This window comes from Somniosus microcephalus, chromosome 10, assembly GCF_052327205.1.
Source record: "Somniosus microcephalus isolate GS21.2 chromosome 10, FLI_Smic_1.0, whole genome shotgun sequence".
In the NCBI taxonomy this organism is placed as follows: Eukaryota; Metazoa; Chordata; class Chondrichthyes; order Squaliformes; family Somniosidae; genus Somniosus; species Somniosus microcephalus.
The window spans coordinates 215462429-215606607 of record NC_140996.1 but is presented as its reverse complement, the minus strand read 5'-3'; the positions used below and the strand labels follow the sequence as shown (position 1 = coordinate 215606607).

The 144179-nt window shown below is 46.6% G+C and overlaps 1 protein-coding gene across 2 annotated transcripts; it reads left to right on the top strand.

Annotated features, from left to right (window-relative positions):
- The first annotated feature begins 44165 nt into the window (after positions 1-44165).
- On the top strand, positions 44166-113545 carry LOC147112086 (interleukin-5 receptor subunit alpha-like). Of its 2 annotated transcripts, XM_085999600.1 has the most exons (11): positions 44191-44341; positions 81184-81335; positions 84770-84927; positions 87881-88028; positions 89059-89179; positions 89271-89449; positions 89572-89711; positions 92122-92263; positions 101532-101625; positions 103719-103809; positions 109662-113545. In XM_085999600.1, exons 2-11 carry the CDS (start codon positions 81251-81253, stop codon positions 109746-109748), a joined length of 1245 nt encoding a protein of 414 aa, XP_085855726.1. In that variant the 5' UTR covers positions 44191-44341; positions 81184-81250; the 3' UTR covers positions 109749-113545. The 2 variants fall into 2 exon arrangements, with proteins under 2 accessions (XP_085855727.1, XP_085855726.1); XM_085999601.1 differs by lacking the exons at positions 101532-101625; positions 103719-103809 and having other exon boundaries at positions 44166-44341.
- The last annotated feature ends 30634 nt before the right edge of the window (positions 113546-144179 follow it).

The window sequence follows — 144179 nt, the reverse complement described above, 5'->3', positions numbered from 1 at the left end:
TTATTAAATTATGATTATCCAAATGTCCTGTTACTGTCTCCTTAATAATGAACTCCAAAATTTTACCTACCACAGATGTTAGGCTAACCGGTCTATAGTTTCCAGCCTTCTGTCTACTGCCCTTTTTAAATAAGGGTGTTACATTAGCAGTTTTCCAGTCTGCCGGGACCTTTGCTGAGTCCAGGGAGTTTTGGAAGATTATTACCAATGCATCCACAATCCCTACCGCCACTTCCCTCAAGACCCTAGGATGTAAGCCATCAGGTCCAGGCGATTTATCCGCCTTGAGTCCCATTATTTTACCGAGTACCACTTCCTTAGTGATTTTGATCGTGTTTATCTCCTCCCCCCCCTATAGCCCCCTGCTTGTCCAGTGTTGGGATATTCTTGGTGTCCTCTACTGTAAAGACTGATACAAAATATTCATTCAGTGTTGTTGCCATCTCCATATTTCCCACCATTAATTTCCCGGTCTCATCCTCTAAGGGACCAACATTTACTTTAGCCACCCTTTTTCTTTTTCAATTCGCCCAGCCATCGAGGCAGAGCTGGAGAATCTGGAGAATGCAGGCGTGTTGTCTAAGGTAGACTGGAGCGAGTGGGCGACACCCATCGTTCCTGTCATGAAGAAAACGTTAAACAATAAGTTTGAGGAGCCAAGGAAGGTTCGCATCTGTGGGGACTTCAAGGTGACGGTGAACCCAGTCCTTCACACAGTACAATATCCTCTTCCAAGGATAGAAGACATCTTCGCCTCACTATCTGGAGGGAAGTGTTTTACAAAAATTGACCTAGCACAAGCATATTTGCAGATGGAGGTTGAAGAATTCTCTATGAAGTATCTCACGATAAACACTCACAAACGTCTTTACCAGTATCATCGATTGGTATTCGGAGTAGCATCAGCTCCGGCGATATGGCAAAGAGCGATGGAACAAGTCCTGCAAGGGATTCTGGGGACTCAGTGTTACTTGGACGACACCCTAGTGACAGGTGAAGATGACAGTGAACACCTTAACAACCTAGAACAGGTGCTCACTAGACTACGTGAACATGGGCTACGAGCCAACCGCCCCAAGTGCGAGTTTTTTAAGAAACAGATATCGTATTGTGGCCACGTGATTGATGAAGAGGGGTTACATAAGTCCCCTCACAAAATTGAAGCGGTTGTTAAGGCCCCAGCACCTGAAAATGTGTCGCAACTGAGGTCATTCCTCGGATTGGTGAATTACTACCATAGGTTTTAACCGAATTTGTCCACAATTCTGCACCCACTGAAGGCCCTACTACGAACGGGAGTAGCATGGAAATGGAGCAATGACTGTAAGCAGGCCTTTCAGAAGAGTAAGAACTTAATCACTTCAAGAGAAGTATTGGCTCACTACAACCCATCACTACCGATAAGACTGGCGTGTGATGCGCCTCCCTACGGCATTGGGGCGGTACTGTCACAAATTCCTTGATGGTTTGGAGAGGCCGATAGCTTTTGCATCACTCTCGTTAACTTCAGCCGAGCGTAACTACGCCCAGATTGACAGAGAGGCCCTCAGCCTAGTGTTGGGGGTGAAGAAGTTCAATCACTACCTGCACGGTCAAAAATTTACTCTAATAACTGATCATCGACCTCTTATCTCCATTTTCAACTCTCAGAAGGGCGTACCGATAATGACAGCACAATGGCTACAGAGGTGGTCCCTTTTCCTAGGGGCACACCAATATGACAACGAGTACAAAGGAACTAAACAGCATGGGAATGCTGATGGATTGTCGCACCTACCGTTGCCGACGGTGGAAGAAGAACTTGCAGTGGATCCAATGGAGATATTCCACTCGACCATAGTCGAATGTCTCCCTGTGACGAATGCAAACATAGAAAAGGAAACACGAAATGACCCGACACTATCCCGGGTCTATGATTTAACGGTGAAGGGATGGCCAGCACATGGCGAACCACTGCTGCCAGCATTCTCGCCAAGAGAACAGCTGTCAGTGTGCAGAGGAACTTTGATGTGTGGATCCAGAGTAGTGATTCCACCCAAATTGAAGGATAGAGTGCTCAATGAGCTTCATGAGGGTCATCTGGGAGGGGTAAAAATGAAGAACTTAGCCAGAGCGTTTGTGTGGTGGCTGGGAATCGACAGAGAAATCGAAGAGATGACCAAGAGCTGTACAGGATGCAAGAAGGTCCAAAACGCCCCACCACAAGCCCCTCTACATCCATGGGAGTGGCCCTCATCTCCATGGCAAAGGGTGCACATTGATTTTGCTGATCCATTTATGGACTCGATGTTTTTAATTGCGGTGGATGCACATTCAAAGTGGCCAGAGGTAATAAAAATGTCCTCAACCACCACAGAAAAAACTATCACAGTCTTCCGAACCATATTCGCCAGCAATGGGCTGCCTGAACAGATTTGCTCTGACAATGGACCACAGTTTGTGTCTGAAGAGTTCCGGAGGTTCTTAAAGAACAATGGTGTTAAGCATTACACATCCGCCCCATATCATCCAGCCACTAATGGATTGGCCGAGAGGTTTGTTCAAACATTCAAGAAGGCTATCAAGGCAATGTGTAATGAAGAGATACCTCTACAACACAAGGTGGACAGCTTCTTGTTTGCCTACCGGAATAGAGTCATAGAGTCATAGAGTTATACAGCACGGATAGAGGCCCTTCGGCCCATCGTGTCCGCGCCGGCCATCACGCCCTGTCTAATCTAATCCCATATTCCAGCATTTGGTCCGTAGCCTTGTATGCTATGGCATTTCAAGTGCTCATCCAAATGCTTCTTGAATGTTGTGAGGGTTCCAGCCTCCACAACCCTTTCAGGCAGTGAGTTCCAGACTCCAACCACCCTCTGGGTGAAAAAGTTCTTTCTCAAATCCCCTCTAAACCTCCCGTCCTTTACCTTGAATCTATGCCCCCTAGTTATTGAACCTTCTACTAAGGGAAAAAGCTCCTTAGTATCCATCCTATCTATGCCCCTCATAATTTTGTACACCTCAATCATGTCCCCCCTTAGCCTCCTCTGCTCCAAGGAAAACAAACCCAATCTGCCCAGTCTCTCTTCATAGCTGAAGCGCTCCAGCCCTGGTAGCATCCTGGTGAATCTCCTCTGCACCCTCTCCAAAGCTATCACATCCTTCCTGTAGTGTGGTGACCAGACTGCACACAGTATTCCAGCTGTGGCCTAACCAGTGTTTTATACAGCTCCATCATAACCTCCTTGCTCTTATATTCTATGCCTCGGCTAATGAAGGCAAGTATCCCATATGCCTTTTTTACCACCTTATCCACCTGTTCCGCCGCCTTCAGGGATCTGTGTACTTGCACACCCAGATCCCTCTGACCCTCCGTCTTGCCTAGGGTCTTACCATTCATTGTGTATTCCCTTGCCTTGTTAGTCCCCCCAAAGTGCATCACCTCGCACTTTTCCGGGTTAAATTCGATCTGCCACTGTTCCGCCCATCTGACCAACCCATCTATATCGTCCTGCAGACTGAGACTACCCTCCTCGCTATTTACCACCCTACCAATTTTTGTATCATCCGCGAACTTACTGATCATACCTTTTACATTCATATCCAAGTCATTAATGTGGACCACAAACAGCAAGGGACCCAGCACCGATCCCTGTGATACCCCACTAGCCACAGGAATGTGACACATGCGGTTACCAACCAAACTCCAGCCATGATGTTCTTCAATCGAAGACTACGATGCCGCTTGGATTTGGTTAAGCCGAGCATCAGAAGAGATGTGGAGAACAGGCAGTTTCAGAATATGAATGAAAGGCCGACCAGGAGTTTTAAGATAGGTCAACCAGTTTTGGCCCGGGACTACCGCACAGAGAAATGGCAGCCAGGAACGATCTGTACACGGCAAGGACCTCTCATGTATACCGTGGACGTTGGAGAGAGCATTGTAAGACGCCATGCTGACCAGATTCTAGAGTCACTGGAAAACGTCAACTCCACACCACGATCTGATACACCTGGTAATGAAACCGACATACCAATTGCATCTACCACAGAATCGGTGATATTGGAAGCAGATGAACCAAACAACGACATTGATCCCGACTCAACTTTGCCAGAAGAACCTGATACCCCAAAGAGGCATTATCCAGACAGAATCAGGAAGCCTCCTCAAAGACTGAACTTATAATTGCTTGACCTCTAATGAGGCCATATGGGTAGAACTTAAAAACAAAAAGGGGGCAAGCGCTTTGCTGGGAGTGTACTATAGGCCCCCAAACAGTCAGGGGGAGATAGAGGAACAGATATGTAGGCAAATCTCAGAAAAGTGCGAAAATAATAGGGTAATAATAGTGGGGGATTTCAACTTCCCCAATATAAATTGGGATAGTCAGAGTGTGAAAGGCTTAGAGGGTGCAGAATTCTTAAAGTGCATCCAGGAGAGCTTTTTGAGCCAACATGTAGAAAGTCCTACAAGAGAGGGGGCGATACTGGACCTAATTCTGGGGAATGTAGCCGGGCAAGTGGTGGAAGTGTCAGTAGGAAAGCATTTTGGCGATAGTGACCATAATTCGGTGAGATTTAAGGTGGTCATGGAAAAAGACAAAGACGGCCCGGAAATAAGGGTTCTAAATTGGGGGAAGGCCGATTTTAATATGATAAGGCAGGATCTGGCCAAAGTGGACTGGGAGCAGCTACTTATAGGAAAATCCACATCAAGACAGTGGGAGACTTTCAGAAGGGAAATAGAGAGAGTACAACGCCAACATGTTCCTGTAAAGGTCAAGGGTGGGACCAACAAGCAAAGGGAACCTTGGATGACAAGGGATATACAAAAATGCATTAGAAATAAAAGGGGGGCTTTTGGCAGTTACAAAAGACTAAAGACGGAAGAAGCCCTAGAGGAGTATAAAAAGTGTAGGGACATACTTAAAAAAGAAATTAGGAGGGCGAGGAGGGGCCATGAAATAACACTGGCGAGCAAAATAAAGGAAAATCCTAAGATGTTTTATAAGTATATTAAGGGCAAGAGGATAACCAGGGAAAGGGTAGGGCCCATTAGGGACCAAAGTGGCAATCTGTGTGTAGAGCCAGATGATGTAGGCGGGGTTTTAAATGAATTTTTTGCATCTGTGTTCACTATGGAGAGAGACGATGCAGACATAGAAATCGGGCAAGGGGACTGTGACATACTTGAACATATTAGCATCGAGAGGGAGGAGGTGCTAGCGGTTTTAGCAGGCCAAAAAGTGGATAAATCCCCAGGCCCGGACGAGATGTATCCCAGGCTGCTGTGGGAGGCAAAGGAGGAGATTGCAGGGGCTCTGACACAAATTTTCAGAACCTCTCTGGCCACAGGGGATGTACCAGAGGACTGGAGAACAGCTAACGTAGTACCATTATTCAAGAAGGGTAGCAGGGATAAACCAGGGAATTACAGGCCAGTGAGCCTAACATCTGTGGTAGGGAAATTATTGGAAAAAATTCTGAGGGACAAAATTAGTCTCCACTTGGAGAGGCAAGGATTAATCGGGGATAGTCAGCATGGCTTTGTCAAGGGTAAATCATGTCTGACAAATCTGATTGAATTTTTCGAGGGGGTGACTAGGGGGGTGGATGAGGGAAATGCTGTGGATGTGGTTTACATGGACTTCAGTAAAGCTTTTGACAAAGTCCCGCATAGGAGACTGGTCAAGAAGGTAAGAGCCCATGGGATCCAGGGTGCCTTGGCGCGTTGGATCCTAAACTGGCTGAGTGGCAGGAGGCAGAGGGTGATGGTCGAAGGTTGCTTTTGTGACTGGAAGCCTGTGTCCAGTGGGGTACCTCAGGGATCGGTGCTGGGTCCCTTGTTGTTTGTGATCTACATAAATGATTTGGATGAGAATGTAAAAGGTATGATCAGTAAGTTCGCAGATGACACGAAAATTGGTGGGGTGGTAAATTGCGAGGAGGAAAGCCTCAGGCTACAGGACGATATAAACGGGTTGGTCAGATGGGCGGAAAAGTGGCAAATGGAATTTAACCCTGAAAAGTGCGAGGTGATGCATTTTGGACGGACAAATAAGGCAAGGGAATACACAATGAGTGGTAGGACCATAGGAAGTACAGAGGGTCAGAGGGACCTTGGTGTACATGTACATAGATCCCTGAAGGCAGCGGAACAGGTAGATAAGGTGGTTAAAAAGGCATATGGGATACTTGCCTTCATTAGCCGAGGCATAGAATATAAGAGCAGGGAGGTTATGATGGAGCTGTACAAAACGCTGGTGAGGCCACAGCTGGAGTACTGTGTGCAGTTCTGGTCACCTCACTATAGGAAGGATGTGATTGCTTTGGAGAGGGTGCAGAGAAGATTCACCAGGATGTTACCTGGGATGGAGCGCCTCAGCTATGAAGAAAGACTAAACAGGCTGGGGTTGTTTTCCTTGGAGCAGAGAAGGCTGAGGGGGGACCTGATTGAGGTGTACAAAATGATGAGGGGCATAGATAGGGTAGATAAAGAGGAACTTTTCCCCTTAGTAGGGGGGTCAATAACAAGGGGGCATAGATTCAGGGTAAGGGGCAGGAGATTTAGAGGGGATTTGAGGAGGAACTTTTTCACCCAGAGGGTGGTTGGAATCTGGAACTCACTGCCTGAAAGGGTGGTAGAGGCAGGAACCCTCACAACATTCAAGAAGCATTTGGATGAGCACTTGAAATGCCATTGCATACAAGGCTATGGACCAAATGCTGGAAAATGGGATTAGACAGGACAGGGGTGGATGGGCGGCGCGGACACGATGGGCCGAAGGGCCTCTTTCTGTGCTGTAAAACTCTATGACTCTATGACTCAATGTATCTAGCAACCGTAATTGTAATTAGTTATCATTTATTTGTTAAATGAATGTTATGTACTGTTTATCTAAAAGGGGAGGAATTGTTGTGTATGCACCTTTAAGGGAATAACTGGTCTCAGACTGCAGTACCGGCAGTCACCACCCCTGTATAAAAGGCACTAGCAGCCTTCTGTAGCTTCAGTACCCGATTGTCTCCATTCAGTAAAGACTTGTTATAATCAACTCCTGCTGTCCGTGTCTCAATTATACACGGACATAATAGTCACTGCCGGTACTACAGTATACAGGAGCTGTAAAAAGTAGTTCTGACTTAAAGCACATACACTACAGTGGTGAGCCGCCTTCTTCAACCACTGCAGTCCGTGTGGTGAAGGTACTCCCACAGTGCTGTTAGGGAGGGAGTTCCAGTATTTTGACCCAGCGACGATGAAGGATCAGCGATATACTTCTAAGTCAGGATGGTGTGTGACTTGGAGGGGAACTTGGAGGTGGTTGTGTTCCCATGCATCTGCTGCCCTTCTCCTTCTAGGTGGTAGTGGTCCTGGGTTTGGGAGGTGCTGCCGAAGAAGCCTTGGCGAGTTGCTGCAGTGCATCTTGTAGATGGTACACACTGCAAACACTACAACAGCTATGCACTATTTGAAACCAAATTTGAAACCCAGCGATGCCTTTACCCTGTCCCGCATTCTCGTGCTTACCCTTCACCCCTGCCCTTGCTGACCTACGCTGGCACTCGCAGCCCTAGGTTAGGTAGGTAGGGTAGTGGTTAAAGTTATTGGGCTAATAATCTGGAGGCTGAGATTTCACATCCCACTGTGGCAGATTTGGAATATTAATTCGGTTTCAAAAGTCTGGAAATAAAAAGCTGGTGTCAGTAAAAATGACCATGAAGCTGTCGGATTGTCGTGAAAACTCAACTGGTTCACTGATGTCCTTTAAGGAAAGCTGCTGTCCTCACCCAGTCTGGCCTGCATGTGACTTGACTCCTAACTGCTCTTTAAAGTGGCCCAGCAGGCCACTCAGTTGTATCAAATTGTTACAAATAATGGCAGCGGTACAAGATGAAAGCCCACCAACACCTGTGAGAAGCGAAAGGTGGAAAGTGGGCGGGGAGAGAAGAGGTTTCAGCAGGAGGTCATATCTGCCCAGGGTGTTCAGGGAGTGATTCTTCTCCCTGAACCTCAGCGAGGACCAATGTTTGCGACTTCAGTGAGGAGGTCCTCACTGAAATCTGTCAACTGCTGCAGCCACAACTGCAACCTCAGAGCAGGGCAAGGAGCTCATTGCCAGAGGCTGTCAAGGTGACCGTGGCCATGAACTTTTATGTGTCGGGCTCCTTCCAGGCTGGTGCTGGAGATATTAGCAACATCTGGCAGTTTGCAGTGCACTGTTGCATACAGTCCTGTGGCTCTCTATTCAAAGAGAGATCAGTTAATTTCATTCCCTCTTGCCAGAGAGAAGCAGGTGGAGCGAGCGCGAGGGTTTGCAAGGTTTGCAGGCTTCCCCATGGTGCAGGGTGCCATTGACTGCAGGCACATTGCTTTGCGAGTGCTGCCGGTCAAGTCTGCCATGTACCAGAACCGAAAGGGATTCCACTCCCTCAACGTGCAGCTGGTGTGCAACCATAGGCAGCGCATCATGCAGGTCAGTGCCCAGTATCCTGGCAGCAGTCATGATGCCTTCATTCTGCGGCAGTCTGCTATGCCAGTTGTATTACAGCCACCACGGTAAAGCAAAGGGTGGCTAATGGGCGACGAGGGCTGTCCGCTGACGACATGGCTCATGACTCTGGATCGCAACCCGCAGGCACGTGTGCAGCACACATACAACGAGAGCCATGCTGCCACAAGAAATATGATAGAGCAGACCAATGACATGCTGAAACAACGCTTCCGCTGCCTGGACCACCTGGAGGAGACCTGCAGTACTCGGAGGAGGAAGAGGAGGAGGCGGAAGAGGAGGAAGAGGAAGGGAGGCGGCAACCTAGACAGCCCCTTTCTGCCCGGGCTGTACATGAACAACTCATCCAACTGTGATACCAATACCCTCAATCTGAAAGCTGATAAATCCCCTGGATCTGATGGCCTACATCCTAGGGTTTTGAAAGAGTTGGCTATAGAGATAGTGGATGCTTTGGTAGTCATTTTCCAAAATTCCATAGATTCTGGAACGGTTCCCGCGGATTAGAAGGTAGCAAATGTAACTCCACTATTTAAGATACGAGGGAGAGAGAAAACGGGGAACTACAGACCAGTTAGCCTGACATCAGTAGTAGGGAAAATGCTAGAATCTGTTATTAAGGACGTGATAACGGGGCACTTAGAAAATAATAATAGGATTGGGCAGAGCCAACACGGATTTATGAAAGGGAAATCGTGTTTGACAAATCTGTTAGAGTTTTTTGAGGTTGTAACTAGCAGAATAGATAAGGGGGAACCAATGAATGTGGTGTATTTGGATTTTCAGAAGGCATTCGATAAGGTGCCACACAAGAGGTTATTAAACAAAATTAGGGCTCATGGGATTGGGGGTAATATACTAGCATGGATTGAGGATTGGTTAACGGACAGAAAACAGAGAGTGGGAATAAACGGGTCATTTTCGGGTTGGCTGGCTGTAACTAGTGGGGTACCGTAAGGATCAGTGCTTGGGCCTCCGTTATTCACAATCTATATCAATGATTTGGATGAGGGGACCAAATATAATTAATCCAAGTTTGCTGATGATACAAAGCTGGGTGGGAATGCAAGTTGTGAGGAGGATGCAAGGAGGCTTCAAGGTGATATAGACAGGCTAAGTGAGTGGGCAAGAACACGGCAAATGGAATATTGTTTTATTTGTTTTTATGGGATGTGGGCATCCCTGGCAAGGCCAGCATTTATTGCCCATCCCTAATTGCCCTTGAGAAGGTGGTGGTGAACCGCCTTCTTGAACTGCTGCAGTCCGTGTGGTGAAGGTGCTGTTAGGGAGGGAGTTCCAGGATTTTGACCCAGCGACGATGAAGGAACGGCGATATTCTTCTAAGTCAGGACAGTGTGTGACTTGGAGGGGAACTTGGAGGTGGTGGTGTTCCCATGCACCTGCTGCCCTTGTCTTCTAGGTGGAAGAGGTCGCTGGTTTGGGAGGTGCTGTCGAAGAAGCCTTGGCAAGTTGCTGCAGAGCATCTTGTAGATGGTACACGCTGTAGCCACGGTACGCCGGTGGTGGAGGGAGTGAATGTTTAAGGTGGTGGATGGGGTGTCAATCAAGTGGGCTGCTTTGTCCTGGATGGTGTTGAGCTTCTTGAGTGTTGTTGTAGCTGCACTCATCCAGGCAAGTGGAGAGTATTCCATCACACTCCTTACTTGTGCCTTGTAGATGGTGGAAAGGCGTTGGGGAGTCAGGAGGTGAGACACTCGCCGCAGAATACCTAGCCTCTGACCTGCTCTTGTTACCACAGTATTTATGTGGCTGGTCCAGTTAAGTTTCTGGTCAATGGTGACCCCCAGGACATTGATGGTGGGGGATTCGACGATAGTAATACCTTTGAATGTCAAAGGGAGGTGGTTAGACTCTCGCTTGTTGGAGATAGTCATTGGCTGGCATTTCTGTGGCACGAATGTTACCTGCCACTTATCAGCCCAAGCCTGAAGGTCGTCCAGGTATTGTTGCATGCGGGCATGGACTGCTTCATTATCTGAGGAGTTGTGAACGGCACTGAACACTGTCATCAGTGAACATCCCCATTTCTGTCCTTATGTTGGAGCGAAGGTCAATGATGAAGCAACTGAAGGTGGTTGGGCCTAGGGCACTGCCCTGGGGAACTCCTGCAGCAATGTACTGGGGCTGTGATGATTGACCTTCAACCACCGTAACCATCTTCCTTTGTGCTAGGTATGACTCCAGCCAGTGGAGCGTTTTCCCCCCGATTCCCATTGACTTCAGTTTTACTAGGGCTCCTTGATGCCACACTCGGTCAAATGCTGCCTTGATGTCAAGGGCAGTCACACTCACCTCACCTCTGGAATTCAGCTCCTTTGTCCATGTTTGGACCAAGGCTAATGTGGAGAAATGTGAAATTATTCACTTTGGTAGGAAAAATAGAAAAGCAGGGTATTTTTTAAATGGTGAGAGATTGGGAAATGTTGGTATTCAGAAGGACCTGGGTGTCCTTGTACACGAATCACTGAAAGTTAACATGCAGGTACAGCAAGCAATTAGGAAAGCAAATGGTATGTTAACCTTTATTACAAGGGGATCTGAGTATAAGAGTAATGACGTGTTACTGCAATTACATAGGGCCCTGGTGAGACCAGACCTGGAGTATTGTGTACAGTTTTGGTCTCCTTACCTGAGGAATGATATACTTGCCATAGAGGGAGTGCAACGAAGGTTCACCAGACTGGTTCCTGGGATGGGGGGATTTTCCTATGAGGAGAGATTGAGTAGACTTGGCCTATATTCTCTAGAGTTTAGAAGAATGACAGGTGATCTCATTGAAACATACAAAATCCTTACAGGGCTTGACAGGGTAAATGCAGGGAGGATGTTTCCCTTGGCTGGGGAGTCTGGAACCAAGGGTCACAGTCTCAGAATAAGGGGTCGGCCATTTTAGACTGAGATGAGGAGAAATTTCTTCACTCAGAGGGTGGCGAATCTTTGGAATTCTCTACCCCAGAGGGCTGTGGAGGCTCAGTCATTATGTATATTCAAGACAGAGATCGATAGATATTTGAATATTAAGGGAATCAAGGGATATGGGGATAGGGCAGGAAAGTGGAATTGAGGTAGAAGATTGTTGTGTATGTAATATGTGTGCTACTTTGAACCTATGGACAGGACTGCACTACTTGTTGGGCGTAGTGATACGCAGTACCACTCCTGGCCATAGGGGTATAAATAGTACTGTGGGTACTGATCCCCCTCAGTTCCCGCCTGTGGGCATGAAGTAAAGACCTATGTATAGTCCCTACCTCCAACCAGTAAAGACCTGTTTGAGTTATACGTTTAAGTCTTTGTGTTAATTGTTCAATACAATACACATACTTAACACTGGCGACGAGTCGGTTCGAACCCTGCGGCAGTTATTCCACAGCGGCTTCGTCCAAAGACAGGACGTTGAAGAGAGGTTCCAATCCTCAACACCCCACTGAAAACTGAAGGGCAGCAGAAATCCTGACAGCTTCCAGCGACTGGAAGCGACAGGCATTAGGACCCTGAAGCCTCCATAACCTCGTGGGTAAGCCAGAGCCCGGGAGGGCGCGAGCGGGTAAGCCAGAGCCCGGGAGGGAGCGAGCAAGAGCCGCCGAGCGGGTGAGCCAGAGGCCGGGAGCCGCTTCAAGCGGGAGGCGCTTAGCGGGCCAGCGATCGCACCGGTGATAAGGGCTGAGAACCGTTTCGGGCGGGCGGCGCACCAGCGATCGCACAGGAGATAGGAGCCGCAGTCGGGCTGAAAGTCAGCGACGAGAAGCGCGGGAAAACCGCCATTGAAGTGGGCGGGGAGAGCGAGAAGCGCGGGAAAGCCGCCATTTTTCGCGGGAAAACCGCTGGGGAAGGCAGAAGTGGGAAAACCGCCATTTTGTGGGCGGAGGACGACGGCAAGAGCGGGAAGCCGCCATCTTGGATAACAGTAAAAAAAAAAATCTGAGAAATTGCAAATCTGATAAAGTACTACAATGCCTAAACACGGGAATATTAGTAACTTTGATACTGACATCGAAGATTGGGCCATATATGTTGAACGAGTTAAAAATTATTGTAAGGCCAATAAAATTCGTGAGGCTGATAAAGCAATAACATTATTAAATTTAATGGGTGCGAAGACATACGGGCAATTGAAACACCTGTTATCACCAGATGAACCGGCGGATAAGACGTTCGATGAGATTGTTACTGTCCTGAAAGATCATCTAAACCCCACGCCGCTGATGCTAGCGGAACGATTTAAATTTTACGACAGAAGGCAGCTACAGCATGAAAGCAATGCTGATTATTTGCTGGAATTGCGTAAATTAGCGAAATATTGCCAGTTTGGAACGGGACTGACAGAGGCACTTCGAGACAAATTTGTGTGTGGTTTATTTAAACAGGATACACAAAAGCGACTGCTCGAGGAGAATGAGCTGACGCTTGAGAAGGCGGTCACTATGGCAGCAGCACACGAAGCCGCAGCGAGAGGCACGGCAGTAATGCAGCTACGGTCACCGGAGCTCAGTGCACACAAATTGGGTGTGAGTTCTGGCAAATGTTATCGTTGTGGAAAGGCAACGCATGATCAGAACCAGTGTTGGTTTAAAAACCAAGAATGTAGAACTTGTGGTAGGCTTGGACATATAGCTAGAGTATGCAGGTCAGGGAAGAAGACCAGCAACAAGAAGTCACCGCAAGGAAAATACGCAAAGGTACACAAGGTGACCGAACAGGAGTCCAATTCAGACGCTAGCAGTAATGAACTGGCTAGCTTAAGCTGTAATGAACTGGCTAGCTTAAGAGTACTCAACGCTGGTAAGGGTGCAGACCTCCAGACAATTTGGGTCACTCTTCAGATAGAAGGAGTCCAAGTAAAACTGGAATTGGACACTGGATCGGCATTGACGGTCATAAATAAGAAAGATTACGGAAAGTTATTCCAACATATTCCCCTACAGGATACGGGGATTATATTGAAAACATACACGGGGCAAAGAGTGTACCCCATCGGGAAAATAGAGGTTGCAGTGGTCCACAAGGGCGAAGACAGTCAAATAATGGACTTATATGTGATATCTGAAGGAGGTCCTCCACTACTAGGACGGGAGTGGATTAGGAAAATGAATATGGACTGGCATTTTCTACAAACAATAACGAGTGAGAACTCGGTGAAGATAGTCGGCCCAGACTCTGGAACGGATGATGGTAAGCCCAACTCAGGTGCAAAAGACAAAGTTTCAGCACAGAATTCCACTGAGCAACAACAACATAGTTTAACTGTGGATTCTGAGTCTGGCAAGTCTACTGATGTGCCCATTTCTGAGGGACACCGGGCTCGAACTCAACTCCATTTCAAACTACAACAGCAATTAGAACAAATGCTTCGCCGTTTTGAGCAAGAGTTGAATGCAACGAAAGAGTTCTTTGATATAGAGTTGGAGAATCTGGAAAGACAACAGAAGCAGCTGATGGAGAAAATGGAGCAGGAGCACACAAAACGTCTGATGTCAGAGGAGTTAACGGTCAGCCAACTCCTGCATATGCTGAAGGACAGGACTCTGAAATGGGAAAAACTTGAACATGAACTTCAATATTCAAACGAAAGGGGTTCGGAGCTCTCAAAGGTTATTGGAAGAGCTGAGGTGGCAACACAGACCGAGATGACTGCAACAGAGCAGCCCTTGGATGCCAAACGTACGCTGACTCACGTCAACGTAGAACAACAGACCGCTGAAACAGCTGCTCCGGTAGAGGGATTGCATAGTCCGATCAATCAATCTCCAAAGGAAGTTGAAGTATTAAAATCACCAATGAGGTCACTAGTAAACGACTTGCTGAAAGCCCAGAAAAAGCTGGATGCAGAGGTACACATGAAGAAGTCTCTTCAGGAAAGATGTCTGGATTTGGAACAAGAGCTGGCTAACGTCCAGCTGGGTATGGAGGAAATAGACGACCCTCTCACTGGTCTAGCTCAGGACGACACCGAATATTACGATGTCCTGTCCTGCCCAGCTTGTAACTTCGACTCCCAAAGTGCAGAAATCATGGAGGAGCACCAAAAGTCTACGGAACATCGGGAGAAGCTGGCTCTACGACGGAAACAGGAGGAAGAGAAGGAGGAACTGCGCATGCAGCTGGCAGCTGACAATGGAGCCCAGAGAGTCTCCAAGAAGCAGAAAAGGAAAAGTAAAAACAGAAGATGACCCATCTGAACCATTATCACCTCTACCAGATCACACACGTGGTCCCTCCGAACGGAGCCAATTCAGTTCGGAAGTTCAAACTGTTAAATCCATGGAAGGACTATTGAATGAGTCACTCCAGCAACGTGAACCGACTACACCACAGAGATTGAATCTGTGAACTGTTTTCCGCAGAGACTGAATCTGTGATCTGTTTTGACATGAAGTTATCTATGTATCTGTGTTATTCTGTTATGTAAACCTGAAGTTATATATGTATATATGTTATTACGTTATGTTAAATGGGGAGATGACTGTAAAGCTAGGAAGGGAGGAATGTTGTGTATGTAATATGTGTGCTACTTTGAACCTATGGACAGGACTACACTACTTGTTGGGCGTAGTGATACGCAGTACCACTCCTGGCCATAGGGGTATAAATAGTACTGTGGGTACTGATCCCCCTCAGTTCCCGCCTGTGGGCATGAAGTAAAGACCTATGTATAGTCCCTACCTCCAACCAGTAAAAACCTGTTTGAGTTATACGTTTAAGTCTTTGTGTTAATTGTTCAATACAATACACATGCTTAACAAAGGTCATGCATGATCTTATTGAATGGCGGAGCAGGCTCAAGTGGCCAAATGGCCGATTCCTGCTTCTATTTCTTATGCTCTTATGTTCTTAATCCCAATTAATCCCGCTGAAGGTAAGCATGCAGGTGCAGCAGCCGGTTAAGAAGGCAAATGATATGTTGGCCTTCGTAGCGAGAGGGTTTGAGTACAGGAACAAGGATGTCTTGCTGCAGTTGTACAGGGCCTTGGTGAGACCACATCTTGAGTGTTGTGTGCAGTTTTGGTCGCCTTATCTGAGGAAGGACGTTCTTGCCATGGAAGGAGTGCAGCGAAGATTCACCAGGCTGATACCTGGGATGGCAGGAATGACGTATGAGGAGAGATTGTGTCAATTGGGCTTATGCTCACTGGAGTTTAGAAGATTGAGAGGGGATCTCATCGAAACCTATAAAATTCTGTCAGGTCTGGACAGACTAGATGCAGAAAGGATGTTTCTGATGGCCGGGGAGTCCAGAACCAGGGGTCATAGTCTAAGGAGAAGGGGTAAGCCATTTAGGACTAGAAAGAGTTGGATATATTTCTTAAGGCTAAAGGGATCAAGGGATATGGGGAGAAGGCAGGGACAGGGTACTGAATTTGGATGACCTCAAGTTTACATATGGTGGAATGTGGGAGGCCAGCCAGGAGTGCGTTGGAATAGTCAAGTCTAGAGGTGACAAAGGCATGGATGAGGGTTACATCATAGAAGGAGGCTATTCGGCCCATCATGCCTGTGCCAGCTCTTTGAAACATACATAGAAACATAGAAGATAGGAGCAGGAGTAGGCCATTCGGCCCCTCGAGCCTGCTCTGCCATTCAATGCGATCATGGCTGATCATCCAAATTCAGTACCCTGTCCCTGCCTTCTCCCCATATCCCTTGATCCCTTTAGCCTTAAGAAATATATCCAACTCTTTTTGAATATATTTAATGAACTGGCCTCCACCGCCCTCTGTGGCAGAGAATTCCACAGGTTTACCACTCTCTGGGTGAAGAAATTCCTCCTCATTTCAGTCCTAAATGGCTTACGCCTTATCCTTAGACTATGACCCCTGGTTCTGGACTCCCCAGCCATCATGAACATCCTTCCTGCATCTATTTCAATTCCCCAGTCACCAACAGTCACACACTCCTTAACATCTCTGTCACTGACCATCACAGTGTTCTCTTGGCCACAATGCAAAAATAAAAACCAACACAAAATAAACATTGCGAACGATATTTATCAATCAAACCATGCCGTATTGCATACAAATTTAAATTAATCACCCTTATGCATTCCCTTAATGTCTGTCTTCCATGTGCCTTTGCCTGTCCTAGTGCTCCTATGAAATGCTACCCCAATGGCTGCAGCATGATTAGTGGAAGGCTGCTGATTTTCAGTGGAGGAGATTGCAGATGGACTTGGAGGGCGACTTCGAGCAGCCCTTGGCCTAGAAGGCTCGGCATCAGACTGCACCATCTCGGCATGGACTGCATCAGTCTGGGCTGGCTGGCTGACTGTTTGGTATGAGTCCTGATTGACAGAGATTGTTGGTAGGTGAGTGAAGAGGGTGTGGTGAAGTGAGCAGTGGCTGAGGCTAGTGTTGCAGTTGGTAGGATTTGGCATTTGAAGATGCGTTCACTGACCTTGATCACTCGTGTGAGGTCATTAAACTTCTTGCGGCACTGCATCCAGGGCCTCGGGGCTGAACTCCTGGCATTGACCTCCGCGAGAAGGCCCAGAACACAGCGTGGACCTGAGCGGGAGCGGCGGCAGCGGAAGCCCAAAGGGAGCTGAGCAGCGACTTCAAAAAAAACAAAAAAACAAGGACTGACATCACAGGACAGCAGGAGGCGGTCTATAAATTGAGCGGGAGGCCCAGAGAGAGTGCAGAACAGATCAGCGGCGGCAGCGAGGAGGCGGAGTATAAATTGAGCGAGAGGCCCAGAGAGAGTGCAGACCAGAGCAGCGGTGGCAGCGAGGAGGCGGAGTATAAATCGAGCGAGAGGCCCAGAGAGAGTGCAGACTGGAGCAGCGGCGGCAGCGAGGAGGCGGAGTATAAATCAAGCGAGAGGCCCAGAGGGAGTGCAGACTGGTGCAGCGGCGGCAGCGAGGAGGCAGAGTATAAATCGAGCGAGAGGCCCAGAGGGAGTGCAGACCAGAGCAGCGGTGGCAGCGAGGAGGCGGAGTATAAATCGAGTGGGAAGCCCAGAGAGAGTGCAGACTGGAGCAACGGCGGCAGCGAGGAGGTGGAGTACCTCCTGCGAAAACAACAACAACAAAAGCAACAACTGCAAAAACAGTTAAAGTGACGTCACAACCAGGGAATGAGCTGATTGGTGAGCAGATGGTAAGTGTTTCTAGTTAATAGTCTATTAAGTAAAGGCATGGCAGGGCAGCTCAGTCCCATGGAATGCACCTCCTGTGCCATGTGGGGACTCCGGGACGCTTCCCGTGTGCTGGACAACCACATGTGCAGGAAGTGTCGTCAGCTGGATTTTGGGTTTTGGAGCTTGAGCAGCAGCTGGCATCACCACGGTGCGTCCGTGAGACTGAGAGCTACGTGGATAGCACGTTTCAGGTGGTGGTCACCCTGCAGAGGAAGAGTGTGCAGCCAGAGAGGGAATGGGTGACCACCGAACAAGAGTGGGAAAGTAATAGTGGTAGGGGATTTGATAGTTAGGGATTCGATAGTTAGGGAATTCGATCGTTAGGGAAGTCGATCGTTAGGGAAGTCGATCGTTAGGGAAGTCGATCATTAGGGAAGTCGATCGTTAGGGATTCGCTAGTTAGGGATTTGATAGGGGATTCGATCGTTAGGGATTCGATAGTTGGGGATTCGATAGTTGGGGATTCGATAGTTAGGGGATTTGATAGTTAGGGGATTCGATAGTTAGGGATTCGATAGTTAGGGATTCGATAGTTAGGGGATTCGATAGTTAGGGATTCGATAGTTAGGGATTCGATAGTTAGGGATTCGATAGTTAGGGGATTCGATAGTTAGGGATTCGATAGTTAGGGATTCGATAGTTAGGGATTCGATAGTTAGGGATTCGATAGTTGGGGATTCGATAGTTGGGGATTCGATAGTTGGGGATTCGATAGTTAGGGGATTCGATAGTTAGGGGATTCGATAGTTAGGGGATTCGATAGTTAGGGGATTCGATAGTTAGGGGATTCGATAGTTAGGGATTCGATAGCTAGGGATTCGATAGTTAGGGGATTCGATAGTTAGGGATTCGATAGTTAGGGGATTCGATAGTTAGGGGATTCGATAGTTAGGGGATTCGATAGTTAGGGATTCGATAGTTAGGGATTCGATAGTTAGGGATTCGATAGTTAGGGATTCGATAGTTAGGGGATTCGATAGTTAGGGGATTCGATAGTTAGGGATTCGATAGTTAGGGGATTCGATAGTTAGGGGATTCGATAGTTAGGGGATTCGATAGTTAGGGGATTCGATAGTTAGGGGGATTCGATAGTTAGGGGATTCGATAGTTAGGGATTCGATAGTTGGGGATTCGATAGCTGGGGATTCGATAGTTGGGGATTCGATAGTTAGGGGATTCGATAGTTAGGGGATTCGATAGTTGGGGATTCGATAGTTAGGGGATTCGATAGTTGGGGATTCGATAGTTAGGGGATTCGATAGTTAGGGGATTCGATAGTTAGGGATTCGATAGTTAGGGATTCGATAGTTGGGGATTCGATAGTTGGGGATTCGATAGTTAGGGGATTCGATAGTTAGGGGATTCGATAGTTGGGGATTTGATAGTTAGGGATTCGATAGTTAGGAGATTCGATAGTTAGGGGATTCGATAGTTAGGAGATTCGATAGTTAGGGGATTCGATAGTTAGGGGATTCGATAGTTAGGGATTCGATAGTTAGGAGATTTGATAGTTAGGGGATTCGATAGTTAGGGGATTCGATAGTTAGGGGATTCGATAGTTAGGGGATTCGATAGTTAGGGGAGCAGACAGGCGCTTCTGCGGCCACAGATGTGACTCCAGGATGGTATGTTGCCTCCCTGGTGCCAGGGTCAAGGATGTCCCCAAGCGGCTGCAGGACATTCTGAGGTGGGAGGGTGAACAGCCAGAGGTCATGGTCCATATCGGTACCAACAACATAGGTAGAAAGAGGGAGGAGGTCCTGCAGGCAGATTTCAGGGAGCTAGGAGAGAGATTAAAAAGCAGGGCCTCAAAAGTAGTAATCTCTGGATTACTCCCGGTGCCACGTGCAAGTGTCGGTGCTCCCTTCAAGCCGCCGCCTCCGCTGCCGCCTCTCCCGCTCAGGTCTGCGCTGGCTGCACGTGGAAATCATTATAATGAGCAGGCAGCACGAAGATGGCATGCTGCCTGCATTAGATTGAATGGGTGCGGGTAACCGCCCGTTTTCGGGGCGGTGGCGGGGGGCGCAGTCCAATTTAGCCCCCCTTCTCTTTCAATCCCTCCACTTTGTCTTCCCCCCACCCTCTGGCTGCAAGCTCCTAGAGCCCAGCATCTCCACCAGAAAACCCCACTCCCCTGACTCATCCAGATGGAAAAGAACAACTTTGAAGTCTCCAGCTTTAATGTAGCGGAGGGTGAGGCATTGAGGAAGTTAACCTCAACAGTTGAGAAGAGGGGAAGGATGGCAATGCGGAACCCTTTAAATAAAAACAGTCAACTGCGGCATGAGTGTATTTATACTCTATTTTAGTCTGTTGTTCCTCTTGAATGTATTTAAAAGGTACATTGTTTGCTTATTTTTTTTAATTTGTTCTTCGGGTGTGGGCATTTTTTGCATTCCCCCTTCATTCGCCCCACCATTGGTGACAGCATCTTCAGCTGCCTGGGATCTACTCTCTAGAATTTCCTCCCTAAACCTTTCTATAGGACCGTCTCTCTCTCCTCCTTCAAAAACCTCCTCAAAACCCATCCTTGATCAGGCCTTTGTTGACCCTTCCTAACCTCTCCCTTGCTAGCCCTTCTGTGTGCATAACTGCAAAGAGCCTTGAGCATTGTTTACATTCAAGGTGCTATGTGAATGCAAGTTGTTGGATGCATTTACAACTTTACCGCACAAAGCATGGAGAGGAAAACTTGCCCCATATTTTCCATATATAAATGACCAGCGAGATACATGGAAAAAATGAAAAAAAGGAATCCATTTAAAACATTCTGGTCATGGTGTGGATATAACCATTTTCCTGGATTCTTTGCATCACCGTTTCCATGACTCTGATATCCTCTCTCTAACAACAACGTAGTAAAACATCCAAAGACGCTTCACAGGAGTGTTCAAACAAAATCATTGAATCACACAGCACAGAAGGAGGCCATTTGGCCCATTGTGCCTGTGCTAGCTCTTTGAAAGGGCTCTCCAATTAGTCCCACTCCCCCTGCTCTTTCCCCATAGCCCTGCAAATTTTTCCTTTTTAAGTAGAGATCCAATTCCCTTTTGAAAGCTCCTGTTGGACCTCCTTGCACCAGCCTGTCATCCAGTGCGTTCCAGATCATAACAACTCGCTGGCTAAAAACATTTCTACTCATCTCCCCCCTGGCTTTTAGCCAATTATTTTAAATCTTGCACTCTCTGATTACCGATGCTCATACCAGTAGAAACAGTTTCTCCCTATCTACTCTATCAAAACCCCTCCAAATTTAAAACACTTCCATTAAATCTCCCCTTAACCTTCTCTGCTCTAAGGAGAACAATCTCAGCTTCAGTCTCTACAGATAACTGAAACCCCTCACCCCTGGCACCACCTTAGTAAGTCTCCTCTGCACCCTCTCCAAGGCTTTGACGTCCTTTCGAAAGTGTGGTGCCCAGAATTGGACACACAATATACTAGTTGAGGCCTAACCAGTGATTTATAAAGATTTAACATAATTTCAATGCTTTTGTACCCTGTGCCCTGGATTTTGCGGTCGGCGGCGTACCTACGGAGTACGCCGCTGGCATCCGAATAGAATGCGAACTCTATGATGGGGACCCTCCTTCGCGAACTTGCTGTTTGACGCTGTGTACCTGAGGGCAGCGTAATGGCCCACGGGTCCCAGGGGCGCAGCCTGTGCGGAAGTGTACCTGGGATCCCGTGGGCCTGGTGCTCCAATCATCAAATAGAAGGGCCGCGATCTTACCTTTCAGTGCGAGTTGAGAGTGGGTCACCTGCCTTCCGGGTTCCGATCCCGCCCCCAACGACGCCCAGATGTAATTTTACGTCAATTGGCCTTGTTAAGCCCCGCCCTGCGGGCTTGCCGGCCAATTAAGAGAAAGCCGGAGTCAGATGACATCAGTTGATGATGCGTCATCTGCCGGTTTTCTTAAAGGGGACACGCACATTATTTTTTGACAGAGGATTTTTCAGTGTTTGACAGCATTGAGGTGTTGCAAACTCTGCCAATCACTGTACAGAGGTGAGCCCTTGCACCCAGACTCTCCAGGGACTCCCTCCTTAGGATGAAACAGATGGCAGCTACAGGTGAGGTTACAGAAGTGATCTGTCACTGGTGAGAGAGGTTCTCCCAATGAGGTGGGACTACACAAACACTTCAAACCTTGTTACCTACAGAAAAGTCTAAGTACATTAAAAAATTATTTTCCCAACATTTTCTTACCTCTGAAACTCACCAGTGTACCATTGGATCCTTCACACCACTTCTGCAGCTGTCATCAATGAAGAAACATTACAGTAGACCCACAGCACGCCACACTTACCCTAGCGTGGTGTCCAGACATGGGGAAGCCCGCAGTCGACTTGTCAAAATTGAAAAAAGCCTCTTAGCTGCCTGTTAACTATTTGTGCCCATAATCCTCTTCCCGCCGCTAGGTGTTGGGTCCCTGTGCAAATCGGGGACCCAACACTTAGGTAGATTGTATGGAGGCGGGTTGACAGTGGGTTCGGGACCCGCTGTCAATCTTTGCAATTTTGCCAGCAGTTCCGCCTCCAAACCTGCCCCCTGAAATTCCCCCAAGGTCTTTCATTCATAATCTCCGGAAAGGAAAAAAAAACTCTCATTGTTAGAGCCTTCCCGGATAAACATCTGTGCTTTCAGTTTGGATTTTTTTTAAAGCTTATGCTCCACATAGATGCCAAAAAAATAATTTTAGCAATGTAGCAACCGCTTCCTCCGAACTTCTCATGGACAAATAAATACTTTCCATGGACAAAATCCTAAAATGCATCCATTTCCGACCTCATAAGTTTTCAAAATTACTTGCATTCGTCAGGGGGTTTCCCCTTATGCTGTGAAAATAGGCCCTGCGCCTGCTTCCACCAGCTATAAAATGTTTGTATGTATTTGCTGGGCAATTGGTGGACAATTAGCCCAACTCTGTGCCATCAATTAGGATTTAAGTGTCGGTATGGTGTCGGCGCTGATGATCTGTCAAGTTGGAACTTGACAGGCCGCAAGTTCGGGATTTAGTGCGTACGGAACTTGTGGTCCATTTCAAAGGTGGTGCGACACCGCAAATTCTGGCCCCGTGTCTCCATTTATAAAGCTTTAACAGCCTTGCCAGCTTGTCCTGCCACCTTCAAAGATTTCTTCCCACAAAGAGCGATCAAATCATGGAATGGGCTCCTGGAGTGCAGGTAAAAAGACTGGATTCATTTAAGAAACAGTTTGGGAGACATTGGGGTCTTTCTGGATGAATGAACGAAGACGCGTGGGGTGGCTTATGGGATCCGTCATTATCTTGTGATCTTATCGAGAACAATTACTCAGCAGCAATTTGCTGAGAGCAAAGAGGGGATTTCCTGCTGGCTGTCATTTCAGTCCAGTGGAAGTCCTGCCTTGAGAAACGCTGCTTGTGCTCAGGAGGAATTGATTTCAAGAAGAGTCTGAAATGGAATCAAAACAACATTGTGGGTGGAGAGGTTCACAAGTTTCTTCTCAAAGGGAAGATGCTCGTCAGTCTTTACAGTAGAAGACACTAAGAATATCCCAACAGGGGGCTAAAGGGGGGGAGGAGCTAAACACTATCAAAATCACTAAGGAAGTGGTACTCGGTAAAATAATGGGACTCAAGGCGGATAAATCACCTGGACCTGATGGCTTAAATCCTAGGGTCTTGAGGGAAGTGGCGGTAGGGATTGTGGATGCATTGGTAATAATTTTCCAAAACTCCCTGGACTCAGCAAAGGTCCCGGCAGACTGGAAAACTGCTAATGTAACACCCTTATTTAAAAAGGGCAGTAGACAGAAGGCTGGAAACTATAGACCGGTTAGCCTAACATCGGTGGCAGGTAAAATTTTGGAGTCCATTATTAAGGAAACAGTAACAGGACATTTGGATAATCATAATTTAATAGGACAAAGTCAGCATGGTTTTATGAAGGGGAAGTCATGTTTGACAAATTTGCTGGAGTTCTTTGAGGAAGTAACATATAGGGTGTGTGGTGTATGTAACCTGTTCCACCTTAAGAGAACTACCTTAAGAGTTGTACTACTTCCTCTTGGCTGCTGTATACTGTAATACCGGTGGTGACCACACCGGTATATAAACGTTGTGTAGGGATTTGCTGGGCAGTTCAGCCCTGACCTCCGAATAGTAAAGACCTGTTAAAGTTATTCTTGTGGTCTGTGTCCAGTGATTTATAATAAGCATAACTGGGACACACAGACTTAACAGTGGCGACGAGTCCGATCTTACCCTGCGGCAGTTTTACATCCAAGGCAGCTTCGTCCTCAGAACGGGCGTCGAGAAGAGGCATCCGCCCTCATCATCCTGCTGAGCACCATTGCACGGGAGGCATCGAGAACCCGGGTTAAAAAGAAAAATTCTGACCACGAAGCCCTCCATCAGCGACAGGCAGTGATCATCCCTTCTACCACGGTGGTGGGTAAGCCGATCAGCGACACGAGCAGAAAGTCGGCCGCGTTGACTGTGGAGTGGGGGAGGGAAAACGGAGGAAAAAGGGCGGAGAACTCGACCGCGGCCGGTGAAAAGGGCCGGGCTGCAATCGAGGCCGAGAGGCGCAGCGACTGGGGCAGCTTAAGGCACGAGAGCCGCGGAGAACTCAAACGCAGCCGGTGTAAAGGACCGGGCTGCATGCGGGGCTGAGAGGCGCAACAGCAAGGGAAGCGTGAATGCCCACGGGAACCGCGGGGGAGTAAAAGCAGCGTCGGGGAATTGAGAACCGCTGGGGAGGCGAGAACGGCAGCAGCACGGCAATCGCCATTGCAGCCAGCGGGGGAAGAAGGCAAACGCGGGAATCCGCCATTGTAGTTGGCGGGGGAAGAAGACGAGCGCGGGAAAGACCGCCAAGCGCGGGAAGCCGCCATTTTAGTAGGCGGGGGAAGAAGACAAGCGCGGGAAGCCGCCATTTTGAGAAAAAGAAAAATTTAAAAACTTGCAAGGATGCCTAAACATGGGACCATTAATACCTTTGATAGCGATATCGAAGATTGGACCACGTATGTAGAACGCATGGAAGTTTATTGTAAAGCAAATAAGGTACCAGATGATGAGAAAGCACTAACCTTATTAAGCTCAATGGGTGCGAAGACATACGGGCTATTGAAGCACCTTCTATCACCAGATAAACCGGCGGATCAGACTTTCACGAATATTGTTACTGTCCTGAAAAATCATTTAAACCCCACGCCGCTGATGATAGCGGAATGATTTAAACTTTACAGAAGAACACAGCTGAAAGACGAAAGCAATGCTGAATTTTTAATTGAACTGCGTAAGCTATCAAAGTACTGTCAGTTTGGAACAGGACTAGCAGATGCGCTGAGAGATAAATTTGTGTGTGGATTGTTAAAAGAAGGAACACAAAAGCGACTGCTTGAGGAGAATGATCTTACGCTTGATAAAGCTGTCACTATTGCAGCATCGCACGAAGCCGCAGCGAGAGGCACTGCGGAAATGCAGCTACGGTCACCGGAACTCAGCACCAATCAAATGGTCTTGGGTACAGTAAAATGTTATCATTGTGGAAAGACAACGCACGATCAGAACCAGTGTTGGTTCAAAAATCAGGAATGCAGAAAATGTGGCAGGCTTGGTCACATAGCTAAAGTATGCCGGTCAGGAAAGAAGACCAGCAACAAAAAGTCACCGCAGGAAAAGTACAGAAAGGTACACAAGGTGACAGAGAACAGTTCGAACGAACAGAAGTCAAATTCAGACTCTAGCAGTAATGAACTGGGTAGTCTAAGAGTACACAATGTTGGTAATGAAGCAGACCTCCAAACAATCTGGGTCACACTTCAGATAGCAGGAGCCCAAGTGAAGATGGAATTGGACACTGGATCGGCATTGACGGTCATGAATAAGCAAGATTACAAAAGGTTATTCCCACATATTCCCCTACGGGATACGGAGATTGTATTGAAAACATACATGGGGCAAAGAGTATACCCCATCGGGAAGATAGAGGTAAAGGTGGTCCACAAGGGCAAAGAAAGCCGAGGAATGAACTTATATGTGCTACCTGAGGGAGGTCCACCACTACTGGGACGGGAGTGGATTAGGAAAATAAATATGGACTGGCATTCCTTAAAAGCACTAACGGTAGATTCCGGTAAAAAAAATGTCAAACCTAAACGATTGTCCAGAATATTGGACGATGCTAAAGAGGTGTTCCAACAGGGACTGGGAACACTGAGAGGAATTACGGCAAACATCAAGGTTGAAGAACATGCAAACCTGAAATTTTTCAAAGCCAGACCGGTACCTTATGCGATACGACCTGCTGTGGAAACTGAGCTGGAAGGGCTAGAACGTTCAGGAGTACTGTCTAAGGTAGACTGGAGTGAGGTGGGCCACGCCCATTGTCCCTGTCATGAAGCGTTCATCGAGCAACAAGCCGGGGGAACCGGGGAAGGTTCGCATCTGTGGAGATTTCAAGATCACTGTTGATCCGGTGCTTCACACGGTGCAGTATCCGCTTCCGCGGATTGAGGATATCTTCACTTCGTTGTCTGGCGGGAAACACTTCACCAAGATAGACCTGGCGCAGGTATACTTACAGATGGAAGTTGAGGAAGAGTCACGCCAGTATCTCACGATCAACACGCATAGAGGCTTGTACCGGTATAATAGACTGGTTTTTAGAGTGGCATCGGCTCCAGCAATTTGGCAAAGGGCCATGGAGCAGGTATTACAGGGAATTCCAGGCACACAATGTTACCTGGACGATATTCTGATTACAGGAGATGATGACGAGGAACACCTTGCAAATTTGGAACTGGTGCTCACCAGATTGAAAGAATATGGACTTTGAGTTAATCGCCAGAAATGTGAGTTCTTTCAGAAGCGGATCTCGTACTGTGGTCATGTCATTGACCAGGAGGGGCTTCATAAGTCTCCTGACAAGATCGAAGCTGTTGTGAAGGCTCCCGCTCCGGAAAATGTATCCCAGTTGAGGTCGTTCCTAGGGTTGATTAACTATTACCATAAGTTTCTGCCAAATTTATCCACGGTGCTGCACCCGCTGAATGCTCTTTTGCAGAAGGGAGTACCATGGAAGTGGAGCGAGGACTGTAAGAGGGCCTTTCGCAAAAGCAAGGCATTGATCACCTCAGAGGAAGTGTTGGCTCACTTCAACCCAACGCTGCCTATTCGTTTGGCTTGTGATGCTTCTCCATATGGTATTGGGGCAGTACTCTCACACAAGTTGCCAAATGGCCTGGAGAGGCCAGTTGCGTTCGCATCCAGATCATTGACCTCCACTGAGCGCAACTATGCTCAGATAGATAGGGAGGCTCTCAGCCTTGTGTGGGGAGTAAAGAAGTTTAATCATTACCTGCAGGGCCAAAAGTTTACGCTTCTGACAGACCACCAGCCGTTGGTATCCATTTATAACCCTAAGAAGGGTGTTTCGGTGATGACAGCACAGAGACTCCAGAGATGGTCCCTTTTCCTAGGGGCACATCAATATCAGATCGAATTCAAAGGTACAAAGCAGCATGGTAATGCTGATGGGCTGTCGCGCCTGCCACTGCCTACAGAGGAGGAGGCACCGACGGTTGACCCTGTTGAGTTATTTCACTCGACCATCATCGAATGTTTACCAGTCACCAATGCAAGTATTGAAAGAGAAACCAGGAACGACCCGACACTGTCCCGGGTCTACGAAGTGACAGTGAAGGGATGGCCAGCACATGGTGATCCACTGTTACCGGCATTCTCAGCAAGACGAGAACAGCTGTCCGTCTGTCAAGGAACATTGATGTATGGAACAAGGGTGATTATTCCTCCTAAGTTAAGAGAGAGAGTTCTAAAGGAACTGCGTGAAGGTCATCTGGGGGGAGTCAAGATGAAAAGCCTTGCTAGGGCTTATGTGTGGTGGCCGGGTATCGACCAACAGATAGAGGAGCTGACGAAAAGCTGCTCAGGGTGCCAAAAAGTGCAAAATGCACCTCCGATTGCACCGCTGCATCCATGGGAATGGCCTTCAACCCCATGGCAACGTGTACATATTGACTTTGCTGGTCCATTCATGGACTCCATGTTTTTAATTGCGGTGGACGCACATTCTAAATGGCCAGAAGTGATTAAGATGACTACCACTACCTCGGAAAAGACGATCGCGGTGCTAAGAACGATATTTGCAAGAAATGGATTGCCAGAACAAATATGTTCAGACAACGGACCGCAGTTCGTGTCAGAAGAATTCCAGAAATTCATGAAGAAGAATGGGGTGAAACATTATACCTCTGCCCCATATCATCCGGCTACAAACGGGTTGGCCGAGAGATTTGTACAAACGTTCAAAAAAGCAATAAAGGCCATGAGCGAAGATCAGATTCTACTACAACACAAGGTGGACAAATTCCTACTGGCATATCGAAACGCCACTCATGCAGTGACAAACCAAAGTCCTGCCATGATGTTCTATAACAGGAGGTTGCGGTCCAGGTTGGACTTGTTAAAACCAAATGTGCGGAGGGAAGTTGAAAACAAACAGTTCCAGCATATAAATAACAAGACCACTCGGAGTTTCGAAATAGGACAACCAGTGTTAGCCCGGGACTATAAAAATGAGAAATGGCAATCTGGAACAATTCGGGCCAGACAAGGACCCCTGATGTACACGGTAGATATTGGTGAAAATGTAATACGGCGTCATGCTGACCAACTGGTAGAATCGAGAACAAGGGTCGAACCCATGGTTACGGCAGAGACAACCGTGGAAGAAGTTAGTGAACCTGAAGCATCTACCTCAGAAGTGAATGTACCTGAGGATGATGTCCAATCCATAAGAGATCAACTAGATGAGTCACCCCAGCAACGAGAATCAGAGACCCCTGAAAGGCGCTATCCAACTCGAATCAGGAGGCCTCCTCAGAGACTGAATCTTTGAACTGTTTTGCATGAAGTTGTGTATATATATATATCTATATGTTATTATGTTATGTTAAATGGGGATATAACTGTTAAGCTAAAAAGGGAGGATTGTGGTGTATGTAACCTGTTCCACCTTAAGAGAACTACCTTAAGAGATGTACTACTTTCTCTTGGCTGCTGTATACTGTAATACCGGTGGTGACCACACCGGTATATAAACGTTGTGTAGGGATTTGCTGGGCAGTTCAGCCCTGACCTCCGAATAGTAAAGACCTGTTAAAGTTATTCTTGTGGTCTGTGTCCAGTGATTTATAATAAGCATAACTGGGACACACAGACTTAACAGGGTGGATAAAGGGGAACCAGTGGACGTAGTGTATTTAGACTTCCAAAAGGCATTTGACAAGGTGCCACACAAAAGATTATTGCTTAAGATAAAAAATCATGGGATTGGGGGTAATATTCTGGCATGGATAGAGGATTGGCTATCTAACAGAAGGCAGAGAGTTGGGATAAATGGTTCATTCTCAGACTGGCAATCAGTAACTAGTGGTGTTCCGCAGGGGTCAGTGCTGGGTCCCCAACTCTTTACAATCTATATTAACATTTGGAGGAGGGGACCGAGTGTAACATATCAAAGTTTGCAGATGATACTAAGATGGGGGGGAAAGTAGTGAGTGAGGAGGACATAAAAAACCTGCAAGGAGACATAGACAGGCTAAGTAAGTGGGCAGAGATTTGGCAGATGGAATACAATACTGGAAAGTGTGAGGTTATGCACTTTGGCAGGAAAAATCGTAGAGCAAGTTATTATCTTAATGGCAAGAAACTGGAAAATACTGAAATACAAAGGGATCTGGGGGTCCTGGTGCACGAAACTCAAAAGGTTAGTATGCAGGTGCAGCAAGTGATTAAGAAGGCCAATGGAATGTTGGCTTTCATTGCTAGGGGGATAGAATATAAAAATAGGGAGATATTGCTTCAGTTGTACAAGGTATTGGTGAGACCGCACCTGGAATACTGCGTACAGTTTTGGTGTCCATACTTAAGAAAGGACATACTTGCTCTCGAGTCAGTACAAAGAATGTTCACTCGGTTAATCCCGGGGATGAGGGGATGGACATATGAGGAGAGGTTGAGTAGATTGGGACTCTACTCATTGGAGTTCAGAAGAATGAGAGGCGATCTTATTGAAACATATAAGATTGTGAAGGGGTTGGATCGGGTGGATGCGGGAAGGATGTTCCCGATGATGGGTGAAACTAGAACTAGGGGGCATAGTCTTAGAATAAGGGGCTGCTCTTTCAAAACTGAGATGAGGAGGAACTACTTCACTCAGAGGGTGGTAGGTCCATGGAATATGCTGCCCCAAAAAGCTGTAGAAGCTACATCATTACATAAATTTAAAACAGAAATAGACAGTTTCCTAGAAGTAAAGGGAATTAAGGGTTACGGGGAGTGGGCAGGAATTTGGACATGAGTCTAGGTTCGGATCGGTCATGGCCCTGTGGGTAGCGGAGCGGGCCCAGGGGCCGTATAGCCTGATCCTGCTCCTATTTCGTGTGTCTAATTCTGTTAGATTCAGGAGATGGTTCTGTGATAGTGGATTGGCGGTTAGGATCAGATCAGCCATGATCTTATTGAATGGCGGAGCAGGCTCGAGGGGCCGATTGGCCTACTCCTGCTCCTATTTCTTATATTCTTATGTTCTTAGTTCTGTGGGCAAAGAAGATTTACTGTAGCAGTAACTGATCTCGCTGTGGCTTCTGGTCGAACCGGTAAGTTCTGCCTGCAGTTTTACCAGTTTAACAGAGATCTTGAAGATATTTTAACCACAGTTAGGAAAAACTCAGATACACACACATCGTAAGTGGCTACCAGCAGTGGCACCTCCGACACTGCAGCACGCCCTCAGGAGTGTCAGCTGTGGTTCAGTAAATAGCACTTCTCAATTCTGAGTCAGCAGGTTGTGGGTTTAAGCCCCACTCCAGAGACTTGAGCACAAAAGTCTAGGGCTGACACTCCAGTGCAGTACTGAGGGAGCGCGGCACGGTCAGAAGTGCCGTCTTTTGGATGGGACATTAAATCGAGGCCCCGTCTGCCCTCTCAGGTGGACGTAAAGGACCCCATGGCACTATTTCGAAGAAGAGCAGGGAGGGGAGTTATCCCTGGTATCCTGGCCAATATTTATCCCTCAATCAACATCACTAAAAACAGATTATCTGGTCATTATCACATTGCTGATGTTGTGGGAGCTTGCTGTGCGCAATATGGCTGCTGCGTTTCCCACAGTACAACAGTGACTCCACTTCAAACAGTACTTAATTGGCTGGAAAGCGCTTTGGGATGTACCGAGGCATTAAAGGTGCTATAGAAGGGGAAGTCTTTCTTCTTCCTTTTGGAACCACTGTAGAAGACAAAACCAGGTTATACTGCAATTCCATGTCATCGGAGTTATTTTCAGGTTGATGAATGTTCATTGGACAGCTGTATGGCGGTGACTCCATTAATAATTGTTAATGAATTAATTACTGATTATTAATTAACTATTAGAACTGATTGAGTCGTTCTTTCAAAGAGACAGCACAGGCACGGTGGGCCGAAAGGCCTCCTTGTGTGCTGTATGATTCGATGATTCTAGGTACGACCAAGTTGATTGCACTCCATTTTTGGATGCTTTTTATCAGCTGCTGTAGCAGAAATTTAAGCCTTTTAGTCAGAAAGTGTACAAGTTTAAGGTGTTCACTCATGTATCTGAGTGCTTGTCCGATGCAAATAAATGGCTTACCCTATGCAAATGGCATGACTTTGTTCATTAGTTGGGGAAAACATTCAAAGTGCCAGACAATAAACAACAAAAGGGCCGGACCTCAATCAGAGTTTCAGACACGGGGTAAATTCAGTTGATTCGCGCCTCCTGTAACGGGGCGCAAATCAACTAGCGCCTGGGCGCGGCACGCTAACACCTCCCGTGAAGTTCAGCGGGAGGTTAACGGCGGCGCTAACCGTTAGTGCCACACGGCGCTGCACCGCCAGCGATGACATCATCGCTGTGTGCAGGGCCTCGCTCGCGCCCCGGCTGTAATATTGGGTGGCGCCCCCCGACTTACCGCCAGACGCTATGTCCGTCGGGGTCAGGGGGGCCTACCTGCGGCTGGGGCGGCGCTCGTTAAAGGGGAGGTGGTGGGCGGCCATTTTTGTTGCTGGCCGCCTGCCAGCACCTGCCCCCGTTGCTGTCCCTGGCCCCCGTGAAGCCTCACTGTGAGGTGCCGGCTGCTCTCCTCTTGAGTGCCGGGCTTGTTTGCCGACACTCCCGATCCCTGGTGGCCCAGCTGGGCACCAGGACGTGCTGCGCCAAGCCCCTCCCCTTTAATAAGGGAAGGAAGGCCTGCAGTATCGCAGCGCGACGTGCCAAAGGGGGAGCTACCCAATTTTTACCCTTGCCCTCAAATGCTGGAAAGAAAACCACAGTTTTTATTAAGCAGCAAATCTTCCCTGTCCTCATCGAGCGATCAGGCTCTGACACATGCCAGCGCCTTTAGAACGATACATCGTTCATCTTAAAGTTCACCAAGAACTTGCGCGATTATCATTCAACAAAAATCAGCAAGCTGAAACGTTCTGCAGACATCAAGGGAGTGGGATTAGGCTGGCGAGCTCTTCCAAAGAGCCGGCACAGGCACGGCGGGCCGAATGGCCTCCTTCTGAGCTGTCTGATTCTATAACAAAACAAGTAAAGAGCAAAACGATATTATTTGGCTACAAGTGCTGCTAAAAATTGGCAAGTTCTGAGGAAGTTCAACTATTTGACCCTTTGTGGCTGCTGTGAATTCTGGAAGTAAAAAAAATAAACAAATCCATTTTCTCCACAGGGTACAATTTGGAGTTCGATTCCTATTATTGAACTGTGAAATGAACAAATGAAATACGCCAAAGCACAACTGGGGGTGAAGTGATACTCTAGGTATTGCGATCAGTGTGGGTGTCACTGGCAGAGGCCGGCATTTATTGCCCATCTCTAGTTGCCTTGAGCAAGTGGTGGTGGGCTTTCTTGAACTGCTGCAATCTATTCTTTGAAGCAGTCTCAATGGCTCACTAGGCCACTTGAGGGGGCAGTTAAGGGCTGACATGAATCAGTCATTCATGAAAGAAAGACTTATGAAATAATACTGAGCGGCCTACGGGTGGCGCTGTCCAGGGAGAGTACAGGAAACTCTTTGGTATCCGGCACCAACGGGACTGGCGTGTTGCCGGTTGATCAAAAATTCCGGATGACGGAGAGGGTTATCTACCGAGGCTATTTTTAACAAAGAAAATTAAAAAATCAAGAAATGTGCAGTATACTGTAATTGGGTACTCACCTACAGAATGTTGTGTTAAATGGATGGTGGAAGATGCTTGATTAAGTACAGTACTGCCAGTTGAGGGTAATGCAATGCAATGACTACCAGCAGCGTGGGAGACACGCAGTACCCCTGTAAAATGGCGGATCAGAAGAGACTACCGGCAGCACGGGAGAGCCAGACTCCTGTTACAGGGGGATTGAGGTGTTCCGACTTCAGACAGCGCCAAGAAGCCGAGTAGTGGCAGTTTGGAGAACTACCCCCACTGGCCAACTCGGCCACCGCGGGAGACTCGGACTCGGACACATTGCCGGTTATTGAGGTGTTGTTTTCGGAGTGAGAATTTTGCCGGTTAATAGAGAATTCCGGATAAATTTAGGTGCCGTTTAAACGAGAGTTTCCTGTATAAATACTCGGGCACGGGCCCAGCTTGCGTAGGACATTCTTAACAGGAACTAGTGAAGGACACAACTAGACCTCCATGTTGTAAAACAGTTGATTAAAGCTTTGTTTAACGCTTAGACCAAGTGCCTAGTAGTTTTCTTATGTCAAGGGCCAACCACGTTGGTGTGGGACTGGAATCCAGACTGGCTAAGGACAGTAGGTTTCCTTCCCCAAAGGACTTCAATGAACTGGTTGTGTTTTTGTGACAACCCGACAGTTTCATGGTCACTTTAACTGAGCTTTTTATTTTCAGTTTAAAAAAAAAACTAAACTCAAATTCTCAAAATGCCGTGGTGGGATTTGAACTCACGTTCTGTAATTATCAGTCTAAGCCTCTGGATTACTAGTCCAGTAACTTAACCAATGCTCCCCCTAAGGTGCACGGCTGTGGCACCAATCGCGAGGTCTCGCGCAGGCCGCTCACCAGCTGCTGCCGCTCAAACAGATACCGGGCAGCAAACTTAAAGGGACCACGCACGAAAATTACAGGGAACATTGTGCATAACCACTGCACTCTCCGCATGTTATATATAACACTCAATATCTCCGCGTGAGTGCCGGATGATAATCCAATCTCACAATGACAAATACAAAATGCTGAAATTTTGCTCTCAGTGTATGACTTCACCTGGAGCTATTCACTGAGTTTCAATTTTATAATTCACAGAAAGGAATCCTTGACCTAATTTAATCGAGGAGTTCAGTCATCATATACCACCAGAGCAAAGCACAAATGATTTATGAACATAGTCTCAACATCAGAAATTAAGTGATTGATTTATTTTTATTATTAATTTTTATGGAATGTGGGCGTCGCTGGCAAAGCCAGCATTTATTGCCCATCCCTAGTTGCCTTTTGAGAAGGTAGTGATGAGCCGCCTTCTTGAACCACTGCAGTCCGTGTGGTGAAGGTACTCCTACAGTGCTGTTAGGTAGGGAGTTCCAGGGTTTTGACCCAGCGACGATGAAGGATCGGCGATATACTTCTTAGTCAGGATGATGTATGACTTGCAGGGGGACTTGGAGGTGATGGTGTTCCCATGTGTCTGCTGCCCTTGTCCTTCTAGGTGGAAGAGGTCGCGGGTTTGGGAGGTGCTGCCGAAGAAGCCTTGGCGAGTTGCTTTATTAGGAGGGAAGACCAAAAGCTTGGTCAAAGAGGTAGGTTTTAAGGAAGGTCTTAAATGGGGAGAGAGTGGTAGAGAGGCGGAGCGATTTAGGGAGGCAAGTCTGGAGTTTGGGGCTTAGCCAGCTGAAGGCACGCCTGCCAATGGTGGGGTGGAAGGATGGGGGAGATGCCGGAGAAACCTGAGACAGCGGATTACAGAGTCGGGTGGAAGTTGTGGGGCTGGAAAAGATTACACAGACAGAGAATAGTGAGGCCATGTAGGGATTCATACCTGAGAAGAGAATTTTATTATAAGGTGTTAGGGGACCAGGAGCCGGTATAGGTCAGCGAGGACAGTCTTGGTGCGTGGTAGGATGCAGGCAGGAAAGTTTTGGACTTGCTGAAGTTTATGAAGGGTGGTCGATGCGAGGCCGTCCAGGAAACATTGGAATAATCAAGTCTGGAGGTGATAAAGGCATGGATGAGGGTTTCAGCAGCGGAAGGGCTGAAGCAGGGACGGAGATAGGTAATATTATGGAGGTAGAAGTAGGCAGGGTCTTTGTGATGGAGAGAATATGGGGTCGAAAGCTCAGCTTGAGGCCGAATAGGTCACCAAGGTTGTGAACAGTCCGGTTCAACCTGAGACAATGGCTGAGGAGTGGGATGGAACCGATGGCAGAGCTTGTGGTGGTGGCTGAAGATGATGGAAATTATAGCTCATCCAAGACTGGATGTCAGACAAGCACTCCAGCGCAGTGGAGGGGTTGAGAGAGATGGTGAACAGGTAGAGCTGACTGTCGTCCGCATACATGTGGAAGTTAACTTCCTGTCTGTGGGTGATGTTACCAAGGGCAGCATGTAGGTGGGGAAGAGAAGTGGGCCAAGGATAAATCCTTGGCAACTCTTTTGAGGTGTGGAGGCAGGAAGAGAAACTGTTGCTGGAGATGCTCTGGCATCTGATATGCAAGAGTGGAACAAGCAAGGGCAATCCCACAGAGCTGGACAATGGAGGAGAGGATTGGAGGAGGATGGTGAGCTCAACCATGTCAAAAGCTGTGGAGAGGTCAAGGAGGATGAAGGGGAATAATGCCCCACACAGGCACAGTCACAGTCACAGAGGACTTGGTTAGGGCCATTGCAGTGCTGTGGGAGGGGTGGAAACCTGATTGGAGAGACTCAAGCATGAAGTTGCGAGAAAAATGGACACAAATTTGGGAGACAACAACACGTTCAAGAACTTTGGAGAGGAAAGCGAGGTTGGAGATGGGGTGGTTGATTTCAAGGACAAAGAGATCAAGGGTGGGCTTTTTTGAGGAGGTGGGTGATGATAGCAGTTTTAACAGGGCCAGCAACAGTACCTGAAGAGAGGGAACCATTTGCAATGTCAGCCAGCATGTGGACCAGGAAAGGAAGTTGGGTGGTCAGCAGTTTAATGGGAATGGGGTCAAAGAAGCAGGAGGTAGGTCCCATGGATAGGATGAGCTCAGAGAGGGCATGAGGAGAGATAGGAGAAAAGCAAGAGAAAGACGAGGGTTCAGGGAAATGGGTTCTTGGGGAGGTTTGTCTTGGTGGGCAAAAGGAACAACAGATGGTCTCACATTTAGTGATAAAGAAGTCCATGAGCTCCTCGCACTTACTGCTGGAGGTGAGGGTTGAGGGGGTGGGAAGAGCAATTTTATCTGGTCATGGAGAAAAGAAGCCAGGGGTTATCTTTGCTCTGCAGGATGATCTTGCTATAGTGGACAGTTTTTGTCGAGGCAAGTGAGGCCCGATAGTGCTTCATGTAGCGCAGCCAGATGTGCTGAGGGATGGCTAAACCTGTTGTGCACCAGATATGCTCAAATCTACACCCCTTGGACTTGAGAGAATGAAGATGGAGGCCATACCAGGGGAATAATTGAGATGGAAGAGAGTTAATGGTTTTACTGGGGACAAAGGCATCAAAGGTGGCAATTTCAGAATGGTTAAGCAGAATGATGTCTACAAAAGCATTGTGGTGAATGGAAGGCCAGAGGCTAGGCAGCTGGGAGTTTGAAAGTTCTCGCAAATGATTCAGGGGGATTTTTTCCGGATCAAACCCAGAAGGAAGTGGGGTTAGAAAGGGATAGTAAGGGAGGCCACAGGAGATGGCAAGTTCGAGGGGGTTGTTGTGAAAATGGGTAGGAGAGTTTACATTTTTTTTTATTAGTTTATGGGATGTGGACGTCGCTGGCATTCATTTATTGCTCATCCCTAATTTCCCTTGAGAAGGTGGTGCTGAGCCGCCTTCTTGAACCGCTGCAGTCCGTGTGTTAAAGGTACTCTCACAGTACTGTTGGGCGGGGGGGCTTCCAGGATTTTGACCCAGCGACGATGAAGGATCGGCGATATACTTCTAAGTCAGGAGGGTGTGTGACTTGGAGGGGAACTTGGAGGTGGTGGTGTTCCCATGCACCTGCTGCCCTTGTCCTTCTAGGTGGAAGAGGTCGCGGGTTTGGGAGGTGCTGCCAAAGAAGCCTTGGCGAGTTGCTGCAGTGCATCTTGTAGATGGTACACACTGTAGCCACGGTACGTGGTGGTGGAGGGAGTGAATGTTTAAGATGGTGGATGGGGTGCCAATCAAGCGGGCTGCTTTGTCCTGGATGGTGTTGAGCTTCTTGAGTGTTGCAGCTGCACTCATCCAGGCAAGTGCAGAGTATTCCATCACACTCCTTACTTGTGCTTTGTAGATGGTGGAAAGGCTTTGGGGAGTCAGGAGGTGAGACACTCGCCGCAAAATACCTAGCCTCTGACCTGCTCTTGTTGCCACAGTATTTATGTGGCTGGTCCAGTTAAGTTTCTGGTCAATGGTGACCCCCCAGAATGTTGATGGTGGGGGATTCGGCGATGGTAATACCTTTGAATGTCAAGGGGAGGTGGTTAGACTCTCGCTTGTTGGAGATAGTCATTGCCTGGCATTTCTGTGGCGTGAATGTTACCTGCCACTTATCAGCCCAAGCCTGAACATCGTCCAGGTCTTGTTGCATGCGGGCATGGACTGCATGGAGGGAGATGTTAAGGCAGTGAATTCAAAGAAGAGAGAACAAGCGGAACTGAGATAGAGATTGAAATCACCAAGGCTGCAGAGGGTGATGGAGTAAAGGAGGGAGAATATCTCCATGAGAAACTTGGGGTGGGCCCTTGGGAGAACGATGTACAACGGCATTACACACTTTCTACCCATCTTTACAAACAATACCAATGACAGTTGTAGTGCTGCAATAACATTCATTGAGTACTGTGAGAGGCTATTATGAAGCAGTAACAGCAGAGCAACACCAATGCATGATTCACCAGAGGGTGTAATAAACAGGGTAACACATAGGCTGAAGCACAGTATAAAAGGAAGTGCATCAAGGAGTTTGGAGATTGTGGTCTGTGACTGCAAAATAACTTCAAGGTTTGTTACTGAATTGAAGCCAGCTGCTACCTGGGTTCATATATACAGAAACATTTTTTTTAAAGCTGTCTATCTGACCAAAGAATAGGAAACAAAATTGCCGTTCAATACTGATAGTTGGTCCTATAAAAAGTGAGTCTGGGGAATTAATAATGGAAAATAAGGAGATGGCAGTTGAATTGAACAGGTATTTTGCATCGGTCTTCACTATAGAGGATACAAGTAACATCCCAGAAATAGCTGTAAGTCAGTAAATGGAAGGGAGGGAGGAACTCAAGAAAATTATAATCACCATGGAAGTGGTACTGAGCAAATTGTTGGAGCTGCGGGCTGACAAGTCCCCCGGTCTTGATGGACTTCATCCTCGGGTCTTAAAAGAAGTGGCTAGTGAGATAGTTGATGCATTGGTTTTAATTTTCCAAAATTCCCTAGATTCAGAGAAGTTTCCATTAGATTGGAAAATAGCGAATGTAACTCCTTTATTCAAAAAGGGAGGGAGACAGAAAGCAGGAAACTACAGGCCAGTTAGCTTAACATTTATCATAGGGAAGATGTTAGAAGCTATTATTTAAGACGTTATAGCAGGGCATTTAGAAAAGTTCAAAGTAATCAGGCAGAGTCAACATGGTTTTGTGAAAGGGAACTCATGTTTAACCAATTTATTGGAGTTCTTTGAGGAAGTAACATGTGCTGTGGATAAAGGGGAACCGGTGGATGTACTGTACTTAGATTTCCAGAAGGCATTTGATAAGGTGCCACATCAAAGGTTATTGTGGAAAATAAAAGCTCATGGTGTAGGGGGTAACATATTAGCATGGATAGAAGATTGGCTAGCTAACAGGAAACAGAGAGTAGGCATAAATGGATCATTTTCTGATTGGTAAGATGTAACGAGTGGTGTGCTGGGGCCTCAACATTTTACAATTTATATAAATGACTTGGATGAAGGGACCGAAGGTATGTTTACTAAATTTGCTGATGACACAAAGATAGGTAGGAAAATAAGTCCTGAAGAGGACATAAGGAGGCTACAAAGGGATATAGATAAGTTAAGTGAATGGGCAAAGATCTGGCAGATGGAGTATAATGTGGGAAAATGTGAAGTTGTCCATTTTGGCAGGAAGAATAAAAAAGCATATTATCTAAATGGTGAGAGATTGCAGAGCACTGAGATACAGAGAGATCTGGGTGTCCTAGCGCATGACTCACAGAAGGTTACTATGCAGGTGCAGCAAGTAATTAGGAAAGCTAATGGAATGTTATTGTTTATTGCAGGGGGAATTGAATACAAAAGTAGCAAGGTTATGCTTCAGTTATACAGGGCATTGGTGAGACCACATCTGGAGTACAGTGTACAGTATTGGTCTCCTTATTTAAGGAAGGATGTAAATGCTTTGGAAGCAGTTCAGAGAAGGTTTACTAGACTAATACCTGGAATGGGCGGGTTGTCTTATGAGGAAAGTTTGGACAGGCTGGGCTTGTATCCGTTGGAGTTTAGAAGAATAAGAGGTGACTTGATTGAAACATATAAGATCCTGAGGGGTCTGGACAGGGTGTGTGTGGAGAGGATGTTTCCTCTTGTGGGAGAATCTAGAACTAGGGGTCACTGTTTAAAAATAAGGGGTCGCCCATTTAAGACAGAGATGAGGAGAAATTTTTTCTCACAGAGGGTCGTGAGTCTTTGGAACTCTCTTCCTCGGAGGGCAGTGGAAGCAGAGTCTTTGAATATTTTTAAGGCAGATGTAGGGGTTTTGGTTTGGGGTTTGTGTCTGGCCAGTCAGTCGTGTCTGAGCTGCTCCAGCCCCGTGCGGTTCGAATTGCTTCCCCTTTGGTTCTGACCACCGGACTTATTTACAAGTAGCGATATAAACAAACGAGACCAGTGGTTTGGTGCAAAGAAGACCAATGTTTATTAAAAATAGAGAAACAATTACTATACAGGGAAAAATCACTATGGATGCAACACAATTACACTTAACGGGGGAGGAGAAACGGACACATCGAGGGGAAATGACTAAAATGACACTTTAGCAATTCCCCTTAACTCCCACCCTTTGCACCTATCTAGATTGTCTTCTAATGGGCCAGAAAGTTGATGCTCACCAGTCTAGGATGTTGAAACGCCTGCTCCGTGCCCTGTTGCCTGCCGATGTTTTAGGTTTTCACCACCCCAAAGCAGAGATACCCCAGTAATTCAAACGTAACTGCGGGTATCCTACTTCCCTGGACGGGCTCTTTGTCGACGATCCTCTCGCTGGGTTGATGATACGGCAGGGCACCGGAGGCGAGGCGGAAGAGAGAGAGAGATGACTTCCCGAGGGACTAGTTATACCCTCCCCAGTAGCCCTTATCTCCCACCAGATCAGCTCATTTCTTTTGTCTGATCTGGACGTGTTAAAACTCATACAAAAAGTACCGATCTGGGCTCATTGACCTGGATGACCGGTTAATTGGTTTTAAACATCTCATCAGTGTTCCCCTTTGTCCAACGGGTTTTGCGATAGGGCCATTCCAGTCTGAATGCCCCGTTGATCATTTGTAAACAGTGTCGATGTTCTCTAACAAAGGTCTGAAATGCAGCTAAGTTTGTCCCATTACATATTGAATAGGCCTTGCCTGCTCTTGATTGTTTGTGTAAACAACCTTGATGGGTTTTAATCAGAGGCCCGAATGCCACTGGGTTTGCTTCTCATGCATAAATGCAGAAGGTCTGTCTGCATTCGAGTTTCTGGAAAGTTCCTTCTCACAGTCATCGGAATCCAAGTTTGTGAGTCCAAACTGAAACTTACAGGCCTTGGCCATGAGGCTGACCGCAGCCATCTTGCTGAGCCCTGGATTTTAAACTCAGTCCAACCAGGGTTTCTTTACTAAACCAAAAGTAAATCTTCGGGGGAGACATGAAATTTGCGAATCCTTTCAGCAGAGGTAGATAGATTCTTGGTAAGCAAGGGGGTGAAAACTTATCGGGGGTAGGCGGGAATGTGGAGTAATCAGATCAGCCATGATCTTATTGAATGGCAGAGCAGGCTCGAAGGGCCGAGTGGCCTACTCCTGCTGCTAATTCGTATGTTCGTATGTACGAATTGTCCCATTTCAGGCCTCAGTCATTGCACCATGCAATTCGAAGTGTAGTGGTGTGGCACCAGGCAAATGCACGTGAGTTTTATTTTACAGAATGTTTATGGGGTGAACACATGCCCTTCATATGTCACAAGTAGGTCAACTGACTTATCGCTCGTTTTCATTGCTTCAAGGACTGTATATGCAAATTTCTGGTATCGAGGCCACAAATCGAGCCACGTGCAGCCTGACTAGAGATCTCGAGATCTGCCACCTGATAGTCACTATGTTAAGTCACTGGTTCTCTTCATACGGGAGAGGGTGAAATTAGAAGGGAATTAATAATCTAGTGCGTATTCGAAACAGCAATGCACTAACAATGCTGATCATACAACAGTAACAAGGATCATTTTTTTTATTTGAGGCTATTAAACGGCACCAAGTAAAAAAAAAAAGAAAGACTTGCAGTTCTATAGCGACTTTAATGACCATCGGACGTCCCAAAGCATTTTACAGCCAAAGAAGTACTTTTGAAGTGTAGGAAATGTTGCAGCTAATTTGTGCACAGCAAGCTCCTACAAACAGCAATGTGATAATGACCAGATAATCTGTTTTTTTAATTGAGGGATAAATAGTGGCCAGTACATAACTCCACTGCTCATCTTCAAAATAGTGCCATGGGATCTTTTACGTCCACCTGAGGGAGTAGACAGGACCTTGGTTTAACGTCTCATCCGAAAAATGGCACCACTAACAGGGCTGCACTCCCTCAGCACTGCCCTGGAGTGTCAGCCTAGATTTTTGCACTCGAATCTCTGGAGCGGGACCATGAACCCACAACCTTCTCACTCAGAAGCGAGAGTGCTGCCAACTGAGCCACGGTTGACACGGTTAAAGAATGAGAATGAATAATTAGGAGGGAATTATAAGTCCAGTGCAAATTAAATATAACAGGTGCACCGCTTGATCTGAAAGAAAAACAGAAAAATGCTGGAAAACACAGTGGGCTAGAGTGTGCGTCAGTTTTATCAGCTCACTCCGGGGGGAAATTGGCTGAAGCAACGCGAAAGAGCACGGAAACTCAAGCGTAAGTCGCACCAAGCGTAAATCGAGGTTCCTCGATCTTTAACGTTGGTTTGAAAATCATTGCGTCGAAAGCCGGCTCCATCCACAAAACTGGCCAAGGCCCCCGATCGCAATAATCAGGATGGCGAGTCTCCGCCAATCGCGCCCGATTGCGGCCGTTCCAGGAGGCTCTTCAAACTGCGCTCATTTTCTTAGACGCCCAGGCTCGTTTTTAAAAGTTTATACATGTTAAAAAATATTTCATTTACAAAGGAAACTGGCTAGCGTACACCAATGAAATTAGTAAATGGTTCAGTATAGTGATTTTATTTACGTCTTTTTCGTGATTTACAATCTGGTTACTCACAGGTGGAGGACTAGACACTGAATAAAAATGTTTATTTTCTGAGCTAAACCCGTTTTCAGCTGCATTAATAAAACGAGACCAGGTTACCGCTCTTAAATACATCAAGGAATATTTTTTAATGTAAAGAGAAAAAAAAGAAACAATTACGTTCTCTCACGCTGCTCGATTGCCCTGATCCACGGAAGATTTTACGATCGTGATTATGCAAATTCATTTTAGCGGAAACTTAAAAACATAGAAACATAGAAAAATAGGAGCAGGAGTAGGCCATTCGGCCCTTCGAGCCTGCTCCGCCATTCAATATGATCATGGCTGATCCTCTATCTCAATATCATATTCCCGCTCTCTCCCCATACCCCTTGATGCCTTTTGTGTCTAGAAATCTATCTATCTCCTTCTTAAATATATTCAGTGACTTGGCCTCCACAGCCTTCTGTGGTAGAGAATTCCACAGGTTCTTGAGTGAAGAAATTTCTCCTCATCTCTGTCCTAAATGTTCTACCATGTATCCTGAGACTGTGACCCCTCGTTCTAGACCCCCCCAGCCAGGGGAAACATCCTCCCTGCATCAAGTCTATCTAGCCCTGTCAGAATTTTATACGTTTCAATGAGATCCCCTCTCATTCTTCTAAACTCTAGTGAATACAGGCCTAGTCGACCCAATCTCTCCTCACACGACAGTCCTGCCATCCCAGGAATCAGTCTGGTGAACCTTCGCTGAGTCTGGCGAACCTTCGCTGAAACTTGAACCATAACCAAACCAGTGCAATTTCCAAACGCAATTTCACGCCCAATTTCCCAGTTGCGCCCAAAGCCGAAATGTTACTCGTGTCTTTTCTTCTAATGGATCTGCCATGCATTTCTGGCGTTTTCCTTTTCCAGCATTTGCAGCTTAAAAAAAAAATTATACTCTCAACCTGTAGTACCTCGAAAGGATGGAATTTAGGTCAGGGCGTGGGGTTTCCTCTCGGCTGAATTTGTCGGCTCTACGCTGCTATTTCTTTTCCTCAGAGAAGAACATCACAAACCACGAGACAGAAGCTCAGTTTCACAGCACAAGTGGTTTCTGATCTGTTTCTGAACATCAGAGATTGAATGATGTTTTTATTACACATTTTCTACCTCTATTTACAACGACACCAGTGACAGTCAAAAGTAGCGCGGCAATTATATTTGTTGAATATTGTGAGAGGCTATTGTGTGCTACTGCAGCAGAGTATCATTGACACATGATTCGCCACAGGGTTTAATAAACAGGACAGTTCAGAGGAATGTTAATGACTCATTTACAGTGTTCAGCATAAACCAGCATCGTAGTTACAGTATGAATGAGTCTTGAGGGAGGAAACAGAATTCATGGCTGGGCACAGATTAAATTTACAATGCTTCTTATACATTCTCGGGATGTGGCCGTCGCTGGCAAGGCCAGCATTTATTGCCCCTCTCTAATTGCCCTTGAGAAGGTGGGGGCGAGCCTTCTTGAACCGCTGCAGTCCGTGTGGTGAAGGTACTCCCACAGTGCTGTTAGGGAGGGGGTTCCAGAATTATGACCCAGCGGCGATGAAGGAACGGCGATAAACTTCCAAGTCAGGGTGATGTATGACTTGGAGAGGAACCTGGAACAATGGTGTTCCCATTGCACCTGCTGCTTCTAATCACTTCAGCCTTTCGTTTTGTTACAGTATTCAAGGTTATAAACTGATAAGGTGAAGTCTGAATGGTATGTATCTCAGTTTGTGCGATGCCTCACTGGCTGTGTGGAACTTGACTTCTGATTTTACAGTAAATCAGATGAACAGGAAGTTTTGCTGCTCACGAAAGCAGTGACCCAGCAGCAGCAGGGCGCACAGTCAGAGAGGGACTGCCCTGTTCTCACACTGCCCTGTCCTGCGTAGGGGGAAGAACATACTTCTTAGAGACGGTCTCGGAAAGGAAAGGGACGGTCCGCTTCTCTCTCCTCGCACAAAACCTCTTCTGCTCTCCCATTCTAATGGTAAGTTTTTGATTGAATATCTCAACTCGCTCAGGTTAAAAAAAACTTTTTAAAACAAGCTTTTAGCAATCACCGTCTGCAATTCGTTCACTGTTTCTGTTTTCATTTTAACTGACTTTATTTTTTGTGGGAAATCTGCCACCAATTTCACTTTTTTTTGAAGTTGTTCTTTTGGTTTCACGTAGTGTTCTGTTAACGTATGAATAGACAGTGCTGGGCTTTTTAGTTGGGTTTCTGGGAATGAGGTATGAGGGTATTTTCTGATCTGATTGTAGCTGTTGAGACTCTAGAGAAGCAATGCAGTGGGTGAGGAGAGTGAGCTGCTTTGGTTTAAAAGGGTAGATATTTATGTTAGGAATATTGGACTGGGCTTATAACTGGCAGTAGATGCGATACTGCCCGTTTTGGGCTAATGCCCAAGTCAAATTTCTACCCCACTGACTTTTTTGTCTCCTGAATTTCTCTCCTGAAAGCACCAACTCATTGCTGGGGTGCTATCTAATGGGGGCCGCCCCTCCTAATCCTGGGCAATATTTATCCCTCAATCAACATAACAAAAACAGATTATCTGATCATTATCACGTTGCTGTTTGTGGGAGCTTGCGGTGCGCAAATTGGCGTTTCCCACATTATAACAGAGACTACACTTCAAAAGTACTTCATTGGCTGTAAAAGCACTTTGAGACGTCCGGTGGTCGTGAAAGGCGCTATAGAAATGAAAGTCTTTCTTCCTTCTTTTACCTCCTCTAAGGTACCATTTCTTATGCCTTCTTACCAATAACCAACAGGCTATACTGGCCAGCGCAGGGAACGTCACAGCTAAGGCCAATCCTGTCCGTAACATGTCATACCTGTACAATCGACGGCTGAGAATCCAGGCTGATGTTTTTTCTCCTTAATAGCGTCTGTATTGCCACTCCAGTTCAGAGTGTTTGCCTACATATGGGAGAGGGTAGAATTAGAAGGAAATTAGCAACCTAGTGTATATTAGAAGGGGTTTATAAGTTCAGTGCAAATGAAATATAACAGCTCTACTGCTTGATCTGAAATAAAAACAGAAAAATGTTGGAATACTAGGACAGCTTTGTCGGAAATGTAGGAAGACGTCCCAAAGTTCTCCACAGAGGTGTAATCTAAAAATAGGCGTCGAGCCAAAGAAGGAGGTATTCAGAGGGGTGACATAGAGATTGCTTTCAAGTAGAATCTTAAAGAAGGATAGGGAGTTGGAACATGGAGGGGTTTAGAGAGGGAATTCTAGGGCATAAGGCATAGGTGGCTGAAGGGACAGCCACCACTGGTGGCATGAAGGGAGGGGGAGATGCACAAAAGGCCAGAGACAGAGAAACATAAGAACATAAGAATTAGGAGCAGGAGTAGGCCATATTGCCCTTCAAGCCTGCTCCGCCATTCAATAAGATCATGGCTGATCTTCAACCTCAACTCCACTTTTCCGTCCGATCCCCATATCCCTTGATTCCCCTAGGAACCAAAAATCTATCTATCTCAGCCTTGAATATACTCGACTCAGCTTCCACAGCCCTTTGGGGTAGAGAATTCCAAAGATTCACAGAAATTCCTCCTCATCTCAGTCTTAAATGGCCAACCCCTTAGCCTAAGACTGTGACCCCCTAGTTCTAAACTCCCCAGCCAGAGGAAACATCCTACCAGGATCTATCCTGTCAAGCCCCTTAAGAATTTTACATGTTTCAATGAGATCACCCCTCATTCTTCTAAAATCTAGGGAATGTAGGCCTAGTCTCTGAACCTCTCCTCAAAGGACAACCCTCTCATCCCAGGGATCAAGCTAGTGAACCTTCATTGCACCACCTCCAAGGCAAGTATGTCCTTTCTCGGATCAGAAGACAAAAACTGTGCACAGTACTCCAGGTGTGGTCTCACAAAAGCCCTGTATAATGGAGAGTACAAGGGGTCTTGTAGGACTGGTGCAGGTTACAGATATCGGGGGGCGGCAGGGTGACACTGTGATAGATTTAAACATGTGGAGGAGAGTTCAAAATTTGAATCATTGAGGGACTGAAAGCCAATGTAGATCAGTGAGGACAGGGGTGACAGGTGAGCAGGACTTGGTGCAGGGTAGGATACGGGCAGCATAGTTTTGGATGAGCTGGAGTTTTACGGTGGGTGGAAAATGGGAGCACGGCAGGCATTGGAATAGTCAAGACTGGCGGTGATATCTGCATGGATAGGGGTACGGTAGCCTAGTGGTTATGTTACTGGACTAGTAATGCAGAGCTGTGAGTTCAAATCCCACCATGCCTCAGTTAATTAAATAAATTTAGAATTAAAATGCTAGTATTAATAAAACTACTGGATTGTCAATAACAAACCCAATTGGTTCACTAACATCCTTTAGGAATGAAATCTGCTGTCCTTATCTGTGGTTGATATTGTGAGTCTAGACCTACAGCAATGTGGCTGACTCATAACTGCCCTCTGATAATGGCCTAACAAGCCACTCAGTTCTACCAAACTGCTAGGAACAAAGTCAGCATTGTGGGAGTACCTTCACCACAACAACTGCAGCAGTTCAAGATGGGTAATAAATGTCAGCCTTGCCCACATCCTGTGAATGAATAAATAAAAAAAAAACATTCAGCAGCAGATAGGCTGAGGCAGGGGCTGATATGACAGAGAAGGATTAAATGGTCTTTGTAATGGAGAGAACATGAGGTTAGCAAATCAGGTTGGGGCCTAATAGGATAACAACAATCACTGCACTCCAAAAGTGATTTATTGCATGGTGCTTCGGTGTGATAAAGCACTATATAAATGTAATTATTAGCAAGTTCAGCACGGACCGGAGCCTGAATGTAAGACCTTTCTGATCTGACTTAATTCCAGACTGGTTGTTGAATTTGCAAACCAAGGCATCGAGGGAGCATGTACCAGCTTCCAGAAAGTGAACCATACATCATTTTCGATGCATCAATTGAAGCGATGATGAGTATTTCAATGTGATTCATCTCGTTGTGTTGTTGATTTGTAAATGTGTAAGAAAAACTTCTTTTGTGAAATGTTAAGTCTGGCCATTTTAAGATGGCCAAACTTAACATTGTGTAAAACTAGGCAGAAGCGTCTTCTCTTCTTCTTAGGCAGAAGAGAAACATAGAAGATAGGAGCAGGAGTAGGCCATTCAGCCCCTCAAGCCTGTTCCGCCATTTAATGAGATCATGGCTGATCATCCAAATTCAGTACACTGTCCCTGCCTTCTCCCCATATCCCTTGATCCGTTTAGCCTTAAGAAATATATCTAACTCCTTCTTGAATATATAAAGACGCTTCTCTGCTGTCGGAAGCGTAACCATTTATAGAGTTTGGCGGGGGTGGGGGGTGCAACATAACATCACACATAGGATTTTGAACAATGGTTGAGGGAGACATGTTCCCTCATTTCCCCTCCTCCCTCCCCCCTCCACAATAGTTACAAACCAGGGCACATCTTATTATTTCAATCTATGGTCTTGGCGTTCATTCAGTGTTTGATTCTGAAGCAACTTATTTTTGTCTCATTTGCAAACCAAGGCATCTAGGGAGCATTATTGTTGACCCTCTGACAATGTGTGGGTGTTTTATATATTAAAAAAGTATTTATGTAATAGTGATGCTCTTTTTGCAAAGAAGTTGGTGTATAATCCGAAACCATCCAAAACCCCAAATGAACTGATATTGTAACTGGAAGTTTTGAAGATATTTCAAATTCTTGGAAGAGCAAGGATATTCTCATATCGAGGAGTGGGGGGAGTTTTCAAGCTTTAAATCCTGAAAGGGACAGAAATCATTTGAAGCACTTCCACTTTTTGTGCTAGCCCCGTCAGTTTGTGACTCAGTAGAAACTGATAATGCAAACTTTTTCAAAATGTATTTTATTTTTACACTTCTTTTAATCCTTTTTGGGCTTCTTTTGATAATTTCTCCCCTCTTGTCCCAATAGCATTCACTCTTGTTGGGTTATCGTTGCGTATGCTCCAGGAGCTCAGTCAAGTGGTCATTCCTCACATGCAAGTCTAGACAGTGAACGTCGACAGCTTATCTGATTGTGAAAGACATCACAGTCAAGTCTGCTCCAGTTCTCGTACTCGCACCTTCCATAGGAACATAGGAACAGGAGTAGGCCATTGAGCCAATCGAGCCTGTTCTAGCATTCAATGAGATCATGGCTGATCTGTGACCCAACTCCATTTGCCCCATATTCCTTAATGCCTTTGGTTAACAAAAATCTATCAATCTCAGATTTAAAATTAACAATTGACCTAGCATCAATTGTCGTTTGTGTAAGAGAGTTCCAAACTTCTACCACCCTTTGTGTGTAGAAGTGTTTCCTAATTTCACTCCTGAAAGGTCTGGCTCTAATTTTTAGACTATGCCCCCCTAGTCCTAGAATCCCCAACCAGCGGAAATAGTTTCTCTCTATCTATCCTATCTGTTCCCCTTAATAACTTGAAAACTTCGATCAAATCAACCCTTAACCTTCTAAAATCCAGGGAATACAGTCCTAGTTTGTGTAATCTCTCCTCGTAACTTAACCCTTGGAGTTCGGGTCTCATTCTGGTAAACCTGCGCTGCACCCTCTCCAAGGCCAATATATCCTTCCTAAGTTGTGGTGCCCAGAACTGCCTCCAGCAGGAATCATTAGATAGCACTCGGGAATCCTGGCTGAAACATTCTGGCATAACCCATGCTGATAAAAAATTGGGGAGGGGGAGTGGGGAGTATTTTTTCCTCAACTCACTGCTGCTTGACACAAAGGAAATAAAATCATATCCTGTGCTTAGAGTCTGAGCGATTAGTCACAATAAGTAAAAATATTGAGCGCTCGGTTTAAAAGATGTAAGGTTGCAGTTCTGTTTTTTCCTTTTGGATTACAGTTCCTTAAAATGCCTGCCAGCTCAGCAGTATTGAAGCGCTCCTTTTTCAGCAATCAGTCTTGAGCAAGTGCTGGCCTAAAAATAAGCTACACCTCATAATATAGTTGACCAAAGGCATTGGCTTTGCACGTACTATCCCCCTCGCAGTGGGCTGCTTTAAGTTCCAAATGTTTCCCGTTGAAGATCAGGAATTGTCGAAGAGCACACTTTTATTTTGGCATGGCCCCCCTCCGTCAGAACACATTTCCAGCATCTTAGCCTGCTCCCTGCTGACTGACCTGCTCTGCACTTACCAGCAAATCTTGTTTTTTTTAATTATAGCATTCATATATTTTTTTTCTTTTTTAGTTATCCTTGTCAGCCATGGCTCAGTTGGTAGCACTCCTCACCTTTGAGTCAGAAGGTTGTGGGTTCAAGTTTCATTCCAGAGACTTGAGCACAAAAATCTAGGCTGACACTCCCAGTGCAGTGCTGAGGGAGTGCTGCACTGTCGGAGGTGCTGTCTTTCAGATGAGACGTTAAACCTCAATTGGACGTAAAAGATCCCATGGCACTATTTCAAAGAAGAGCAGCGGGCATCCCTGATATCCTGGCCAATATTTATCCCTCAATCAACATCACTAAAACAGATTATCTGGTCATTATCACGTTGCCGTTTGTGGAAGCTTGCTGTGCTCAAATTGGCTGCTGGATTTTCTACATTACAACAACGACTACACTTCAAAAAGTACTTACTGTAAAGCTCTTTGGGTGGTTGTGAAAGGCACTATATAAATGCAAGTCTTTCTTTATGCATTTGGTATGCAAGGAGGGCATGGGGTAATTTGGCATTTTCATTTTTTTTAAATTTAATTTCCCTACCTCTTGGAAAGTGCTTCTCATCTACTTCACTCCTTCTGTTAATTAGAGATGCTCATGTGCACCCTTTGGTCAAACGATTGATTTATATCTATCATTTAGCCCCACTCTGCTTACTGGTGTTTGTAATTTTGCTAATCTGAGACGTGAGGCAAGGAGGAACATTTTACCTCCAGATCTCTCCTCCCCCTCTTCAAAATATTCAGATTCTTGGAGTAAGGCTCCAAAGGCCCCACCAGTCCTTTGGTACCTCAGCCAAATGATCTGGACAAGTGAGTGACGCCAAGCTGTTTATGGTGGGACGCATCCCTGGTGCGCCTGATCTTGCTTGATAGCCATCCACATCTCCAGCACTGGATAGTCATCAGGTGGGCGCCATGCTTGACTTCAATCTCCCCCCTCCCCAGATCAAGGGATGTTGAGGCCAACTGCTACTATGGCTTAGATCAGCTAACAGCGTAGGCTTTAGACTGAACCTGGGGCCACCTTCCTCTATCTGACTCAAATACGCACTGCCTCAACTAGCTGACACATTAGGGGAGCATGTCTGTGGTTTTTCATTAGAATGCAATAAGGATGATTAATATTCTCACTTCCGCAACTAATTATAACTTATTTGTGGCTTTGTTGTTCATGATTTGTGCAGTCAGCCATGCATAATAAATTCATAGCATGATGAATGTTCTGAGTAATGTTTGGTATCGTATCACATTTGGAGCTACATGGTGGACTTGTGATTTGTGTTCTGTTGTTGTTCAGCTCCATTACCTCCGACACTTCTCTGCAAATATCTCACAATGTGAAAATTGTAGGAATGGGTAGCATCACAAAGCTTCATCGATAAGGGAGGAAAGTCGAACCTAGCACATCTTCCCACAGAAAGGTAAACCCCATAGAAACCCACCCCGGCTCCCTCACAGCATCTGACCTCCTCTTTAGGTACTAGCTATGGTGCAGTGGGCAGCACTCTCTCACCTCTGAGTTAGAAAGCTGTGGGTTCAAGTCCCACACTAGAGACCTGAGCACAAAATCTAGGTGTGGTATTGAGGGAGTGCTGCACTGTCAGAGGTGCCATCTTTTGAATGAGATGTTCAACTGAGGCCCTGTCTGCCCTCTCAGGTGATGTATAGAATCATAGAATGATTACAGCACGGAAGAAGGCCATTTGGCCCATCGAGCGTGTGCCGACTCTCAGCTAGTCCCACAACCCTGATTGAGTCTGCCTCCACCACCCTTTCAGGCAGTGCATTCCAGATCTTAACCACTCGCTGCATAAAAAAGTTTTTTCTTACGTCGCCTTTGGTTCTTTTGCCAATCACCATAAATCTGTGTCCTCTGGTTCTTGACCCTTCTGTCAATGGGAACAGTTTCCCTCTATCTACTCTGTCCAGACCCCTCATGATTTTGAACACCTCTATCAAATCTCCTCTCAACCTTCACTGCTCCAAAGAGAACAACCCAGCTTCTTCAGTCTATCAACATAATTGAAATCCCTCATTCCTGGAATCATTATCGTAAATCTTTCCTGCACCCGCTCTAAGGCCTTCACATCCTTCCTAAAGTGTGGTGCCCAGAATTGGACACAATACTCCAGTTGGGGCCGAACCAGTGTTTTATACAGGCTCATCATAATTTCCATACTTTTGTACTCTATACCTCTATTCATGAAGCCCAGGATCCCGTAAGCCTTTTTAACTGCTTTCTCAACCTGCCCTGCCACCTTCAAAGATTTGTGCACATATACCCCCAGGTCTCTCTGTTCATGCGCCCACTTCAGGATTGTACCATTTAGTTTATATGTCCTCTCCTCATCCTTTCTACCAAAATGTATCACTTCACACTTCTCTGCGTTAAATTTCATCTGCCACGTGTCCGCCCATTTCACCAGCCTGTCTATGTCTTCCTGAAGCCTATCACTCTCTTTCTCACTGTTCACTATACTTCCAAATTTTGTGTCATCTGCAAGTTTTGAAATTGTGCCCTGTACACCCACGTCCAAGTCATTAATATATATCAAGAAAAGCAGTGGTCCTAGAAGCGACCCCTGGGGAACACCACTGTATACCTTCCACCAGTCCGAAAAACAACCGTTCACCACTGCTCTCTGTTTCCTGTCACTTAGCCAATTCCATATCCATGCTGCCACTGTCCCTTTTATTCCAGGGGCTTCAACTTTGCTGGCAAGCCTATTATGTGGCACTTTGTCGAACGCCTTTTGGAAATCCATGTACACCATGTCAACTGCATTCCCCTCATCAACCCTCCCTGTTATCTCATCAAAAAAATCCATCAAGTTAGTTAAACACGATTTGCCTTTAACAAATCCATGCTGGCTTTCTTAGTTAATCCACACCTTTTCAACTGATTGTTAATTTTGTCCCTGATTACTGTTTCTAAAAGCTTCCCCACTACCGAGGTCAAACTGACTGGCCTGTAGTTGCTGGGTTTATCTTTACACCATTTTTTGAACAATGGTGTAACATTTGCAATTCTCCAGTCCTCTGGCATCACCCCCATTTCTAAGGAGGATTGGAATATTATGGCCAGTACCTCCGCGATTTCCGCCCTCAATTCCCTCAGCATCCTAGGATGCATGCCATCTGCTCCTGGTGTCTTATCTACTTTAAGTACAGCCAGCCTTTCTAATACCCCCTCTTTATCAATTTTTATCCTATCAAGTATCTCCACTACCTTCTCCTTCACTATGTCTATGGCAGCATCCTCTTCCTTGGTAAAGACAGATGCAAAATACTCATTTAGTACCTCAGCCATACCCTCTGCCTCCATGCATAGTTCTCCATTTTGGTCTGTAATTGGCCCCACCCCACCTCTTACTACCCTTTTGCTATTTATATGCCTATAGCAGACTTTTGGATTACCTTTTATGTTGGCTGACATTCTATTCTTATATCCTCTCTTTGCCCCTCTTATTTTCTTTTTCACTTCTCCTCTGACCTTTCTATATATAGCCTGATTCTCAGATGTATTTGCAACCTGACATCTGTCATACACACTCTTTTTCTGCTTCATCATATTCTCTATCTCTTTCATCATCCAGGGAGCCCTGACTTTAGTTGCCCTGCCTTTCCCTCTAGTGGGAATGTACTTCAACTGTACCTGAACTATTTCCTCTTTAAAGGCAGCCCATTGTTCCATTACAGTTTTGCCTGCCAATCTTTGATTCCAAGTTACCCGGGCCAGATCCATTCGCATTCCATTGAAATTGGCAATCCCCCAGTTAAAAAAAATTCTCTAGATTGCTCCCCGTCCTTTTCCATAGCTAATCTAAACCTTATGATACTATGATCACTGTTCCCTAAATGTTCACATTCTGACTCTTGCTCCACTTGGCCAGATCCCCAGAACGAGGTCCAGCAATGCCTCCTCCCTCGTCGGGCCGGAAACATACTTATCAAGAAAGTTCTCCTGAACACGCTTCAGAAATTCTTCCCCCTCTCTGCCCTTTTCACTATTACTATCCCAGTCTATATTAGGATAGTTGAAGTCCCCCATTATTACTATACTATAATTCTTGCACCTCTCTGTAATTTCTCTGCAAATTTGCTCCTCCATATAGAGTCATGGGCTGGATTTTATCAATGGAGGCGAGTAGGAGGTGGGACTCCCACTTTTGGGGTTGTAGTCCTGCCTCCATCGAGTTGTGGCCAACCCACTTGATTTTCCCTTGATTGACCTTGTTGAACCCACCCAGCAGGCTCAGCAAGGTCAATTAAGGGCCACCGGCAACAGGTGACGTCGCAGATTGACATTTCATCTGTCAAGAGCTTTTGACAGATGAAATATCAGCGTTTGACAGCTCTTTGAAGCTGTCAAACACTGATAATCTGTACTCTAAGTTAATTCCTTCCTCGCAGGCTGATTTAGAGATCTCTCCAGAACAGAAAGCAGAGGCTGCAGCTTTTGACAGCTCGCGGCCATTCTGCTTTCTGTGTCGGTGGGCTGAGGGACTCCCGAGACCTGAAGGAAGGAAGCCTGCATTAGTAAGTAAAACTTATTTAAACACTTTACACACACCAAACACACTTACCTCTGCATTCATGCACCCATCACTCACCTGAACACCGGACATCTCGAACCCTCCAAGTCCTTCAGCCCAACGGTCCGCCTCGCTAACTTGGCGTGGTTTGGAGCCGTCGGGCAGCCCACACTTCAGGGATACAAATAGGGATTAGGCTAAAAACTGCCTGTTAACTACCTGTTAACAGGCAGTTAATTGGCACTAATCCCCTTCCCGCCTCGAGGAGGCGGCTCCCAGCATAGGTTGGGTACCCGCCTCCTGGGAAATGGGCATGGAGACGGGTTGGGGCGGAATGGGATCGTGCCCCCCAATTTCGAGATTTTAACACCCCACACGCCTCCATTCCCACCTCCACAGCCCTGGGAAATTCTAGCCTGAGTCATAGGGGGAAAAATTCAGTTGGTTTGCACCTCCCGTCAGCGCCTCAAGAGGGCGCTAATGGGGCGCAAAGGAACTAGCGCCCGGGCACGGGAATGTTTGCGCCGCTCACGAAATTAAGTAGGCATTTTGCAGCGGCGCTAAACACTACCACCACAATCTCCTGCGCCGGCAGATCGTGACGTCAGTCGAGTGTGCAACGCCCCGGTAGCGCCCCGGACTGGATATTGAGTGGCGCCCCCTGCCTTACCGCCTGCCACTAGCAACGACAGGTTGAGGGGAGCATCTTGCAGTCAGGAAGGAACTGGAGGAGCGCTATTTAAAGGCGACCGCTTCCTGTCTTTTTGCACCACGCATTCTGAGAGCGAGAGAGAGACTTCTGGAGAGATTCAACGCTGTGTGAAGGAGTTTTGGGTACTGAGCAGTACTTTGCAGGTTCATTTTGATTTGCCTTTCCTTGTATCGATTTAGAAGAGACTGTGGGGGCCGCACTCTGAGCTCTTTCCCTGGGTCTCTCCATTGTTCTTTCCAGCAGATTTGATGTACAGGTCTCTCCAGACCAAGATTCAAGGCTGCAATGAGCAAGATGTGGATGGAGAGCAAGATTAACCCTCCCCTTTAAGAACTGGCCGGCGCCGTTGTGTCTGTGTTCCATTGCTGACTGACATCACATGAGCTTCGCCAGCGCTCTGAGGTCGCGCCTCGCTCCTCGGCCTTTGCGCCTTAAGACAGTTGTGAAGCATCTGATTTAGTGCTCCAATCACCTCCAGGGGCGATAAAAGCCAAGTTTGCAGTCGGAGGTGATAATTAGCGCCAGGCGCTAATCATTGTGCCCGGCCGATAATTGCACCCCAAATGGGGCGATACTGAATTTCTCCCCCATAGAGTGATAATGGCACAGAAGGAGGCCATTCAGCCCATCGAATCCGTGCCAGCTCTCTTTAGAGCAATCCAGTCAGTCCCATTCCCCCACTCTGTCCCCGTAGTCCTGCAAGTTTATTTCCCTCAAGTGCCTATCCAGTCTCCCCTTGAAAACATTGAGTGTCTCCGCTTCCACCACTTCTGTCGGCAGCGAGTTCCAGGTCCTCACCACTCGCTGCGTAAAAAAGATTTTCCTCACGTCCCCCCTGTATCTCTTGCCCAAAACCTTAAATCTGTGTCCCCTAGTCCTTGTACCATCAACTAGTGGGAACAGCCTTTTCCCGTCTAGCCTATCCAAACCCATCATAATCTTGTACACCTCTATCAAATCACCCCTCAACCTACTTTGCTCTAATGAAAATAAATCCAGCTTCTCCAACCTGTCCTTATAGCTAAGATCCCCCATCTCCGGAACCATTCTTGTAAATCTCCTCTGCACCCTCTCAAGGGCCTTCACATCCTTCCAAAAGTGTGGTGACCAGAACTGGAAGCAATACTACAGTTGTGGCCTAACCAGCACTTTATAAAGGTTCAGCATAACTTCTCTACTTTTGTACTCAATACCTCTATTTATGAAGCCCAAGATCCCATATGCTTTGCTAACCACTCTCTCAATATGTCCCGCCACCTTCAGGGACCTATGCACATTAGCTCACAAGTCCCTCTGTCCCTGCACACTCTTTAAAATGGTGCCATTAAGTGTATATTGCCTCTCCCTGTTCCTTCTGCCAAAATGCATCACATCATACTTCCTTGTATTAAATTCCATCTGCCACTTGTCTGCCCATTCTGCTAGCCATTCTATATCCTGTTGCAATCAATTGGTATCATCCTCACTGTTTGCCACAGCCCCAAGTCTGGTGTCATTGGCAAATTTAGAAATTCTACTCTGTATTCCAATATCCAAGACATTTATATATATATCAAAAAAAGCAGTGGCCCCAGCACTGACCCTTGGGGAACACCACTGTCTATCATCCTCCAGTCTGAAATACAGCCATTTACCACAACTTGCTGTTTTCTGTCCTTAAGCCAATTCCTTATCCAAGCTGCCACTGACCCACCTATTCCATGAGCCTCAATTTTGTTAACCAGCCTTCTATGTGATACATTGTCAAACGCCTTCCTAAAATCCATGTAAACAACATCCATTACATTCCCTTCATCAACCCTCCCTGTTACTTCATCAAAAAATTAAATTAGATTAGTCAAACACGATCTGCCTTTTACAAATCCGTGTTGGCTCTCTTTAATTAGCTTAAACTTCTCCAAGTGCCCGTTAATTTTTTTCTTGATTATTGTTTCTAAAACTTTACCCACCACTGATGTTAAACTGACCGGCCTTTAGTTACTAGGATTGTCCTTATACCCTTTCTTGAGCAATGGTGTTACATTTGCCACTTTTCAATTCCAAGGCACTTCCCCCGCATCTAGGGAAGATTGGAAAATGATGGCAAGCCCTTCCGCTATCTCCTTCCCCAATTCTCTTAGCAACCTGAGATGCAAGCCATCTGGACCAGGTGACTTGTCCACTCTAAGCATACCCAGCCTTTCTAGTACATCCTGTCTATCAATTTTCACCCCTTCCATTGCTTCTACCTTTTCCACTTCTACCGATATTTTGTCAGCATCCACCTCCTTAGTATACATCGATACAAAGTACTCATTGAGTATTCTAGCCTTGCCCTTCACCTCTGAGCATATATCACCTTCTTTGTCCATAATAAGCCCCACTCCACCTCTTACTACCCGCTTACTGTTTACATGCCGGTAGAAGTTTTTTGGGTTCCCTTTTATGTTAACCGCCATTCTACTCTCATATTCTCTCTTTGCCAATCTTATTTTCATCTTAATTTCCCCTCTCAACTTATTGTATTTGGTCTGGTCCTCCCTTGAAGAATTCACCTGACATTCATCATACACCCTCTTTTTTTGTTTCACATCTTCTCTATCTCCCTCGTCACCCAAGGAGCTCTTGCTTTGGTTCCCTTACCCTTCCCTCTTGTTGGAATGTACCTAGCCTGTACTTTGAACATCTCCTCCTTAAAGATCACCCATTGTTCCGTTACAGTTTTTCCTGTCAGCCTTTGGTTCCATTTTACCCTGGCTAGATCCTTTCGCATCCCATTGAAGTTAGCCCTATTCCAGTTTAAAAGTTCTACTTTAGATTGTTCCTTGCTCCTCTCTATTGCTAATCTACATCTTATGATACGATGATCACTCGTACCCAAGTGTTCTCCCACAGACACTTGGTCGACCTGGCCCACCTCATTCCCCAGCACCAGATCCAGCAATGCCTCCTTCCTAGTTGGGCCAAGAACATATTGGTCAAGGAAATTCTCCTGAACACATTTCAGAAATTCCACCCCCTCCTTTCCCTTTACCCCAGCATTATCCCAATTGATATTTGGGTAATTAAAGTCCCCCAATATCACCACTCTATAGCTCTTGCATATCTCTGCGATTTCCCTGCGGATTTGCTCCTCTACCTCCCTCTCACTATTTGGAGGCCTATAGAATACCCCCAATAGCGTGATCATACCCTTTTTGCTCCTCAACTTGAACCAAATGGATTCTGTCCTTGACCCCTCAATAACATCCTCCCTTTCCAACACTACAATGTCTTCCTTAATCAGCACTGCCACCCCACCTCACCTTTTTCCTTCCCTATCTTTTCTGAACACCTTGTACCCTTGAATATTAAGTGCCCAGTCCTCACCGTTTTTAAGCCAAGTTTCCGTTATTGCCACAACATCATATTGCCACGCGTCTAATTGTGCTTGTAGCTCACCAACCTTATTCACCACACTTTGTGCATTTACGTACATGCATCTTTCTCACTATTTGGTAATGTAATGTACCTCTATTATTTCTTAACTTTAGCCATACAGATTCTGTCCTTGACCCCTCCAGGCATCCTCCCTCTCCAGCACTGTAATATTCTCCTTAACCAATACTGCCACACCACCTCCTATGTTTCTTTCCCTGTCTTTCCTGAACGCTTTATAACCAGGAATATTTAATACCGAAACCAGCTTTTTTTTGAGCCAGGTCTCAGTTATTACCACAATTTCATATTCCCATGTGGCTATTTGTGCCTGCAGCTCACTTACCTTGTTTACTACGCTTTGTGCGTTCACATACATACACTGTAAACCCATCCTAGACCATCCTGTATTCTCTCTTAGTCTGACCCCACCTAATACTTTACTATTTCTTACTTTAGTGCTCTCTGCCTCTCCCAATCCTTTGAGCACTTTATTTCCCCTTTCTAATGTTACATCCTGGTGCCCAACCCCTTGCCAAATTAATTTAAACTCTCCCCAACAGCACTAGCAAACCTCCCCACGAGGCTATTGATTCTGGCCCTGTTGAGGTGTAACCCGTCTGACCTGTACAGGTCCCACCTCCCCCAGAACCAGTCCCAATACCCCAGGAATCTAAAGCCCTCCCTCTTGCACCATCTCTCCAGCCATGCATTCATCTGTGCTATCCGCCTATTTCTATACTAACTAGCGCGTGGCACCGGGGGTAATCCGGAGATTACTACCTTTGAGGTCCTGCTTTTTAATCTCTTTCCTAGCTCCCTGAAATCTGCCTGCAGGACCTCATCCCTGTTTCTAACCATATTGTTGATATCAATATGGACCACGACCTCTGGCTGTTCACCCTCCCACCTCAGAATATTTTGCAGGCGCTCGGTGATAATCTTGACCCTGGCACCAGGGAGGCAACATACCAGTGTGGAGTCACGCCTGCGGCTGCAGTAACACCTATCTACTCCCCTAACTATCGAATCCATTGCCACTATTGCTCTTCCATTCTTCTTCCTCCACCGCTGTACAGCTGAGCCACCCGTGGTGCCGCAGACTTGACTCTGGCTCTACTCCCCAGAGGAACCATCGCCCTCACCAGCACTCAGAACGGAATACTGGTTGGAGAGCGAGATGCACTCAGGGGACTCCTGCACTAACTGCCTGGTCCTTCTGTCTGGTGGTCACCCATTCCCTTATCTCTTCCTGCACACTCCTTATCTGTGGGGTGACCACCTCCTGAAATGTGCTATCCACGCAGCTCTCAGCCTCGCCGATGCACCTCAGCGACGCCAGCTGCCACTCAAGCTCCAAAACCCAGAGCTCGAGCTCCTCCAGCTGACGGCACCTCCTGCACACATGGTTGTCCAGGTCACAGGAAGCGTCCTGGATTTCCCACATGGCACAGGATGCGCATTCTGCAGGACTGAGCTGCCCTGCCATGGCTCTATTTAACAGACTGTTAATTAACTTAGCAGGTATAAACTTAAAACTTTGAAAAAAAACTAGAAACACTTACCAGCTACTCATCAATCAGCTCCTTCCCTGGTCGTGGCGTTACTTTAGCTGTTTTGCAGTTGTTGCTTTTGTTGTTGCTGTTTTTGCTGGAGGTACTCCGCCTTCTCGCTGCCGCCGCTGCTCCAGTCTGTGCTCTCTCAGGACCCCCCGCTCGATTTATCCTCTGCCTCCTCGCTGCCACCGCTGCTCCAGTCTGTGCTCTCTCAGGACCCCCCGCTCGATTTATCCTCTGCCTCCTCGCTGCCACTGCTGCTCCTGTCTGTGTTCTCTCAGGACCCCCCGCTCGATTTATCCTCTGCCTCCTCGCTGCCACTGCTGCTCCTGTCTGTGTTCTCTCAGGACCCCCTGCTCGATTTATCCTCTGCCTCCTCGCTGCCACCGCTGCTCCTGTCTGTGCTCTCTCAGGACCCCCCGCTCGATTTATCCTCTGCCTCCTCGCTGCCACTGCTGCTCCTGTCTGTGTTCTCTCAGGACCCCCTGCTCGATTTATCCTCTGCCTCCTCGCTGCCACCGCTGCTCCAGTCTGTGCTCTCTCAGGACCCCCCGCTCGATTTATCCTCTGCCTCCTCGCTGCCACTGCTGCTCCTGTCTGTGTTCTCTCAGGACCCCCTGCTCGATTTATCCTCTGCCTCCTCGCTGCCACTGCTGCTCCTGTCTGTGTTCTCTCAGGACCCCCCGCTCGATTTATCCTCTGCCTCCTCGCTGCCACCGCTGCTCCGGTCTGCCAAATATCCGTAAAAAGTCCCATGGCATTTTCTGAAGAGCAGGGGAGTTCTCCCCGGTAACCAGGTCAATATTTATCCCTCAACCAACATCAATAAATCAAATTATTTGGTCATCTATCTCATCACTGTTTGTGGAAGCTTGCTGTGTGCAAATTGGCTGCCGTGTTTCCTACATTACAATAGTAACTACACTTCAAAAGTACTTCCTTGTTTAAAGTGCTTTGGGACATCAATTACAAAGACTAGGGGCCACAGGTTTAAGGTTTTAGGCAAGAGATACAGGGGGGATGTGAGCAAAAACTTTTTTACGCAGCAAGTGGTGATGACCAAGTCAGTGAATATATTTAAGAAGGAGATAGGTAGATTTCTAGACACAAGGGGAATTGAGGGGTATGTGGAGAGAACGGGAATATGGTATTGAGATAGAGGATCAGCCATGGTCATATTGAATGACAGAGCAGGCTCGAAGGGCCGAATGGCCTACTCCTGCTCTTATTTTTCTATGTTTTTATGACCTGGAATTTGCTGCTGATGGAAGTGGTGGAAGCGGAGACACTCAATGGGCCAGAAATTTGGGTCGGAAGCTTCCCGCGGGTGCAAGCCCCCGACCTGCACTTACCTAACACGCCTGCGATTGTGTTGTGGGCACGTGTGGGATTCCAACCCAGTGCTTGCGTATCCCAGGGGTGCAGTTAGTTCGAAGCGTCCCCTGGGATCATGTGGGCCACGGAGAGCCAATCATAGCAGGGAATCTCTATTCATAGATTTGATAGTGCCATGGGATCTTTGAAATCCAATTGAACAAGTAGACGTTCTTGGTTTAACATCGCATCAAAAAGGTAGCACCTCTGACATTGCAGTACTCCTTCAGTACTGCACAATAAATAATATGTCTGGCTTAATTATGAAGATTTTTGGCACGCAAATAATCAAATATTCTTGTAACGTAAGTCCTGTCAGTCATTTAGATTTGTGAATAAAGCCTGTTAGTTTCTAGTCACAGTCTGATTGCACAGAGACATTCTGTAGTCAACATATACTGCATTAACAAATGGCAATACCATTTTTATCCTTGGTTTAGGTAAACATTAAGGTTGAAAGATCACAACAATTTGGGCTGTGCAATCTTTAGCTGTGTTTTGAAATGTTTTAGTATGGAGCCTGCTGTAGTTAAAGCGATTGACGTGTCAAGTGCTGACTAGTGGAAGTCACCGCCTCTGCTGTAACAAAGAAGAAGGAAGTCAAGCATTGTCTGCATTTTAAGGAAGGCAGCAAGTGGGCAGGGCTGTGCTGCTGTTCAAATAAACATCCAGTGAACGCAGAGGGATGCTCCCTGTGGTAGGAGTCAGGATACAGTCATTCAAGAGGCGAGCTACTAGCATGGAGGTTTTTGTTTTACTTCAGACAGCATATTCTCTCTTCACCATGAGTGCATTCAAAAGCTTAGTCAAAACCCGATAATGTCATATTGAGGTTAAAGAGGCAGATTCACCTTCAGATGGTACAAACAAACTACGATGTCAGCTGTGGCTCAGTTGGTAACACTCTCGCTTCTGAGTCAGGAGGTTTGTGTGGTTCAAGTACCCAATCCAGAGACTTGAGCACAAACATCTAGGCTGACACTCCAGTGCAGTGCTGAGGGAGTGTCAGCCTGCACTGTGGGAGGTGCCTCCTTTCAGATGAGACATTAAACCGAGGCCCCGTCTGCCCTCTCAGGTGGACATAAAAGATCCTATGGTGCTATTCAAAGAAGAGCAGGGGAGTTCTCCCTGGTGTACTGGCCAATATTTATCCCTCAATCAACATCACTAAAAAACAGATTATCTGGTCATTATCACATTGCTGTTTGTGGGAGCTTGCTGTGCGCAAATTGGCTGCCGTGTTTACTACATTACGACAGTGACTACACTTCAAAAAGTGCTTCATTGGCTGTAAAGCGCTTTGGGATGTCCCGTGGTCATGAAAGGCGCTACATAAATGCAAGCCTTTCTTTCTTATGATGGATGTCAGCATTCTTTTGTTACCTCGGTCTCCTCGATATTTTAAACAGTGGTAATGACATCGTCAAAGGGTACTGAGGCTAACAGCAAAAGTGACCTGAATATCATCACTGGAGATAGTTATTAACCCAAACAGCATTGATTAGCAGCGGTAGAAATTACTGTTGGTGGTATTAGTGATCAATACATTTTTGTGACATTTCGCTGTCTATTTTAACAGATGCCGGTTAATACCTCCTTTAAAATAACCAACAGAGGATTGTTGCACAAAAGCATTAAGCGTTCATCTATTAACAGTAATTTCTACTTTTTACAATAACAACAGCAACTTGCATTTATATAGCACCTTTAAAATAGTAAAACGTCCCAAGGCACTTTAGAGCAGCATTATCAAAAAGAAATTGACACCGAGCCACATAAGGAGATTTTGGGACAGGTGACCAAAAGTTTGGTCAAAGAGGAGGGTTTTATGGAGCATCTTAAAGGAGGAGAGAAAGGTAGAGAGACGGAGAGATTTAGGGAGGGAATTCCAGAGCTTAGGGCCTAGGCAGCTGTAGGCACGGCCGCCAATGTAGTGATCAATAACATGTCATTCTGTGGTGGACACTAGGTGGAGCAGTAGAGCTGTATATAGCTGTATGTATAAAACTACACTACCCAGCTATACATAAATTAAGACTACATTACCCATGAGGCTAGGCTACCCACAAGGCAACAGTCAAGATGGCAGCCTGCACACAGGAGCACACATGCTGCATCTCTACAGATACTGTACCTAGAGAACGTGTACTGAATAAATGACTAGCTAAAAGCTAGCTGTGTTCATAATAAGAATGTCTATTTATTAATGAACATAACAGCCAATGGTGGAGTGATGAAATTTGGGGATGGGCATGAAGCCCAAATTGGAGGTGCGAAGAGATCTCGGAAGGTTGTGGGGCTGGAGAAAGTTACAGAGATAGGGAGAGGTGAGGCCATGGAGGCATGAAAATTTTTAAATCGAGGCATTGCTGGACCAGGAGTCAATGTAGGTCAGTGAGCACAAGGGTGATTGGTGAACGGGATTGAATATTTAAATTAATTCAGCTCCCCAAGGCAGCAGAAGCTCAATAACTTTTCCAAGGAAGTATCCCTGATAATGTCATCAGCTTTGCTGTTTAAAGAAAAAAATGCAAAACAGTAAATTGCATGGAACAGAACCAAAGCAGCAATGTTTCATGCTAACCATTCTTTGTAACTGTACTTTATCTTTTTATAGTGAATTGACTTGAAAAAATGCTGTTTGAAGTTCATTTCATTCATTACAAATGCGTAGTGTGGTGCTGCAAAATTCATTGAACTGCTTGATAACATAACTGCGTACAGTTTTGGTCTCCTTATTTAAGGAAGGATACTTGCATTGGAGGCAGTTCAGAGAAGGTTCACGAGGTTGATTCCGGAGATGAAGGGGTTGTCTTATGAAGAAAGGTTGAGCAGGTTGGGCCTATACTCATTGGAGTTTAGAAGAATGAGAGGGGATCTTATTGAAACATATAAGATTCTGAAGGGGCTTGACAGGGTAGATGCAGAGAGGATGTTTCCCCTCGTGGGGGAATCTAGAACTAGGGGGCATAGTTTCAGAATAAGGGGGCACCCATTTAAATCTGAAATGAGGAGGAATTTCTTCTCTCAGAGGGTTGTGAATCTTTGGAATTCTCTTCCCCAGAGAGCTGTGGCGGCGGGGTCATTGAATATATTTAAGGTGGAGACAGACAGATTTTTGAATGATAAGGGAGTCAAGGGTTATGGGGAGCGGGCAGGGAAGTGGAGTTGAGGCCAAGATCAGATCAGCCATGATCTTATTGAATGGCGGAGCAGACTCAAGAGGCCAAATGACCAACTCCTGCTCCTATGTTTTATGTTCTTATGTTCTTATAACATAAGAAATAAGAGCAGGAGTAGGCCATTCGGTCCTTCGAGCCTGCTCCACCTTCCCGCACTTACCCCACATCTCTCGATTCCCTTAGTATCCAAAATCTATCGGTCTCGGTCTCGACAACTGGGCATTCACACTTCTCTGGGGGAGAGAATTCCAAAGTGCATCATTTGCACTTGACATCAGTGCCATGACGATCAGCTGCGGCTCAATCAACTTCTCAAAACATTCAAAAAAAGTTGTGTTTTTTTGCATGAAGGCACCGCACCAAGACTAAGGGGGAGAAATTGGGTGAGTAGCACCACCTGTTAGCGCCTAAAGAGGCAGTCAGTGGCTGTAGCGCCTCTGGCTGCGTCTCCGGCGATATTCAGTAGGGGCGCTAATGGTGGCGTTAGGCATTTGCGCTGCGCCGCCACCGATGACGTCATCGGTGTGCGCAGCACCCCATTCATGCGCCGTTCGCGATATTTGGTAGCGAACGCCGCAGTTGCGCCGCTCGCTACCTACGCCCGGTTCACGGGGCCTTACTGTGCCGGCAGCGGCGCAAGTTAAGGTGGAGGTGCGGGGCGGCCACTTTTCCGGCGGCCGCCTGCCAGCACCTCCGTCCCCGGCCTCCTAACCCCCCCCCCCCGCGGCATTGCCGGCTGTTTCCCGAGAGCCCGGCACTTCTCCTTGGTGCCGGGCTCATTTGCCGGCACTCGCGATCGGGGATCGCGCTGTTGCAGGCACCTCCCCCTTAACAGTGGGAGGAAGGCCTGCAGTACCGCAGCGTGCCGTGCCGCAGCGTGTGGCGCTGCGGCACGTTGCGCTGCGATAATCAGTTTCAGCGCCCTAAGAGGGACGCGGAGCGCCTCGAGCCTCGCCCCGTGTCCCTCGAGGGGCAATGAAACTGAATATCTGGCGATCGGTATCACTCCAATCGCTGCGCTAAATCCTGCGCTCCGCCGACTTTTGCGCCACTTTGGCGCCCCAACCCAATTTCTAGGCCTAAGTCCCTGACAGTGTGTCTTTTTATTACAAAATTCTTGTTCCATCTTACCCGCCTTAGTGCAATAAGGGAACAAAATTAAAAAGGCCACTTTATCACATTGCTGCAGCAGGATAAAGCTCTAATTTAATCAGATTTTTAATCTACATCATTTTTGAGGCTGTTTTTTTAATTCGCTTTAGCCCAAGTGCAGTCTCGGGAGGCATGGGGGGAGGTAAGAGAGTGACAATTTTAGCATTTTTTTCACCCAGTCAGGTTGACGTAGATTAGATATTGGCCCAGAAATTCGGGTCGGGGGCTTCCCGCGGGTGTAAGCCCCTGACCTGCACTTACCTAGCGCGCCGGCCGTTGTGCTGTGGGCCCACGTGGAATTCCGATCCTGGGCCTCCTCCAACTGCCGGCGCGCAGTGCTTGCGTATCTCAGGGGCGCAGTTAGCTCGATGCGGCCCCTGGGATCACGTGGGCCATGGGGAGCCAATCGGAGCAGGGAATGCTTCATTCATAAGATTGACAGGAAGAGCTGTCAAAACTTATAAATACTACGGGCCCCAAAACATCACTAAATCTTCAAATAAATTTTTAAAAATCACATTTTTTAAATAAACTATAAATTACATGAAATAACTATTTTAAACAATAATTTAAATTTTTGAAAAGAATTTTATTTTCTAACGGGGCTAAAAATAAACTTACCTTGCTTTAAAGTATTTAAAAATAATAAACCTGTGGAAAAAATGTTTTAATTTTAATTAATTCACCACTTACCTTGTAAAAAGCAGGCCTTGCGCCTGCTTTTTATATGTGTAAATTCTGCAGACTTACCCTCCTGGGTAAACCTGCAAAAAAAACCTAAGTTCGATGCGCACGCGCAGCCTCTCCTGCGCACGCGTTCGAACTCTGAACCCCTTCGTTCAGGAGAACGGAAGTGCCGGTTTCCTGCGCTTGCGCAGTGCATGCAGGAAACCGGCATTTCCATTGGGCCTATGGGTGAGTACCCCGTGTGTACTCACCCGTGGAAACCCGAAGTTCTGGGCCATTATGGGGTAGATCTACAGCCCACGTGTAAAAACTGGAATCAATTAGGTGTTGGTTGTGGCTCAGTGGACAGCAGTCTCGCTTACTGAGTCGGAAAGTTTTTTGTTATTCGTTTATGGGATGTGGGCGTCACTGGCAAGGCCAGCATTTATTGCCCCTCCCCAATTGAGAAGGTGGTGGTGAGCCGCCTTCTTGAACCGCTGCAGTCCGTGTGGTGAAGGTACTCCCACAGTGCTGTTAGGGAGGGAGTTCCAGGATTTTGACCCAGCGACGATGAAGGATCGGCGATATACTTCTAAGTCAGGATGGTGTGTGACATGGAGGGGAACTTGGCGGTGGTGGTGTTCCCATGCATCTGCTGCCCTTGTCCTTCTAGCTGGAAGGGGTTGCGGGTTTGGGAGGTGCTGCCGAAGAAGCCTTGGCGAGTTGCTGCAGTGCATCTTGTAGATGGTACAAACTGCAGTCACGGTACGCCAGTGGTGGAGGAAGTGAATGCTTCAGGTGGTGGATGGGGTGCCAATCAAACGGGCTGCTTTGTCCTGGATGGTGTCCAGCTTCTTGAGTGTTGTTGGAGCTGCACTCATCCAGGCAAGTGGAGAGTATTCCAGCACACTCCTTACTTGTGCCTTGAAGATGATGGAAAGGCTTTGGGGAGTCAGGAGGTGAGACACTCGCCACAGAATACCTAGCCTCTGACCTGCTCTTGTTGCCACTGTATTTATGTGGCTGGTCCAGTTAAGTTTCTGGTCAATGGTGACCCCCAGGATATTGATGGTGGGGTATTCAGTGATGGAAATGCCGTTGAATGTCAAGGGGCGGTGGTTAGACTCTCACTTGTTGGAGATCGTCATTGCCTGGCACTTCTGTGGCACGAATGTTACCTGCCACTTATCAGCCCAAGCCTGAATGTCGTCCAGGTTTTGTTGCATGCGGGCATGGACTGCTTCATTATCTGAGGAGTTGTGAATGGCACTGAACACTGCAGTCATCAGCGAACATCCCCATTTCTGACCTTATGTTGGAGGGAAGGTCATTGATGAAGCAGTTGAAGATGGTTGGGCCTAGGACACTGCCCTGAGGAACTCCTGCAGCGATGTCCTGGGGCTGTGATGATTGACCTTCAACCACCACTACCATCTTCCTTTGTGCTAGGTATGGCTCCAGTCAGTGGAGAGTTTTCCCCCGATTCCCATTGACTTCAGCTTTTTGATGCCACACTCAGTCAAATGCTGCCTTGATGTCTAGGGCAGTCACTCTCACCTCACCTCTGGAATTCAGCTCCTTTGTCCGTGTTTGGCCCAAGGCTGTAATGAGGTCAGGAGCCGAGTGGTCTTGGCGGAACCCAAACTGGGCATCAGTGTGCAAGTTATTGGTGAGTAAATGCCGCTTAATAGCACTGTCGATGACACCTTCCAACACTTTGCTGATGATTGAGAGTACACTGATTGGGTGGTAATTGGCCGGATTGGATTTGTATTGCTTTTTGTGGACAGGACATACCTGGGCAGTTTTCCACATTGTCAGATAGATGCCAGTGTTGTAGCTGTACTGGAACATCTTGGCTAGTGGCGCAGCTCGTTCTGGAGCACAAGTCTTCAGCATGATAGCTGGGAGGTTGTCGGGGCCCACAGCCTTTGCTGTATCCAGTGCGCTGTCACGTAGAGTGAATCGAATTGGCTGAAGATTGCCTTCTGTGATGGTGGGGATCTCATTAGTAGGCTGATATGAATCATCCACTCGGCACTTCCGTGTGAAGATGGTTGCAAGCGCTTCAGCCTTGTCTTTTGCACTCACGTGCTGGGTTCCACCATCATTGAGGATGGTGATATTCATTGGAGCCTCCTCCTCCCGTTAGTTGTTTAATGGTCCACCACCATTCACAACTGGATGTGGCAGGACTGCAGAGCTTTGATCTGATCTGTTGATTGTGGGATCGCTTAGCCCTGTTGTGGGTTCAAGTCCCAGAGACTTGAGCAGACAAAACTAGGCTGACTGAACTGTTGGAGGTGCCGTCTTTCAGATGAGACATTAAACCGAGGCCCTGTCTGCTCTCTCAGGTAGATTTACTTTGAAGGAGAGTAGGAGAGTTCTCTCCCCGGTGCCCTGGCCAATATTTATCACTCAGCATCACTAAATAACAGATTATCTGGTAATTACCTCATTGCTGTTTGTGGGAGCTTGCTGTGCGCAAATTGGCTGCCACGTTACAACAGTGACTACATTTCAAAAGTACTTCATTGGCTGTAAAGCACTTTGGGACATCCTGAGCTCGTGAATGGCACTATATAAATGCAGGTCTTTCTTTGGAAATGAAAATTGGGCGGTTTCTATAATGGGCAGTCAATCCTCAACACAGTTACATGCCTGGGCGGCGAGTTGCAATTCTACTCCTGTCGTTGTTTCCTTGTGCAACAATGCAGACTTGTGTGCTTGTATGGCCAATCTCTTGCTAGTCACCCGGCGTAACAGTCAACGGGGTCATTTTGGAAATAAAAATCAGGAGAGAAGTAAAGCAGGCTGCCGATCCGTTATCGCCCGTGTTACATTATCGCACAAAGTCAAAATTACCCCCACCTTGTGGGTTCTCAAACAACGTTCCCTTTAAGATGCACGGCCACGCAGCGCTCTGCAGCTCCCGCGCAGCCGGCCGACCGGCCGACCAGCTTTTAAATAGGAAAAACCGTGCCTGCACGCTATTTTGAATGGGCCGCGCAGCCCCTTAAAGGGGCCGCACACCCCCCAAAATTTAAAGGGAACATTGATCTCAACTTGACCTTCAAATACCAGACAAAAGTTGCTATTTGCTTATTCAAGGGGAGTTGTTCGCTCAGCTGAGTCCAGTTTGATTAAATACATTTTTACTTAACTTTCCACATTAATCAGTATTTCCTGCAATGTTGGGGCAGTTCACATTTTTTCAGGTCACCATCATGCAACCCACTGCCATTGTCTCAACGCTGTGTAATCCTGCTTCCTATCTGCCATATCGTTGTGAATGGCATGCTTCCTGTAGGATGACATCATAATGATCAATGTTATTTGAGCCCAACTTCCATTTGTAGTCTTCATTGTTTTTATTGTAATGCAACCACAGCATTCGTGCATAATATTATAAAGATTTTACATATGCATGCACTTTTGTGTGTTACACCTCAGTTGTCCATCACATTCTGGATGTCACACATGGTCCAATGCAAGAATTTCTGTATTTAGTTTATATAAAGGGGCAAAGGCAGTCATTTGCAATATACTGAACAACTCTTTACGCACAGGACACACCAGAGCCACAGGCCAAGATTTTCCAAGGGGGTTCAGCGGGAGCGATCGGTAGCGGGTCAGGTGGGAAAGAGTTTTTGTCCCCAATGGGTCGGAACATAAGAACATAAGAAATAGGAGCAGGAGTAGGCCAATCGGCCCCTCGAGCCTGCTCCGCCATTCAATAAGATCATGGCTGATCTGATCCTAACCGCCAATCCACCATCACAGAACCATCTCCTGAATCTAACAGAATTAGACACACGAAATAGGAGCAGGATCAGGCTACACGGCCCCTGGGCCCGCTCCGCTACCCATAGGGCCATAACCGATCCGAACCTAGACTCATGTCCAAATTCCTGCCCGCTCCCCGGAACCCTTAATTCCCTTTACTTCTAGGAAACTGTCTATTTCTGTTTTAAATTTGTGTAATGATGTAGCTTCTACAGCTTTATGGGGCAGCATATTCCATAGACCTACCACCCTCTGAGTGAAGTAGTTCCTCCTCATCTCAGTTTTGAAAGAGCAGCCCCTTATTCTAAGACTATGCCCCCTAGTTCTAGTTTCACCCATCATCGGGAACATCCTCCCCGCACCCACCCGATCCAACCCCTTCACAATCTTATATGTTTCAATAAGATCGCCTCTCATTCTTCTGAACTCCAATGAGTAGAGTCCCAATCTACTCAACCTCTCCTCATATGTCCATCCCCTCATCCCCGGGATTAACCGAGTGAACCTTCTTTGTACTGACTCGAGAGCAAGTATGTCCTTTCTTAAGTATGGACACCAAAACTGTACGCAGTATTCCAGGTGCGGTCTCACCAATACCTTGTACAACTGAAGCAATACCTCCCTATTTTTATATTCTATCCCCCTAGCAATGAAAGCCAACATTCCATTGGCCTTCTTAATCACTTGCTGCACCTGCATACTAACCTTTTGAGTTTCGTGCACCAGGACCCCCAGATCCCTTTGTATTTCAGTATTTTCCAGTTTCTTGCCATTAAGATAATAACTTGCTCTACGATTTTTCCTGCCAAAGTGCATAACCTCACACTTTCCAGTATTGTATTCCATCTGCCAATTCTCTGCCCACTTACTTAGCCTGTCTATGTCCCCCTGCAGGTTTTTTATGTCCTCCTCACTAACTACTTTCCCTCCCATCTTAGTATCATCTGCAAACTTTGATATGTTACACTCGGTCCCCTCCTCCAAATCGTTAATATAGATTGTAAAGAGTTGGGGACCCAGCACTGACCCCTGCGGAACACCACTAGTTACTGATTGCCAGTCTGAGAATGAACCATTTATCCCAACTCTCTGCCTTCTGTTAGATAGCCAATCCTCTATCCATGCCAGAATATTACCCCTAATCCCGTGATTTTTTATCTTAAGCAATAATCTTTTGTGTGGCACCTTGTCAAATGCCTTTTGGAAGTCTAAATACACTACGTCCACTGGTTCCCCTTTATCCACCCTATATGTTACTTCCTCAAAGAACTCCAGCAAATTTGTCAAACATGACTTCCCCTTCATAAAACCATGCTGACTTTGTCCTATTAAATTATGATTATCCAAATGTCCTGTTACTGCCTCCTTAATAATGGACTCCAAAATTTTACCTACCACAGATGTTAGGCTAACCGGTCTATAGTTTCCAGCCTTCTGTCTACTGCCCTTTTTAAATAAGGGTGTTACATTAGCAGTTTTCCAGTTTGCCGAGTCCAGGGAGTTTTGGAAAATTATTACCAATGCATCCACAATCCCTACCGTCACTTCCGTCAAGACCCTAGGATGTAAGCCATCAGGTCCAGGTGATTTATCTGCCTTGAGTCCCATTATTTTACCAAGTACCACTTCCTTAGTGATTTTGATCGTGTTTAGCTCCTCCCCCCCTTTAGCCCCCTGTTTGTCCAGTGTTGGGATATTCTTAGTGTCTTCTACTGTAAAGACTGATATAAAATATTCATTCAGTGTTTTTGCCATCTCCATATTTCCCACCATTAATTTCCCGGTCTCATCCTCTAAGGGACCAACATTTACTTTAGCCACCCTTTTTCTTTTTATATAACTATAAAAACTCTTACTATCTGTTTTTATATTTTTAGCTAATTTACTTTCATAATCTATCTCCCCTTTCTTAATCAATCTTTTTGTTATTTTTAGCTGTCTTTTAAAGTTTTCCCAATCCTCTATCCTCCCACTAGATTTGGCTACCTTATATGCCCTTGTTTTTAGTCGAATACTATCCTTAATTTCTTTACTTAGCCACGGATGGCTGTCTTTTCTTTTACACCCTTTTCTTCTCAGTGGAATATATAGTTTTTGGAAGTTGTAAAATAACTCCTTAAATGTACACCACTGATCATGTATCGTCTTACCCTTTAATCTATTTTCCCAATCCACTCTACTCAATTCTGCTCTCATACCTTCATAGTCTCCTTTATTCAAGCTTAGCACGCTTGTTTGAGATCCAACCTTCTCACCCTCTAATTGAATATGGAATTCAACCATGTTATGGTCACTCATTCCAAGGGGATCCTTTACTAGGACATTTTTAATTAATCCTGTCTCGTTACACAGGACCAGATCTAAGGTTGCTTGCCCCCTGGTCAGTTCAGTTACATACTGCTCAAGAAACCCATCCCTAATACACTCAATGAACTCATCCTCAAGGCAGCCCTGCCCAATTTGATTTGTCCAATTAATATGATAGTTAAAATCCCCCATAATTATAGGTGTTCCCTTATTACAAGCCTCAACTATTTCCTGATTGATACTCCATCCAACAGAGTTGCCACTGTTCGGAGGCCTATAGACTACGCCCACTAGTGTTTTTTTCCCTTATTATTCCTTACCTCCACCCAAACTGTTTCATTATCCTGATCTTTTGACCCAATATCATTTCTCTGTATTACAGTGATTCCTTCTTTTATTAACATAGCCACCCCACCTCCCCTTCCTTCCTGCCTGTCCTTCCTGATCGTTAAATAACCTGGTATGTTTAATTCCCAGGCATTGTCACCCTGCAGCCATATTTCTGTAATGGCCACAAGATCATACCCATATGTAGTTATTTGTGCCATTAACTCGTCTATTTTGTTACGAATGCTACGTGCATTCAGATAGAGAAAGCCTGAGGTGGATTTCCGGGGAAAGACAAACATTCGTTCATGAGGCGTGGTATTAGTGGCCGTAAACAATAGCGACCGTATCGAATGGAGCACATCCGAGAGGACTTCTTGCCAGCGGGAGATAGGGAGGCCCTTGGTCCTTAGAGCTAGAGTGACTGCTTTCCATACTGTACCGTTCTCTCGCTCCACTTGGCCGTTACCCCGGGGGTTGTAGCTGGTGGTACGGCTCATGGCGATCCCCTTGGACAGCATGTACTGGCATAGCTCTTCACTGATGAAGGACGCCCCCCTATCCGTATGGATGTAGCTCGGCATACCGAACAGGCAGAACAGGCTGTTGAGGCATTTAATGACCGTGGCGCTGGTCATGTCTGGGCAGGGGAAGGCGAATGGGAACCGGGAGTATTCGTCCACAATGTTCAGGAAGTAAACATTGCAGTCGACGGACGGGAGGGGGCCCTTGAAATCTAAGCTGAGCCGCTCAAAGGGCCGTGTAGCTTTGATTAAGTGGGCTCTATCTGGGCGGTAGAACCGAGGCTTGCACTCAGCGCAAGTGCGGCAGTTCCTGGTCAGGGACCGAACTTCCTCAATCGAGTAGGGTAAGTTACGGGACTTTATGAAGTGGAACAGCCGCGTGACCCCTGGGTGGCAGAGGTCGTTGTGGAGGGTCTGTAGCCGATCCCCGGTGGCGCTGGCACACATCCCTCGTGAGAGGGCGTCAGGGGATTCGTTAAGGGCCCCTGGCCGGTAAATGATGTCGTACTCGAAGGTGGAGAGCTCGATCCGCCACCTAAGAATCTTATCATTTTTAATCTTCCCCCTCTGTTTATTATTGAACATAAACGCTACCGACCGCTGGTCGGTAAGTAGGGTGAAGCGTTTGCCGGCTAGGTAGTGGCGCCAGTGGCGCACTGCCTCCACGATGGCTTGGGCCTCCTTTTCCACGGAGGAGTGTCTGATCTCGGGCCCTTGGAGGGTCCTCGAGAAGAAAGCTACGGGCCGCTCCGCCTGGTTGAGGGTGGCCGCCAAGGCGAAGTCAGACGCATCACTTTCCACTTGAAATGGAGTGTTCTCGTCCACTGCCTGTAGCGTGGCCCGCTCAATATCCTGCTTAATGCTTTTGAAGGCGGCGTGGGCCTCAGCAGAGAGCGGGAAAGAGGATGCTTTCAAGAGGGGGCGGGCTTTGTCGGAGTAGTTGGGGACCCATTGGGAATAATAAGAAAATAACCCCAGGCACCTTTTCAGGGCTTTGGGAGTGTTGGGCAGGGGCAGCTCCCGTAGGGGGCGCAATCGGTCGGGGTCTGGCCCGATTTCCCCATTCTCCACCACGCTGCCTAGTATGCAGGGGCGCGTGGTGTTGTAAACGCACTTGTCCTCGTTGTAGGTGAGGTTGAGTTTTTGTGCGGTTTTCAGGAACCTCTCGAGGTTCGAGTCGTGATCCTGCTGGTTGTGAGCGCAGATGGTGACGTTGTTGAGGTAGGGGAAGGTTGCCTGCAAGTGGTGCTCATCGACCATGTGGTCCATCTCCCTCTGGAAGACCGAGACCCCATTCGTCACCCCAAAGGGGACTCTGAGGAATTGGTAGAGGCGTCCGTTCGCCTCGAAGGCGGTGTACAGGTGGTCCTCTGGTCTGATAGGGAGCTGGTGGTACGCTGACTTGAGGTCGATGGTGGAGAACACCCGGTATTGGGCGATTTGGTTCACCATTTCTGATATGCGGGGTAGCGGGTAGGCGTCTAGTAGGGTGTACCTGTTGATCGTTTGACTATAGTCGATCACCATCCGTTTCTTCTCGCTACCCCTTACCACTACCACTTGGGCACGCCACGGGCTGTTGCTGCGTTCAATAATGCGCTCTTTCAGGAGCCTGTCTACCTCGGTCGCGATAAACCACCTGTCCTCCCAGCTGTACCTCCTGCTTTTGGTCGCTATTGGCCGGCAGTTAGGGGTAAGGTTCGCGAATAGCGAAGGCGGCTTTACCTTCAGGGTAGCCAGGCCGCACACTGTGAGGGGCGGCTGGGACCCACCGTACTTGAGCGTGATGCTTTGGTGGTTGCACTGGAAATCCAGGCCCAAGATCACGCTCGGTCATAGGTTCTTCATGATTAATACTTTAAAATTATCATATACAGTTCCGTTAACGCACAATTGTACCGTGCAGTAACCCAGAATGGTCGATGTCTGGGTTTTATCAGCCATAGAGATGGTACCCTGAGTAGGGACCACCTTTAGGGAGAGTTGTTGTGCCAGTGCTGGGTGGATAAAGCTCTCCGTGCTTCCACTGTCAATTAAGCATTTAACCCGGCACCCCTTTACCTCGATGTCCACCATTGATCTGGATAGCGGGTGCGGCCTGGTCTGGTCCACTGTGACCGATGCCACTGTAGGGCCCTGATCGATACAAGATGGCGTCCACGCTGTCTGCTCACAAGATGGCGGACCCCACGAGGTCGGGCAAGATGGCGTCCAAGATGGCCGCTCCCACGGCGCACACGCGGCGGTGGCGGGTTTTCCGGCGGGGTTCCCTCTGCACACCTTCCCGAAGTGCCCCTTCTTACCGCACTTAAAGCAGGTGGTGCCTTTCGCCGGGCACAGGTTTCTGGTGTGCTTTGGCTGCCCGCAGAAGTAGCAGTTGGGTCCCTGACGCGTTGCGGCTGTCGTAGGGCTTCTGGGGGGAGAGCGGGGCCCAGCCGGTGTCGGGCTGTCGGGCGGGGAAGATGCCTTCCAAGATGGCGGCGCCCTCGGTGCACACGTGGCGGCGTGGACGGCGCGGGCTGAAGAGTAGGCGTCCGAGTTTCTCTGGGCCACATCCAGGGATCGCGCGGTGTCCGCAGCCTGTTTCAGGTCCAACCCCGTTTTTTCCAGCAGTCTTTGCCGGATGTAAGTGGAGCTGAGGCCTGTGATGAAGGCATCGCGAACAAGCTCGTCAGTGTACACTGCGGCTTTTACATCTCGGCACTTGCAGTCTTTGCCAAGCATTTTCAGGGTGCTTTGGAACGCCTCCACCGATTCCCCAGGTCGCTGTGCGCGGGTGGCGAGCAGGTGCCTAGCATACACCTCATTCGTAGGCTGCTGGTAATGCGCCTTTAAGATGTCGCAGGCGGCCAGGTACGTCTCGGCGTCTTGGATGAGGGGGTAAACCCGGTGGCTTACCCAATTCCGCAGAATTCCGAGTCTCATCCTTGCAGCGTCCGTAGCGTCTTTGACGGCTGCGGAATTGTCCAGGAAGAATTCCATACACTCAAACCAGTGTCCGAAGCATGCTGATGCGTCCGGAGCATGTTGATCCAAATCCAAACGTTCGGGTTTCAGGAGTTGATCCATAGTGTTGAAAAATTAAGTTAATAAAATTGATGTGCCTCAATAATTCCGAGACTCGAAGGTAGCAGAACAAAACAAGGCTTTTATTAACTTAGAACGAAACACGTAAGCGAGAGAGATGTCGTCCTTCTGGAGATTGGGGCTAGACTGAAGCTAGCTTACAAACGGGGCCAGGTATGGGCGGAGCCCTACACACAGCACATTCCAGCACATTCCAGTATACAATACAGCACATTCCAGTACACAATACAATGAGGTCTGGGGGAAGGGAAATGACACTGAAACCGATCTCAGTCACAGGCAGTGATGAATGGAAATATTTCATCACACCCTGCAGCCATGCTTCTGTAATGGCCACAAGATCATACCCATATGTAGTTATTTGTGCCATTAACTCGTCTATTTTGTTACGAATGCTACGTGCATTCAGATAGAGAACTTTCAAAGATGTTTTGTGACACTTAGTTCCTGCTTTTGCCCTTTTTATTACTTTACCTTTTACTCCATACCTTCTGCCCCTTCCTGACACGCTCTGGTTTTTAATTTCCCCACTGCTACCTAAGTCTATGACCTTCTCTGTTGTCATTTTTATTATTTGCTCTCTAGGAACCTCCCCCCCACTAGTTAGTTTAAAGCCCTCTCTACAGCCCTAGTTATCTGATCCGCCAGGACTCTAGTCCCAGCACTGGCCAAGTGAAGCCCGTCCCAACGGAACAGCTCCCTCCTGCCCCAGTACTGGTGCCAGTGTCCCAGGAAGCAAAACCCATTTCTCCCACACCAGTCTTTGAGCAACGCATTTAACTCTCTAATTTTATTTGTCCTAGCCAAATTCGCTCGTGGCTCAGGTTATTACCCTTGTGGTTCTGCTTTTTAATTTGGCCCCTAGCTGCTCAAACTCCCTCAGCAGAACCTCCTTCCTTGTCCTATCTATGTCGTTGGTACCAACATGGACCATGACAACTGGATCCTCCCCCTCCCACTCCAAGTTTCTCTCCAGTCCAGAGGAGATGTCCTTAACCCTGGCACCGGGCAGGCAACACAGCCTTCGGGACTCTCGCTCTCGGCTGCAAAGAACTCTATCTATCCCCCTAACGCTACTATCCCCTACCACTACAACATTTCTTTTAACTCCCCCCACTTGTGTGGCCCCCCGCTACACGGTGCTGTGGCTTGGTTGCTCATCCTCCCCGCAGTCCCTGTTCCCATCCTCACAGGGAGTAAGAGCCTCGAACCTGTTGGACAAGTGCAAGGGCTGCGGCTCCTCCAACACTACCTCTTGGATCCCCGTACCTGCCTCACTTCTAGTCACACCATCCTGACCCTGGCCACGGACTACATCTGATTTAATTAATCTAATTGGTGTGAATACCTCGTGATACACAGAATCCAGGTAACTCTCCCCCTCCCTGATGTGTCTCAGTGTTTGAAGCTCGGACTCCAGCTCTTCAACACGGAGCCGGAGTTCCTCGAGCAGCCAACACTTACTGCAAATGTGATCACCGTGAGCATCAATGGTGTCCACCAGCTCCCACATATTGCAACAGCAACACATCACCTGATCTCCCATTCTATGTAATTAATTAAATTTATTAATATTATTCTTAAATACCCTCTGCCCCGATTCTAGATGGTGAATATCACACCTTAGAAACTTTAAACCAAAGAGATTTAAGCTTAAAAAGGGAAAAATACTTAGCAACCAATCACTTACCCGCTTTCTGGTGATGTCACACTTGGATTACTTTTTACCTCTCTCCTTCCCTCCGAGTTCCCAGACTGGAGACTGGTACGCCTTACCTGGTCTCTGGGGCCTTTTATAGCCCCGCTGCTGCCGCTCGAGATTCCCGCCGACGCTGGTAAACCTTACCTGGTCTCTGGGGCCTTTTATAGCCCTGCTGCTGCCGCTCGAGATTCTCGCCAACGCTGGTAAACCTTACCTGGCCGCTGTGAACCCACTGCCATGCGGCTTTCCCCGATGTCGGGTCTGTCAGCGCTAAGCAGACCTGACACGCAGCAGCAGGGACCCAATTCAGGTAATTATGACCTTGTTTAGACATCATTAAGAATACATTTGAGCTCATCTTTTGATTTTACATGCTCGCCCATGGGGTCCTCGCTGCTCGGGGATCACGTCTGTTAAGCGGAGGCAGGAGATGAATGGCCATTGAATCAGCAGATTACTTGACAACTTGAAATGTGCTATAAAAGCTCCCACCTCGGAGCTCTTCACTTTCCAAGCTCAGAAGCTGTTGCTTACTGCATTTGGAAGACAGATTGAGCTTTATGCAGGTTGCAAGTGTTTGGAACAAACTTTCTATCCAGTGTTACCTCGTTGGAGCAACCTCTCTCACCATTGACAGATCGCTTCTGTCATCTCAAGTTCACCTGCCATCTATTCCATCAGCATAGATGCCTTTTATACTCTCTCATCTTGGTCTTCAGAATCAAACCACAATCAGCCCCAACACCAGCAGCACCAACAACACCAACCTTCACTGCAATCAACTGATGCTGCACAGGACACATTGCTGCCTGGGAGGCCAGGGATGGCCTCACCCTGGCCAGATTTATTTCACTTGATGCTGTACACCCTGGCTGCCACATGATGTGCCAGGTTAGCACCACCCCACACCAACACCATAAAGCATCCCTACAATGCCCAAGCCATTCCTTTCACACTCATCACCATTGCGCGGGGTACCGTTATGTCTCTTATGTCTCACCATTCACTGCAGCTCATTAAACCACTTCCAAAGGTGCACACAAATCTGCCCAAGAACGCAAAGTGTTGAAAATAAAGGTTTCAATGTTTGACACCACATTAACAGAAAATTTACATGAACATTGGCTAAAACACCCACGTGCCTATCCTTGTGTGTTGTTGGTTGGTATGATTGGACTAGGATAAGGGTGAGTGTGATGGGTGGCTAGTGAGATGGGGAAGTGATAATGAAGTCTCCTTCGAGATTCATTCTTGCTTGGGAATTTCCATCAAATGAAGGGAAAGACGGGAAAATGTTTTTCCTTCTGGGGATTCTCATCTTTTATCATTTATTTATTGGAACAGAAAGAGGAGGAGGAGCAGCATGCAACCTGGGAAACCAGGCTCATAAAACAGCGCTGGAGTAGATCCATACCCTATTGCAGATACCCAGGGTGCATGGTCCCAAAAGATCATTCCTCGATATATCCATGGAATTATGTGTTGGGAGGTTCCTGTTGTTCTGTGGGCTGTGTACAGAAGTTCCTCGAGCTGCGACTCGCTCATAGGTAATCCCTCCCTGATGACAGCATTGGCCTCTGCTGCCATCCCTGCCGTCTGCTGCACATCTTTGGACAGCCTTTGCAGTGCCTTCATATGGTTCTGTTGCTCTGCAAGCAGTTGTCTTCTCATGGCAGGACCCCTGAGAGCTTTGTATGAATGCTCAACAGCCAGTGTCTGAAATTTTTGAAGCCTCCACTTGGGTATATCACGCTTCACCTCATCGTCCGGCATCCATGCAAGTTGTCAATCACACTATATCGTAGAATCATAGAATCTTACAGCACAGAAGGTGGCCATTCATAAGAACATAAGAGTTAGGAGCAGGAGTAGGACATACAGCCCCTCGAGCCTGCTCCGCCATTCAATAAGATCATGGCTGATCATCGACCTCATCTCCACTTTCCCGCCTGATCTCCATATCTCTTGATTCCCCTAGAGTCCAAAAATTTATCGATCTCAGCCTTGAATACACTCAACGATTCAGCATCCACAGCCCTCTGGGGTAGAGAAGTCCAAAGATTCACAACCCTCTGAGTGAAGAAATTCCTCCTCCTCTCAGTCATAAATGGCCAACCCCTTGCCCTAAGGCTATGCCCCCTAGTTCTAGACCCTCCAGCCAGGGGAAACAATCTCTCAGCATCTACCCTGTCAGTCCCCCTCAGAATCTCATGTTTCAATGAGTTCACCTCTCATTCTTCTAAACACCAGAGAGTATAGGCCCGATCTACTCAATCTCTCCTCATAGGACAACCCTCTCATCCCAGGAATCAATCTAGTGAACCTTTACTACACCCTTCTAAATCTACAGCCTTCTAACTCAGAAATGCTAATGCCACCGCTGAACCAAGCTGGCATATAGCGAGCAGTAGGAAGAAGTTGCTGGGTACAGTTAAAAGCACAGCTTTAACGTTCCATATACTGCTGGGCACCATTGAGAATGGGGAGTAACATTTGCATGCACTGGCAGTACATTACCAAGGGAGACCATTCGCACACCACTGACGGTACATTATCAAGGTAGAACCACACTTGGAGAAGTTTTGTGTCATGGGCTTGCCTTTGCTGGAAGTAAAGGTTCTCTGATCTCCTTTGGCCTACGATCTTTAAAATATGTAGCTAATCCCTTTTGGTTGCAAGAGAGCAACAATCTGATGTCACTGCTGCGAGACAGTGTTATCACCATGGTATCTGCAAGCACTCCGTGCTGCACTTATGAATGGCATGGGTATGTAACTGTTGGGAATGGCCTTGCCCCTTTCTGATATTGTGCATCAGTTTAAAATATTTGAGAAGGACCCATTGGAGTTTGAAGGTCCCATTAGCTTCTTCCAAGTTGGGGGCAATCTCGAGCTCCAAAGAAGAAAATGGTACCAACAGCAACAGCTTTTAATTTTTGCACTGCAAGGGACTGTCACACGGTGATTTCCGTGACCACTGTGTAAAGTTAGTCTGGTGGTTTCCATATTTATTTCTGTTTGAAGCTTCCGCTTCCTTTTTTAATGTGAAAAGCCACTTGGTCAGCCATGGCTCAGTGGGCAGCACTCGCGAATCTGAGTCAGAGACTTGAGCACGTAACCGAGGCCGGCACTCCAGTGCAGTACTAAGGGAGTGCTGCACTGTCGGAGGTGCCGTCCTTTGGATGAGACTTCACTATACGTGACTCCCTTGCTGGTCGCGTGTTGAAGTTCAGCAAAAAGCAATAAAAATCAATTATTTTGAAACCGTGTTTACAATTTTTCTTACACTTTTTAATAAGATGGTATTGTTTTCCTTTGTTTCTTTTTTCAGGGCATTTTATTATCTGGCATCTGACCTTATTTCAGAGTAGGCAGTATTTCTGCTGAAGATCTCCACTATGTTCCTACTGGCATCTTGCCTTGCAGTCTCCTTTGTTTTACCAATTGCATCAAGTGACAGCCAAGAGTTCCTATCAAACCTTAGTAAGTATTGAACTTTCATTAGACATGGAGCCTGTTTTTCCAATTCCTTTTAACAATGGTAGTCCCATCGTTTTAGCCGCACTTCCATATTGCTTAATGCTCTTACTTCCCAAGTCAGTACCTATCTTTCGATTAGGCACTTTACAGTCCTCTGGACTCAACATAGAGTTCAACAATTTCAGATCATAACCTCGGCCCCTATCACATATATATATTTTTTATCCACACTTTTTGTTTTTTTGTTTTTCTACCTGGCAGCTGTCCTTCATTCTGCCAGCACAATTCACACTCCATCTAGAGCCATCCTTTGTTTCTTAACCTGTCCCATTACCATCTCCTCTTGCCTTGAATATCTCTTAATGCCTCTTTTCTTCTCCTGCCTTCCATCCTGTCACAGACCTTCCCTTCTGTTCTTTCACCCCCTCCCCCATTTCCCAGCCCCTAAACTTGCTTTCAAATCTGTTCCTTTTCCTGCTTTTTTTCCAGTTCTGATGAAAGGTCTTCGACCTGAAACATTAACTCTGTTTCTCTCTCTACAGATGCTGCCTGGCCTGCTGAGTTTTTCCAGCATTTTCTGTTGTTATTTCAGTACCTATCTCTCCTTTAAGCACCCCTGTTTACTTTGCGCTTACGGTCTTTGGGGCAAGGTGTTCCACATTCTCACTAACTGGTCAGGAAGGGGTAATAAGCCAGATTGAAGGAAGGGAACATTTGGGCTCCAGCGATTTTAAGGTTGAAATGAGGCAGAATAGATAATAAAAGCTTATTAAGAAATTGGGGTTCAGGAGTGCGGGCTTTGGAGGGTTAGAGTGCTGCGGGAAAGGAATAAAATGGGAATAATTATTCTTCACTTTGCAGAAGCAGTTTATCCCAGAAACAAGTTGAGGACAAAATAGGAGAGTAAAATAGACATGGGTGAAACGGGAAGTCCTGGAAGGCATTAAGGAAAAAGAAGAGACCTATGAATCTCAGAAAGTACAGGGAAGGAACATGATTAGGGAGAACTAAAAATCAAGCAGAGGAACACCTAGAACCTGATGAGAGCCACAAGAAGCACATTAAAGGAATATAGCAGAGACTATAAAAGGATGTTAATAAAGCATTCCTTATGTATATAAGGAGCAGAGGGATGTTGAACCATTTATCAGTGGCGTTGGGGAGGTGGTGTCTGAGGACAGGGAAGTGGTGGAATTACTAAATCATTGTTTTGTGACTGTTAGCTACTGAAAAAGGGTGAGAGATGTTTGAGTTGAGAGAGGAGTATATGGGAGTGTGCAGGCTGAAAACCATTGTTATCATACCAAAAGGCACAGTAGAAAGGTTTAGGAAGCTTAAGATAAAAAACATAGTTGTCTGTGCCCTGACAACTTCCATCCAAGGATGTTGGTGGAGTTGGCTGAGGAGATTTTCAAATCCCCTTCACTGGCATCCATAGCTGTCAGCCTTGGGTCAATGGTAGCACGCTTGCCTCTGGGTCAGAACGTTGTAGAGTCAAGCCCCACTCCAGAGCCTTGAGCGCATAAGCTAGGCTGGCACTTCCGTACAGTACCAAGAGAGTGCAGCATTGTCGGCCGTGCTATCTCTCAGGTTACATGGGAATTGTGGCTCCAGCGGCTCTCAGGTGAATGTAAAAGATCCCATGGCACTATTGGAAGAGAGAGGGGAAGTTGTCTCGGTGTCCTGGCCAATACATATTGCTCAACCAGCATCACCAAAAACAGATTAGCTAGTAACTTATCTCCTTGCTGTTGTGGGACTTTGTTGTGTGCGAATTGGCTGCCACATTTGCCTATGTTACAAAATTGATTGCACTTCAAAAATTACTTTATTAGCTGGGAAGTGCTTTAAGATGTCTTGTGGGTGTGAAAGATGCTATATAAATGTAATTTCTTTCTTTCTTCAGAGCTCATTGTAATCAAGTTGGATTAGAATTAATTGGATTAGAAAGTAGCAAATGTGTGACCCCCATCTTTATAAAAAGAGGCAAGGAATGATTCCTCAAATGTCAGACCTGTGAGCCTTATCTCAATTCTGGAGAAAGTATTTGAGACTTTGATGAAGGATACAATTAGAGTTAATCTGGAAGGATGGGGTCTGATCACAAAGAGCCAGCATGAGTTCATAAGGGGCACATCATGTCTGACTGATTTGCAGGAATTTTTTGATGAGGTGACACAAACAATGAAGAAGGATGAGGCAGTTAATGTTATCTACTTGGATTGTAGCAAGGCATTTAACAGTATCCTATAAGACTGATACACAATGGGTAGATGGCAAGGTATTCATCTGGACTGATGCATGACTGAAAGGTAGACAGCAAAGGGTGTTGGTGTATGGAGAACTGTCAGAGTGGAGTCCTATAGGGATTGGTGTTGAAGCCACTGTTGTTTAATCATTTTTATAAAGACTTAGAGGATAGAATATTGACCAAGGCGCCTAAGTTTGCAAATAAGACCAAATTGGATGCAGTAGCAAATGTCTATAGCCTAAGGGGACCTGAACAACCTAGGCCAATAGCTAAACAAGTGGTGGATGGAACTCAACACCAATAAGTGTAAAGTGATGAAATTTGGTGGAAGAAACAAGATTGTGGAATACGTGTTATATGGTAATGTGCTTGAGGAAACAGAGCAGGAAAGAGATATGGGGGTTTTGGTAGCTAGGTCATTAAAACTGTTGGCTCAGTGTTCAGAGGTAGTCAGGACAGATTTGATTATATAGCTAGGGATGTGTCACACAAGTCAAAAGAAGCGATTTTGAAGTTGTGTTGGACTTTGGTGAGGCTGTATCGGGAATACATTGTTCAGTTCTGGTTTCTGTATTACAGGAACAAAATAGAATTACGGGAGGGAGGCTAGAGGATTGGTATGAGGCTGATTCCTAAATGTATTGGGCTGAGTTATAAAGAAAGGTTCTCTACTCTGGGACTTTACTCTTATGGAGAGAGGAGGAGCACGAGAGGACATTTCAGATCTTCAATGGCAGAATTTGAATTCAGGAAAGCTGTTCTTGTGGCATGGACTTGTGGAGCAGTTTAAAGTTAACTGTGTCGAAGGAAAATAAGAAATTTAGGCAACTTTATTTTAACTTAGCGGGTGCTAGAATTGCGGATCAAATAACCAGTGGGCATGGTGGACCATAAAACAAGAGCAGGTTTCAGAACAGGAGTGGATGAATTCCTTTTAGGAAAGGGGATACAGGGCTATTATTTGCAAAATCCCAGTAAGGAACCTGATGTAAGGTTTTGAAGGGTAGGTTAGATGGACCTATGTTACTAAGAGTTGTGTACTGTATCAGCAAAGTACCCAGAAGTACATTCATGGTCTATCAGCATCTGCTAATATAGAACTGTAGCCAGAATATGAATTACACTTACATATTTGCAGGTTTTTATATTGTTGCAATTCTTTTTTGGTTCATTCATGTTTAAACAGCCGATCTTAATCCGCCGACCAACCTCAAGATTATAGGTAGACAGCTCGGAGAACTGACATTTTCTTGGAATGACAGCCTCAGTGAAGACATAAGGAAGGATCGTATTGTTAAATATGTTTTTGACTATAAATACTTTGATTCTCACACTTGGGAAAATGTAAGTTTTATTTTTTTTCTTTCTCTCTTTTATTACATTGAAAGCTAATTCCAATATATTGGCCCAGTAATTCGGGTCCGGGGCTTGCCGCGCGTGCAAGCCCCGTATATGCACTTACCCGACGCGCTGACATTTCACCTCCAGGGACGCCTGCAATTCGAGTTTGAAAAAGAAGAATCCCGGGCAGCGTCTGACGTCACGCCGCCCAGGAGTGCAGCCAGCGCGAAGCCTGGAGCGCGCTGTGCAAGTGAGACACGCCCCTTGAGGTCTCAGTTTAATAGGACACGCCCCCAATGTTTCTCACAAGCTGCTAAGCATTTTTACATGCAAAGCAGCATTTTAAATAGGTTTTTGGTATTTTTATGAAGCTTTTGGTAACTTTTATAAACTTTTAAAAACGTTTACATTATTTTGAAGAATCTGAAGTAGTTTTAAACAGATTTAAAGCAATTTAAAGACTTTTAAAAGCCCTAAAATAATTTTTTTTATTCCATTTATTTATTTACCAATGTCGTCGTCATACGTGTCTTCACACTGTTCCCTTTGGCGAACTGTATGAAGTGGTGGAAGGATTTATGGCCGTGATTAACACTCATTCCGTGACCGTAACCATCTTTGAACCAGCCATGAGGGGGGTTAGTCCTATGGCGGGAGGGTTTTACGGGCTCCCACAAGCTATACAAGGAGGGGGGGCCACCCACACCCATGGACGCAAATATCCCACTGGATGTCAACCCAGAATTTAGAGCCGGAGCTCCGACTCCACTTGCCGGGACTGTCTGGAGCAGGGTTCGAAACTCTACCCCGTCTGGCCCAGCGGCGGGGATCCTACCGCTACGCCAAAGGCCCAATCCGATTAGCAACGTGAAATGGCTGGAATGAGCACAATTCACGGCATTAAAAGAACTCACAATTGAACTGATGATGACCTCAGCAATCTCCTCAACGAGGTGGAGGCGCAGCGCCTGCTTATCATTGGTAATGAGAAGTCAAAGGCGCCGCAAAAAGGACAGATGATAGCTTGGTCTTTCAAGTGGCAGCATAGGGCTCCAGTCACGGGGGAGGGAAAAGGCGCAGGAAACGTATGGGTGTCACCTTTTGCGCGGAGTGGGCCTTTTGCGTAGCGGTAAGCATCCCCGCCGCTGGGCCAGAAGGAGTAGGGTTTCGAACCCCGCTCCAGACAGTCCCGGCAAGTGGAGTCGGAGCTCCAACTATAAATTCTGGGTGGACATCCAGCGGGATACTTGCGTCCGCGGGTGTGGGTGTGGGTGGCCCCCCCCCTCAGATGGGTTGTGGGAGCCCGTAAAACCCTCACGCCATAGGACTAACCACCCTAATGGCTGGTATGAAGATGGTTATGGTCACGGAAGGAGTGTTAACGTGGCCAGAAATCCTTCCACCACTTCATACAGTTCCCGAAAGGGAACAGTGTGAGGATATGTACGACGATGACCTGTTGCGCAATGCACCTCCTTGGACCCTCAGTCGCAGATGCGAGGGGGCAAATCGTGCAATTGTTAAATTTTTCATTTTATTGACATGTAAAATGTTGGCCCAGTAATTCCCTTCCAAACGCGCGAGTACGGTCGGGGTACTTACGCGTCTGTCCGGAGGAAATGCCGGTTTTCAGCATGCACAGCGCATGCGGGGAAATCCGGCATTTCCTGTCCTCTGAATGAAGGGGTTCAGAGGCAGAACGCGTGCGACTGTACAGGCAGCGCGTGCGCAGTAAAATTCGCCGCTTTCATTCATGCTTTCAGTGAGGTCAAGTCCTTACAACTTACACATGAAAAAAGCATGAGTACAGTTGCTCCAGAGGCTGCGGTTGTTTGGGAAAAGGATGAAAGTTATTTTAAGAAATGCTGAGGTAAGTTTTAAAGTTTATTTTTGTTTTTTAAAACGGGTTTTCAGTACTGTAGGTAGAAGGATCAATTGTGGCTATGTGAATTGAATTTGCTGTGTTTATTAAATGTGAAAATGACTCCAACATTTTTAAGAAAGAAACTTTTCATCAGTAATATATTCTTTTAAGTAATTATGTATGTCTGTCTGTATATATTCCTTTGAGTGTATGTATATATTCCTTTACTTATGTGTATGAATGTATGTATTTAATTATGACTTTCAGAGAAAGTAACTTATTGGAAAATCATAATTAAAAACATACATTCATACACATAAGTAAAGGAATATAAAACATACATACATATACGTAAAGGAATATATGCGGACATACATACATAATTACTTATTACTGATGAAAAGTTTCTTTCTTAAAAGTGTTGGAAATGTTACATTACTCATTTTAGAACACTCATTCTCACATTCAATTCACACAGCCACAATTGCTCCTTCTACCTACCGTGCTGAAAACCTGTTTTAAAAAAAAAATTTAAACTTTAAAACTAACCTCAGCATTTCTTAAAATAACCTTCCTCACTTTCCCAAACAAAAATATTGCCTTTCAAAAGCTCCACGATAAAATATATCTTCCTCCGCAGCCTTGAAACAACTTTACACATGCTTTTTTCAAGTGTAACTTTTAAGGACTTACCCTCACTGAATCCATGAATGAAATCGACGAAGTTCACTGCGCACGCGCTGCCTGTGCAGTCGCACACGCTGTGCCTCTGAACCCCTTCGTTCAGAGGACCGGAAATGCCGGCGTTCCCCGCATGCACGGTGTTTCCTGAACGCCGGCATTTCATCCGGCCAGATGCGTGAGTACCCAGACCGTACTCACGCATTTGGACCCGAATTACTGGGCCATTGTAGTTTATTTGGACATTTGGAACTTTCGTTTGGGGAAAAAAAATTGAGCATGACTTCATTTATTTATTGTTTACCCCCCCTACCCCCACCCCTCCATCCCAGAAATGGCACTTTAAAAAAGTACTGAATGGACACTATTAAAGGACAATAATCACACTAATTGTTCTAACTTGTATCGCAGGATAACAGGCTTCCGACTCCGGAACATGTAAAAATATTTGAATTACACAGGGGTGTTTACGTACGAGTTAAAAATGTGCTCCTGGATAAAAGCAAAAAAACATTGAAAGAAAGCAATTGGACTGTAAAGGATATCCAGCCACCACCAGGTATGGCAGCTGTATATATACGTGTGTGTGTGTGTGTGCATTTATGTATATAGACACTTACTTATAGAATAGATAGAAGACATCTTCCATCTTTGACGGGAGGAGGCTCGTGTGGAACAAAAACACAAGCATGGTCCCATTACCATCTCCTTTTGCCTTGCACCATCTCTTAATCTCTCTTATTGGCCCTGAAATTAGCATCGGGGGCTTGCCGCGCGTGCAAGCCCCCGATCTGCACTCACCCTGCGCGCCGACATCTGAAGCCCGGGCCTGCTCGCATTTCCTGTCACTGGCCCGGTTCAGATGTCGGCGCGATGTGCTTACCTGATCCAGCGGCGTAGTTAGTGCGATGTGCTGGCTGGGATCAGGTGAGCACTGTGCAGCCAATCAGGGGAGGGGAAACTCATTCATGAGTTTGACAGTAAGAGCTGTCAAACTCATGAAAAGTATGGGCTGCCAAAACACTACTTTAACTTTAAATAAAATTTTAAAAAACATCCCACTGATTATAATAACTATAAATATGTTTTAAAAAATGTCTTAAACAATTAATCAATTTTTTGAAAAAAATAAATTTTTTAAAAATAGGGTCTAAAACTAAACTTACCTTACTGTAAATTCTTTAAAAATAACAAACCTGTGGGAAAAAAAATGTCTACATTGTACTAAAAGCCCACTTACCTGAAAAACTAAATACTTACGTCTTGTTTTTCCACGCGTAAAGAATTTTTTTTTAGTTACATTTTAAAACATTGCCTGATTGCGCTGGTTCATGGCAGATTTTGCGTTCGGCAATATCCAAGTGTGTTTGAGCGGAAACTGGGGGAAAAGAAAACACTCTTCAAAACGGGTGCAATTTTGCGCACAATTTGCGCTGGAATCACTGATTGCGGCCAAAGCGGAAACTCTACCCCAGCCTCTTTTTGTGCTATAATTTTTCTTTACAAACCATGTAGACTAAAAGTATTTTTAATGAACCACCGATATATAATATGTTTTAATTAATATCCTGTTTATTTTATTAATGCAGGTGATCAGGAAACATTGATTTCCAACTTTTCATGTGTTCTGTATAATCATTCAAACATGAATTGCACGTGGCGTATTGGCAGCAAAGCACCAAGTGACACACAATATATAATGTATTACAGGTAAGTGTGAAATGTAGCTATGTAATAAGTTAAACACCTCCAAATTTGGTGATAAATTCTTTACATTAATTACAAATATTTTCCCTTTAAGACAGGATGAGACCACCACGAGATGTGCTCAATATTTTACGGATGTGCAGGGGAGGCACGGATGCCACGTTGAACAAGGCAGAATTGAAGTTGAGGAGAATGTCCTAATATGTGTCAATGGATCTAGTAATTCTACAACGATTCTGCCATACTATACAGAGTTTGATCCACAGTATTATGGTATGTAATAGCCCCTTTCCTAACGCAGTGTATCGTCCCCTACATTTTTTGGATTGTTGCGTTGCTCAATGTATTAAATGTTCGAATGATTGTGAATGGTTTTTTGTATCCTTGACTTTCAGAGATATACAACCCACCACTAAATGTTAAGGTTTTCCCAAATCTGACTGTGCAATGGGACAAGCCTCCAGGTTATCTTATTAATGATGACTGCTTTGAGTATCAACTGAAAGTCACAGAATTGGCTGAGAATAGTATTGAGGTAAAGCATATGTATTCCTTGCTTCACTCTCCTGTGAGTTCCTAACAATTGACATTTTTTAAAATCCACCTATGAGTTTACAGTTTATTTAAGTCGACATTACAGGTATAATACCCCTATTGCCTAGAACTAGGGGGCACAGACTCAGGATAAGGGGTAGGCCATTTAAGACTGAGATGAGCAGAAATTTCTTCACTGAGAATCTGTTGTGAATCTTTGGAATTCTCTACCCCAAGGGGCTGTGGATGCCGAGTCATTGAGTATATTCAAGACTGGGAGCGATGAAGTTGTGGTCGAAGATCAGCCACGATTTTATTGAATGGCAGAGCAGGCTTGAGGGGCAAATGGCCTACTCCTGCTCCTAATCCTACTCCTGCTCCTAATCCTACTCCTGCTCCTAATCCTACTCCTGCTCCTAATCCTACTCCTGCTCCTAATCCTACTCCTGCTCCTAATTGTTATGTTCTTATGTGCTTATTGTATTAAAGTAGAGCTGATTTCACAACACAAAATTATATAGGGAGAATGATGTGGACGAATAAAAGCCTGAAAAATGCGAGACGGCACTTGGCAGTGAATTGCACTCAAAGGGAGCATAGATTGGATATCTGGGAGTAGAGGTCAGCGTGGCTTATTTGTGCTGATCCCGATTTTCCGGCCATTGACCTTAATGTCCAGCAGATCAGGTGCACTGTCCTCTGCACTCTTTTCACCAATCTGTGTCGCCAAAGAGCAATTTTCCAAAGTCTCATAAATTAGAATTACGTAGAATTTTACAGCACAGGAGTGGGCCATTCGGCCCAAATCATCGAAACATAGAAACTAGGAGCAGGAGTAGGTCACTCGGCCCAATACATCGAAACATAGAGGATAGGAGCAGGAGTGGGCCATTCGGCCCAAATCATAGAAACATAGAAGATAGGAGCAGGAGTAGGCCATTCGGCCCCTCGAGCCTGCTCTGCCATTCAATGAGATCATGGCTGATCATCCAAACTCAGTACCCTGTCCCTGCTTTCTCCCCATACCCCTTGATCCCTTTAGCCTTAAGAAATATATCCAACTCCTTCTTGAATATAGTTAATGAATTGACCTCCACTGCCTTCTGTGGTAGAGAATTCCACAGGTTCACCACTCTCTGGGTGAAGAAATTCCTCCTCATCTCTGTCCTAAATGGCTTACCCCTTATCCTTTATCCTTTATCCAATAGGTCTATGCCAGTGTTTATGCTTCACATGAGCCTCCTCCCACCCTACTTCATCTCACCCTATCAACATATCCCTCTATTCCTTTCTCCCTCATGTACTTATCTAGCTTCCCCTTAAATGCATCTATGCTTTTTGCTTCAATCACTTTCATGTGGTAGTGAGTTCCACATTCTCACCACTCTCTGAGGAAAGACGTTTCTCTTGAATTCCTTATTGGATTAATTAGTAATTATCTTATATTTATGGCCCCTACTTTTGGACTCCTCCACAAGTGGAAACATCTGCTCTACATCTACCCTATCGAACCCCTTCCTAATTTTAAAGACCTCTATCAGGTCACCTCTCAGTCTTCTCTTTTCTCGAGTAAAGAGCCCCAGCCATTCAGCCTTTCCTGATAGTTGCCCCCTCTCAGTTCTGCATTAGTGGTAGGGGCTATAACTGAAACTAGTACCATTTATTAAAAACATATCAGTATAATTTCCAGTTTGGTATTATGATTTGAAGTAAACCACAATTTTTTTAGCTGATGTAAAGAACATTCAACAAGCTAGAGTTCGATTAAAAAAAAAAAGAGAACAGTCATGGAAGGAGGTAAAAAGCCGAAAGGATGCTATTGAGGCAAAGACAGAGGATGAATCTATACTCGGTCGTGTTCAAATTCTACATGGGTCCTCCCAGTCTCTCCTGCCATAACTCTGGTCAGAGACTGGTGAAAACTCCCCCAGAGAAATTGTTGTTTTCATCCGTTTATGCCATTTCCCTTGGGAATTCCGTCTGTCCCCCAACGGGGTTCTGGCAGGAGACTGATAGAATCCCCACGGGATTTTGAACCCAATTAATCACTTTCTCCAAGCATGAACCAGGGAAGGCATACACATCATACAATCTATTATAGAATCATAGAATGATACAGCACAGAAGGAGGCCATTCGGCCCATCGTGCCTGTGCCGGGTCTTTGGTAGAGCTCTCCAATTAGTCCCACTCCCCTACTCTTTCCCCATAGCCCTGCAAATTTTCTATCCTGCAAGTATTTATCCAATTTCCTTTTGAAAGTTACTATTGAATCTGCTTCCACCACTCTTTCAGGCAATGCATTCCAGATTATAACTTGCTGCGTAAAAAGAAATCTTCTCATCACCCCTCTGGTTCTTTTATCGTGTGTTTTAGTACTTGTATCACTAATTATTGCTTGTTTTTTTTTCAGTTTTTATCTACCAATGGTGAAACCAAACTTATTCTTGTAAACATCAACCCAACAAAGCCTTACTCGGTGAAAGTAAGGGTGAAATTAAAGTCTTGCGTAGAGACTAAATTCTGGAGTAACTGGAGCAATGAGGATTTTATTGGTAATTATACATTCCTTTCTGGCGCAAAAGCACAAAAGGAAACGTGGCATAACCATGGCTAACAAAAGAAATTAAGGATAGTATTAGATCCAAAAAGGAGTCATATAAATTTGCCAGAAAAAGTAGCAAGCCCGAGGATTGGGGATAATTTAGAGTTCAGCAAAAAAGGACCAAGAGATTGATTAAGAGGGGAAAAATAGAGTATGAGAGTAAACTTGCAAGGAACATAAAAGCGGACTGTAAAAGCTTCTACAAGTATGTAAAAAGAAAAAGATTAGTGAAGACAAATGTAGGTCCTTACAGTCAGAAATGGGAGAATTTATAATGGGAACAAGGAAATGGCAGAGCAATTAAACAAATACTTTGGTTCTGTCTTCACGGAAGAAGACACAAATAACTTCCCAGAAATGCTAGGGAATCAAGGGTCTAGTGAGAAGGGGGAATTAAAGGAAATTAGTATTAGTAAAAAAATAGTGCTGGAGAAATTAATGGGACTGAAAGCTACTAAATCCCCAGGGCCTGATAATCTACATCCCAGAGTACTAAAAGAGGTAGCCATGGAAATAGTTGATGCATTGGTTGTCATCTTCCAAAATTCTATAGATTATGGAACAGTTCCTGCAGATTAGAGGGTGGCAAATGTAACCCCACTATTTAAAAAAGGAGGGAGAGAGAAAACCGGGAACTATACACCGGTTAGCCTAACATCAGTAGTAGGGAAAATGCTACAGTCTATTATAAAGGATGTGATAACAGGACACTTAGAAAATATCAACAGGATTAGACAAAGTCAACATGGATTTATGAAAGGGAAATCGTGTTTGACAAATCTACTGGAGTTTTTTGAGGATGTAACTGGTAGAATAGATAAGGGAGAACCAGTGGATGTGGTGTATTTGGATTTCCAGAAGATCTTTGATAAAGTCCCACATAAGAGGTTAGTGTGCAAATTTAAAGCACATGGGATTGGGGGTAATATACTGGCATGGATTGAAAATTGGTTAACAGACAGGAAGCAGAGAGTAGGAATAAATGGGTCTTTTTCAGGATGGCAGGTGGTGACTAGTGGGGTGCCGCAGGGATCAGTGCTTGGGCCCCAGCTATTCACAATATATATCAATGATTTGGATGAGGGAACCAAATGTAATATTTCCAAGTTTGCTGATGACACGAAACTAGGTGGGATTGTGAGTTGTGAGGAGGATGCAAAGCGGCTTCAAGACGATTTAGACAAGTTGAGTGAGTGGGCAAATACATGGCAGATACAGTATAACATGGATAAATGTGAAGTTATCTACTTCGGTAGGAAAAACAGAAAGGCAGAGTATTATTTAAATGGTGATAGATTGGGAAATGTTGATGTACAAAGGGACCTGGGTGTCCTTGTACACCAGTCACTGAAAGCAAGCATGCAGGTGCAGCAAGCAGTTAGGAAGGGAAATGGTATGTTGGCCTTCATTGCAAGAGGATTTGTATACAGGAGCAAGGATATCTTACTACAGTTATACAGGGCCTTGGTGAGACCACACCTGGAGTACTGTGTGCAGTTTTGGTCTCCTTACCTAAGAAAGGATATACTTGCTATAGAGGGAGTGCAGTGAAGGTTCACCAAACTGATTCCTGGGATGGCAGGACTGTCGTATGAGGAGAGATTGGGTTGACTAGGCCTGTATTCACTAGAGTTTAGAAGAATGAGAGGGGATCTCATTGAAACATATAAAATTCTGACAGGGCTAGACAGACTGGATGCAGGGAGGATGTTTCCCCTGGCTGGGGGGTCTAGAACGAGAGGTCACAGTCTCAGGATACGAGGTAGGACATTTAGGACTGAGATGAGGAGACATTTCTTCACTCAGAGGGTGGTGAACCTGTGGAATTCTCTACCACAGAAGGCTGTGGAGGCCAAGCCACTGAATATATTTAAGAAGGAGATAGATAGATTTCTAGACACAAAAGGCATCAAGGGGTATGGGGAGAGAGCGGGAATATGGTATTGAGATAGAGGATCAGCCATGATCATATTGAATGGCGGAGCAGGCTCGAAGGGCTGGATGACCTACTCCTGCTCCTATTTTTCTATGTTTCTATGTAAGGCGCCTGTGTTTTGTTTCTTGAACCTCTGTCAACTGTTATGTCCACTGGGTGCTTCCCATAGTTTCCGTTTTGTAACATGGATTGAAGATTTTAAAGCATGAAAGCATTCCGCTACTGATGCCAGAGAGATCCTGGGCTGATTTGTTTGTCTCTCTCTGCTGACTCTTTTTTCAGCTTGAATAGGGCGGTAGTGAGCTGAAAGTAAAAGTAAAATAAACTTACCGATGATTTTTGAGCAGTCTTGAATGTAGGCAGCCAACTCTCCTGCAGGAAACAGGCAGAAAGGAGCCTTATTATTCTACGCAAAAACGGAGTGCTGTGATATCTGTTTTCCTCTACCTTCTCATTTTCATTCTCCTGCACAGACCAAGTTGAGTTTTCTTCAGAAGAATTTGCCATGTTGAAGAGGTGGATGAATCATTTGTGAAGAGCAAATCATAGAATCATACAGCACAGAAGGAGGCCATTCGGCCCATCATGTCTGTGCCGGCTCTTCGAAAGAGCTATCCAATTAGTCCCACTCCCCTGGCTCTTTCCCCTAAATATGCTTAGGAACAAATTGCTTTAACTCTGGTTCATCTGAGAAGCTTGTCCCTAAAAGTACATGGATATGTTTTGCTTTTTTAAAAAAAAACGGTGAGCAAATAAAATTGGGTGATGAACATATGTCGAATTTTGAATGTTGATCCATAATGTGTTAATGACTTGGTCATGAATAAATAATTAGCTCTGGGAATGTGCTAGGTTATAGAATCATAGAATAGTACAGCATAGAAGGAGGCCATTCGGCCCATCGAGTCTGCGTCGGCTCTTTCGAAGAGCAATCCAGTCAGTCCCACTCCCCCCGCTCTTTCCCCATACCCCTGCAATTTTTTTTCTCCTTCAAGTATTTCTCCAATTCCCTTTTGAAGGCTACTGTTGAATGTGTATCCACCACCCCATCAGGCAGCGCATTCCAAATCCTAACCCCTCGTTGTGTAAAAGGTTTTTCCTCATGTCGCCTCTGGTTCTTTTGCCAATCACCTTAAATCTGTGCCCTCTGGTTATCAACCCTTCAGCCATTGGAAACAGTTTCTCTTTATTTACTCTATCGAAACCCTTCATGATTTTAAAGTTATTTTTTATAAATGTCATTTTTCAATAATCCCATTTACAATGTTCCTTCATAAAGAGGAGCAAATTCTCTCCTTCGTCAGTCAAACAGGTCTGTTCAAATACTCAAACACAAGCAAATTACAGCTGGGAATCTGAACTAATGACAGAAAATGCTGGAAATGCTCAGCAGGTCAGGCAGCATCTGTGGAGGCAGATAAACCGAGTTAGCGTTTCGGGTCGATGACCCTTCGTCAGAACCGGAAGATTTTCGAAACGATGAGCTTTTGAGCAAGTGCACAGCCAGGGAAAAGGGGGTGCAGGAAAAGAACAATAATGAAAGGTTTGCGGTAGGGTGGATGGCAGGAGCGATTAAGTGACAAAAGGGATGATGGTGCAAGGCAAAAGGATGATACATTCTGATGGGCAGCCATGGTATTTTTCTTTTTTAATGGCAAGGAAACCAACCGATTGATTGACACTGTTGGGAATGGTAGGGAGCAAAACTGCTTGAAGGGAATTCCCTACAACTTGTGTTACCCCAGCATGTCCGCGCCACAATTTCAGACAAGACGAAAGACATAAAGGACTTCACAGAGGAGCCCTGTAAATAGAAATAGTAAGAGATTAAAAACAAATAGTTTCAAAAGAAACAATCTCATACTTATTCTGGAGCCATTTGCCCTTCATTGTCCCGTAATGAGCTTAATCAATAAGTGGTGACTTTTGCAAAGGAGATTTTTTTTCACCACTCTCTACACGTGACAAAAAGAGGCAACGCGTTGAGTGCACACCTGGAAAGTGAAGCATTCAAGTGTCTCGGTAAAACTTTCATTCATTTGCAAGATTTATTTTTAATGCAAATTCCCAATTGTTTGAACCCCCACTGCATCGTCAAGCATTTTTGAGCAGAATGCTTTTGGCAATATTACACATTTTATCATTTTGTTTTGAGTATTAACTGTTGTGTATGTAATATGTGTGCTACTTTGAACCTATGGACAGGACTGCACTACTTGTTGGGCGTAGTGATACGCAGTACCACTCCTGGCCATAGGGGTATAAATAGTACTGTGGGTACTGATCCCCCTCAGTTCCCGCCTGTGGGCATGAAGTAAAGACCTATGTGCAGTCCCTACCTCCAACCAGTAAAGGCCTGTTTGAGTTATACGTTTAAGTCTTTGTGTTAATTGTTCAATACAATACACATACTTAACACTGGCGACGAGTCAGGCTCTTACCCTGCGGCAGTTATTCCAGGCGGCTTCGTCCAAAGACAGAACGTTGAAGAGAGGTTTCAATCCTCAACACCCCACTCAAAACTGAAGGGCAGCAGAAATCCTGACAGCTTCCAGCGACTGGAAGAGACAGGCATTAGGACCCTGAAGCCTCCATCAGCTTGTGAACCGGAGTAAAGACAGGACTGGGGAAGAGAGAGAGGTAGGGCGATAGCGATCGGCAGATAAGGGCCGGGTCGCTTTGAAGTGAGGGGCGCAGCCGGGCCAGCGATCGGGACCAAAGATAAGAGCCGCACTCGGACTGAAAGGCGCGGCGGCTGCAGAAGCTCAAGGTGCGAGAGTCGCGGTGCACAGCGCGGGCTATCGATCGCGGCGAAGATAAGGGCCGCACTCGAGGGCTGAAGGGAGACGGCGTCGGGGGACGGGTGAAGACCGCCAAGCGCGGGAAAACCGCCATTTTGTGGGCGGAGGACGACGGCAAGAGCGGGAAGCCGCCATCTTTGATAACAAGTAAAGAAAATAAAATCTGAGAAATTGCAAATCTACAATGCCTAAACACGGGAATATTAGCACCTTTGATAGTGACCTCGAAGATTGGGCCATATATGTTGAAAGAGTAAAAAATTATTGTAAGGCCAATAAAATTCGTGACCAAGATAAAGCTCTAACATTATTAAATTTAATGGGTGCGAAGACGTACGGGCAATTGAAACACCTGTTATCACCAGATGAACCGGCGGATAAGACGTTCGATGAGATTGTTACTGTCCTGAAAGATCATCTAAACCCCACGCCGCTGATGTTAGCGGAACGATTTAAATTTTACGACAGAAGGCAGCTACAGCATGAAAGCAATGCTGAATATTTGCTGGAATTGCGTAAATTAGCGAAATATTGCCAGTTTGGAACGGGATTGACAGATGCACTACGAGACAAATTTGTGTGTGGTTTATTTAAACAGGATACACAAAAGCGACTGCTCGAGGAGAATGAGCTGACGCTTGAGAAGGCGGTCACTATGGCAGCAGCACACGAAGCCGCAGCGAGAGGCACGGCAGTAATGCAGCTACGGTCACCGGAGCTCAGTGCACACAAATTGGGTGTGAGTTCTGGCAAATGTTATCGTTGTGGAAAGACAACGCATGATCAGAACCAGTGTTGGTTTAAAAACCAAGAATGTAGAACTTGTGGTAGGCTTGGACATATAGCTAGAGTATGCAGGTCAGGGAAGAAGACCAGCAACAAGAAGTCACCGCAAGGAAAATACGCAAAGGTACACAAGGTGACCGAACAGGAGTCCGATTCAGACGCTAGCAGTAATGAACTGGCTAGCTTAAGCTGTAATGAACTGGCTAGCTTAAGAGTACTCAACGCTGGTAAGGGTGCAGACCTCCAGACAATTTGGGTCACTCTTCAGATAGAAGGAGTCCAAGTAAAACTGGAATTGGACACTGGATCGGCATTGACGGTCATAAATAAGAAAGATTACGGAAAGTTATTCCAACATATTCCCCTACAGGATACGGGGATTATATTGAAAACATACACGGGGCAAAGAGTGTACCCCATCGGGAAAATAGAGGTTGCAGTGGCCCACAAGGGCGAAGACAGTCAAATAATGGACTTATATGTGATATCTGAAGGAGGTCCTCCACTACTAGGACGGGAGTGGATTAGGAAAATGAATATGGACTGGCATTTCCTACAAACAATAACGAGTGAGAACTCGGTGAAGATAGTCGGCCCAGACTCTGGAACTGATGATGGTAAGCCCAACTCAGGTGCAAAAGACAAAGTTTCAGCACAGAATTCCACTGAGCAACAACAACATAGTTTAACTGTGGATTCTGAGTCTGGCAAGTCTACTGATGTGCCCATTTCTGAGGGACACCGGGCTCGAACTCAACTCCATTTCAAACTACAACAGCAATTAGAACAAATGCTTCGCCGTTTTGAGCAAGAGTTGAATGCAACGAAAGAGTTCTTTGATATAGAGTTGGAGAATCTGGAAAGACAACAGAAGCAGCTGATGGAGAAAATGGAGCAGGAGCACACAAAACGTCTGATGTCAGAGGAGTTAACGGTCAGCCAACTCCTGCATATGCTGAAGGACAGGACTCTGAAATGGGAAAAACTTGAACATGAACTTCAATATTCAAACGAAAGGGGTTCGGAGCTCTCAAAGGTTATTGGAAGAGCTGAGGTGGCAACACAGACTGAGATGACTGCAACAGAGCAGCCCTTGGATGCCAAAAGTACGCTGACTCACGTCAACGTAGAACAACAGACCGCTGAAACAGCTGCTCCGGTAGAGGGATTGCATAGTCCGATCAATCAATCTCCAAAGGAAGTTGAAGTATTAAAATCACAAATGAGGTCACTAGTAAACGACTTGCTGAAAGCCCAGAAAAAGCTGGATGCAGAGGTACACATGAAGAAGTCTCTTCAGGAAAGATGTCTGGATTTGGAACAAGAGCTGGCTAACGTCCAGCTAGGTATGGAGGAAATAGACGACCCTCTCACTGGTCTAGCTCAGGACGACACCGAATATTACGATGTCCTGTCCTGCCCAGCTTGTAACTTCGACTCCCAAAGTGCAGAAATCATGGAGGAGCACCAAAAGTCTACGGAACATCGGGAGAAGCTGGCTCTACGATGGAAACAGGAGGAAGAGAAGGAGGAACTGCGCATGCAGCTGGCAGCTGTGGCAGCTGACAATGGAGCCCAGAGAGTCTCCAAGAAGCAGAAAAGGAAAAGTAAAAACAGAAGATGACCCATCTGAACCATTATCACCTCTACCAGATCACACACGTGGTCCCTCCGAACGGAGCCAATTCAGTTCGGAAGTTCAAACTGTTAAATCCATGGAAGGACTATTGAATGAGTCACTCTAGCAACGTGAACCGACTACACCACAGAGATTGAATCTGTGAACTGTTTTCCGCAGAGACTGAATCTGTGATCTGTTTTTGACATGAAGTTATCTATGTATCTATGTTATTCTGTTATGTAAACCTGAAGTTATATATGTATATATGTTATTACGTTATGTTAAATGGGGAGATGACTGTAAAGCTAGGAAGGGAGGAATGTTGTGTATGTAATATGTGTGCTACTTTGAACCTATGGACAGGACTGCACTACTTGTTGGGCGTAGTGATACGCAGTACCACTCCTGGCCATAGGGGTATAAATAGTACTGTGGGTACTGATCCCCCTCAGTTCCCGCCTGTGGGCATGAAGTAAAGACCTATGTGCAGTCCCTACCTCCAACCAGTAAAGGCCTGTTTGAGTTATACGTTTAAGTCTTTGTGTTAATTGTTCAATACAATACACATACTTAACATTAACCTACTAATTTTAATGAGACTAGGGCCTAGAAATGTGATCACGCACAAATGAGGGTGTGATCCTGGTGCAGCGCACACTGCATCTGCCTGATGAGGCTGGCAGCAGAACCACATCGAGTTAACCCACCTGACTCATAATAAAGTACCTGCGAGCTGCCATCCCCATAGGCAACTCACTGGGGGACAGCAAGATCGATCGGTTCTGAACACTGGCTGAGGACCTCGGGGGAGGCCACAGAGTAAGGGGTACGGTAGCATAGCTGCTATATTACTGGACTAGTAATCCAGAGGCCTGGAATAATGATTGGGGGTTCATAATCTCACCATGACAGGTGGGGAATTTAAATGTAGTTAATTAAAATCTGGAATAAAAAGCTAGTGTCAGTAATGGTGACTGACATGAATCAGTCATTCATGAAAGAAAGACTTATGAAATAATACTGAGTGGCCTACGGGTGGCGCTATCCAGGGAGAGTATAAATACTCGGGCACGGGCCCAGCTTGCGCAGGACATTCTTAACAAGAACTAGTGAAGGACACAACTAGACCTCCATGTTGTAAAACAGTTGATTAAAGCTTTGTTTAACGCTTAGACCAAGTGCCTAGTAGTTTTCTTACGTCAGTGACGATGAAATTATCGGATTGTCGTAAAAACCCATCTGGTTCACTAAGGTCCTTTAGGGAAGGAAAACTGCCGTCCTCACCCAGTCTGGCCTATATGTGACTCCAGACCCACAGCAATGTGGTTGACTCTGAGATGGCCTAGTGAGCCACTCAGTTGTACCAAACCGCTACAAAGAAGTATAATCACTGTGAGAGTACCTTCACCTCATGGGTTGCAGTGGTTCAAGAAGGCGGCTCACCACCACCTTCTCAAGGGAAAATTAGGGATGGGCAATAAATGCTGGCCTTGCCAGCGATGCCCACATCCCATGAATGAATACAAAAAAAAAGAGGGTGAGGTTGGCAATCAGGGAGAGGGGGCACGAAGTGGTCCGCCGTTGTAATGTGCTCCCCCACTCCTCCTGACTCCAGAATAGGGTAAGTAAGACAACATGAAACTTGTCTTTCGGGTGGCAGGCTCCAGCGGTCCCTTGGAGGACTGCTGAGTGCCTGAAGAAACTGACCGCAGTACGCATGGCTATGCTTTAGCCATTCGCAGTCCAACTATGCAAAGGGTTGGACATTCCTAACAATGGGCCTAACACCAGTTTCAGGCACACAGCCTATGAAGGAGCCGTAACCAATTTGGCACTTCTGCTGCGGAATTACTGCGCGCTCTCTGCCCGCCATACTGGACCCTTGTTTTATGCCCGTAAAACGGGCGGACGTGATCCAATTTCTAGGCCCATTTCTTTGAACATGTTCATACTAATCAATGTTACTATATGTCCTAATCCCATTGCATTTCAACTCATTTTTAAGCAACTTTCATGTCTTTTCAAACAATGAATATCATGTGTGACCTATTATAACTGCCTTGTTTATTTACAGAACCTAAACACCCATTTAATCTAGCTCAGACAGTGCTTATATTGGCCGTGACTATGACATTGGTGGGGCTGCTTCTAATGCTTGCAGTCAGAAGGTAATTTTACATCCAAAGATTTATTGAGTTGTGAATAGCTCCAGGTTTCTTCCCCTGCACCTCCTATCCTGTCGGCACTGTCTGACATTAGGGCTCGGCTCCGTAGGGTCTCAGCAGCCTCGATTGCCTTGCTAAAGTCGACAGCCCTGAACTTCATTGGGGTGGGGGGTTCTCCCAGTGTCGTGCCGCAACTTTGCCATGAGACCGGCAGAACCCCCGGAGAAGCAGCTTAAATGGCCACTCGTGCCTTTTCTCTGGGGGCTTATAAATCTCCTGCCCAAATTACAGTGGGAGATAGGGTCGCCAACCCTTCAGGATTGCCCTGGAGTCTCCAGGGAATTAAAAACTAATCGCCAGGTCGCTGCTGCGAGAAACCCAGGAGAAAAATAATAGGGGCATTAAATTATTTGTGTATTTTTCAAAATTATCTTTGAACACTTTTTTGTTCACTAGTTATTCTAAAAATATTGGACATGCGGGGGGTGGGGGGAAAGGCTGTTTGACTGACAGCCTAGAATCAGCCAATCGGGTAATTAAGAGTCTATTCGCTTTCCAATTGGTGTAGGAAGGCGATGTACCATGAGTAAGGACATGTCGGGCGACCATTGGCAGGGGTGTGGGAGGCGGGGCGGTTGGAGGCAGGAGGTCATGTGATGGCACCTCCAGGAATATGTCTGACCAGTGTTGGCAACCCGAGCAAGAGACCAGAAGAACAGCTGCGAAATTCAAGGCCAATATTTTTTATCGTGAGCGTTTGCAGGTTATTCAAGAGGAGGAAAATTCCCAGCTGAGCTTGATCCTGTCCTTCTTTGATGTCCATACTTGTGCACTTTCCAACAGAGGACAGTGCTAATAATTAGGAACAGAGCCAAGGTGGGTGGATGGAGTTAGGGTACAGATCATCCATGATCTCATTGAATGGCGGAACAGGCTCGAGGGTCTGAATGGCCTACTCCTCTTCCCTATGCGTCTAATTCCAGTAGATTTATTTTCCTTTCCCAATTTTCTCCCCTCACCTCCTCTTCGGAAGGTGCTGACTCCTTCCTGGGCTACAATTCTACGGGTACCATTCTTCCTCTGGTGCCTTGACCAAGTTGCCAAGAACCAGACAGTGGGGTTTCAGTAGGCTGCTACAATGTGAGGCATCACCTTTGACCACAGATCGGTGCTCAGCCTACACCCTCACATGGGCAGTTGCAGACAGGGGTCATTACATGGCAGTCAAACATAGAAACATAGAAGATAGGAGCAGGAGTAGGCCATTCGGCCCTTTGAGCCTGCTCCGCCATTCAATGAGATCATGGTTGATCATCCAAATTCAGTACCCTGTCCCTGCCTTCTCCCCATATCCCTTGATCCCTTTAGCCTCAAGAAATATATCCAACTCTTTCTTGAATATATTTAACGAACTGGCCTCCACCGCCCTCTGTGGCAGAGAATTCCACAGGTTCACCACTCTCTGGGTGAAGAAATTCCTCCTCATTTCAGTCCTAAATGGCTTACCCCTTATCCTTAGACTATGACCCCTGGTTCTGGACTCCCTGGCCATCAGAAACATCCTTCCTGCATCTAGTCTGTCCAGACCTGACAGAATTTTATAGGTTTCGATGAGATCCTGGCTGGTATTGCCTTCCCTAACCCAGGGGCAGTTAGAGTGCCACTGCACGAAAGCCTGAGCTAAGCCCCCTGCTCAGAAAATATTGCCCTTGTCCAAAAGGATACTATTGAGATCACAATGGTGTAGCTGATGCAAAAGTTTGTTCCCATGGAGTAGTGTATGAGCCATATTACTTTAACTTACATTGAAGATTTGTATTAACACACAAAGGGGTAAATTTTGACTTTGTGCGATAGTGTAAAATGGGCGATAGCGAGTCGGCAGCCCAGTTTTACATCTCTTCCGTTGACTTCAATGGAAATAAAGATCGGGAGAGACGTAAAATGGGCTGCCGACCTGCTATCACGCGTTTTATGCTATTACCCCTTTACGCTATCGCACAAAGTCACGATCTACCCCAAGCTCTCTTCTATATTTATATGCGAAATAGTTTAAAGCTAAGGTGGATTTAATTAATGTATTTAACATCGCTTAGGTACAAAGTGCTGGAAATTATATTCAAACCAATCCCCGATCCTCAAAAGAAGTTCAAAGAATTGTTTGAGGACTACAATGGTGATTTTCAGGTAGGCAGGCACTAATGAATGCCATATGCTTCACGGCCAGAAATTGAAATGATAACCACCTGATTATTTGTGTCCAATGTTGCATTTTGTATTTTGCATGGCATGGAAAAACTCAACGCTATAAATAATTCCTCTTCAGCCATGTAATGCACATTGTCAAGAAAGACTTACCCAGTGACCAATGCTCCCTCTGATTTTGTTTTGTGCGCGGTCCCTTTAATGGGCTGCGCGGCCCATTCAAACTTACGCGCATGTGCAGTTTCTTCCATTGAGAAGCCGGTGAGTGGCCAGTGCGGGGCCTCCAGACCGCTGCGTGGCCGCGCAGCTGAGTGGGAACGTTGCCAGTGACTCATTTTTGCAAAGTAATAGGAGTTGATTTTGAGTGCCCTCATCTGGATGTGGAAGGTGCTATATAAACGTTAGTTCTTTCTCACTCTAAGGCCACGATTTCGCCAGCTGTGGCGAGTCCAGTGCGGCCGGAGTAGACATCAGCATCAAACTCCGCACCCATCTTCATTCCACCTCCTGCAAGTGATTTTGCCCTGATTGGGCTTGTTAAGCCCGCCCTGCGAGGTTCCCAGCCAATTAAAAAGAAGCGGGTCTGATGACGTCATCAGCCGGTTTCCTTATAGGGACCATGTCCACATTCGTTTGGACAGTTGTGCTGTCAGCGTTCTGAAGCATTGAGGTGCTACAAACACTGGCAAGCACTGCACAAAGGTGCACGGCTGCACCCAGACTCTCCCATGACTCCCTCCAGGGACACCAACACAGCCTGGTTTCACATTGCACAGGAGGGCACAAGCAGGGATGTCATCAGGAGGACCAGGCTGCATTGGCGCAAACCTTTCAATGATCTCAGTTGATCATAAAATGTTACTGCAAAGCCACACTCTACCTCATCCTGCTATGCTACTCATCACATCCCCATCACTCTGCTTTCCCTACTCTACTCCTACACATCCTTACTCACACCAAATAACCTTGCACCTCCACCCAACCCTCTCTATCTATATTATCACTTCCCCATCTCATTAGTCACCCCTCACACTCACCCTCATCCTACTGCAAGCATACCAACTAAGAACACACAAGGGTAGCCACTTGGGTGGTTTAGCCAATGCTCATGTGAAGTTTCTGGTAATGTACTGTCAAACATTGAAACCTTTATTTTCAACACTTTACGTTCCTGGAGAGATTTGTGTGCAGCTTTGGAAGTGGCTTAGTGAGTTGCAGTGAATGGTGAGACATAACGGTCCCCCCCCCCCCCACACCCCCAATGGTGATGAATGTGAAAGGAATGGCTTGGGCATTGTAGGGATGTTTTATGGTGTTGGTGTGGGGTGGTGCCAACCTAGTGCATCACGTGGCAGCCAGGGTGTACAGTGTTAAGTGAAGCAAATCTGGGCGTGATGAGGGCATCGCTGGCGTCCCGGGCAACAATGTGCTGATGCTCTGTGTCCTGTGCAGCATCAGTTGATTGCGGAGAAGGTTGGTGTTGTTGTTGGTGCTGCTGGTGTGCCTGGTGCTGCTGGTGTTGGGGCTGATCGTGTTGGGATTCTGAGGACCAAGGTGAGATTTTTTCAAGGGCACCAATGCTGATGGAATAGATGGCAGGTGAGGTTGAGATGACAGAAGTAATCTGTTAATGGTGAGAGAGGTTGTTCCAAGGAAATGAGAGTGGATAGAGAGATTACTCCAAACACTTCAGATAGAAAACAGAGAGTTGGAATAAACGGCTCATTTTCTGAATGGCAGGCAGTAACAAGTGGGGTACCACAGGGATCTGTCCTGGGCCCCCAGCTGTTCACAATTTACATTAATGACCTGGATCAGGGAGTCGGATGCAGCATTTCCAAATTTGCAGACGACACTAAACTAGGAGGTGGGGTGGGCTCAGAGGAAGAGACCAGGAAGCTCCAGAGCGATTTGGACAGACTGGGCGATTGGGCGGATAAATGGCAGATGCACTATAATGTGGACAAGTGCGAAGTTATCCACCTTGGGTGCAGGAACGGGAGGGCAAATTATTATTTAAATGGCAATAGATTGGGAGAGGGGGAAGTACAGAGAGACCTGGGTGTTCTTGTACACCAGTCACTGAAGGCGAGCATGCAGGTGCAACAGGCGGTCAAGAAGGCAAACGGTATGCTGGCCTTCATAGCAAAAGGGTTAGAATACAGGAACAGGGATACCTTGCTGCAGCTGTACAGGGCACTGGTGAGACCACACCTCGAGTACTGTGTACAGTTTTGGTCGCCTCATCTGAGGAAGGATGTTCTTGCCATGGAGGGGGTGCAGCGGCGATTCACCAGGCTGATACCAGGAATGGCGGGAATGACCTATGAGGAGAGACTATGTAGTTTAGGGATGTACACACTGGAGTTTAGAAGATTGAGAGGGGACCTCATAGAAGTGTATAAAATTCTGACAGGTCTAGACAGACTGGATGCAGAAGGAATGTTTCCCTTGGCGGGTGAGAACAGAACTAGAGGACATAATTTAAGGATAAGGGCTAAACCATTTAGGACAGAGATGAGGGGGAATTTCTTCACTCAGAGAGTGGTGAACCTGTGGAACTCATTGCCACAGAGGGCAGTGTACGCCAGCTCATTAAATATATTTAAGAGGGAATTAGATATATTTCTACGGGCAAAAGGGGTTAAGGGTTACGGAGAGAAGGCGGGGACGGGATACTGAATTAAAGGATCAGCCATGATCTCATTAAATGGCGGAGCAGGCACGAAGGGCCGAATGGCCTACTCCTGCTCCTATCTTCTATGTATCTATGTATCTATGTATAAGTGAATAAAGCTCAAAAGTGGGCTCCAAATCATTAATGCTCCAGCTTCTGACATTGGAAAGTGACCAGCTGTGAAATTGTAGCTTTTAGACCACTTTTGCAGCGGTCACCTATTCAAAGAAATGGAGAGTTGTTCAGAACCCGACACACTTACCTGGCGTGATCCCCGAGTGACGTGAACCTCGTGGAAAACTTGGGAAAATGCTTTGTATCTGTTAAAATGGTGATTAAATTGCTTTAAACACCCTCTTAATTATCGCAATTGCATGACCCGCCGCTTAGTGCCGTGTCTGCAAAGCGTAGGCAGAGCTGGCACTCGGGACACTCACAAGGAGGCGGGTTTCGAGCGGGATACCACCCCGCTGTCAATCTCTTTGATTTTGACAGCGGGCCCACCTCTAAACCCGCCCTCTGAGCACCGGCAAAATTCAGCCCTCAGTGTTTCATCTGAGAATGAATACTGGGCCTGTTTGATGATCCAAGTGGCAGAGAGCCTCAGGGTTCAAACATTTTACCGTTCATATTCAACAAAACAGAAATAAATCAATTGGGTGGGAGGGGAAGAAGAGTCGGTGGGGTAAATGTTCGTCTTTGCTGCATGGGTGGTAATCAGGTGGAGCGTGTCACCCGCTAGTTATAGACAGTGCCCAATTTACATCCCATAAGAACATAAGAATTAGGAGCAGGAGTAGGCCATACAGCCCTTCCAGCCTGCTCCGTCATTCAGTAAGATCATGGCTGATCTTCGACCTCAACTCCACTCTCCCGCACTATCCCCATATCCCTTGGTTCCCTTAGTATCCAAAAATCTATTGATTTCTGCCTTGAATATACTCAACGACTGAGCCTCCACAGCCCTCTGGGATAAAGAATTGTAAAGATTCACAACCCTCTGAGTGAAAAAATTCCTTATCCTGAGACTATTCTAGATTCTCCAGCCAAGGGAAACAGCCTCTCAGCATTTACCCTGTCAATAGAGTCATAGGCCTAGAAATTCATTAAGGCGCTGCCAGCTTTGCGCCCAGTTAACGCCTAAAGAGTGATTTTGCGCCAAAAATGAGTTTGCGCAGATATTCAGTGCAGCGGAATTGGTGGCGGTAGCCGTTAGCGCTGCGCCGGCACCGATGACATCATCGGTGTGCGCAGTGCCCCGGTACCGCCCCGAAACCGGCCCGATCCCCATATTTAGTTGCGGCCGCCTCCTCCGAAGCGGCAGCAAACAGCGACCAGAAAACGGGGCCGTGCAGAATCCTTAGTGGGGCGCTTTAAAGGGGAAGGTGCGGCCGGCCGCTTTTTCAGCGGCCGCCTGCCCGCACCTCCTTCCCCGGCCTCCTCCACCCCACACCCCCCCGCGGCATTGCCGGTTGGTTTGCGGGAGCCCGGCACTTCTCCGTTGTGCCGGGCTCTTTTGCCGACACTCGCGATCGGGGCTTTGGCTGTTGCAGGCACCTCCCCCTTAAGAGAAGGAGGAGGCCTGCAGTACCGCAGCCTGCCGCTCCGCAGCGGCTGGCGCAGCGGCGCCAAGAGCGCTGATATTCAGTGTCAGCGCCCCAAGCGGAGGCGGGCACACCCTGGTATAGCGCCCGTTTCCGAATTGGGACGCTAACAATGAATATCTGATGATCGCTATAGGCTTCCCGCCCAGCGCTAACTTTTGGGCGCTAGCCAGCTGGCGGGGCCATAGTGAATTTCTAGGCCATAGAGTCATAGTTAAACAGCACAGAAAGAGGCCCTTCGGCCTATCGTGTCCACGCCGGCCATCAAGCCCTGTCTATTCTAATCCCATTTTCCAGTACTTGGTCCGTAGCCTTGTATGCTATGGCATTTCAAGTGCTCATCTAAATGCTTCTTGAATGTTGTGAGGGTTCCTGCCTCTACCACCCTTTCAGGCAGTGAGTTCCAGATTCCAACCACCCTCTGGGTGAAAAAGTTTTTCCTCAAATCCCCTCTAAACCTCCTGCCCCTTACCTTGAAACTATTCCCTCTGGTTATTGACCCCTCTACTAAGGGGAGAAGTTCCTTTCTATCGACCCTATCTATGCCCTTCATAATTTTGTACACCTGAATCAGGTCCCCCCTCAGCCTTGTCTGCTCTAAGGAAAGCAACCCCAGCCTGACCAGATTTCTCTCCTGGCTCCCATGCTAGCTGACATTGTAAACGTTCCCTCTCCTCGGGTGCTGTGCCCCTCCCATTCAAATCTGCCCTCATCATCCCCCTCCTTAAAAAAAACCCACCCGTTCTTTCAGACGTCTAGGTCCTAAGCTTTGGATTTCCCTCTTGAAACCGCTCCACCTCTCCCTCCTCCTTTAAGACGTTCCTTAAAATCTACCTCTGTGACAAATCTTTTATTCAACCCTCCTAAAATCTCCTTCTTTGGTTCAGTGACAATTTTTATTCAATTACACTCCCTGTAAAGTGCATCTGGCAACTTGTGAAGTTGTACCCCAGCCAGAGCAAAATCTGGTGAGAAGAGGAGAATAAGGAAAAGCCATTGAAAAATATTTATGATGAAAATAATTGGAGAGGGTGCAGAAGAGACTTACTAGAATGGTACCAGGGATGAGGGACTTGAGTTCTGTGGAGAGACTGGATGAGCTGGGGTTGTTCTCCTTAGAGCAGAGAAGTTTAAGAGGAAATTTGATAGAGGTGTTCAAAATCATGAATGGTTTTGATAGAGTAAATAAGGAGAAACTGTTTCCAGTGGCAGAAGGATCGGTAACCAGAGGACACAGATTGAAGGTAATTGGCAAAAGAACCAGAGGCAGCATGAGGAAAGAGTTTTTTTACACAGCGAGTTGTTGTGACCTGGAATGCTCTGCCTGAAAGGGTGGTGGAAACAGATTCAATAGGAACTTTCAAAAGAGAATTGTATAAATACTTGAAGGGAAAACAAGTTACAGGGATATGGGGAAGGAGCAGGGGAATGGGATTAATTGAATAGGTCTACCAAAGTGCACAATGGGCCGAATGGCCTGCTTCTCTGATTCTATGATAACTAAAACAAACCAAAAGCACTAATATTAAACTGAGTTTTTCCTTGCTCAACAGAAATGGATTGGCTATCAGATACCAATCTCAAAAGCTGATGAATTTTATTCAGTTGTCATTGAAGAAAGCCTCAACATTGAAGCATGAATTAAGAAATGGACTTCTTTCATCACAACAAATCTTTGCATCTGGCAGACTACCACAATCCTGTGTGTACAAACCAATGATCAGAATGTTTAATTTCTCCCCATGTCTTATTTATTATAAACTACAAGAGTCATGGTCAATCAAGGTTCCTTCATGGCTCAGTGGCCAGTTCTGGTGAAAGGTCACCGACCTGAAACGTTGGCCACGATTTTGTCATTGGATGCGGCTTGGGAGCGGGTCAGGTGGTTTCTGAGTTCCAGTCCCGCCCCTAACTGCATCCGGCCCATGGACGTGATTTTCCCTTGATTGACCTTGTTAGGTCAGATAACGTCATTTGATGACGCACCATCTGCCGGTTTTCTTAAAGGAACCATGCACAATTTTATTTCACAGCTCATTCCTCAGTGTTTGACAGCATTGAGGTGCTGCAAACACTGACAATCACTGGACAAAGGTGAGCTTTTGCACCTAGGCTCTCCAATGACTCCCTCTATAGGCTAGAACAGATGGCAGCTGTGGGTGAGGTTACAGAAGCGATCTGTAACTGGTGAGAGAGGGTCTCCCAATGAAGTGGGACTAGACATCCAACTCAAAACTTGTTACCTACAGGAAAGTGTAAATGCATTAAAAATAATTTTCCTCACATTTTCTTAACTCTGAAAATCACCAGTGCACCATTGGATCCTTCACACCACTTCTGCAGCTGTTGTAAGTGCAGAAACATTACAACAGACTAACAACACGCCACACTTACGTGGCATGGTGTGTTGTAGCAGAGCCTGGTCTCCAATCACCTTGAATCCCCTTGCCATTGGACCAAGACCTTGCTCTGTCAAGCCCGTGTGGTAGCTGGTGTGCAATGGCCACCCCACGTTAAAAGAATTCACGCACAGGCTTCTTCCACCCTTTAAAATGAAGTTTGGGACCTGGAATGTCAGGACCCTCACGGACAACCCCAACAATGACAGACTGGAACGCCGTACTGCTATCGTTACCCGGAAGCTCAGACATTTCGATATAGACATCGCCACCCTAAGCGAGACCCGGCGGGCAGGGGAAGGCCAGCTCAAGGAGCAAGACGATGGCTACACCTTCTTCTAGAAAGGCAAACCTGAAGAAGAACGCTGCCTCCACGGGGTAGGCTTTTCCATAAAAAATGAGCTAGTTGGGCGTCTCTGAGACGCCCCTTGCAGTATAAATGAGTGCCTCGTGGCTTGTCGGCTCACCCTAGCCCAGAACCAGATCGCTAAAGTCATCAGTGCGTACGCCCCAACACTGGAATCCCCAAACGAGACCAAAGAGGAATCCTACTCCAGCCTCAAACAATCCCTGTCCCAAGTCCCAATGGGCGACAAGCTGATCCTCATGGCGACTTTAATGCCAGAGTTGGAAAGGACACAGACCTCTGGGGAGGTGTGATCGGCAGAGAGGGGGTAGGGAAAGCCAACTCCAATGGTACCCTCCTCCTGACGAAATGCTTAGAACATAGCCTTCTCATAACCAACACATTGTTCCATCAGAGGGACAAGTACAAGGCTTCATGGCAACACCCTCGCTCAAAGCACTGGCATCTACTGGACTACATCATCGTCCGAGCGAGGGAACGCAAGGACATCCGCATCACATGCACCATGACAGGAGCTGGCGACTGCTGGACAGACCACCGCCTAATCCGCTCTGTCATTGCCATCACAGTAGCCCCAAAATAGCAACAAAAACAATGCCGCAGGAAAAGCAACACTGGAGCACAAAGACCCTACTAAGAAAGCCATATTCAGCCTGCGCCTCACAACCAACCTGATGACTCCTAGTGATTCAGAGACACAGAGTGTCCACAGCGCCTGGTCTGCACTCAAGGCCTCCATAATCAGCACCTGTGAAGAGACGCTCGGTCACTCGATCAGGAAACACCAAGACTGGTTCGACGAGAACGACCAGGAGGTCCAGGAGCTAATAAGTCACAAGCGCAAGGCATTCCTGATCTGGAAACAGCAACAGAACTCGAGAGCAAGAAAGCAGCTCTACAGACGCCTGAAGGCCGAGGTCCAACAAAAAACTCGCGACCGAAAGAACAGATGGTGGGTGGAGAAAGCACAGGAGATCCAGCAGCTAGCCGACAACCATGACGTACATGGATCCTTCAGCGCAGTCAAGACCACCTAAGGCCTAAGCACCCAAGGTCCTACCCCACCCCGGGCCAAGAACGGAGAGGTACTTATCAAGGACAGGAAGGCAGTCAGTGCCCGCTGGAAGGAGCAATTCGAAGATCTCCTTAACCGAGACTCTGTCTTTGACGCGAGTGTCTTCAACTCCATCCCACAGCATGCTACCCGCCACCACCTCAGCACAACCCCAGCCCGGCATGAGGTTGAAAAGGCCATCCGACAACTGAAGAACAACAAGGCCTCAAAAGCAGATGGAATCCCTGCCAAGGCACTAAAGCATGGCGGAGAAGCACTACTGGTGCAAATTCATGAACTAATTTCTCTTATCTGGAAGGAGGAGAGCATGCCAGGGGATCTCAGAGATGGCGTAATTGTGACCATCTTCAAGAAGGGTGACAAGTCCGATTGCGGTAATTACAGAGGAGTTTCCCTGCTGTCTGCCACAGGGAAAGTCATCGCAAGAATCCTCCTCAATCGCCTTCTCCCAGTGGCTGAAGAGCTCCTCCCAGAGTTGCAATGCGAATTCCGCCCACTAAGGGGCACAATGGACATGATCTTCACCCCACGTCATTTGCAAGAGAAATGCAGGGAACAGCACCAACTGCTGTACATGGCCTTCTTTGACCTCACTAAGGCCTTCGACACTCAACCGTGAGGGATTATGGAATGCCCTCCTCAAATTCGGCTGCCCTCAAAAGTTTGTTACCATCCTTCGCCTGCTTCACGACAACATGCAAGCCGTGATCCTGACCAACAGATCCACCACAGACCCAATTCACATAGGGACCGGGGTCAAGCAAGGCTGTGTCATCGCACCAACGCTCTTCTCGATCATCCAGCAGCTAGCCGACAACCACGACATGCGTGGATTCTTTAGCGCAGTCAAGACCACCTACGGCCCAAGCACCCAAGGTCCTACCCCACCCCGGGCCAAGAACGGAGAGGTCATCCTTGGTTCCGAGGGACTGCCTAAAAGGTGTCCGGACGTTGGGAAACCTGAGACAAAAGCAGCAAAATTGAAAAAGAGCCTGTTAACAACTATCAAGTACCTGTTAACAGGCAGGTAAGTGGCTTTAATCCTCTTCCCACCGCTAGGTGTCAGGTCCTTATACAAATCAGGGACCTGACACTTGGGAAGATTGATTGGAGGTGGGTTGACAGCAGGTTTCCTACCCGCTGTCAATCTTTGCGATTTTGACAGCGGTCCCGCCTCCAAACCCGCACTTTGAGCGCTGGCAAAATTCCAGCCGTTAACTCTGTTTCTCTCTCCACGGATGCTGCCCGACCTGCTGAGTGTTTCCAGCATCTTCTGTTTTTATCCCAGTCTATTCTGTTGTATTTAATTTTCCTCCCTTAAATATGAAGTTATTTCAAGCAATGGGTGTGCACTTAATAAAAATTTAGTCTCGCTTATTCAAGCATGATTTTTATATTTTCTCAACTCTGCGGTCTCTCGGACCGATCTTACTTGCTACCGGAACAATGGGAAAATAACTTTGCTTATAGATAAATAATTATGTATACTTCAGTTCGATATATAGAACTTGTATTGCTTCTAAACTGTGTGACTAGGTAAAGAAATCATGAAAAAACTGAATAATATGAAAATAATTAAATATTTTTTTAAACATTCTTTTCTGAGAATTTTGTGTAATTTTTTGAGCTGTGTTATTGTAGCAAATCTGAAAAACATCAAAGACTGACAAATGCCCAGGACCAGATGGTTTTCATCCCAGAGTTTAAAGGAAGTAGTCCAAAGATGTGCGGGTTAGGTTGATTGGCTATGATAAATTGACCCTTAGTGTCAGGGGGATTAAATACGTGGGGTTACGGGGATAGGGTGGGATATGTGTTGGTGTAGGGGTTACGGGGATTGGGTGGGATATGTGTCGGTGCAGGCTCGATGGGCCGAAATGGCCTCTATCTGCATTGTGGGGTTTCTGTGATTCTGTGATTCTGTGACATTGCAGATGCCCTATCTAGGGGGGCGATTTTGTTAATGGGGGCACGTTGGAGGTGGGACTACTGCTTAGCGGGTTGATGTCCTGCCTTCAACGATTCGTGACCAACCCACACTATTTTCCCTTGATTAACCTTGTTAAGCCTGCCCAGCGGGCTTAGCAGGCCAATTAAGCGAAAGCCGATTGCAGAGAACGTCAACATATGACGTTTCATCTATCAAAAAATTTTGACAGATGAATTATCATCATTTGACAACTCTGTGAAACTGTCAAACACTGACACTGTAGTTTGATGGGGTCTTGAATTCAAGACCTCATCAAACCTCTTTCTTTTACAGAAATGAGATGGTTGTTGCATCTGAGAATGCAACGGCCATCTGTCATCCCCAAAGCGGAGGTCCGAGACTCTCCGCATACGCACCAACTGAATCCTGCAAGAAGAAACAAAGGTAAGTACACTTTTACTATCACTTTGCACTTACCTCAGATACTCACCTCTCCACTCTTGCACCCATTGCTCACCTCCACAGCACACTTTTGCACCCCTGCAACCCACGCAGGCCCAGTACCCGCCTCGCTGACATGGTGGGGTTTGGGGCCTTCAGGAAGCCCACACTTGTCAGGGCAAAAAGGGGATAACCCTATTTTCTGCCTGTTAACTACCTGTTAACAGACAGTTAATAGGCTTTAATCCCATCCCGCCTCCAAGGAGATGGGGCCCGGCGCGGGACAGCTACCCACCTCCTGGGAAGATGGCATGGAGGCAGGTTGGGCACCCGCCCCCAAATTCTGCCATTTTTCTGGCAGTCCCGCCTCCATACCCGCCTCCCCAGGGCTGGCAAAATGGCCCCCTATGATCTTCCAAAGTTCTCTCAATTCAGGAACTGTTCTTGTAGGTTGGAAAATTGCACATGTCACTTTGCTATTTAAGAAAGGTGAGAGAGGGCAACCAGGGAATTATAGACCAGTTAGCCTAATGTTTGTTGTTAGGAAATTGCTAGCGTATATTATTAAGGATGGAGCGACTGAGCACCTTGAAAATTTTCAGCTGACCAGAGAGAGCCAGCATGGATTTGTAAAGGGTACGTCATCCCCGACGAACCTGATTGAATTATTCCAAAAGGTGACGAAAGTAGCGGATATGGGAATGTTATTTGTTAAAGTCCCTCAAAAGAGATTGTTAACTAAGGTAGAAGCTCATAGAATTGAGGGGAAATTATTGACCTGGTTAGGAAATTGGCTGAGCAGCAGGGGACAGAGGGCCGGATTTTCTCAATGGGGAGCTTTTGGAGGCGGGACTCCCACTTGTCGGGATTTAGTCCCGCCTCCATCGACGTCCGGCCAACCCACGCTATTTTCCCTTGATTGACCTTGTTAGGCCCACCCAGCGGGCTTAGCAGGCCAATTAAGGGAAAGGCGGTTACCGGTGACATCAGCGAGTGATGTTTCATTTGTCAAGAGCGTTTGACAGATGAAATGTCAGCGTTTGACGGCTCTGTGAAGCTGTCAAAACACTGACAATCTGTCCTCTAAGTTGAGTCCTTCCACCCAGGCTCAGTTAGAGAGCTCTCCTGAGCAGAAAGCAGAAGGTTGCAGCTTTTGACAGTTCAGTGGCCATTCCGCTGGTGAGCTGAGGGACTCCCAAGAACTGAAGGAAGCCTGCAGGAAGAAGTAAAGTTAAGTAAAACTTATTAAAACACTTTACACGCACCTCACACACTTACCTCTGCACACATGCACCCATCACTCACCTGCACATCTCAGCCTCTCCGACCCCCGCAGACCCATGGCTCGCCTTGATGACCCTGGCAAGGTTCGGAGACACCGGGAAGCCCACACTTCAGGGCCGAAAATAGAAATTCTCCAAAAAACTGCCTGTTAAATACCTGTTAATAGGCAGTTAATTGGCACTAATTCCCTTCCTGCCTCGGGGAGGCGGCTCCCAGTGCGGGTCGGGTACCCGGCTCCTGGGAAGATGACATGGAGGCGGGTTGGGGGCGGGATGGGGACCCGGCTCCAGATTCTGCCATTTTCTCTGCAGTCCCACCTCCTTACCCGCCTCCCCAGGGCTGGCAAAATTGCCCCTAGAGAGTAGGGATAATGGGCAGGTACTCTAATTGACAGGAGGTGACTAGGTGTCCCGTAGGGATCTATGTTGGGCCCTCAACTATTCACTGTATTTATTAACAACTTAGATGATGGGATAGGGAGCCACATATCCAAGTTTGCCAATGACACAAAGATAGGTGGCATTGTAAGCAGTGTAGATGGAAGCATAAAATTACAAAGCGATATTAATAGATCATGGGCGCGATTTTCCCAATAGAGGCGGGTTGGAGGTGGGTTTCGGTTTGGGTGGGATCTAAACCCGCCTCCACTGAGAGGTAGGAAAAATTTGTGATTTTCCCCTAATTGGCCAGTTGATTTCAGAGGTGTGGGTTCCCCTGGGCCAATTAGTCTTTTGGGACTGAAACTCGCCTCTGCTGACGTCACTTATCCAGCTTCATTTAAGGGCTGCTTGCTGCCTTGGCTCATTCCACTGGTTTTTGGTCAATGTTGCACCACCTCCAAACTTTTATCTCCTTCAAGAATGGCCAACTCCAAGGCAAGGGCCTCCCCGTGGTTCTCTGATGAGGCGCTGGGTATGCTGGTTGAGGGGGCGAGGGCCAGCAGGGAGGTGGAGGCCTCCCAAAGAAACCAAGGCTGTGTGGGTACAGCCAGCAAGGGATATAACCTCCAGATCAGTGTGCAGCAGAACATGGATGCAGTGCCGTAAAAGGTTCAATGACCTTGTAAGATCAGGCAAAGTGAGTATACCTTCAGCTTGACCCTCCTTCTGCTCCCCTTCTCCTCTCATCATCAGCACTCTGCATTGTCAACCTCCTCCTCCACATCCCACTTTACCCTTACAGCCCTTGCACCCTTCACCATCCCTCTCACTCGATGAACCCAATCACTTCACTACTCGACTATGCTGCCCTCACACTCCCTTTCAATGTTATGCAATGACAATGATTAACAACGTACAGGGAGGGCCCTTGGACATGGAACCTCATTCCTTCTTTAACTCCTTCTAAGCATTTAGGCTCTGGACTCTCTATACTCACTCCATCATTCTCACTCCAACTCCACTTGTCTCCCTCACTGCAGGAAAAGAGAGCCCACAATAGAAGGGAAAGGGTGGAGACAGGAGGAGGGCCACCTGTAAGATTCGCAAAATTCCCACATTCCCCCAAGGTTATTAATAAAAGGGACCCTGGATGGACAATTTAAAAAGGGTACCCAAAAGATGGCGTCCGCACCTCGTGACCAAAAGCCTGCAAGATTTTTTAAAAAGCTTGGACTCTGTGGCAACACAAGCAACTTTGGGGAAATCGAAATTTAAAATGCAGTTTCTGTGAAAAGGACTTTGTGTTTTGGAAGCCAGACAGCAAACATGGAATATGCATTACGTCAGATCGTAGACAGATCAAAACCAGTTAGGCCTATACTTGAGGCCACTAGTTTGTCCGCATAAATAATTGGAAACAGCTTAAGGAAGCCATCAAGGCTGGACAGGCCGATTAAAATGCATTAATGACAATACAGCCCGGACATCAGGCCATTAGGTGCGATAAACGGCCATCTAAAAACAGTTATTCTAGATTGGTGTAATCATTTAAAACAGCCTGCCAAAATTAAAACAATGAACTAATCTGATTTGGCACGCAGATAAGGGCCATCAAAAGGAGTATAACTGTAGGCCCTTGGTAGCAATCGCTCTCTTGACTCTTGACTCTTGGCTCTTGTCTTGTCTCTCGACTCTCGTCGGGCCTTGGGCTGCTGCCACTTGCACTCATGCCCTGGCCTCGTGGCGGGTCTCTCCTCGCTCCCCGCAGTAAGATTTCAGCAGTCAAGGACAACCATACCAATAGCAGGGGAGGGGAATGAGACCCGAGTCCATAGTCATCCAGGACACCCAGGCCGCAAATAGGGGCAAGACAAAACTGTGCAGGTAGCCCAGGACTTGTATAGTAGCCCAACGAGGTGAGACGAATCGAGACAAAGAGTAAGGTAGACCCGACAAGAGCAGAGAAGGGCAGCAGAAGACGTATTAATTAAAACCCGAGCGCTGAGTTATGTCGAAATCTTGACTCCGAGTAAGACTCTTTTACACTCTGTTCCGTCAGAAAAGTAGTCTTTTATTTACATGTACAAGGGGAGAGAATCTCAGGCAAGGGCTGAGGCTTACAACTCCAACGAGCACGCATTCGGGCTCTATATTTATACAGTGAAGTAAACAACTCCTGATTGACACATCATTATCATACATCAAACTGTTTCATGCACAAGAACAATGAATAGAACATCTTGTCACATTCCTGTACGTTCATAAGTTAATTATTGCCATATACACAAAGATATCTGTTACCATAGGCTTACTCCTATTCCTCTTACATTGTTCAGTTACAGGCTACCCCTTGGGAACGGTTTTGGTACCTAGCACATTCTGTTCTGGCCGTGTTCCAACAGTCTTGCATCAGCTATTTCAATACTTAAACTTTTAACCTATGTCAACTATCCCATCATACTTTGCAAGACTGACACAAAACTATACAGGATATTTTATATTTCCACATTCCCCCCTTTTGTCCTTACCAAGGACAATCTTACGGAATTTCTATCTGTCCTAACTTAGCAAATTCTGTTTCAAAAGTGTCTCCATCAATATTCTCATATTCGTGAACTGTCATCATTGGGGCTGGGGTAGTTGAGGTCATCACTGTGAGGGCCTTAGTACACAACAATTTTAAACATCCAATTAGTAGACTAATCAAAATGATTATTATAACTATTGCAATCAGGACTTCCAGTATTTGTTTTCCTAGTGCTCCTCCCCATCCTGAAATCCAATCCCAAATGGACCATTGTTCAGGTTGGTGTAGTTTCTTTACGGCCTCCTTTATGTGGTTTACCAAATTGGTGATATTTTCTGAGCTATCTGGAATATAGGTGCAACATTCAGTTCCTATGATTGCACATGTGCCTCCTTTCCTTGACCAGGCAGACCTCTCCTTTTGTATTGTTTAACGTCCCCATTGATATACCTATCAATTCATCCAATGAAAAGCGACGAGTTAAGAAAGTAACTATAGGTTTTTATTGGCTAAATAACAGAGCCCACCCTCGTGGGTGATCGGATCCAACAAGGAGGAATACCAGCCAGTCGACCACCTTTATACCTGGGCAGGTAGGTGGAGCCATGGGCGGAGTCAGCAGTGGTCAGCCCAGGTATAACAGCGTGACAAGAGGCGACCTCATGTAGTGATACAACAGTGTAACAGTGATAACCATAGTGTAACGATATAACAGTGGAAAACATAGTGTAACGATAGTGAACGATAAAAGTGGTTTACCACACCCATTGAGGTGACTAATAAACTTTCTGGATTCCTTTGATTATCATATTGGGGATGAAACCATCCTTCGAATTTCGTTAGGTTATATGCTGCTCCCTTCCACTCATCTTCCAGTTGTTCTGGATTCAAACTATTTTGGGACACTGTACCAGGGGCATCCTCATTGTTCCAGGTAGTATTAGATTGTAATAACCACCCTACCATCTCCTCCATTCCAAAGGGAATGGGCCGTAGGGGTATTCCACCCTCTGCATGTATAGGGATGTGACTGCATATCCAGCATTTAGTAAGGTTCTGTCTTTTGGCATACATATAACTCATGTATAGCCATGCTTGTTTAACAGCCTTCTTCCTCTTCTTCCCTGTTTCTTATCTGTCCTATTAAGTTTTCTTTTCTGAGTGGCTAATGTTGAAATAAAGGGCTGTGTAACTGGATTGTTACAAAACATTGGCCTGGCCGTCAGGGCCAGTCCTCCCTTTGGATTACCACTACAGATAACTCCTTCATTCGCAATTCTTTCACTTGGTGACACAGTATCGGGGCATGTAACCCATAGCTTATCAAGCTTCTGTCCACTATCTTCTTCTACTATCGTATTCTGCCTAATCCTAAGACTCAGGGGTTGATACGGGGGTACCTGCATAGTGTGATCCTGAAGCTGAACCTTCATAGTCTCGTTATAGCATATAATATAAAAGAAATCGCTGTTTAAAAGTACACATTCTTCTATGCATGGTTTGCCCTTCAGGGGATCTGGGTAAATCAATATGGCAGTTTCAATTATCGTTAACAAAGGGAACAGTCTTATTAGAGTCCAAGTCCAGTTCATCTTGGCAGTGTATCGTCTCCAACTGATGCCTTCTTACAATGGGACGCGTGTATCCATGTTGGTCGCTCCTTTACTTTTACAGCGGTGTTTGTGGTCAGGAGTACCTGGAAGGGTCCCTCAAATCTGGGTTGAAGGCTATTCTTTCGAGACGTTATCTCCTGGCTCGAAAGTATGGCACTTTCCTTCAGCGGGGTCGACCTGAGCTTCCTTCACCTGTTGATGGAAACTAGAAATGCATTTGGTTAGTGCAATGCAATAACTCAACATATCTTCCTCCATTTTATGAATGTCCATTTGTTTAGCTGTTAAAGGTGCCGAAAAGGGCAATCTCTGTGGTCTTCCCATGACGATCTCATAAGGCGACAATCCTGTAGTTCTGTTGGTAGCAGACCGCATTGTCATTAAAGCTATGGGCAACAATTCAACCCATTTAAGTCCAGTTTCTTTACACAGTTTTGCAAGCTTATTTTTCAGCATCCCGTTGTATCTTTCCACTAGTCCAGCCGACTGGGGGTGATAACTGTAATGAAGGTGCTGGTTAATCTGTAAGGCTTTGCATAGTTCCTTTATCACTGTCCCCGTAAAGTGGGACCCATTGTCACTTGACAGTTTTGCTGGTATCCCAAAGCGAGGTACAATGTCCTTCAATAAACATTTAGCAACAGTGGTGGCGTCATTCTTTCTACAAGGAAAGGCTTCAATCCATCTTGAAAACATATCAACAATAACTAATACATATTTAAAGCTCATACACACAGGTAGTTCAATAAAATCCATTTGCAAGTGTACAAAAGGACCCATGGGGTTTGGATGGGATGCGGGCTGTACCTTCTTTATTTTTCCCGCATTCATGGTCTGGCAGATAATACAATTTTCACAAATTTCCTTTGCCAATTTTGAGATTCCTGGTGCATACCAGGTCTTGAGGATATAGTCTGCCATCCCCCCTTTGCCCGCATGGGTGAATTTATGAACACATCGGGCAATTGGTGATAGTAATGATTTGGGTGCCACCATGCGGCCGTCATGATGGACCCATAAGCCGTCAGTGTTTTTAAAGCAATGATTAACAACTCATTCCTTTACTTCATCAGAGCTGGCCCTATCTTGATGGGTCAGCACATCTTATAAGGACGGGGGCTGCGGTATCTCTGGCTTTTCCCTAACAGGGAAGGCTGGAACTTGTTGTTCAGCGCTTGATATAGCTACTGACTTAGCAGCGCTATCTGCAGCAGCGTTTCCAAGCGCAACCTCGTCCAAATGCCCCGTGTGCGCTTGGCACTTAATAATTGCAATCTGTTTAGGCCTCTGAATAGCTAGTAAAAGATTTTGCACCTCTTGTGCATTTTTAATCTGGGTTCCTGACGAAGTCAGGTAGCCGCGAATCTTCCAGATTTGTCCATAATCGTGAGCCACTCCAAAGGCATACCTGGAGTCGGTATAGATGTTAACAGACTGGTCTGTGGCCAATACACATGCTCTGGTTAAAGCAAACAATTCTGCCTGTTGCGCAGAAAAGAAATCAGGGAGCTGAAAAGCTTCTATTGTCTCATGCTGGGTGACGACTGCATATGCTGATTTTGGGCGTCCCTCAGAATTCCTGAGGGCTGAACCATCAACATAGAAGATCAAGTCTGGATTCGATAATGGAACGTCATTTAAATCAGGCTGGGTTTAGAAAGCAACTGTGTGATTTCCTCACAGGAATGCGGATCTCCATCTTCTTCTGTTGGTAATAACGTAGCTGGATTTAGGGTAGTACACCTTTTAATTATCAATCTTGGATTTGACAATAGTTGGACTTCATATTTAGTGGTCCTGGCTGAAGTAAGGTGTTGTGTAATCCTCTTGCCACTGGATCCAACTGAATACTAAAGAAACCAGCGGTCATTGCTTATCCCCATGTAACTGTGTCAGGACTGATTGGGCAAAGCCAGATTTTTGGTGGACAAATAGATTAAAGGGTTTAGCATAGTCTGGCAGTCCCAACGCTGGGGCTGAAACCATGGCTTGTTTCAGTTGACGAAAAGCATCCTGTGACTCAGGTGTCCAATTTAATTCTTCCGGAAGTGATGGCATGCTCATGTCCAATAGTGGTCTGGTTATTTCTGAATAGTTCAATATCCATTGTCTACAATAGCCAGTCATTCCTAGAAAATGCTTCATTTCTCTTTTAGTTTTTGGCAACGATGTGTTGCAAACGACCTTTATTCTATCCAGTGTTAACTCCCTGTTTTAACAATGATTCCATCACTGGCTCAATTCCTTTTTCTGCTTTCTCTGACAATGGATACTGTGACCTTTTGGGTAATGGTGCAGCTGGATTAATTGTAACTTTATAGGGCTGTGCAGTATACATCTTTCCTACCTCATTTGGGTGTTTTGCCCACAAAATATCGGGTAATTGTTTTAAAAGCGTTTCAGCCTCTTGGCATAGCCATGTTCTTGCTTCCAATTTTTCTTCTCTTGTCAGGAGTCCGTTGAAAGTTATTTTCTGATTTAATCTAATGGAAAATCCCTTATCTCCGTATTCTGTAAGTGTGGCGCCACCCCTACACCAAGTTTTCGAGGTGGGTAAAGAGCCCATACGCTTTACCATAGGTCCTAAATCTTTAGAATGGTGAAATTTGGCTACTGCAAGAGTGCAGTGAGGATCGGCATCATTTACCTTGTAGAGTGCCTTCGTAGCTTGTGAAAGGTTAATTAAGGCTGCAACGCCTTCTGGCCCGACGAAAATTTGTCTAATAGTTAGGAGGTATTTTAAATTTAAAAACGGCTGATAATCTTGTCCTGTTTTGTCATAGCAGGCCGTGCAGTGCAATTTTGAATGCCATTTCCCTAGTTTCAGGGATTCCTGGTATTGTTTTATGGAGCTTGTAACGAATCCCCACGCTCCTAACAGACTGACAAGTTTGGGACTCAAACTTGGGTTGGCAATTTCCCATGCGTAAAGAACAGGGTGTTTTATTTCTGTTACTGGGTACGCATATGCCTTATCTACTGGGATTTCTACCGTTACTCCTGATGGGGAGCAAATGATTGTAGCATTCATTTTGCACAGCAAGTCTCTTCCACATAAATTCATAGAGACATCTCCTGATAACAGAAAGGAGTGTTCTTCCTCAAATTCTTCTACTTTTACTGTGAGGGGAGTCGATTGATTCAAGCATTGTAGTATTCCAGCCAATCCAGCTATCGGGGTCTTTTTCCCATTAATAGGCATTCCTTCAGAATATCCTTTCCCTAACACCGAAAAGGTTGCTCCTGTATCTACTAAAATGACATAGGTCTCCCAGCTATTTGCATTTTAATTTCAGGTTCGCTGCGTGAATTTAAAGAAACAACGGGCATTTGGTGGTCTGTGGCGCCTGGGGCTGCCGGTGTCAGTCAGTAATTCTGATCTCTATTTCTCCTAAATCCCTGTCCGTTTGTAGGGTAACCTCCTGACTGGTCCGAAAAAGGGTTATGGACAGTGAAATTAGGACCTTTATTCTCTAACGGAGGTCCATTATTGGAGGTTTGGTTCTGACGATTTTTCGCAGGGCATTGGTTTGCCCAATGTCCGGGTTGTCCGCAATTGTAACAATTACCAGATCGTCCATACCCTCTTACTCTACCACGTCTTCCTCTATATTCCCCTCTATTCATCCTTCTATAGTTACCTTGTTGTCCTACCATAATAGAGGAGAAAGGTGTTTCTTCGGGGTAATTTTTTTTTCTTCTGAGTCAACAAACTGTTCTCTATTTCTCTCTTGTCCGTTAAACATTCCTCGAGGCAAGTAATTCTTTCTATGTTAAATGAACCATCTGAGGGAAAGGGTCTAGTCTTATTTACAGTCCATTTGGACCAATTTGGTAGGTGATCAATGGATGGTTGACCACAGTTCTTTAACATAAAGGCTGCTGGCGTGCCTTTCTCGGGTGGCTTACTGGTGCTAGCACCCATTTTAGCAGCTTAAATGGTTCACTTAAAACAATCTAAACTCCCGTGACAATCCGTGATCTGCGTTGTACGCCCCTACAGATCAGATTAATAAACTATACATACGTATCAAAATTACAGTCACATCCAATCTTCTTGGTCTTTACTTCAAATCAGTGTCACAAAGTCCTTGACCATTTGTCGCTCCAAGTGCCTTTAGAGTTTCGGCGCCTACTTTATGGTCCCGGCCTTCACGTGGGGCATTTGCCCTCTTAATAACCGGCCTGAGGCTAGGCGACTGAAACTCAGCACTTCCCGACTGAATTTAGTCAACTGACTGCAACAAGGTTTTTTAAAAAATATTTACAACACATTAAGACATATCCTTATGCGTTAAAGCTCGAGGGTTCTCAACCCTCGTGGAAGGTATTTCTAACTGGGGAAAATACTGAATCCGCAATAGCTTAGTGGATCATGTAAAAGACATCACTATTTTCTCAACAATACATTCCGCTGCGGGACTCACTTCCCCGGCTTGGGTCTTTTCCAACCCCTTCTGCAGTTTTTTTTATTTCTATAGCGCTTCTTTATTCCTTTAAACTTTGGTACCTTTATTCCTTTACGCGTTTCTTTCTTTTCTGCACGGCTCATTCAGGTTGTGCCTGCTTCCGTGCCTGATCCTCTATTCCGATTCTGAAAGGGAAACAGTAACAAAAACAGCTCACCCCTGAACCATGAGTCAGATCGCAGTACTGCCTATGGGACAAACAGACTATGCAACTGGGTAATTGTGCGAGGAAATACCCTTCTTGTGGCAAATTGCCACTGTGGCCATTTAGGGTTTTTCCCTGCCAAGACAGTGCATTCTAGTCCATTTACTCACCAGTTGGCAGCAAGCGATCTCGGTGGAACCTCCAAAGAATACTGTCGAAATCTCGACTCCGAGTAAAACTCTTTTACACTCTGTTCCGTCAGAAAAGTAGTCTTTTATTTACTTGTACAAGGGGAGAGAATCTCAGGCAAGGGCTGAGGCTTACAACTCCAATGAGCACGCATTCGGGCTCTATATTTATACAGTGAAGTAAACAACTCCTGATTGACACATCATTATCATACATCAAACCGTTTCATGCACAAGAACAATGAATAGAACATCTTGTCACATTCCTATACGTTCATAAGTTAATTATTGCCATATACACAAAGATATCTGTTACCATAGGCTTACTCCTATTCCTCTTACATTGTTCAGTTACAGGCTACCCCTTGGGAACGGTTTTGGTACCTAGCACATTCTGTTCTGGCCGTGTTCCAACAGTCTTGCATCAGCTATTTCAATACTTAAACTTTTAACCCATGTCAACTATCCCATCATACTTTGCAAGACTGACACAAAACTATACAGGATATTTTATATTTCCACAGTTATAAGCTGACGCTCGGGGAAGAAAGTATCTGAGGACAGTGGGAGCAAGCCTCTTGTTGAACGCTGCGTATATACGCAGGTGTCCACGCCATAACGAATATACTGGCGTTTGATGCTTGGGTAGTAAAATCTAAGCAGTGAAGACCGCTAATCATCTCATTGATGCAACGTTACCGCTGACGACCGCCTGAGGGAGAAGAAGAAGAGAACCCATCGTGACGAGACGACGATGGCAGCTGAGGAGAAGAAAGGTGTGTCGCAGCAGCTCCAGCGCCGCGCCCTGAGACCACGTGGCGACAGGGTACCTAAAAGGACAGAAGACCAAGCCTCAAAACCTGCATCCGTTAAAACAGCTGGCTTTGCTTTGGATTGGTGAGCATGAATTTTGGCCCCTCATAGCTTAATCTAGTTAGGTATAGGGGTGGGATAAGGATAAGGGGATTGTTAAAGTCGTTGCTTTTCCCTCGATGTGCCGTGTGTTCCCCATTCCCTGTATAAGTATAATTATTGTTATATGCCTGTATTTTATACTAGTAATTTTCTCATAAGACTGTGTTCTCATTTCTGTTTTTAATAAAATCTTGGTTATCTTACACCAAACCACCTGTCTACTCGAGTCTTTCTGTATCGCCGCCTGTACCTAAGTCTGGTGTCTAGAACCCAGGGGCGTGGGAGCGATTCAAACCGCTCACAGGCAGTCAGGGGCATAACGGACTGGGTGCACGCGCCATCCGCCACCCCCTACAAATCTTCCCTTGTCCATCTCACCCAGGCTGAAGAGGTGGCCCTGGACATTGCCGGCGCAGAGGTAGAGGTGGAAGTGGGGGATGGACAGACGGGCGATGCAGACCAAGCTGGTGACAGAATAGTTTTACCTCTCTCGTTTACACTGCTTGAGTGACTGAAATGGCTGCTGGTCCACATTATTAGAATGCCACTTGAGCATCTGCACTATTGCATGTGCATGCCACACTTCCGTCAAATGTCTAACCCTTGCCTTTGCTTCTCCACAGGACCATCCCCAGAGCCACCCCCCCACTGTCGACGAGGAAGAGGCTGAGCAGCAAGACTCCTCAGAGGAGCCTGCAACCTCTGAGGACGCAGCATCAGCAGATGTAAGCGCACCCAGCACCAGCACAGATACACACACCTCGGAGGGACCTTCGGGACATAGAGTAGTGTTGTCACCTGGTGTATCACAGCTCTCAGGTGAGCATAAGCAGGTGGTGGAGACAGGGACAACAGTGGAGAGTCCTCGGCAGAGGTCGCTGGACTCTCCTAGCTCTGCTACGCTGCATGTGGACCCTGAGCCTCTGGTGTAATGTATATACCTTTAAGGGGGGAACTAGCTTTTACAGCTCATGTATACTGCAGTACCGGCAGTGACCACACCTGTATATAACACTGAGTAGTAATCTGTACAGATCAGTGCCAGTGTGAGCCACGTTGAGTAAACACCTGTTGTACAGTTCTCCTGCAGTCTGTGTCTTGTTATACACAGACACAACATTGGCGACAAGGCAAGTTCGAACCTACCTGCAACTCTGCATCACCTCCCGGGGATTCGTTCCTGGAGATCAGTGGATTGGAGGTCAAGGTCAGAGACTCGGGCGTCGACCACGGGCAACCGCCCAGTCATCCAGCAGAGACTCGAGAATTGCAGGGGAGGCTGTCGAGAGCCAGGCTTGGCTTTCCAGTCGAGGTGGTCCAGCGAAACGGGCTGGCAACAGGTAGTGCGCAAACCTTCCCGGACAGCAGCGGGCTAGAGCCCAACCGAGCGGCACAGCAAAGGGCCGAGCAGCGTCGACGGGGGAGAGAGAGAGAGGGCAGAGCGCACAGGGCGCAGCCGGTGTTCAGGGGCTGAGCAGCGTCGAAGAGGGGAGAGAGAGACGCGCAGAAACCCGCAAGGCGCCGCCATTGCCACGAAGACCGCCGAGAGCGGCGTTGGCAGCAGCGCAGGAGAAGCGCGCGAAACCTACAGGGCGCCGCCATTGCCACGAGAACCGCCGGGAGCGGCGTTGGCAGCAGCGGGGGAGGAAGGAAAGCGCGGGAGACGCCACTTTAAGCCATTGGGAGACGCCATTTTAAACCACATCCAAAATGCCGAAGAGCGGCAGTATCACCGCATTTGACAATGAAGTCGAAGATTGGACTACATATGTCGAACAAATAGAGGTATACTGCAAGGAAATGAGGTGTCAGATGACAAGAAAGCGTCGGCATTGTTAAATTTAATGGGTGCAAAGACGTATGGTTTATTACGAAATCTAGTAACCCCAACGAAGCCAATGGAAAAGAGTTTTGAAGACATAGTAATGATACTACAGGAACATTTAAACCTCACACCGCTGCTGATAGCAGAAAGATTCAAGTTTCACAAACGGAACCAGCATAAGGATGAAAGCACTGCTGATTATTTAACAGAACTGCGCAAACTATCAAAACACTGCCAGTTTGGAGCGGGACTGGCAGATACCTTAAGGGACAAGTTTGTGTGTGGACTTCAAAGTGAAGGAACCCAGAAACGGCTTTTATCTGAAAAGGACCTTATGCTGGAAAAGGCTTTCAGCATTGCGGTATCATATGAAGCAGCAGCACAGGGCACTGCAGAGATACAACAGAGACGGCAAGAATATGGCACAAACGAAATGTCATATAGAACAGAGAAGTGCTCTCACTGCGGCAGAACAACACACGACCAGAATGATTGCTGGTTCAAAGACAAAGGCCTAGAAATTCAGTGGGCTTTGCGCCCAGTTACCACCCAAAGAGGGCTTCTGCGCCAGTCTGCAAACTTCGGGCGAACTTCATTGACGCGCTAATTGCGGCGGTAGCCGTTAGCGCTGCACCGCCACCGATGACGTCATCGGTGTGCGCAGCGCCCCGGTACCGCCCCGACACCGGCCCGACCCCCATCTTCAGTAGCGGCCGCCTCTTCCGTGGCGGCCGCTAATAACATTCGGAGACTGGGTCCGTACAGCAGCCTTAGTGGGGCGCTTTAAGGTGGAGGTGCGGCCGGCCGCTTTTTCGCCGGCCGCTTTTTCGGCGGCCGCCTGCCCGCACCTCCTTCCCCGGCCTCCTCCACCACCCCCCCCCCGCGGCATTGCCGGCTGGTTTCCGGGAGCCCGGCACTTCTCCGTTGTGCCGGGCTCTTTTGCCGGCACTCACGATCGGGGCTCCGGCTGCTGCAGGCACCTCCCCCTTAAGAGAGGGAGGAAGGCCTGCAGTACTGCAGCCTGCCGCTCCGCTGCGGGTGGCGCTGCGGCCACTAGCGCGCCAATATTCAGTTTCAGCGCCCCAAGCGGGGGCGGCCACACCCTTGAACAGCGGCCGTCCTCGACTTTGGGCGCTGAAACTGAATATCGGCTGAGCGCGAGTGGCTCCGCGCCCAGCGGTAAATTCTGGCCGCAAGCGAGCTGGCGGGGCTATAGCTAATTTCTAGGCCAAAGTGTGCAGACAGTGTGGAAAAGTAGGACACATAGCACGAGTCTGCAGGTCGGGAAAGAAAACCAGCAATAAGAAACCTACCAAAGAAAAGTACAAGAAGGTACATAAGATGACGGAGAATAGTTCAGATGAACAAAAGAGTGATAATGATTCTGAAAGCAGGGAACTGAGTTGTCTGAAACTACATAATGTGATCACAACGGAGGATCACCGAACCATTTGGGTCACTCTCAAGATAGCAGGAGTCCAGGTAAAGATGGAATTGGACACAGGATCAGCCCTAACAGTCATAAACCGACGGGACTATGAGCGGCTATTCTCACACATACCCTTGAGAGACACAAAAAATATTTTGAAGACGTACACGGGCAAAAAGTCCAGCCCAAAGGAAAAATAAGGGTGACCGTTATATATAACGGTAAGGAAACACCAAAACTAGACCTGTATGTATTGCAAGATGGAGGACCACCATTACTGGGACGTGAATGGATCCAGAAAATACAACTGGATTGGCATTCCATACAGGCACTGACTGTGGCTGACAAAAAGGATGACAACATCTCACCTGGGCGACTGTCAAAGATCTTAACTGACACGAAAGAAGTGTTCCAGCAAGGACTCAGAACACTAAAAGGCATGACAGCGACGATTAAAATTGAAGAAAACGCAAGCCCAAAATTTTTAAGGCCAGACCGGTACCTTATGCGATCTGCCCAGCCATCGAAGCAGAGCTGGAGAGTCTGGAACGTTCAGGTGTACTGTCCAAGGTAGACTGGAGCAAGTTGGCTACACCCATCGTCCTTGTGATGAAAAAGTCATTGAGCAGCACGCCTGGGGAACCAAGGAAGGTTCGCATCTGTGGGGACTTTAAGGTAACAGTGAACCCGGTCCTTCACGCCGTACAATATCCACTTCCGCGGATTGAAGATATTTTCGCCTCACTATCTGGAGGGAAACACTTCAGTAAGATTGATCTGGCCCAGGCGTATCTGCAAATGGAGGTAGAAGAAGGACCAAAAATTACCTCACAATCAACACCCATAAACGTCTCTACCAATACAACCGGCTGGTATTCGGGTTAGCATCAGCTCCGGCTATTTGGCAGAGGGCAATGGAACAAGTCCTGCAAGGGATCCCAGGGACCCAGTGTTATTTGGACGACATCCTGGTCACGGGTGAAAATGAGAGTGATCACCTTGCCAACCTGGAGCAGGTGCTCACTAGATTGCAGGAATATGGGCTCCGAGCTAACCGCCCCAAATGCGAGTTTTTTAGAAAACAGATCTCGTATTGTGGCCACATTATCGATAAAGAGGGGTTACATATGTCCCCAGAGAAGATTGAGGCAGTAGTCAAGGCTCCAGCACCGGAAAATGTGTCACAACTGAGGTCGTTCCTCGGGCTGGTAAACTACTACCATAAGTTCTTGCCAAATTTGTCCACAATACTACACCCACTGAACACCCTACTGCAAACTGGGGTGCCATGGAAGTGGAGTGACGAATGTAGACGAGATTTCCAGAAGAGCAAAACACTAATCACATCAAAAGAGGTACTGGCCCATTACAACCCGGCATTACCAATTCGGTTGGCATGTGATGCGTCACCCTACGGTATTGGAGCGGTGCTGTCGCACAAATTTTCGGACGGCTCAGAGAGGCCAATAGCCTTTGGGTCACAATCACTAACCTCAGCCGAGCGTAACTATGCCCAGATTGACAGGGAGGCCCTCAGCCTAGTGTGGGGAACGAAAAAGTTCAATCACTATCTGCACGGGCAGAAATTCACCTTGCTGACTGACCACCAGCCTCTTGTCTCCATTTTTAATCCGAAGAAGGGCGTTCCGGTGATGACTGCGCAACGACTACAAAGATGGTCACTTTTTCTAGGGGCGCACCACTATGAGATTGAATATAAGGGCACGAAACAGCATGGAAATGCTGATGGGCTATCACGTCTGCCACTGCCTACTGCGGAGGAAGCAGCAGCAGTGGATCCTGTCGAAATATTCCATTCGACTATAGTTGAATACCTACCGGTAACTAACGCTTGTATCGAAAAGGAAACCCGAAATGACCCGACACTGTCTCGGGTATATGATTTGACGGTGAAGGGATGGCCAGCACATGGCGACTCACTGTTGCCAGCACTCTCCACAAGGAAAGAACAGCTGTCAGTGTGCCGGGGGACCTTGATGTGTGGATCCCGAGTGGTAATTCCACCCAAGTTAAGGGATAGAGTGCTCAATGAGCTTCATGAGGATCATCTGGGAGGGGTAAAAATGAAAAGCCTAGCCAGGACTTATGTGTGGTGGCTGGGAATCAATAAACAAATCGAGGACCTGACCAAGAGCTGCTCAGGATGCCAGAAGGTCCAAAATGCACCACCACAGGCCCCTCTACACCCATGGGAGTGGCCCTCATCTCCATGGCAACGGGTGCATATTGATTTTGCTGGTCCATTCATGGATTCAATGTTTTTAATAGCCGTGGATGCGCACTCGAAATGGCCTGAGTTCATCAAAATGTCCTCCACCACCACGGAGAAAACTTTTGCAGTCCTACAGACCATTTTTGCCAGGAATGGCTTGCCAGAACAGATTTGCTCCGACAACGGACCACAGTTTGTGTCCGAAGAGTTCCGGAGGTTCTTGAAAAATAATGGGGTAAGGCATTACACATCCGCCCCGTATCATCCAGCCACAAATGGATTGGCTGAGAGGTTCGTACAAACCCTCCCAGATGACAACATTCCGCTGCAGCACAAGGTGGACAATTTCCTATTCGCCTACCGGAATGCGACACATGCAGTCACCAACCAGGCCCCAGCCATGATGTTCTTTAACCGAAGGTTAAGATCTCGCCTGGATTTGCTCAGACCAAACGTACAAAGAGATGTTGAGAGTATGCAATTCCAGCACATCCATGAGAAGCCAACAAGGAGCTTCAATGTAGGGCAACCAGTCTTGGCCCGCGACTACCGAACAGAAATATGGCAGCCAGGAACGATATGCACACGGCAGGGCCCACTAATGTACACAGTGGACATTGGGGAGAGCATCGTGAGATGCCATGTCGACCAGATCCTAGAGTCACAGGAACAAGTCAACCCCATGCCTCGCCCATACGTACCTGGTGATGAACCCGACGTACAGGTCGCATCTACCCCAGAAACAGTAGCATCGGAAGCTGATGAACCAACTGGCGACAGGGGGCCAGAATCGCCTCCGCACCAAGAGCAAGACACTCGGGAAAGGCGCTCTCCAGAAAGGATCAGGAAGCCTCCCCAAAGACTGAATATATAAATATACTATTTTCAGCTAATGTTGCACGTTCAAAGTGTTAATTGTAATTAGTTTGCTATTTAATTGTTAAATGAGTGTTATGGTACTGTTAATCTAAAAGGGGAGGAATTGTAATATATATACCTTTAAGGGGGGAACTCTCTTTTACAGCTCATGTATACTGCAGTACCAGCAGTGACCACACCTGTATATAACACTGAGTAGTAATCTGTACAGGTCAGTTCCAGTGTGAGCCACGTTGAGTAAACACTTGTTGTACCGTTCTCCTGCAATCTGTGTCTTATTATACACAGACACAACATCTGGGTCCATCCAGGAGAGTGGTGCTGGAACTGCAGGTGTAGGTGCAGGAGTCTCTGACAGGTCTTGTCTCCAGGGTCACTGCGAGTGTGGAGAGGATGCAGGAGTCCAAATCTAACATGACCAGTGCCGTTGGGGAGGCAATGGCGCATATACGCAGCATCACGGAGAGGATGGCAACCTCCGTGGAAAGGCTGGCTACGGCCATGGAGGAAGTAAGTCACGAGAGTCAGGAAAACATGGTGATTGTTCAGAATAGACTGACATCTCTGGAGGAGCGATGGGCAGCTATTGAGCAGAGAAACCAGAGCTTTATGGAAGTCCTTTTGAGTAGGAGTACCAGTGCAGAAATGGGTCCCCATGGCCCCCCTAATGTGCAGCAAAGTGTTCTCAATCCACTTGCAAGCGCTGAGGTGGACCTGACCCATGAGAGGGAAGTTGGTGCCAGAGAACAAGGAAGTGGGGGCTCCTCTCCAAGTGCTCACACTTCCATGCCACTGCGTAGCCCTCGGTCAGAGCCCCACCAGAGTCCGCACCCAACTGAGATGGGCGTCTCAGCCCCTGCACTGCCGCAGGATGAGCAGACATTTGGCGAGCCCTCACAGGCTCATAAACCCAGAGGACGCCCGCCAAAGGTGTCCAATCAGGAGCAGCATCAAAGTGAGCAAGGGGCCTTCACTTCTGCTGAAGCCACAGGGGGAGCACCATGAAGGAGCACGCGTAAGAGAAAAATAAAGCACCATTAGTCACGGGGTAGGCACTTGGGTGATTGTTTATGTTTAATGATGAAATGCCATCCCTGTTTGAATGTATAAAAATGAGGTGATGGCAAACTGTTGGTGTGATGGCATCTGTTATTTCACCTTAGGCAGCTTCACATTGTGGGCTCCGCAACACTTGTGTGGTCAGGTTGGTGGCCAGAGTGAAAGGAGGCCAGAGAGTCATTTACATTGGCTATCATGTGTTAAGATGTATGTTGAATGTTTAAATGTCTTAATCTAAATGGTCATCAACTGGTGAAAAGCTAGAAGCAGTGGCGGTCCAAAGAGACTTGGGTGAGGGGGGGTGTCCATGAACATAGATCATTAAAATCAAATCAAATCAAATCAAATCAACTTTTTATTGCCATTGTTAGTGCACAAATGCAGTACAACGAAATGTAGGCTTGCGGCTCCCGAGAGTGTACATTTAGATTAAGACATTTAAACATTCAACATACATTTGGCTTGTAATACATTAACATAAACATAACCATTATAAAGTGCATTGGCAGATGTGCAGGCTTTCGAGTTTATTTGTGGAGTTCAGTAGGATGACAGCCCTGGGAAAGAAGCTGTTCCTAAATCTGGTCGTACGGGTGCGAATGCATCTGTAGCGTCTCCCAGATGGCAGGAGGGCGAACAGACTGTGGCTGGGGTGGGTAGGGTCTTTGATGATGGACCGTGACCTCCGTAAACAGCGTTTCTGGTATATGTGCTCTATGGTCGGTAGCCGGGTGCCGGTAATGCGTTGGGCAGTTTTGACTACCCGCTGCAGGGCTTTCCGGTCATAGTAGCTGCAGCTGCCATACCATACTGTGATACAGTTCGTCAGGATGCTCTCTATTGTGCAGCGGTAAAAGTTAGAGAGGATCAGGGGTGACAGGTTACATCCCTTCAGCCTCCTTAGGAAATATAGGCGCTGCTGGGCCTTCTTCACCAGAGAGGAGGTATTGAGGGACCAGGAGAGGTCTTCCGTGATGTGGACTCCGAGGAACTTAAAGCTGTCCACCCTTTCCACCACAGCCCCATTGATGTGGATGGGGGTGTGACTTCCGCCTTTAGACTTCCTGAAGTCCACAATGATTTCTTTGGTTTTCTTGATGTTAAGGGCCAGGTTGTTATCGGCGCACCACTTCACGAGATGCTGGACCTCCTCCCTGTAGGCTGACTCATCATTGTTGGTGATCTGGCCTACCACCGTGGTATCATCCGCAAACTTGATGATGGTGTTGGAACCATGAACAGCCACACAGTCGTGGGTGAAGAGGGAGTCGAGGAGGGGGCTCAGCACACATCCTTGTGGGGCCCCCGTGTTCAGGGTCAGGCGGGGGGAGGTGTGGTTACCTAATTTGACAGACTGGGGTCTGTTTGTTAGGAAGTCCAGGGTCCAGTTGCAGAGGGAAGTGTTCAGGCCAAGAGTTTGGAGTTTGGTGGCCAGCTTGTTGGGGACGATAGTGTTGAATGCTGAGCTGTAGTCTATGAACAGCATTCTGATGTAGGTCTCTTTACCATCTAAGTGATTCAGTGCCGAGTGTAGAGCAGTTGTGATTGCATCCTCCGTTGATCTGTTTGCACGATAGGCAAACTGGTGTTGGTCAAGAGAGGCGGGAACACTGGCTTTGATGTGAGCCAGGACCAGTCTCTCGAAACACTTCATTATGATGGGTGTGAGTGCGACAGGTCGATAGTCGTTCAGGCACGTCACAGCCGTTTGTTTTGGCACAGGAATAATAGTAGCGGTCTTGAAGCATGTAGGGACTACTGCCTGGGCCAATGACAGATTGAAGATGGCGGTGAAGACATCAGCCAGCTGATCAGTACATTCCTTGAGTACCCATCCAGGGATGCTATCCGGTCCAGCAGCCTTTCATGTGTTCACTCCGCGTAGAACACCCCTTACGTCGGAGGTCGACAGAGTGCGCACCTGGTCTTCCGGGGGTGGCAAGGTTTTGGTAGCCGGCTCCCTGTTGTCCCTGTCGAAGCGAGCGTAGAAGTTGTTAAGCTCCTCCGGAAGGGAGGCATCGCTAACTGGGGGGCTGGTGTTTTTGCCCTTGTAGTCAGTGATGGACTGGATGCCTTGCCACATGCGCCGGGGGTCCGAGTTGTTGTGGAAATGATCCTCTATCCGCAGTGTCTGTTTCCTTTTGGCAGTCCTGATACCCTTTTTTAGGTTGGTCCTAGCTGCACTGTAAGCCGCCGCGTCCCCAGATTTAAATGCTGCGTTGCGTGCTTTCAACAACGAGCGGAACTCTCCGTTCATCCAAGGTTTCTGGTTGGGGTATGTCCTGATATTTTTATGGGTCGTGACGACCTCGACGCAACTGTTAATGTAGAATAGCACTGTGGATGCATATTCCTCGATGTCATTATGGGCGAACATGCCCCAATCAGTGCGTTCGAAGCAATCCTGAAGCTCCGAGACTGCCCCCTCTGGCCATACTTTCACTGATCTCACTGATGTTCTCACTCTTTTGATGAGCGGTTTGTATGCCGGGGCTAGAAACAGGGGGAGGTGGTCAGACTTCCCAAGGTGGGGGCAGGGAATGGCCTTATAAGCGTCTACAATGCTCGTGTAGACTTGATCCAGTGTGTTCTCCCCTCTTGTGGGGCAGGAAACATTCTGGTGGAATTTCGGTGGTACAGTTTTTAGGTTTATGTGATTGAAGTCCCCCGCGAAGATAAAAGCTCCGTCTGGGTGCGCAGTTTGTTGTTCGCTGATGGCCCTGTAGAGGTCCTTCAGTGCTAGTTTGGCATTAGCGTGTGGTGGGATGTAGACTGCAGTGATGATAACAGCCGTGAATTCCCGAGGCAGGTAGAAGGGTCTGTTGAGTCTGTGTTTCCAAGTGTAGTTATGCTGAATAACTGGACACAGACTACATAAATAATTAAACAGGTCTTTAGGAATTGAGGGTCAGGGCTGAACTGGAATACACTTTGCTCCACAGGGTTTATATACCGGTGTGGTCACCACCGGTACTACAATGTACAGGAGCCATCAAAAAGTAGTCCATCACCTTAAGGTATCCTCTTAAGGTGGTACAGGTTACATACACTACAATTCCTCCCCTTTTAGCTTAACAGTGTACACTCCAATTTAAACATTACATGGATAACATATATACAACTTTCACACAGAACTGTTCAAAGATTCAGTCTCTGAGGAGGCCTCCTGATCCGGGCCGGATAACGCCTTTCAGGGGTCTCTGGTTCTCGTTGCTGGGGTGACTCATCCATTTGATCTCCTATGGATTGAACATCATCATGTACGTTCGAGTCTGAGGTAGATGCTACAGGCTCAATAACTTCTTCAACTGGTGTCTGCCTTAGACATGGGGTCGACCCTTGTTCTCGATTCCACAAGTTGGTCAGCATGACGTCGTATTACGTTCTCTCCAACGTCTACCGTGTACATCAAGGGTCCTTGTCGGGCACGAATTGTTCCGGATTGCCATTTATCATTCCTATAGTCCCTGGCCAACACTGGTTGTCCTATTTCGAAACTCCGAGTGACCTTGTTATTTACGTGCTGGAATTGCTTGTTTTCGACTTCCCTACGCACATTGGGTTTTAACAAATCCAACCGGGACCGCAACCTCCTGTTATAGAACATTATGGCAGGGCTTTGATTTGTCACTGCATGCGTGGCGTTTCGATATGCCATCAGGAAATTGTCCACCTTGTGTTGTAGTGGAATATGGTCTTCGCTCATGGCCTTTATCGCCTTTTTGAACATTTGTACAAATCACTCAGCCAACCCATTTGTAGCTGGATGATATGGGGCAGATGTATAGTGTTTCACCCCATTCTTTTTCATGAATTTCTGGAATTCTTCTGACACGAACTGTGGTCCGTTGTCTGAACTTTTTTGTTCCGGCAACCCATTCCTTGCAAATATGGTTCTTAGAACTGCGATCGTCTTTTCAGAGGTAGTGGTCGACATCTTAATCAATTCTGGCCATTTAGAATGTGCGTCTACTGCTATCAAAAACATGGAATCCATGAATGGACCTGCAAAGTCGATATGCACACGTTGCCATGGGGTTGAAGGCCATTCCCACGGATGCAGCGGTGCAATTGGAGGTGCGTTTTGAACTTTTTGGCACCCTGAGCAGCTTTTAGTCAGATCCTCTATTTGTTTGTCGATACCTGGCCACCACACATAAGCCCTAGCAAGGCTTTTCATCTTGACTCCCCCCCAGATGACCTTCATGCAATTCCTTCAGAGCTCTCTCCCTTTATTTAGGAGGAATAATCACCCTTGTTCCATACATGAATGTTCCTTGACAGACGGACAGCTGTTCTCGTCTGGCTGAGAATGCTGGTAACAGTGGGTCACCATGTGCTGGCCATCCCTTCACTGTCAAATCGTAGACCCGAGACAGTGTCGGGTCATTTCGGGTCTCTCTCTCAATACCCGCATTGGTGACTGGTAAGCATTCGATGATGGTCGAGTGAAATATCTCGACAGGGTCAACTGCCGGTGCCTCTTCCGCTGTAGGTAGTGGCAGGCGCGACAGCCCATCAGCATTACCATGTTGCTTTGTACCTTTGAATTCGATATCATATTGATGTGCCCCTAGGAAAAGGGACCATCTCTGAAGCCTCTGCGCCGTCATAACCGGAACACCCTTCTTAGGGTTAAAAATGGAAACCAACGGCTGGTGATCTGTCAGCAGCGTAAACGTTTGGCCTTGCAGGTAATGGTTAAATTTCTTAACTCCCCACATGAGGCTGAGAGCCTCCCTATCTATCTGAGCATAGTTGCGCTCTGCGGAGGTCAATGATCTGGATGCGAATGCGACTGGCCTTTCCAAGCCATTTGGAAACTTATGTGAGAGCACTGTCCCGATACCATATGGAGAAGCATCACAAGCTAAGCGAATAGGCAGCGTTGGGTTAAAGTGAGCCAACACTTCCTTAGAGGTGATCAGTGCCTTGCTTTTTTGAAAAGCCCGCTTACAATCATCGCTCCACTTCCATGGTATTCCCATTTGCAAAAGAGTGTTCAGCGGGTGTAACACCGTGGATAAATTTGGAAGAAACTTGTGGTAATAGTTAACCAACCCAAGGAACGACCTCAACTGGGATACATTTTCCGGAGCGGGAGCTTTCACAACAGCTTCGATCTTGTCAGGTGACTTATGGAGCCCCTCCTGGTCAATGACATGGCCGCAGTACGAGATTCGCTTTTGAAAGAACTCACATTTCTGGCGATTAACTCTGAGCCCATATTCTTTCAATCTGGTGAGCACCTGCTCCAAATTCGCGAGGTGATCCTTATTATCATCTCCTGTAATCAGAATGTCATCCAGGTAGCATTGTGTGCCTGGAATTCCCTGCAATACCTGCTCCATGGCCCTTTGCCAAATCGCTGGAGCCGATGCCACTCCAAAAACCAGTCTATTATACCGATATAAGCCCTTATGTGTGTTGATCGTGAGATACTGGCGTGACGCTTCATCAACTTCCATCTGTAGGTACGCCTGCGCCAGGTTTATCTTGGTGAAGTGTTTCCCGCCAGACAGCGAAGCGAAGATATCTTCAATCCGCGGAAGCGGATATTGCACCGTGTGAAGAACCGGATTAACAGTGATCTTGAAATCGCCACAGATGCGAACCTTCCCAGGTTCCCCCGGCTTGTTGCTCAACGAACGCTTCATGACAGGAACAATGGGTGTGGCCCATTCGCTCCAGTCCACCTTTGACAGTACTCCTGAACGTTCTAGCCCTTCCAGTTCTGCTTCCACAGCAGGTCGTATCGCATAAGGTACCGGTCTGGCTTTGAAAAATTTTGGGTTTGCATGTTCTTCAACCTTGATGTTTGCCGTAATTCCTTTCAGTGTTCCCAGTCCCTGTTGGAACACCTCCTGAGCATCATCCAATGTTTTGGACAGTCGTTTAGGTTTGACGTCGTCCTCTTTACAGGAATCTACAGTCAGTGCTTGTATGGAATGCCAGTCCACATTTATTCTCCGGATCCATTCCCGTCCCAGTAGTGGCGGACCTCCATCAGGTAACACATACAAGTCCATTTCCTGACTTTCTTTACCATTGTAGACCACATTTACTTTTATCTTTCCGATGGGGTATACTATTTGCCCCGTGTATGTTTTCAATACAATCTCCGTATCCCTCAGGGGAATGTGCGAGAATAACCTTTTGTAATCTTGCTTATTCATGACCGTCAATACCGATCCAGTGTCCAATTCCATCTTCACTTGGACTCCTGCTATCCGAAGCATGACCCAGATAGTTTGGTGGTCTCCTGTGTTACCCACATTATGTATTTTTAGACAACCCAGTTCCTTACTGCTGGAGTCTGAATCCATCTTCTGTTCATCCGAACTGTTCTCTGTCACCTTGTGTACTTTTTTGTACTTCTCCTGCGGTGACTTTTTGCTGCTGGTCTTCTTTCCTGACCAGCATACTCTCATTATGTGACCAAGTTTGCCACATTGCCTGCATTCTTTATCTTTGAACCAGCACTGGTTCTGGTCATGCGTTGTCCTTCCGCAACGATAGCACTTTACTGCGCCCAATGCCATTTCATTGGTGCTGAATTCCAATGGCCTTTGCTGTATCTCTGCAGTGCCTCGTGCTGCTGCCTCGTGCGATGCTGCAATGCTGAAAGCTTTGTCCAGCATAAGATCCTTTTCCTCTAGCAGTCGCTTCTGGGTTCCTTCCCTTAGGAGCCCGCACACAAACTTATCTCTCAGTGCGTCTGCTAGTCCTGTACCGAACTGACAGTACTTTGATAACTTGCGCAGTTCGATTAAGAATTTAGCGTTGCTTTCCTCTTTAAGTTGAATTCTTTTGTAGAATTTAAATTGTTCCACTATCAGCAGCGGCGTGGGGTTTAAATGTTCTTGCAGGATAGTAACAATATCCGCGAAACTCTTTCCTACCGGTTTGTCTGGTGTTACAAGGTTCCTTAATAACCCGTACGTCTTCGCACCCATCGAGTTTAATAGGGTTAGTGCTTTCTTATCCTCCGGTACCTCATTCGTTGTACAGTAAACTTCGACGCGTTCCACATAAGTGGCCCAATCTTCCACATCGCTATCAAAAGCAGTGATGTTACCTGTTTTTGGCATCCTTGTTGAGTTTCCTTTCCTTCGGATATGATTATTATTTTATTTTATTTTATTTTCAAAATGGCGGTTTCCCACGCATGGCGGCTTTTCCTGCGCTTGTCTTCTTCCCCCGCCGACTCAAAATGGCGATTACCGCGCTGTTGCCGTTCTCGCCTCCCAGCGGTCCTTTATTTTCCCCTACGCTGCTGTTCTTGTCCCCCGCCGCTCCCGCGGTCCTTGTGGACATAAATGCTTTTCTGGCTGCTGCGCGTCTCTGCCCCGATTGCAGTCCGGCCCCTGACACCGGCTGCGGTCATGTTCTCCGCCCTTTTCGTCGTTTCCCTCCCCTTCTCTTACTGACAACTCGGCCGACTTCCCCCCTGTGCCGCTCGATCGGGCTTACCCGCCGCTGTCGTCGAAGGGATGTTCACTGATGTTTGACTTCGTGGCCAGAAACCAACCCGGGTTCCCGATTGCCTCCCGTGCTATGCAGTGCCCGGCAGGATGTTGAGGGTGGATGTCCTTGATCGACGCCCGTTTCAGAGGCGAAGCTTCCTTTGATGCAACTGCCGCTAGGTAAGATCAGACTCGTCGCCACTGTTGAGTCTGTGTTTCCAAGTGTAGTTATGCTGAATAACTGGACACAGACTACAGAAATAATTAAACAGGTCTTTAGTAATTGAGGGTCAGGGCTGAACTGGAATACACTTTGCTCCACAGGGTTTATATACCGGTGTGGTCACCACCGGTACTACAATGTACAGGAGCCATCAAAAAGTAGTCCATCACCTTAAGGTATCCTCTTAAGGTGGTACAGGTTACATACACTACAGGGTCTGCACCTTACCATGAGGAATTCCAAATCAGCCGAGCAGGATCTATCGATTATGTCCGTGTTAGTGCACCAGGTATTGTTAGTGTAAATGCACAAACCGCCTCCCTTGCTCTTACCGGAGTCTGCAGTTCTGTCGGCACGGAAGACCGTGCATCCTTCTAGTTGGATGGTGGTGTCAGGGATGCAGTTGTTCAACCAGGTCTCTGTGAAGATCATGGCGCAGCATTCCTTTGTCTTTTTCTGTGAGGAGCGATCAAGTTTGATCTCATCCATTTTGTTTTCTAGTGACCTGACGTTGGCAAGGAAAATACTTGGGAGGGAGGGTTTGTGTGGGGCCCTCTTCAGCCTGTTTTGTATACCGGCCCTCTTACCCCGCTTCTGCTTGCGTTCCCTGCGCGGTCTGCGCCGACTTTCGGCTGGGGAAGGACGCCACGCTGGTCCCGGGGGTCGGGCGATGTCGGGAGGCAGATCGATGTCACCGAGTGTGAGCCGCACGCAGTCGGCCCCGATGTCGAGGAGCGTCTGCCGGCTGTACAGTAGGTCTGCCCTCAATTCCCGTATCAGCAGAGTCCAGAAGAGAGTCAGAAGGAGGGTGAAAACGCTCAGTCTCGGGAGAGACAAAGCCGCTGCGTCCGTGCGCGCTGCCATTTTAGTGCAAAATGATATGGAATGTACAAAAAAAAACTAAAAGGCTAATTGGATGCTAGCCTTAATATCTAGAGGCTTAGAATACAAAGGGTTAGAAGTCATACTATACAAAACCCTGGTTAGACCACACCTGGACTACTGTGAGCAGTTCTGGGCAGCACACCTTAGGAAGGATACATTGGCCTTAGGGGGAGAGCAGCGAAGATTTACTAGAATGATACCTGGACTCCAAGGGTTAAAATACGAGGAGAGATTACACAAACTAGGGTTTTATTCCCTAGAATTTAGAAGGTTAAGGGGTGATTAAATCGAAGTTTTCAAGATATTAAGCGGAACTGATAGGGTAGACACAGAGAAATTATTTCCGCTGGTTGGGGAATCTAGGACTAAAGGACATAACCTAGAAATTAGAGCCAGACTTTTCATATAATCGCAGAATCATAGAATGGTTACAGCATGGAAGTGCCGACTGTCAGATAGTCCCACTCACCCACCCTTTCCCCGTAGCCCTGCAATTTCTTTTTCTTCAGGTACTTATCCAATTCCCTTTTGAAAGATAAGATTGAATCTGCCTCCACCACCCTTTCAGGCAGTGCATTCCAGATCCTAACCACTCGCTCCGTAAAAAAGTTTTTTCTTACGTCGCCTTTGGTTCCTTTGCCAATCACCTTAAATCTGTGTCCTCTGGTTCTCGACCCTTCTGCCAATGGGAACAGTTTCTCTCTATCTACTCTGTCCAGACCCTCATTTTTTGGAACGCCTCTGTCAAATCTCCTCTCAACCTTCTCTGCTCCAAGGAGAATAACCCCAGCTTCTCCAGTCTACCAACGTAACTGAAGCCTCTCACTCCTGGAATCATTCTCGTAAATCTTTTCTGCACCTTCTCTAAGGCCTTCAAGTCCTTCCTAAAGTGTGGTACTTAGAATTGGACACAATACTTCAGTTGGGGCCGAACCAGTGTTTTATATAGGTTCATCATAATTTCCACACTTTTGTACTCTATACGTCTATTTATGAAGCCCAGGATCCCATAAGCCTTTCTAACTACTTTCTCAACCTGCCCGGCCACCTTCAATGATTTGTACACACATACCCCCAGGTCTCTCTGTTCATGCACCTCTTTAGGATTGTACCTGTAAAGTCTGTGGGTTGTGCAGTTAATAAATACACAGACTTCAGAAGTAACAAACAAACAGGTCTTTACTATTCGAAGGTCCGGGCGAATCTGCCCCAGCAATCCTGCTACAACACTTATATACTGGTGTGGTCACTATCGGTATTACAGTATACAGAAGCCAAACAAATAGTGCCACACCTAAAGTAGTTCCCTTAAAGGTGAACGGTTACATTCAATAGTTCCCGTAAAGATAGACGGGTACATACACTACAATCCTCCCTTTTTAGCTTATTACTTACAGAGTCCCCGTTAAACATACATATCTTCAACTTCCTATAAAACAAATTACAGATATAATCTCGGTGGAGTCAATGTCATATAAAACAATTTACAAATATAATCTCGGTGGAAACAGTTCACAGGTTCAGTCTCTGCGGAAACAGTTTATAGATTCAGTCTCTGATCTTGACTCGTTCCGAACAACATTTCTTTGGTGTAGCCGGATTACCTGGCTAGCGTGACTCCTCCATAGCCTTTTTCTTGACGTAACAGCTTGAACCTTCGTCCTGTTGAACCAGCAGTGCGGACTTTTACAACCAACTGGCTGTCTTGACATTTTCCAGTTTTTCAACTAATTTAGCTCCTTTCGTAATGTCCCGCCTGGAATGGTAGAAGTGCTAATATTTTAGACAGTTATTATCTTCTGCTTCTTCTTTTTCTTTTCTGCCTTTTTGAAACTCTCGGAGCTCCTTTCTCGGCTGCCAGCTGTAGCGCCACCAACTCTCTATGTTCCTTAGACCTTAAGTGCTTCCTCCGGATTTCAGCACTTTGAGAGTTTTCATCACAAGCTGGGCAGACCACATCCTCGTAATATTCAGTGTCACTCAACAGGTCATGGTAATATTCGGGTTCGTCCTGAGTTAGGCCAGCGAGAGAGACTTCTTCTTCCTCCTCACCCGTCTGGACGTTAGCTGACGGTGGTTCCTTCCCTAAACATCTTTCTTGAAAAGCCTTCTTCATGCATTCATATTCATCCCGCTCTTCCTGGGTTATCTGCCATTCCTTCACGACGGACCTCATTTGTGAGTTCAATACCTTCCTTTCCATCGGTAATTGCGTTATCAGGCTATTTAACCCTTCTACTGAAGTAACGGTTTCCACATTCTTCTGTTCACCTTGACGTGATTCAACGTACTTTTGGCATCCTTGTAAAATTTGTGTTGCCACCTCAGCTATCTCCGTG

Coding starts and splice junctions, on each gene's coding strand:
- LOC147112086 (XM_085999600.1), top strand. CDS start 81,251: ATGTTCCTACTGGCATCTTGCCTTGCAGTCTCCTTTGTTTTACCAATT. Junction 84,928..87,880: donor ATTCTCACACTTGGGAAAAT/GTAAGTTTTATT, acceptor CTTGTATCGCAG/GATAACAGGCTTCCGACTCC. Junction 92,264..101,531: donor GAGCAATGAGGATTTTATTG/GTAATTATACAT, acceptor GTTTATTTACAG/AACCTAAACACCCATTTAAT.